Here is a 144,179-nt window from a genome sequence, read left to right on the forward strand (position 1 = left end):
CAGCAGTACAGACTTCCCTGGCTGCAGGGGACTCCTGCCCTCCAGCCGAGGGAGAAATAAAACTTGGGAAAGGGAGCTGGGCGTAGAAGTCGATTGAGGTCCGGATACGTGCCCCAGCACGGCCCCTAGAGCGCTGCGGTACCATGTGGGGCAACAGGCCCAGGAGAACCAGCCCCCAGCAGAAACTCCCTCCACGAGCTACAGGAACCAGTGGCCGAGGTGACCCACCTCCCCCACCCCCTCCCGCACGAGGGCTAACCCAGATCCCGCCCGCAGCCTCCATTTTATACACCCCCACGTGACCAACCTCAAACCTCCTCCGGCTGAAAATACATGACGTCCCGCGCAGTCTCCCCTCCACGCACGTATGCAAATTAGCCCCTGTGGCGGGGGTGCCCGGATGTTGGCTGCTCCGCCCTGTGCTGCCGCTCTTCGCTCGCTCTTCTTCCCTCCCTCTCGGTGAGGTTGCGGGTCAGCGCGAGCCACTGCAGCGAAACCGTCGGCGGCGGCGCGAGCGGCGGGACCGAGCGGGCGCGGCGCAGGCGGCCACTGAGACCGGCACTCGGCAGATCCAGCTGCGGGGAGACTCCCAACACCCACCCGCCACCATGGTGAGCAGCCCCCGCTTCCCCTCCCCCGCCCGCCCGCCGAGCCCCCTGCACCGGGCCCGGCAGAAAATTCCAGACCCAGCCTCGTCCTGCGGCTCTGGGGCAGAGATCGAGAGGGAGCGGGGACGGCAACGGCCCTTAGGAGCCGCCCCCGTCCTGCTTCCCGCGGGACCGGGCCCTCCCCCGCCGCTTATTTCTCTCCCCGCCCCTGGGCCGCCTCCAGCGAACCTCCCCCGCGTTCCCCGGGCAGCCTCCAGATACCCGTGCCCTCGCCCCCTCCATACCGCCGTGCCCAGGCCAACTCCAGCTACCCCTGTCCCCTCCGTGCCCCGTCCGCCTCCGGATTGTCCCTCCCTGCAGGCCCGCGCCGCCTCCAGGTACCCCCGTTACTCCCCCCGCCCCGTCCGCCTCCAAATATCTCCTGTCTTCTCCCACATGACCCCCCCTCCCACAGTCTTTTCCTTCCACCCTGTCAGTAACAGCCCATCCCCCCGCCCTCGTACCCTGTCACCCCCCCTACACTCTCCTTCCCTTCTCAGCCCCTTCCCCCCGTTATCGTGTATCCCCACTCCACTGCTCATCTGCCTTTGTACCCTCCACTGCCCCCAACCTCCGTGTCCTCAGGCCCCTTCCCGTCTCTGAACCAGCATTGAATCCTAGATGGCTGTTCATCTGTTTCCCAGATGTAGTCTTGCGTTTCTCTGCCATTGCTCAGTGGTGCTGTTCCGTGGTGGTTATTTTGCAGTCTTGCAGGGGTTTTTTTTTGTTTTGTTTTTTTTTGCTTTGGTGCAGCAGCGTTTGCTTTTCATGTGCAGACCCGGAAGGCTACAATGTACGTCGCCCATGGCAAGAGACTTGCTAGATTATACAGACTTTATTGCTCAGAGTTGGAAATCTTACAGTAATTGTAATCTATATGTATATTTTTGGATGTCGTAAGAAGGTTCACAATATATCACGGTGTGCATGAAGGGGTTGTCTTTTTAAAATCATAGCGATTTAAATTTCCCTTTTACTGCTGTAAAATTAATCCAGACATATGGTATCCTGTGCTGTAGTATTTTACGTCGACACTAGGGGTATCTCCTGCTTACCACTGGTGCCAAGAAATCAACGCCCTTTTTAATAAACATTTATTTTATCCTAAAATATCCGATACCCCTGGCTGCAGGGTGACTTCTGTCAAAGTTTCAGTTTTGGAATTGGGAAATGTATACAATTGGAGCTATTCATTCCCAGTTCTTCTTCCATTATGTGCAAAACCAGCTGTTTATCACTATTGCATGTTAAATCTAGCAGTGCGTGTGAACCAAAAATGGATTTCCTTTTGTTTTTATTTTTAAAAACACAATTGCCAACTTTCCTGTATACAGCAAAGCTATGGTAGAAAATTATGCTGCATGTTTTGACTGATCTTGTAATTGCGCCTTTACCTTCTGTTAGAAATATTTTGTTAGGGAAACATTTTGAAACATTTAGAGGCTTGCTTTGTTTTGAATTGTGGTTCTGGAAAGCTACTGCTAAACATTTGAAATATATAGGCAACACTAAGGCTATCAAATGGTTATCCCTTCCGTGTTCTGAAAAAGTGGTAGTAAAATCAGTACTTCAAAACAAAACAAACCTTTACTACTTGAAGCCATGTTACCACTGCAGTGCTTCCAGTTGTTGTACGTACATCTAATAACTGAATGATATGTAGCTTTCATTATGTTATAATTACATTAATACGTTAAAGCCAAGGTTATATTAGAAGAATTTCTTGAAGGTTTCTCTGATGCTTATTAATGTGCACAAATTGCAAGAAAGAGTTCATGAATGGTGAGATGTATTTTAGTGTGTCTGTGAAAGGTCTTTATACTCACCCTAACTTTCACTGCCTTGCTAGAACCTTTTGCCAGCATAGTCATATTGGGTGAGGGTGTCTTTTTTTACGACATTTCTATACCAGCAAAAACCTTATTGTATACACAGCTATGTTGTTAAAAATACTTTTGCTGGTATGGTTTATTTTGCTGGGGGAACTAATATAATACACTGTACTAGGCAAAAGCACTTTATCATTTTATTGATTGATTGATTGGCAGGATAAGCTGCATCTACACTAGCAGTCCCTGCAAACCTTTTCTGGTGTAGACCTGACCTTTAAGTTTGAAATTTGGATAAAATTTAAGAATAGTTTAATTTGAGAAATCAAGATCAGCATAATTTAAGCTGCCTTTCATTTTTAGGAGAAAAATGAATATACTTTGTGGTAATTTAGATGCTTTCACTCTAAGAGACCAAAGTCTTAATTTATATAAACTAAGATCATATCTTATTTGTCAGTTCTAACTTTTACTTTGTTTGTTTGTTTGTTTTGTAATAGGATGATGGTTTTCGGAGTTTGAAGTAACATTTCTCTTGTGTTCCTGCAGGACCAAAGTACTGGCAGTTATAGTAAACGAGCTGAGGTGAATGTATTGTAGTGTGCTTGATAGGTAGATTTATTCTAAGATTTCATAGATAGTAAGGCCAGAAGGGACTGCTGTGATCATTTGGTCTGATCTCCTGCATAACACAGGCCATCGGACTTCCTTTCACGTTTGAACTAGACTATATCTTTTAGGGGGGGAAAATCCAGTTGTGATTTGAGATATATTCTGAATATAAACATTAGTGAGAGTGAAAATAGAACCACAATTCTGAGGTTCATTGAATTTGTTAGTATAGCAGCTTATTTAAATATTTTTCTAATGGGCACCTAAATACTAAGGTGATGGGTGTATTACAGATTGCTTGAAGCAGTGTACACACTTTATTTAACAGAGTTTGATCTAGACAATATGGTCTAAGGGAAAAATTACTTTAATCAGAGGGAAACTTACTGGGGAGTTCTATAAAAGTAAACTATGTTGGTTTTGGGCAAACATGTTGTTGGGACAAGTTATTTTTGATAGCTCCTTGCCCACAGGGACATGGTTTTTCTAGCTAGTTTTGAGTTTTATACCCGGAGAACGGGAAACATAAGAATTATCCAGAAGTCTTTTAACTGGTTGTAACATAATATACATGCTTTTAGTGGGGGGGGGGGGGGAATTCAGGGCATTGCAGCAGATTATTAATTTAACTCTTGCTTTCTGTAAAATCTGGACCTCATGATTGTCTACTCAGAGATTTTGCCTACCTTTCCTCTGGAGGTGATGTGTCTACCATAGACCATCACTTGAATATGCTGGCTACCAATAGAAGAGACTCAATCGGGCGGGGGTGTGTGGGGGGCGTGTCTAGAGTTCATGCAGTGAAAAATGGTAAGTTTAAGTTATTAAGCAAAATAACCTTAGACTTGTGTGAAGGCATTTGCACTTTTTATCAGAGGATTCTTATTTTGAAGATTGCCTTTAAAGGGCATATTTTCTGAGTTTTGTGACTAGAAAGTAAATTTTGCAAAAGGAAAGAAAATGAGGATTATGCTCTTTACATCATGATGTCCAGAGAAGGTATGAAGGCTTGACATTAAAAGAAAAAAAGTCAACTTGTTTTTTATATTAGAAATACGGATCCTTATCTAGGCCAGAACATTTTAATGACTGTAGAGCTAAGAAAATGGTGACATCACAAAACCAAGGAGAGTAAAAGCTGAGCAATTGAGGGAGAGGGATTTTAAGTCATTGTTTGAAACTCTTAACTTTTAACACTTATTTCACTTTGATGGCTGATAAACATTTTGGATAAAGGAAGTCTTTGTGATTTAAAACCCTCCTTCAGTTAAGGTGTTAGCGGGCACAGTAAACATCAGACTTCCCATAGGTTTTGCACCAAAATCAGGAAAGGACAGACTTGACCAGGGGTTCTCAAACTAGGGGTCGGGACCCCTCGGGGTCGCGCAGTTATTACATGGGAGGTCGGGAGCTATCCGCCTCCACCCTAAACCCCACTTTGCCTCCAGCATTTATAATGGTGTTAAATATATAAAAAAGTGTTTTTAATTTATAAGGGTGGGGTCGCACTCAGAGGCTTGCTATGTGAAAGGGGTCACCAGTACAAAAGTTTGAGAACCACTGGATTTGGCACTCCAGATATTTCTAAGGCTCAATGGGGAGCTATTCAAACCAGGAAGGCTTTAAAGGAGTATTTTAACATGAACCACAGTAATGTATGTTTCTGTAATGCATTGAGCCAGGCACTGTTTTCTTGCACTGTAGTATGAACCTTCTCATGATCGCTGTGTGTGCAGTAATGAAACAGTGCAAATGCACCTATTGGCACTGTCGACTTCCATTACATCACTGTTCATCCACCATTGTAATTACACTGCAGTTGCATGTCCTCACAATGCTCCTTGTGACGGTGGAGCGTGTCTACAATAGGTATTCTTGCATTGACAGAGAGAGCAGTGTGCCCTGGGTAGCTATCCCACTGTGCAACTTGCAACCATCTGCCACTGGATGTTCTGGGAAGGGTTTGCAGTGTATCACGGGGGTGGGCTAAGCGTCCTATGATGCAGTTTTCTCCGTCCCATCAATCCACGGGCTTCCTAGTACATTTCGCGTCACTTGTCAACAGATCCTGTAAACACATGGCTGCCATCTGTCAGAAAGCATGGATCTTGCAGTGCTCTCCCCCATATTTTGGTGAGTGTTATGAATGCATCGCGCCTGATCCTGCAGGATTTAATGAGCTGTGAATCTGATGATGACACTGTGGTGTCTGCCCTGCTGCGTGCACCATGGACAGAAACCATTCAAGATTGCCATTGGCATTCATGGAGCAGCTGCACACAGTGGACCGTCAGTTCTGGGCTCAAGACTCAAGCATTGAGTGATAAGATCACATTGTTACACAGGTATGGGATGATGAGCAGTGGCTACAGAACTTTTGGATGCGTAAAGTCACCTTCCTGGAAGTGTGTGCTAAGCTCCCCCCAGCCCTGCAGTGCAAGGACACCTGAATGAGAGCTGCCCTCTCAGTGGAGAAGTATGTGGCAATCGCAGTGTGGAATCTGGCAACGCCAGACTGCTACTGATCAGTTCCGAATCAGTTTGGAGTGGAGAAGTCCACCATGTGGGTAGCAGTGATGCAAGTGTGCATGGCCATTAATCGTTTCCTGCTATGAAGGACTGACACTCTGGGCAATGTGCATGAAATAGTGGATGGGTTTGAGGCAATGGGATTCTCTAACTGCATGGGGCAATAGATAGCACGCATATCTCCATTTTGGCCCCAGACCATGTTGCGATGGAGTACATCAACAGAAAGGGCTACTTTTCTATGGTATTGCAAGTGCTGGTATATCATCGGGGTTGTTTCACTGATATCAACACGTGCTGGTCAGGGAAGGTGCATAACACGTGCATCTTCAGGAATACTGGCCTGTACAGAAAGCTGCAGGCAGACCAGAAGATTTCCATTGGGGATGTTGAAATGCCAATAGTGATTCTGGGAGACCAAGCCTACCCCTTGCTCCCATGGCTCAGGAAGTCTTACACCAGCATCTTTGACTGCAGCAAGGAGTGCTTCAACAACAGGCTCAGCAGGTACAGAATGACTCTTGAATGTGTCTTTGGCCGCTTAAAAGGTCGCTGGCGCTGTCTCTTTGGCAGCCTCCTTTGACTGCACAGCCTCCTCTCCTCCACAGACCCAACAGATCCACCACCTCCGGTGTATTCCAGGCAGGAGCGTGTTTGCTGTGGGGAGCTGGCATGGTCAGTTGGGCAGGTGATATGTGAGCTCTCCACGCTGAGCAAACAGAGAGAGCAATTTCAAAAATTCCTACGGCTTTAAAAAGGGAGGAGTGCATACCTGTGTACCAGGCTGCAAGGCAGCAGAGTTCAAACCAATGACCAGAGCAGTCACGATAGGCATTTTGGGACACCTCCTGGAGGCCACTTAAGGCAACAAACAATGCAGTGTCTACGCTGACACTGCGTCGCTCTAACTACGGTGCCCTAAGCTCTATGCCTCTATTGGAGGTGGTTTTATTATGTTGGTGTAGCAGGAAAGTTAAACTGGTGGGAGGAGCATTGCAGTGTGTACACTTCCATAGTTAGGTCAATGTAAGCTGCCTTATGTTGACTTAACTTTGTAGTGTAGACAAGTCCTTAGAGTAAAAAATTAGCAGAAAAGTAACTACTTGTAATTCCTCCTCCTCACTCCTGCTTTTCTAGTCTTTATATGTCATAAAGAATCATACAAAAAAGGTGTGCGGGGAGACATGTCCAGTTATTTAAAAATCCTTTGCAAGTCACCTTCAATTTATGTACTGCAAATTTTAAAAGGAACTAACTTGTAAAAATGAAAGTTTTGTATCTTCCATCTAACTTCAGACATTAATTGGATGTCTGAGCAACACTTGTCTGGAAGGATTGTAGAAATGAGAGGGTTTTTTTGTGTGACTAGCATCCACGAAGCACAGGATTTTGTAACTCTGGTATGATTCACTTTTAGTAAATTTTTTTCTGTGGTTTCCTCCTATGATTCGTTGAGTGTTGCTGAAGAAAATAGTGAGTTAATGCAAATATTAAGTGTAGGTGATAGGCAAGCTTTTTATCCATTAATCAAAGTGCTTACAGGTTTCCTTTCCAGTGAAATAAAGCAAAACTTTTATCCATAGTTAAATTTAAAAATAAAAATAAAAAATGTTTAAAAGCACTGTCCACAATTCTGATTTCAGTTTGGGGAGTCCTGCATTCTTGATTCTCCTGACCCCTTTCTCTCCTTGACCCTACTTCTTGTGATCCCATTTTGTGAATTTCTCATGTAGGAGAGTTAGAATAATTGCTCTCTATGATCACGCTGTTCTTTGTTGTTTAGCAACCAGTTCACTTAGTGGTATGTTTCCCCATTTTTCTACCCTTTCTGTTGTTGGTTTATATGCATTTTTTTCCCCCCATGCCTGTTTATTTCTGTGCATTAGCTCTCCCCACAGAAAGACCCCAGAAGCAGAGGTGGTTGATTGTGCTTTGCTTCCTACACACTAGTCCTTCCTCAAAAGCATCAGCAGGAGCAGGGAAAGCACTACTTTGCATGAAGCACAGCCATGATCAAACTCCTTTGCTTCTGGAGGAGTTCTGGGGGTGGGAGAAAAGATTGAAATGAAGGTTGAGGCATACACTGAGGCAGAGATCTATATGTTAACTAAAAGAGAGGGAAATAGAAGTGCTGCTGCTCATTGGATGTATAGTTGAAAAAGTTCAAGCAAAATTTCTTGATGAAACAAATGGACTGTATTAAATGCGGATTCTTGATGATAAAGGTGAAAGGATGGAGAAGAAGTAATTTAGTAAATATCACAAAAAGATTTGTATGGAGTATAGTTGTAGCTGTGTTGGTCCCAGGAGATATTACTTCATCTACCTTGTCTCTCAAAAAGGTTTGACATTTATACCACTGGAATTTGAGAGATCTAATGCACTAGTTTTAACAGCTCTATTTCTCTTCCAACTACCATACAAACTAATCTCACAACACTCCTCTCATTTTGGTAAAAATTGTCCTCATTTTGTAAATGAGGAAACTGAGACAGAAAGGCTAAGTGACTTCTCCAAGTACATAGAAATAACTGTTATTCTTTAGATGTTAACATTGTTATATGATCCTGGTGTTGAGATGCATTCCTAGCTCTGGAGGAAAAATAGCAATGCTAAACCAAATGGCCCAGTAAGAATTTGAGGTCTCAGAATTTACAAATCATGAGGGCTAAAAATGCAACTTTTGTACCATTGGAAACCTCTTGTTCTCTGCTTTCCAGTGGCGTAAGACATGTGACAGGCTGTCAAACTTTTAAAATAATATATTTCATACTACCATCTTTTTTCATTTTACATCCAACATGGCTACCCCGTAAAGTGACCACTTTATTGAAAGACAAGATATAGAAACTAGTGTTTTAAATTGTGTGAAAGCAATTTTGTATCCAAGTTGTAAGTAACCTAAAGAAATGATAACTCTGGAAGTTTAAGAGGTCTGTTTAAAAAAACAACAACAAAAAACAAAAACACCGTACTGAAGTGGGGAAGAAGCAGAGCTAGATGAAAGCCAAAGGTCTGATGTTTTGTGACCACCCATAGCTAGATAGACTTCAGTTGGACCAGTGACCTTTGCTTTTGTGAACCTGGAACAATGACTAGAGAATTTAAGTTCTTTCTGTCATAGCAGGATTAGATTTCATGATGTCATGGCTTCCAGTCTTGTGCTTGGATCACTGGGTCACACCATATCTTGTAGAGAATTTATGGATTATTTTGGTCACCAAAAGAAATAGATATGCATGATAGCAATAGAAATACTGAATATCAAGGCAAATTTAATTGATAAAAATGAATAAAGAGCTAAAGTGCAAATATTGTACCTTTGTTTTTACCAAAGTCTGTTAACATACATAATTTCCTAATGGGACTAAATTTACTTTATTCTGTGTGATGAAGTGAAAACAAGCATTTTTCTAGATTACAGCCAAAAGTGTCTTCATGAACAGATCAATATTACATTCTAGGCATGGGCTGTCTGGGAGTTCTTGATGAAGATATAGGGCTAAAATACGTTTCATAGGAATGAAAAAAGCTACCAAAAAAAGAAAAGAAGAAAATATCTGTGCACCTCAATATTAGTGAATTAAAAATACTTTAAAAGTGTTAGCTGCCTAGTGTCTTAAGGTGAAAAAAAATTTCAAAACAAGCAAATGTTATGCATAATAAGAGAAGACAATATTTGCAGATTTGAGATATTGCAGTTTTCCTCTTTCATTCATGCTAACTTTAAGACCATAGACATTCTCCTATCCAGTTGCCAAGCTTTTTGTCCAGCTTAGCTCCACAGCAGTTTCTCATATCAACTTGCTTCACACAGTTACTTTTCCTTCAGACAAGAAACATTTAAAGTGGTCACCGTGTTCTTAACTGATCTGGAAATGCTGATCTGCATAGCATAAGTATTCTTTCGCTTCTTCTGAACCTCATTTTTAACCATGTATTTTCTAAAACTTTCACCTATGGTTCATTTTTTCCTGTTCTTAGTGTTTTGTGCATGCAAAGTTTAATAAAAATGGTTAATCTGTTTTTGAGTAAGAATGGAAAAAATATTCCTCCCAGTTAAAATGGTTGTTTTTGTAACAACTGGACAGCCAAAATTGTTGGGGTTAGAAAGCTAATTTTTGGTGTTTATGCATTTCGCAACAAAGATAATTTTTTTGATTTTTCATTCAACAGTTATAACCCATTTAATTTCATACCATGGATGCACAATAGAGATTGCACTGGACTTTTAATTGCACTTTTAGACTATGCAGCTAAGGAAGGCAGTGCTGTAGGTTAACATGGCTAATTTAACTGTGGGTTATTGACAGTTGCTTGACTGTATGGTTAGTTAAGGCTCTGCATCATGAACCGAGAAGAATCCTCACAATTATAAATAATACTTAATAACCGATAACCTCAAATAATACTTCTATAGCTCTGTTAAATCTTGGAAACCCTTTGAATGCCTTGGATAACAAGCCAGTATTTCTCCTTAACAGCCAGCAAAAATCTTAGCTCCCAGGCTGCAAACAGGTTGTGCTAATTAGTAAATCAAATTTGTGAAGTACTTTGTGTGGATGGTTGTTTTTAAGCCAAAATATTAAATGTAGCTAAACAGCCAGAGACTAAAAACCCAAGTTAAGTAGGCATCATGACCATTTACAAAACTTTCGGCACGGTCAATTGGAAATTTTGACCCATGTAAGCATTATAGCATTGTGTCAGATAAGTAAATCGTGAATTGAAAAACTCCAATTCCTATAAGCCACTGCCATAGAATGATAAAGTTAGCTAAAAATACAGTGGTGAAAGGCCCACCAGCAAGGTCCATGGGCAAATGTCCTGCTGAAAAGCCCAGCTACTGGAAAAGGGATTTTACTGGGATTTCTTCCAGAATATAGTCTTGGGACCCAGTGACCCAGATGAGGAGGTTCATCTTTTACATCTGCCTTTGGTTAGATATGAGTATCTCTCATTTAAATTTAAAACTCCACTTCTTCCCCCTCACCCATGTTGGATAGGAGGAGACCCTTGTCTCTTCTCCCTGCTTCCAGAACTTCCTAGCTGCTATGAATGGGGCAGTCCTCTGCTATTGTATCCACTTTCCATTGTCCCCACTTCCCAATTAATAACCCCACTGCGCCCCACTGATGTTTTTCCTGGCCTGTCCAGATAGCTGTGGCAGCAAAAGACTGACACAACTCTTGACAGTTTCAATGGTGACTGAACAGCAGCATTGAAACTGATTAAGTCTAGTCAGTTGTGTTTTTTCTGCTCAGCAAAGTTATGAACAGCAGCAGCAATGCTGAAGTTGTCTTTCTAAGTCTTGCTGCATTCATTTTGATGGGATATATGGGCCCAAAGAGTCAAATATATTAATGTGACCCAGTCATTGTCCAACATTAAACAATGTTAAACAAGGTTTTGGGTTTGGTATACAGGGTGCTCCTGAGGGAATTGTGTGCCAAAAAAATAAAAATTCTGTGCACAATATTTAAAAATTTCTGCAAATTAAATAAAAGGTGGAGGCTCTAGCATGGCAGTGGGGAGCGCAGTCTATTGGCTGCACGGAGGTGGGAGATCACTCTGCAGGCTCCCCCTCCCCGGACATAGACTTGGCTGTGAGGCTGAACCTGACAGTGCAAGGGCCAGGCCTGCCTCAGAAACACTCTGGGACCCTGCCCCTCCATACCAGATGTGAACAGGCAGGCTCAGCCTGGCAGGATCTTACTGTGGAGGGAGAGGATTCTGTGTGCGGGAATCTGGATGCACAAGAGCTTGTGAGGGGTTCCGGGTGCAGGGGCAATGCGACTCTGAAGGGGGGTCTAGGTGAAGGTGGGGCTTGTTGGGCAGTCTAGGTGTGGGGGACTGGGCGGGGGGGTCTGCATGTGGAGGACTTGATGGGGGGATGCTGGGGGTGTGGGTCCAGGTGCAGGGGGCTCATCGGGGTGGTCCAGGTGCGGGGGGGGTTGAGTGTGGAGTGCTCAGCGGGGGGTGATCTGGGTGCAGGGGTTTGGATGCAGGAGGTGGGGCTCAGCATGGTGTGGATTCGGGGGTGGGGTGGTGAGGCTCGGCAGGGGGTTCTGGGTATGGGGGGGTCTGGATGCATGGTGGCTGGGTGCATAGGCGCCGACTCCACAGGTGCTCCAGGGCTGGAGCACCAACTGAAAAAAATGAGTGGGTGCTGAGCACCAACTGGCAGCCAGCCCCTCTCTACCCCTGCAGTGCTTCCCCCCCGCTTGCTGCCTCGCCGATCAGCTGCCTCCCAGCATGTACCACCTGCCGCAATCAGCTGTTTCGTGGTGTGCAGGAGGCTCTGGGAGGGAAGGGGGGGATGGGGCACGCTAGGGGGAGGGAGGTGCTTGGGGAAAGGGTCGGGTGGGACCTGGGGCGGAGCAGAGGGTTGAGCACCCCCTAGGCCCGGAGGAAGCCACCGCCTTTGGTTTGGTGGATGGGGGAGCAGCTACTCGTACAGTGACCCCCTTCCCTTGTGGCTGAGGAGTGATGGGGGCAGGAAGCGGGGGTGGGGGGGGAGTGGCGATCATCCTGCAGCCAGGGAAGGATTCTGGGGGTCAGTCTGAACTGGACACGGCTGCTCCTTGTATGGGAAAAGGAAGTTCTGTCCTCCCCAGCCCAGTCGGGACTAGCAGCTGAGCTCCGTGCAGGATAGGAGCCACCAGATTGGGTGTCCCCAGCCCACTTCCCTCCCCCCTGGAGTGATTTACCTCTCTGCCGGCTGCTCCGGGCACCCAAAAGGACATGGTCACGCTGCTGGGGAGGGGGGCATGACCACTCTTGCAGCTTCCCTTTGCTTCCTCATCAGAAAGTCATATTTTTCAGGGAAGCAAAGAAATTTGTGGGGGACATGAATTCTGCACATGCGCAGTGGCGCAGAATTCCCACAGGAGTAAAGAGACCTCTCAGCTGCTTTAGTACTGTGGCATACACACCATTAAAATTGTTTTTATTCCTTCTATTTAAGATGCAGAAAAGATGGGGAAAAACATTTGCAATGTAAAGTATTAAGTAAGGCTTTCATTTTAACAACATCCCTTGTTCCTCTTCCGTTAGCTGGAAAGAGGTTTTATTAGGAGCCCCTTCCCTCGTTTGACAGTCTCCTAGATGATTATAGTTGTCCATTTTGGGGAAAAGAAGTTAGTTGAGCTGGCCTCTAGCTGCTGCTGTTACTGTTAAAAGTCCAATCCCGTTTCATATTCGGTGGGTTTGGGATTTAGCCAAAGCAGGTGGAGATGGCAATGTCTTCTTGGCCTGGTCTGATCAGGGACGTTTTTAGGATGAGGATGGTAAAGACCAAATGATGTCATGGTAGATCCCACAGTCCCAGGTGACAGTGAGGTTGGCATTCATGACATTAAAGTTTTCTGTAGTCGTTGTTGGCAGACATCTGCTGACTGAAAGAAGTTGTGTTCATTTGGCCTCTGTTAATTTTTACCCCCAAAGTCTTTCTTTGAGGACCCCAAAAGAGGAGTGGTGGGCAGAATAACCCATCTCCTCATTATTTTCTTCTAGGCCTAATTAAGCCTAATTTCTGACATACACTAATGTTTTATTGATTTCTGGTCCCACACTTACCTTACCAGGCATGATCTTAACACACAGTCCTTAAATTTTATTAGTGGCTCTTTTGTTTGGACTAACCTAGTCTTTTTGTTTCCTCTTTCCCATTAACATTTATTGTTAAAAGTTATTGTAATCAGGGTGGATTTGATTTAAATCAAATTGATTTTAGATCATGATTTAAATCACTAGTCAGGAAGACTCGATTTAATCATGGAATTCTATATAAAAGTGCATTCTTGTTGGTTGTTATAACCTTAATACATATTCTTCACAACTCAGAGATAGATGTAGGTTTCATTTTTAGAAGGTACACACTGTACATTTTTTAAATGATTTATTTTGAAAACTTTTCAGATTAATTTTACAGGTATATCAGAAAATGAATGATTATTTGGTTTTTACATTTACCAAAGGTAATTGAAGGAGGTATTTATGAAGTAATTGGGAGGTGAACTATCTCCAATTCAAAAGGTTGATCATTAATATTTGGAGGATTTTCTGGTCATGCTCTATTAGGAGGAGAACATCACCAGACAGACATTTAAATTGTTTTATTTAACTAAAACAACAACGTTATGTATTCTGGATTTTTTTCTTCAACAGCAAACATAATAGTTTAACAAAACAAGCACAAGAATTTTTGAATTTACTTAAACATTCAAGTTTTTGTTAAAATTGTTTAACTAAAATAGTTAAATGAAATATTAAAAAAAAAAATTAAATCGACTGTCAGCCAGGTCACCATGAGAAACTTAAAATATTGGCTTCTGCAGCTAACTCAGTCCTCTTCATCTTCATTTTCCTGTTTGTTCATAATCTGGAAATGAAAAACAAGCTTTCCTGCTTTTTCAGGTCCCAAACGATTTCTCAGTTTGGAATGAAATAGTCCAAAGGAAGAAAATATTCTTTCTACACCAGCAGAGGAAGCTACTGCTGTTAAATGTGAGATTATCACTTCAACAGTCTCTGAATCCAAGTGCTTAAGTGACTTCCACCAGTTCACTGGTGTGACTCTGGTGACTTACTTGACTAGTGACTTATTTGCTACCGAGTGGGTGCAAAAGAGTTAACAAGCTGCTGTTGGGGCAGAGCAGGAGGCACAAGGGCTGTCTGTGTCTTTGATGTAGCTGTCTAGGTGGTATGAATGGGCCATTAAAGGACTTGCTGAAGCCAACCAGTATCAATGAAGGATTCATAAAAACAATGGGAATTCCAGTGGCTGGGATATTCATGCCTTGTAACAAACAGCCAAGAGGAAGAAGATTTCCCCCCACCTGTCTGCAGGGAAGCAGAGCCAAGACCCTGAGCTGGGAACAAAGGGAAAAGGGGACAGGTGGCTATGTTAAGAGCTGGCCTTTGGATAGATAGAGCTGCTCACATCTGGGACTGAGAGACAAAGAGCATGTCTATACTACAAAATTAAGTTGATTTAAATTACTTCAACGTACAGCCACGGCAGTAATTAAATCCGTTTTGTATGTCCATGTTAGCTCCTGTCAGCGGTGCACGTCCTCACCAGAGGTGCTTGGACCAACTGTCATTGTGGGGCACGGACAGCTGGAGCCCTGCCGCTCCAGCTCTGTGGTGGCAGGGCTCCGGCTGTCAACTGTCAGGGGCTGTCAGCCAGAACAGTCAGCACAGTGTCTACACTGACACTGCATTGACCTAACTACACTGATCTAAGCACTACACTTCTCGCAGAGGTGGAGTTATTAAGTCCGTGTAATGGGTGACTTACATGGGCGAGAGCAACGTTATAGGGTAGATGCTTACCGAGTTAGGTCAACCTAATTCTGTAGTGTAGACCAGGTCAAAGGGACAGATACAGAGAGGAAACCAAGATGGTTAATATAGCAGCATAGCTCAAGGGAGCCCTGGTTTGGTCATTATTGGACTATTCTTAACCTTTGCTTCTCTGTGCTAACCTAAGGACTTCCCAATGCTGTATTCTGTTTGACTAGGGCCAGGTATGTACTTCAGAATTAGATTGACCTAGCGATGTTGTTCGGGACTTGGAAAAATTTTGTACCTTGTCTGATGTAGTTAGGTTGACCTAACTCCCGTTGTAGACAATGGTAGGTAGACATAGTAACTGCCTCTTGGAGATATGGATTAGCTACATTGACAGCAAAACTTGTGCTGCTGTATTGTAATATAGACATACTCTAATAAACCCTACTCTGTTTTGAAAATGCTGTTTGCTGTCACTGCAAATACTTGCTGAAGTGCATTGATTCCTGAAGGGGGCAAAAAGTCTCTGAACAGGCATCTATTTCAGTTGGACTCACTGGGCAGAGGTCACAGTGAAACAGGATTGTTGGAGCCTAGAGGCTCAGTCTTGGAGATGTTGAGGCCACGTGACCCATCCTTGTCAAAGAGTGGGATCCCTTGGGGGTCTTTCACACTGAAGGGGTTCTTCCAAGCTACTGTTTAAGAGCTGGTGGGTAGCTTTTTAATAGCCCTGTTATACAGAGCCACTGAATCAGTGTTGTATATAAAATGATACTCTTGAGCAATTTAATTTAATGTTTAGGAGATATCTAAGGTGCTTATCACTTTGGTATCTCAGTGTTTGTGAGGCAGGCTTCACTGATAAAACTAAAGGGCCACCCGTGTGGTTCCTCTGGGATTTCAGAGATGAAAACTTTTTTGGATCTGCTACTGAATCTAATGTCTTCCATGGTCAGTTCAGTATCTAGTGGAAACTAAAAAAACTATTAGAGTTTGAGTCTGTGTGAATAAATTTGAGGATATTTCATCAAAAGGAAAATACACAGAGATGAAATACTAGTGTTTCCATAGAAAGACTTAAGTACAACCTGCAAAACTTTTGAAATATGTAATTTTGAATGCTGCTTTTCTTTTTGACTCAGGAAAGGAAAAGGCATTATCTTACTTTCTATGACAACCTCTTATTTGAAGTGGGTCTGTTAAAATGTCTTATCAGGACTTGTTTTTATAAATTTCCAATTGGATCTCAAACAAATGGCTGAAGGAATGTAAAAAGTAATTTACCAATTTATTTTGAAACATAGATGTTCCAGATAATAGTTACAGAAGTTTGGACCTCTCAAATACTGAAGTGTATCAGAACACTTAATTCTTATTACCATTTGGAGTAGACTTAGAATGTGGACAGAGTATTGAAAATAGGATTAAGTATATGATTTCAGATGGAAGGAACATAATTTGGGTTAATGGGCAACTTTAATCTTGTAGTAGTCTGGTACATTGAAGTTCTGCTGAAACCAGGCACTCATTAGGTTTTCAATAAAAGTTCTAGATAAAGCATTTATATTTGATTTTCAGTATTAAATATTTAGACCATTGCACCCATAGACAAAAAATAAGTTATAGTAAACCTAGGTTGTAAATTCTTTGGGGCAGGGACCATCTTCCTGTTTGGGGTCCTGATCCTTGTTTACAAAAACAAACAAACACAAGCTGAATTTGTTTTAATGATAAAGATTAACTGAGAAAAAATACTGTTTCAAGTCTCAAGGATGCATATCCTTCAGTAGGAAATTTTCATATGAAAGCAATCTATTTTTGAGGTGTTTGTCTTTATGCAGTTCTTTGAATTTTAAGATTCTGGTAATTATAGTAACTGGAGCATTTTAGAACTTTGTAATGAACTCTTTTTCAGTACATTTAAAAATAAATTTAAAACATCGACTTGCTTAGGTACAGTTACTGTTAAAAATTCAGTCCAAGAGTTTCTTCAAAACTGAGGATTTTGTTGCCTTGAAAAGGCTCTTGTAGCATTTTATTGGTTCCATAAAAGGTTGCAAAGCTCTTGTTTGAAATTTTAGATTTCTATAATCTTGATCCACCTATACTATCTCACTTAATGTCAAGGACTGTTTTCGTACCTTGTGACTTAACTTTATCCTTTGCAGACTTAATACGGGTTGAAGATGCAAGAAGAATTAACTAATCCACAACTTGTTAGAGTGACTCAGCCCACGAAAGCTTATGTCCAAATAAATTTGTTAGTCTCTAAGGTGCCACAAGGACTCCTCATTGTTTCTGCTGATACGAACTAACACGGCTACCACTCTGAAACTTGAAATGGCTGACAGCTTTAGTTCCGATTAATTTATTTTCTCTTTGCAGAAAGGAACTAAGGCTTGGTCAACACCTAAAACTTGCGTAGCTAGATCAGCCTAACTCAGGGCTGTGAAAAATTTCACTCCCTGTGCTATGACCTAACTCCCACTGTAGATGCAGCTAGGTAGGTGGTCTTCTGTCAACCTAGCTACTGCCTCTCGAGAGGGTGGATATACTACAGCAATGGAAAAACCCCTTCTGTCACTGTAGTAAGTAGTGCTTACGCTACCCTGATGTAGCTGAAGCTGTGCATCTAATGCTTGTAATCTGGACATACTCTGGGTGTCAAGATCTATGTTAGCTGTTATGGAGAGCTTTAGTTAAATAAATGTTAGAATACACACTCAAGCTCTCCTTTGTGCCTTTCATAGCTTCACTGTGCATGTCAGCCATTCACCTTTAGGATAACCCACTTATTCTTTCTGATTGCTAATTCACATCATGCTCATGTCTACTCATGTGACCTCCCAAAGTCTTTCTTGAGCTTGTCTGTACCGGAAATCTTGTCTCTGTGCTGACAGACCTCTGCTGGCTTCCTGTCCACATAGTTACCCTTTGCAAAATTCTTTGCCATTCTCGGTAGGGCCTTAGTGCCAATATTTCTCAACTACCTCACTGATCTTCTCTCTATATTAACCCTGTGTTGCTTTTTGTGATCTGCCTTTTCTGACTTGTGTACCCATTTGGTACCCTCCATGCATAAGACTCTATAGAGCTTCTTCTTTCAAAGAGAGCTCAAAATCCACCTTTTCTCTGCCTAATGTTAGTAAGCAGTCAACCATTTCCTTAAAAAGGCACTCTCCATTATCAGCCCTTCACAACTCTTTCAGTTATCCTCACCTTCTTTTATCCTCTTCTTATAATGCTTTCATTGTTCTAACTACCGTGCATTGAAATGTATGAATTCCTGAATCTTAATTGTACCATGAATCCTGGGAAACAGCCTATATCAGAGGTGGGCAAACTATGGCCCATGGGCCACCTGTGGCCTGCGGGACCCTCCTGCCTGGCCCCTGAGCTCCTGGCCCGGAAGGCTAGCCCCCGGCCCCTCTCCCGCTGTTCCCCCTCCCCCGCAGCCTCAGCTCACTACGCCGCCAGCGCAATGCTTGGGGCGGCAGGGCTGTGAGATTCTGCCGGGCTGCAGAACCGCAGCCTGACCTGGTGCTCTGAGCGGTAGCGTGGCTGGCTCCAGCCGGGTGGCGCAGCTGCCTGTCCTGGTGCTCTGGGCAGCGCGGCTGTAGCGCCGCCAGCCATGGGTGCTCCAGGCAGCGCGGTAAGGGGGCATGGAGCAGGGGGGTTGGATAGGGGGCAGGAGAGTTTGGGGTGATGGTGGTCAGGGGGCGGGGGTGTGGATAGGGGGCGGGGCGGTCAGAGGGTGGAGAACAGGGGGGCTGAATGGGGGTGGGGGGGAGTCAGGAAGGAGGGGGGTTGTATGGGGCAGCGGTGGGCAGTCGGGGCAGGGGTTCCAGGGGTGGTCAGGGAGAAGGGGTGGTTGGATGGGGCAGGGGGCCATCAGGGGGTGAGAAGCGGGGGGGGTCAGATAGGGGGCAGGGGCCGGGCCACGCCTGGCTGCTTGGGGAGGCACAGCCTCCCCTAACCGGCCCTCCATACAATTTTGGAAACCCTATGTGGCCCTCAGGCCAAAAAGTTTGCCCGCCCCTGGCCTATATGAACTGGCAACAGTAGGCACTTGACTCAAATGCCTGTAGGAGGTGAAAAAATCGTATTTGCTTTAGATTATTGCCTGACAGTTATGTGTAATAGGGCTGCATCAATTTCATCTCTTTTCTCTCAGTGGTGCTATTTAGGGTCTGTGAGACACACTGGAAAATATCTATGCTGCCATGCCCAAGAAAGCCACAACCCTTGCAATTTAAAGGGATAAAAGCTGCGTACTATATTTAATACTTTGTCAATCAACTGATTTAATACCCCTTTAAAAAATGTAACTAACTAGAACTTATCAATTAGCAGAAAGATCAAATTGGATATATTTGATTAATTTCACTAGTATTGTCTAAATATATTTGTCAAATAGTATTTTACAAACTATTAAATTTTTTAATATAATCAATCAAATGTACACATTGATGAATTTCACAAGTATTCAGAAACAACATAATCAGAGAATAATTGAATGCTGTGCAACCAGACCTACTTAGTAGTAGTCTCTTCTTTCCTTTCTTGTCTTCACTCCACTTTTTCTTTCCTAGAAATGGTTGTCCTCAATTGTCTGTTTTTTCTCTCTCCCTCCTCCCCTTCTATCTAGCTAATGAGCTCTTTTCTTCTCCCACTGCTTTTCCTCTCGCCCCAAAAACAGTTCTACCATACTTGTTTCCAAACTTATCAAATCAGCCTTCCTCTCTCTACTGCACCGGTCAATGCAATACTCTCTTTCTGCTTGGAAACTTTAACGAATACTAGACAGGATTAAATATACTTGATTAAGATTCATTTGAAAGATTGGGGCACCACTGTCCAAGGATACCACCTTGGTGATTAGCCTCACTCCTCTTCAAGCATCTGGAAAAGCATGGAGAGTTTGGTAGAGTTCCATCTAGCCTCTGGCTAGTAGGTATCTGATCAGTGTGGAACCCTCTCCCACCCCTCTGAGGCTGCAAGAAAGGAAATTTTTGTTTTGTTCTCCCCACCCAGAGCCCCATGGCTGCCATGAGTATGATTAGTGCTGATTAGGAGAGATCTACACTTCCTTCGAGTAGTGTCCCTCTGGGTGCTCCACTGTAGGTGCGCTTGCATCCCTGTACTGCTGATTGGAGAACTTTGGTAGCAGTGTCCGTTTAGCCTGCACATGTGCTGTCATCCCTTGTGCCCTGCCATGAGGCTAACTGCACCCGCAGGCGAAACCCCCCTTGCCCCCAGTTCCTTCTCAACTGCCACTGGCTAGAGATGGAGCCATTAGCAGTCTGGGACGGGTTGGATCACAGAAACCCCCTTGGGAGCTGCCACCCGATGTGCAAAGACTACCCCTGCTTCTGTTTTCTCTGCCAGCTCAGGACTCCAGCACCCCGTCTTGCTGAGCCAGACACTCCCGTCTGCTCCAACACAGACCCAGGGTCTGAATCACTTGTCCCAAAGCTGCAAGTTTACCTGAAAACAGCTCACAGGAGTGTGCTTGTCTTTAGCACTCAGATGCCCAAGTCCCAATGGGGTCTAAACCCAAATAAATCCGTTTTACCCTGTATAAAGCTTATGCAGGGCAAACTCGTAAATTGTTCGCCCTCTATAACACTGACAGAGAGATATGCACAGTTGTTTGCTCCCCCGGGTATTAATACATACTCTGAGTAAATTACTAAATAAAAAGTGATTTTATTAAATACAGACAGTAGGATTTAAGTGGTTCCAAGTAGTAACAGACAGAACAAAGTAAGTCACCAAGCAAAATAAAATAAAATGCGCAAATCTATGCCTAATCAAACTGAATACAGATAATCTCACCCTCAGAGATGCTTCAGTAAGTTTTTTCTCAGACTGGACACCTTCCAGGCCTGGGCACAATTCTTTCCCCTGGTACAGCTCTTATTCCAGCTCAGGTGATAGCTAGGGGATTCTTCATGATGGCTCCTCTCCCCCTCTGTTCTCTTCCACCCCTTTATATATCTTTTGCATAAGGCGGGAACCCTTTGTCCCTCTGGGTTTCCACCCCCCCCCACTGGAAAAGCGCCAGGTTAAAGATGGATTCCAGTTCAGGTGACACGATCACATGTCACTGCAAGACTTCATTACCCAGTTGCCAGCACACACATATACAGAAAGACTAACAGGTAAACACAGCCATCTGCAGACAATGGTCCTGGTTAATGGGAGTCATCAAGATTCCAAACCATCATTAATGGCCCACACTTTACATAATTACAATAGGCCCTCAAGTTATATTTTATATTTCTAGTTTTAGATACAAGAGTGGTACATTTATACAAATCGGATGGTCAAACTCAGTAGATTATAAGCTTTGTAATAATACCTTACAAGAGACCTTTTGCACGAAGCATATCCCAGTTGCATTATATTCACTTATTATCAAATCTTTATAAAACCATATAGACTGCACAACGTCACACAGTCCACTTGTGATTGTTATCTTCGTTAGCATTTTAGTAGCTAGTTAATCTTCCTCCTTCGTAGTTGTAGATTTTCTTTTATTTTCTTTTTTTCTCTTCAAAAATCAAACAAAAAAAACCCTTTAATTTTCCCCCTTTGTCAGGGACCCCTTTTCCCAGCGGGGTATGCCTGGCACCGGGGCTTCAAGAAGTGCCTCTTCTGTAAGGAGGCCATCCTTGTGGCAAATAAACATTCTCGCTGCATACACTGTCTTGGGGAAGGCCATGTTCCTCAGAAGTGAGGTCTCATTCAACAACTTAAACCCATGTCTCAGAAGGACAGGGAACCGAGACAGAAAATCATCCTGATGGAGGCAGCCCTTCAGCCTTCTCTGGATCCGCATTAAGAGTCACCCAGGAGGCACAAATCTTCCTCACAACCCTCGACATCCTGGGACTATGTGTCAAAGAAATCAACCAGAGACCCCTCATGTAAGGCATCAAAAAAGAGAGCTGTGAGTCCTGAGAGTGAGCCCCGAAAAAGATTGCCAGGATGCTCGTATTGTCAGTACAGAGACAGTCCAAGTATGGTACCCATAGCTTACAAGAGTCTGCAGTGGCGTGGTACGGTTGGTGCGCCTAAAGCCCTGATGGGCACAGGCACCAAGCCAACAGTACTGGGGGATAAGGACAGGAGCAGGGAGCATATCGTTAAGATGATGCTGTCGGTATGAGCGGGATCTTCGGCACTGTCAACTGAGAGCCACCCTTCACTAGAGTGCTCGGTACTGGTGAGATCTCAGACTCCCTTTGTACCCTCATTGGCACTGGATCAGCCAGCATCAAAGGAGTTCTGGCACTCGAGAACTCAGGGTATCAGATATACCAGAGTCTCCCCTTCTCGGCACCGGGGCTCCGGTACCGAGTCTCCTCCAGAACAGGAGTCTTCTCCAGCACTGTGCCATGCACCTCCACTTTCTAGTGGTGACTCAGACAGTGAGCCAGAGGAGGTCGTCTCTCACCACTCCTCTCATGCTCCCTATAGTGCCAATTATCAAGGGGCTCCTCAGTCATACCCTCAGCCTGCTTCACCACCATCATAGTATGGCTAGCTATGGGCACGACCACCAGGCTCTATTCCATTGCCCCAGAGGCCCTATTGGGATCCCTGTGCAACATTTAGACTTCACCCCTCTCAGGCTTCCAGCCTGAGATGTTCTCCCTCAGCCACGGTATCCAGAACCTTTGAACCTCCAGAGGAGATCATGAAGGAACAGGAGGGCAGATTAGAGGAGGAAGTGACACCAAGAACCAACATCTCTTCTTCCTTTCCAGACAAGGCAGTGATGCCCCCCCTCCCCCTCCACACACACACACACACACACACACACACACACACACACACACATACACACACACTCTCTCTCTCTCTCTCTCTCTCTCTCTCTCTCTCTCTCTCCTTGGTTGACGATTTTTGGCTTTTCCAGGACTTGGCTAAAAGTGTAGCAAACACCCTGCAGATACCCTTGGAGGAAGTAAAAGATACCAATCACAAGCACCTCAACATGTTACTCTCTTCCTTGTCCTCCAGAATAGCCCTTGCCATCATTGAGGCCCTTCTGGACCTGGCCAAGACTATATGGCAAACACTTGCAAATGAGCCACTAAAAATATTATGTCCTGGTTAGGGAGATGGAATTCCTTTTTTTCGCCCTCCCCCTTACTCTGTTGTCGTGGACAAGGTAAATGCCCGGGACCAGCACCAAATGAGATACACCCCATGTGATAGGGATTGGAAATGCCTGGACCTCTTTGGGGAAAAAAGGCTTACTCCTCTGCCACACTGCAATTTAGAATTGCAAATTATCAAGTATTAATGGTGAAATATGACTATATCAATTATACAAAGCTCAACAATTTTATTGATCAGCTCCCAGAGTCACACTGTGACCAGTTCCAAGCTGTTATCCATGCGGGACAATTAGTGGCCAAAACAGTGTTCTAATCAGCCCTTGACGCAGCTGACATAGCAGCCTGGTCCATCGCCACTGCGGTGGTTATGTGATGAGCATCTTGGTTGCACCTATCTGGCTTCCCTAAGGAAGTGCAGATGACCGTAGAAGACCTTCCCTTTTGAAGGCACCAAATTGTTCCCCAAAAAGACTGACTCATCCCTCCATACCCTTAAAGATTCTAGGGCCACTTTCCACTCCTTAGGGATCTCTACTTCTGGACTAAAAAGAAAGTTTAGTCCACAACCTCAACACAAATCCTATACTTCACAATTCCCAACCCAGCATTTCTGTAAGCTTCAGAGAAAGAAATCCAGATTCTCCAAATGTAAACCATCAGGCCCACAGCCTTCCACATCGCAACCATCTACTTCAAAACATCAGTTTTGAGGTGTTGGTTGAGGTGTCAACAGAACATTCCTCTCAACCACTTCAGCTGACCAACCCATTACACTTATTTGGTTACCGACTTGCCCCATTCTGCAGCTGCTGGGAATATATAATATCAGACTGATGGGTTCTGGAAATCATCCACAATGGGTACGCCATTCACTTCCCCTCCCTGCCCCTCTCTCCCCGACAATATGCTTATCACAAGAGTCTATTGTGACAAAAATAGATTTCCTCCTCTGGTTAGGAGCCATAGAACCAGTTCCTCAACATCTGCAAGGCAAAGGTTTTTATTATTATTTCCTGATACCCAAGAAGAAGGGAGTTTGGAGACCCATACTGGACCTTGGAACTCTGAGCAAATTTGTCAAAACTTAAAAATTCAAGATGGTCACACTAGCAGCGAGTATTCCATCTCTGGAACAGAGAGATTTGTTTTCAGCCCTCTGTGACTGGTTGGATCACAGAAACCCCCTTGGGAGCTGCTACCCAATGTACCAAGACTACCCCTGTTCCTGTTTTCCCTGCCAGCTCAGGACTCCAGCACCCTGTCTTGCTGAGCCAGACACTCCCGTCTGCTTCAACACAGACCCAGGGTCTGAATCACTTGCCCCAAAGCTGCAAGTTTACCTGAAAACAGCTCACAGAAGTGTGCTTGTCTTTAGCACTCAGATGCCCAACTCCCAATGGGGTCTAAACCCAAATAAATCCGTTTTACCCTGCATAAAGCTTATGCAGGGCAAACTCATAAATTGTTCGCCCTCTATAACACTGATAGAGAGATATGCACAGTTGTTTGCTCCCCCGGGTATTAATACATACTCTGAGTAAATTACTAAATAAAAAGTGATTTTATTAAATACAGAAAATAGGATTTAAGTGGTTCCAAGTAGTAACAGACGGAACAAAGTAAGTCACCAAGTAAAATAAAATAAAATGCGCAAATCTATGTCTAATCAAACTAAATACAGATAAGTTCCTCACCAGTTCCAGAATGCTCCCTTTTACAGGCTAATCTCCTTTTAGCCTGGGTCCAGCAATCACTCACAACCCCTGTAGTTACTGTCCTTTGTTTCAGTTTCCTTCAAGTATCCTGGGGGGGTGGAGAGGCTCCTTTAGCCAGCTGAAGACAAAATGGAGGGGTCTCCCAAGGGGTTAAATAGACTCTCTCCTGTGGGTGGAGACCCCCCTCCTATGCAAAGTCCAGCTCCAAGATGGAGTTCTGGAGTCACCTGGGCAAGTCACATGCCCCTGCATGACTCAGTCTTTACAGGCCGAAGCCATTGTCCACATGGTATCTTGCATGTCTCCAGGAAGACTTCTTATGTGGATTGGAGCATTCCAAGATGCATTGTTCCCCAAGTGTTTCCTGATCAGGTACTAAACCTGGCGAATTCCTTCCTAAAGAAGCTGACCAAATGCCTCACAAAGCTTACTTAGAAACCAGGCAAGCATACAGCCCATATTCTTAATCTCAAGTAGAAAATGATATATATGTACAAATAGGATGAATAGATATAGTAGACCATAACCTTTACAGAGATATGTTACATGGCACAGGCAGCACAAAACATATTCCAGTTATATCATACGTACATTTATAAGCAACCCCCCCATAAAGCCTTATGGGGTACGCTGTCACACCCTCGACCTACAGGATACCTATTTCCACATATCGATCCTACCTTCACACAGATGTTTTCTCAGAAATACCCAGAGTCAGGACCACTACCAATACAGAGTACACCCCTTTGGCCTCTCATTGGCCCAGAGAGTTTTCTCCAAGGTCCTCTCCGTAATGGTGGCTCACCTACGCTCTCGGGATCATGATTTACCCCTACTTGGACAGTTGTCTCTTCAGAGCCTGCTCCTTCAGTGAGGCCCACTGGGTTACCAAAACCACAGTGGACTCGTTCATGGAACTGGGTTTACAAATCAACATCCAAAAATCAGCCTTTGCCCTTGTACAGCGCTATAGTTCATAGGGGCAGACCTAGACTCCTTACAGGCCAAAGTACTCCTTCCACAGCACAGGTTCCACGCCTTGAGCCATGCTCTTAGAGACAGTCCAAAACAGTCCTTAAATATCAGCCAGACACTGCCTCCAACTCCTGAGGCATATGGCAGTGGGCACAGCAGTGATGCCTCATGCCAGACTTCACATGCAGTGCCTCCAGATGTGGTTCAGCTCGGTCTGCAGACCAAACAGAGACAGATTAGACAAAGCTCTGTCACTATCTACTGAGGTCAAAGACCCCCTGGACTGGTAGGAAAAATCCAACCACTATTTGCAAGGGGAGTCCCTTTTTGCCAACTTCTCCATTGTTACTTCTCACCACCAGCACATCCCTTATAGGATGGGGCGCACATCTAAATGACCTGAGAGCATTTAAATGACCTTAGAGCATTTGTCCCGGGGAGGCAAGTGGCCAACCATGGAGAATGTCCCACCACATCAGCCTCCTCAAGCTCAGGGTGATCAGGAATGTCTGCACCCGGTTCCTCCCACTGATCAAGGGAACATACACAAGAGTCTTAACAGACAACATGTCACGAATGTACTACGTAAATTGGCAAGGATGAGCCAGGCACCCTCTTCCCCTCTACTTGGGAGTTCTTGTCAGGGATTCTGCGGTAGAGAAGGAACTGAGGGGGGTTTGCCCTCCCATGCTGGTTAGCCTCACGGCGGAGCACGAGGAGAGACAGCACATGTGCAGGCCTAATGGATACTGCTGCTGAAGTTCTCTGATCAGCAGCGCAGGGACACAAGCACGCTTACAGTGGAGCACCCATAGGGGGACACCTCTTGAAGAAAAATCATTACTGCACAAGGTAACTTCTTACCGTCTCTTGGAAAAATTCCAGATTATTATACGGGAGTGGGGGGGAAGGATCAACATGTTTATATAATGAAAGTGCTTTTCCTTATAATACAGTTTCTCCTACATTGGATCCGCTACTCTGAACAAAAATCATAATTAATCAGAATTTCTATCGCATCTAGAGGAGTGGAGGAGAGTTTTTTCCTTTTGAAATTGAAAGTTCTTCCTGCTGCTACTTTTGCAGAATTTACCACATCCTCCCACTGTGTCTATTTTCACAGAGGAGAGCATATGTTCTCTCTCTTGCTCTCTTAGAGCCCTTTGCAAGAGGTTTGTTTCCCTTGTGAAACAGTTCCCTCCCCCCTCAGGAGCTCTGTATTTGCAATAAAGTGCAGTGTTTGGGCAGACTCTTGCCACCAGAGGTTTTATCCTCCACCGTCAGTATTCAGTGTCTTCTTTCCTGTTCATACAGCCAAAAGATTGGTGTCACTCCAAGGAGTATAGCAAGACACTTAACACAGACTTCTCTCTGCTTCATCGTCATCGGCCCTACGTTAATCTTCAGCACTGCCAAACTGCTCCCCATGAAGTTGCATAATTCCACAAAGCCTGCAAGCAAGTTCCTTGGGTGGGTTCCTGCCCAACCACCATAAACTTCCATTTGTTCTGAGGTCTTTATTTTCATAGGTGCTCAGCACCCTAATTGGGGTCAAGTTATTAGGAGAGCTAAGATCCCATTTATGCACTAAGTGAAGTGGACAGATTTTCAAAAGTGCCAAGCCCCTGGTAGCCCTCATTGAGCTACTTGGTGCTGAGCACTTTTGAAAATCTGGCGCAAAGATTTTAGAATATCATGGTTACGCTAATTGGAATGATTCATATAATTTGCAAACTGTCGTGGCCAGAGTGTGCTGTCATGCTGTCAGAGAGAACTATTTGTTATAAACTCAAGTGAAGTGCTAGTGTGAATACTAGTACACTTGCCTCAATAAACAGAATTCATGTCATCCATTGAGATTAATAGAGAAACTTGTCAGTTCCCTGCTCAAACTTTGAGTTATCCTGTTGAGTTCAGTAGAAATCTTGAATGTTTTTTTTGAGAAGGCAGCAGTTGCTTGCACTTAAATTAGTGCTTTAGCATAGCTGTTTTTCTCCCTCCACCTACTGTTTAGCTCTGTTTTTTGGATTGGGATAAAGAAATGTAGCAAATAACTATTCTGTGATTTTGTGTACTGCAAAGAATTGGGTGCTGTATGTAGACTAAAGATGAATAAACTAGTTTAGGGAATATTTCAAAAAGCTACCAAAACTACTGTTAGGATCTGTTCAGATAATTAATCAGCATTTTTATACCATTTTTCATCTGAGGATTTCCTGGATCTCTACAAACACTAAGCCCCAGCACTCCAGTAACTCTCCTCTTACTCCTTTATCCCTTCTCTCTCTAAGGCGTTGTCTACCCTACAGGGTAAGTCAGCTGGAGTAGCATAACTTAGGTCATGTGAATAACATAACTGGAGTCGACATAGCTTAGGTCAGTTTATCGCGGTGTCTTCATTGCGCTGTGTTGACAGGAGACCCCATAGGCGCCAACTCCGTGGGTGCTGCGGGGCTGGAGCACCCACGGGGAAAAATTAGCGGGTGATCCACCCCCACCCCCTTCTCACCTCCTCCTCCCCTGAGCGTGCCACGTCCCCGCTTCTCCCTCCCTGCGCTTCCTGCCCCCCCCCCCCCACCTAACAGCTGTTTGGTGGCACTTAAGACTTTCCGGGAGGGAGGGGGAGGAGTGGTGACGCGGTGCGCTCTGGGGGGGGCGGTAAAGAGGTGGGGAAGGGGGTGGAATTGGGGCGGGGACGGGCGGGGGGGTTGAGCACCCACAGGGCAGAGGGGAAGTTGGCGCCTATGGGAGATGCTCTCTGGTTGACTTACCTAACTCTTCTTGGGGAGCTGGAGTACCAGAGTCAACCTGAGAGCACTCTGCTGCTGGTTTAGCGGGTCTTCACTAGACGTGCTAAATCCACACCTGCTGCATTTATTGCAGCAGCGTCTATATCCCTGCTAGTGAAGAGAAGCCCCAATTCTGAAGGTTGAGGGTCCAGCAGAAATGATTACCTCTAAGTTGAGCTCGGGTCATATTCGGCTGCTTTGGGGCTTTCTTATGGCTTCTTAGAATAGCTACTTGACTCAGATGGCCCAAAGCCATTCACATTTCACTTTTGAGTGCAAGTAGTTTGGTGGTGGAAGAGACCCCTGAGCAATGTAGGATGTAAATAGAGCATGGCAGAGACTACTGGCCAGCTGCCAGCCAGAGGGACATGCAGCTTCTCCCTTATGTTGACTGCTAAAGCCTAAGCACAGCTATGACTGAACTATGGATAATGACCAGGGAGAGAACTGTAGCCTTTATTTTTGGAGAAGTGTTAGAGGAGGAACAGTCCCTGTGGTAGTGCCACTAGGAGTGAGGAAACCCTAGAGCAGTGGTTCTCAGACTTTTGTACTGGTGACCCCTTTCACGTAGCAAGCCTCAGTGCGACCCCCCCCCTATAAATTAAAAACACTTTTTTATATATTTAACACCATTATAAATGCTGGAGGCAAAGCGGGGTTTGGGTGGAGGCTGGCAGCTTGCGCCCCCCCATGTAATAACCTTGTGACCCCCTGAGGGGTCCCGACCCCCAGTTTGAGAACCCCTGCCCTAGAGCTTAATAGGTATTCAAAAGGCTAGATGCCTATCAGAACCACCAACTATTTTGGCACATGCCAATCACTCTTAATAGATACATTAAAGCTAATAGTCTAGTGGAGGAAGCAAATAGATAGTCTTGTTCTGTGAAATGCGCTAAAACAGCTGTAGCATTTTTTAGTGCACTTGCAAAGAGCAACAATGCCAGAGTGCTGTAACAGCTTTAACCTGACTTGATCCTGACTATAATCCTAAATCCTGCAATCTCCTTTGCCTTGGTTCATTATCTCTGATGTCTGCAGTCTAAATGCTCTGTTCAAGAGGTATTAATCTTTAGTTGAATTCCTTCAGTACTGAAGGTCACTATTAGGGGTTTCATTTATAGAGAGCATAATAAACAAATTTAGGGTACTTTGAAGATGGTAACCCTTTGACAGCTGAAATCTTTTATTACTAAGGATCAGTTAAAAACAAGCTTGTCTTTCCTGACAAAGGTTTCCTTTTTGCCCCCAAAACGTTTTGTAAGCCTCCTTGATTTTTGCTTCAGAGTGGTAGCCGTGTTAGTCTGTATCAGCAAAAAGAAGGAGGAGTACTTGTGTCGCCTTAGAGACTAACACATTTATTTGAGCATAAGCTTTCGTGGGCTAAAACCCACTTCATCAGATGCATGCAGTGGAAAATACAGTAGGAAGATATATATACACAGAGGACATGAAAAAATGGGTGTTCCCATACTAACTATAACGAGAGTAATCCGTTAAAGTGGGCTATTATCAGCAGGAGAAAAAAAACTTTTGTAGTGATAATCAGGATGGCCCATTTCCAACAGTTGACAAGAAGGTGTGAGTAACAGTAGGGGGGGGAAATTTCAGTTTGCAAATTAATTCCAATTCTCTGACTGGTTTTTGAACACTTTAACCTCCTTGGTCACTCGATTACAGACCTCAAAGTCGCAATACTCCAACAAAAAGCTTCAAAAACAGACTCCAACGAGAAACTGCAGAATTGGAATTAATTTGCAAACTGGATACCGTTAAATTAGTCTTGAATAAAGACTGGGAGTGGATGGGTCATTACACAAAGTAAAACCTATTTCCCCATGCTAATTTTCCCCCCTCCACACACACTGTTATTCACACCTTCTTGTCAACTGCTGGAAATGGGCCATCCTGATGATCACTACAAAAGTTTTTTTCCCCCCTGCTGATAATAGCCCACCTTAACTGATTACTCTCGTTATACTTAGTATGGCTACATCAATTTTTTCATGTCCTCATCGGTTTTAGCCCATGAAAGCTTATGCTCAAATAAATTGGTTGGTCTCTAAGGTGCCACAAGTACTCCTGTTTTTTTTTATTTTTGCTGTTACTCAATACTAAGAGTTGAGATCCACATTGTCTCATGTGAGAGACCCTTGAAAATAAGTGACGTCTCCAAAAAAGGGAAGAAGTGACTGTTTATATGGAATGCTATCAACAACAAAACTATATTTTTAACCCATTCCTTGTAATTTTTTAGTTGTTAGCTTGCAGCTTTGAGATAAGATTACAGATAAAAGCTATTCAAGAAATGAGAAAACAGCTTAATTTAGACTTGTGTGCTAAGAAGAAACTCAAAGGAAACTAGATTTACAAATATTACAGAAAATGTTATGGCAACAAAGAATGTAGGATCAAATCTTCATCAGCTCTGTGCATGCATAGAGGAATCTACATGTTCATGCTTTTTTGTGCCCTAGAATGGGGTCTGTTATCCAAAGTTCTGTGGTTATGCGGGCAGGCTGACATTGCAGTCTGTTTTTGGCTCATACGCAAATTTTGGATGTGGTCACAGTGGAGGTTAAGAGCCTTGGGTGTGCCATGCTAGTCTGTTTCATCTTCTAGAAAGCCCTGGCTGGCCAGATTGCAGCAAAGGCATCCCTTAGCTCTGTTGAAATGCACCATAAATAGGTTGGACAGCCAGACATCTTAACTGAATAAATCTCTACTAACCATTTTTTTTTAAACAATTCACAAACCAAACTACCCATTATCCCGCATCTCCTCCAACAAAAAAAAAAACAACAAAAAAAAAAGATAAGCAACATCTTGGGTCTCACAGCTGAAAAAGTAAATAGGGGAAAGAACCTTAGTGAATGTTTAAACTAGTGACATTGTAGCTAAATAGATACATTTCATTATGTTAAACTTCCATCTTCCTACCCACACTGAAGAAAAAATCCAGTTTACGCTTCTGTGGAGCTTTAAGTACCACTGATCCTACCTTTTCTGTTTTCTCCAAGGACCTGTATTGTCCTTTAGAAATTACTGCCACATAAGGAACAGAGAGGATGGGGAAACTGGCTAGGCTAGCACCAGTTCCCTTCACAGTTTGGCTCTAGTCACATCCATGAGAAGAAAAATGTTAATGGTGAGAAAATTCTCTCAGTATCCAGCAGCTTCAGACATCCTTGACCTTTTTTTTTTTTTTCTGGGTATCGATCTGGTTTGGTAAAAAGACCCCTTGAGTTTGTTGATCATCTCCTAGTGATGGCCAACAAACAAGTGTCCATTCTGATATTCCTAGATCTGGTAATTGCTTTCAGTACTGTTGATCACAGAGTGTTGCTTACTCCTTTGTGGTCACAGGCAAGAGTGGGTCGAGCTGTTTTTGAGTGGTTTTGCTCTTTCGTAGCTGAATAGTCCCAAATAATTGTATTGGGCCATTGCTTATAAATATCAATCTTGTGGAGTACTGCGGGGTTCCAGTTTAATGTCCTCCTTGTTTCAAGTATATGTGAGGCATGGGAGCAGGGTTCAGTGATGAGACTTGGGCTACAGTGCTTTCAGAATGCTGAGTTCAGCTTTGTCACCATCTTGACTGACCCAGGAGGAGCAGCTGAAAGTTTGTCCCAGTGTCTGATGGCGATTGGGTGCTGGCTGAAGCTTAATCCAGACAAAACAGGTGATTTTTGTAAACTGGAGAAAACGACCAGAAAATTTGGCAGAAGTTATATTTGCTCCTAAAGTTGATGGCATTCAGCTGCTATTGATAATCCAAATTTATACTTTGGAGGGTCTGGCTAGACAAACTGCCGCCTTTAGGAGATCAGGTAGCGGTCATGGTGGAGAATGTATTTTACCATCTGTCCCTGTCCAGAAGGATACAGCCTTATCTTTTGAATGCAGGTCTTACTACTATAATCTGTGCCTTTGTGCCTTTAAGATTAGACTATTGTGACATCCTCTACTTGGAGCTACATCATGTAGGTTTAGAAGGTAGAACTAGTCCAGAAGGTGGTTGCTAAGCAGAGGAATCATGTATAGAGCAAATGACACCTATTTTCTGATATCTGTATTGGTTACCTGGGAGCTTCTGAATAGATTTTAAGTTATTTTATGTAAATATAAAGCACTAAATTGTCTGGATTATCTGAAACTCCTCTTTTCCTGTGATTATAATACCACATTTTCAGTCAGAGGGGGCACTGAAGCTAGATCCTGCTTGAGATAATAGAGAGGGGGCTACTGTTCTTCAGAAGGCTCTCGGGCTCTGGTATGTCTTACTGTCCCTGCTTCAAGATAGTGGATGGAAGGCAAATCTAGGCTGTCTCGAGATATTTACAAAACAATGTATTCCCCAACTTCTCTACGAATTAGGGAAATATAGTTGTCTTCTATTGATGAGAAAATTGAAGTATGTAATAATGACTTGCCTGTCTCACACAGGAAATCATTTGCAAAGCTGGGAATAAAGCTAGGGTCTCCTGATGCCAGCTGTGCTTCAACTGCTCTTAGAGCAAATGTGGTGCACTGCCGGTAGCCAGTCTGCCCTACCTTCAGCCTCAGTGTGAAGACCTTTCAGGTGTCATTCTGAAGCCATGAGTCTGAAGAATAGACTCTATTGTGAAGAGAAGATAGTGTGGCTAGGATTAATTTGTGGTCAAACCTTTTCAATGCCATGTCCAGATGTTGTGTGGCACCCTCAGCAATCCTGTCGAGATTGTCAGTACTGTAGATGGATGATTGCCTGATTTCAGCCCCAGACTTAAATTTTATGCACTCATGGTATCATCTTGTTCACTCACTTATAGAGTCTACCACTGAAGTTACGGCTGCATGAGCATTTACTGCACAGCAAGCTAGGGAATAAACCTAGAACACTGTATGTGCTTTGCACTCTGTCCACGTGGACCCTGCTGCTAGGCACTAAAAATGGGTCACTGACATTCTGTTAAAGTAATTTGCAAAGTGTTTGCTTTTAGTGAACAGCAGCAGGGTCCACATGGACGCTTAGTTTGTGTCACGCAGGAGCGCTCTAGATTTATAACCCAGCTTGCTGTGCACTGAGTTCTCATATAGAGAAAAAATATAGTATTAGAATATAGAGTACACTCACTAAGTTGGTTACATAATACTGGACAGGAAATGGGATACAGTCTTACTCCAAGGATGATCTCGCGATCATTCTTCACAACTGACAGAAAAGGAAGAAGCAATGTCTTATTAAATCCTTCAAAACCATAGTTATAAGACTTTGTCAGAGAAGTGTACAAACATTTTTTTCAAGGTTTTTGATGGAAAATTGGAATTGTGGTAACAAGTTATTCTGCCTTTTGGTGACAGGATATTAAAAATAATACCAATTTTAAAAATACACCTTCAAACTTTTGTAAAATCCTTTTGTAAAATATGTGGCACATACAGGATAGTGTGGCAGGAATTTTTTATTGGCACTCCGCTGGGGCGATTTCACATGTGGCTGCTTCATCCTGAAATGGTGCTTGCACACCATGGGGCAGATCCTCAGCCAATGTGTAAATTGTCTAGGTCCATTGAAATCAATTAGCAACTTACGCCACCTGGGGATCTTCTCCCCTATGCTTTCTCACTCTGTCATGAGACTATGGACATTTTGTGCTGACGGTCTGGATGCCCCCACATGCGCTGTACTTGTAATGGTAAGCAGCACTAAGTGAAATGTTCCTTAGGGAACATGCAAGTAGTTTATTCATTTAATAATCATTTAAGATTTTTGCATTCTTGGATATAAAATGTACTGCTAGGGTGTCTAGAAGAGTGAGGTTTTTAAGATGAAGGTCCAGCTATATCCCTGAATTTCTAATACAAAGGCATGAAAACATGATTGAACTCTGATGTGGAGATCATCCCTCAGCTTCTAACAATTGAGATCCGTTTCTTAAACATTTATATTTACTCCTTTTAGAGATACTTGGGCCACACTTACCAAACAAAGACACTGCTATTCCAAAGTTATAGGTACTCTGTTAGATCTGCCAGATCAAGATAGGCCAGATCTTGAATTTTGGTGCCTCTATGGCTATAAATAGCATGTCACAAGTAATTGCTGTTCAAGTTAAATGCCTCACTCAGCTGTGCAGCTCACTTTCTGCTCATTGCTCCTTGTGGATTTTGACACAAACTACATAAATACAATAAATTTCTTTATTTTAGCAGGCTACTGGGACACTTTACTGGTGATAGGTTGCTGTTTCTGTCCTTGCCTCAGCAATCTGCCAGAGCACCAGAAGAGAGAGTGGCATTAAGACAGGTTAATTTTGTATTTTCTGAGGCCTGCAACCCAGAGGCTTCAGGAAGGTTTTCAATCTTGTTTGATGTGGTTGTTCTTGCCTGTCAAGAGAGGCCAGTCAAAAAATTGAAAGGTTGGGTTTTTTAATTGGTTTATAAAACTGACCTGACTTCCTACAAAGAGCCTTTCAGAAGTTGGGATGTCTGAGGAAACTACAAGGCACAAATACTTATGTAAAACAATGTTTTTTATTAATATGTAAACCAAATTTTTTAGTGCCGGGCTCCTCTTAGGCACTATAGTGGGGTCTGTTTACAAAAGCTACCCATCTTTCCAGGTGACTAGTGAATTCCTCCTTATTTTTAGGGAGACTTCAACTAATTTTGGCCTCACATGCAGATTTTGTAAAATCTGGCTTTTGCAAAACATACCTTCTTTAGGTGATATTTCTCTCAGGCAGTTTTCCTGTGTTCTATTTGGTAATGTATCTTTCACGTGCCGTTCTAACCTGAAAAGTGACTCTAAAAATGGCATCACCATGGGTGTCATGTTTTAGTGATTTTTTTCAGCTCCAATTTAAAAATAAAAGTTTTCAACTAACACTGTAAACTTAACATAGGATCTGAAAGTCAAGATGTTTTTGTTACTTCCCACACACAATACAAATTGTGCAGGCCAAATTATGCCTTTGTTTACATCCATGTCACACCATTACTCTTCAGTGCAGCTGTACATTGTACTACTGAGTTAATTTGAAGGCAGTTCAGCTGGGCTGTACAGATGTTACTAAGGGCATAATTTGGCCTTTGAATATTTTTATGGAAAAGGGAAAGAACACAATTTGGCCTTCAATTCCCCATGGTGAGTTTGCAAAACTAGTAGCCTGATAAAAACAAATGTGCTTAAACATAGAACCCCAACAGATGGTCAGCATGCTTAAACCAGTCCTTTTCTTCATTCTCTCAATCTTTACCCTCTACAAATATGTCTAAATATTCAAACTGTAGAAGGGGGCCTTTGAGTCGCAGCAGGATTTTTCTTCCTCATTAAACTGACTTGAGACTGCCTGCTTTCAAGAAGTACACACAGCATTGAGAATTAAGAAAATTAATTCCAAACTGGAGACTCCAATAGGGATCTCTGTTTTGTTTTTTGTTTTTTCTTTTTGTTTTTTAAATGAAAAATCTTAAGGGGCCTAGAATACCGTTGAATATTAATAGGTTCACTCTGTGAACCTGTAAACAAGTCATATTGCAGTTTTTTTTGTAAAGATTCGATAAGCATCAGGGTTTCAATTTACTGAAGTTATATCAGTGCTCTTAAAAAAAAAAAAAAGCATAATCATCTGTTACTTTCCATGTAGTTCCTGGGGTAGCAGGATTAATTTAATGGATTAATGATTTAGCTTCCAATGGCAAATCCACATCCAAAGATCATAAATGTACGCACACTATTCTAAGATGCCACATATAATAATTCAAACATTCCTTTCCTATGTATTAGTCATATGACACTTCTGGTTTAGGGTCTCTTCCCTAGGCCCTGTCATGTAAAGTTCTTCAGTAACCTTTTGATGATGTTGAACCTTTAAGGGAAGCCCTTGAATGAAACTATTACAAAAATTTGAACCTTAAATTCAGCTATCCTCTCAGAATAAACAGCCCCCTTTCATTCCTTTTATAACTTTAAGCCTAAGAACTGCTTCTCCTCCTAGTCCCATCGAATTGAGTTTGAAGATCAGTTTCTCCAACCAGTAGGAATAGTTAATTGGTTAATCTGCTGGTTAATGCATCCTAACAATCATAGGTGAAAAACCTAAAACTAATTTTAAAGGTCTAGATTGAAGGAATTCAAAACAAATTTGCCTTCCAGATTATTTTCAAATATGCCTGATAGTTTACACAATGCCTCTTAAATCCACTCCTTATCTCTGAGTACATTAGAAACTTGTTTCTTGATACTGCCTTGGAACTGTGCACCATAAATGCCATTACTACAATGCTTAATATATGGTGTAACTTCATCTGAGTATAGGAGTACATTTATAATCTGTCTAGGTGTTCATGGTATACCCATCACCATGGCATCCACCCACATTTCTTTGGTGGACTAATGAAACAGAGGAGGGAGAAACCTCTGTAGTTAAAAAGTGCCTGAGTCTGACCACTTCCTAACACAGGGCTGTCAAACTTACTTAGAGAGGGCCAAGTTTCATGTTTAATTATGATCCATGGTCTGGAATATAAACTCAAGACTTTGTATTCCCTTCAGTCTACAGCATTTTCTGCCACTGATGTTAATGGGAGAGCACAAAGAACAAGGGGAAAATACAGTCTTTAGGCAGTAACTAAACGCTTGTTACTTGAGTCCTTTATTGTCATGTTGAAATTGTTACTTCTCCCCTTGGGCCACCGCTAGCTACTTCTGTCCTCTTTCTTCCCCACTGTCTTTTCATGATCTCCCTGTTTCCTGATTGTTATAAGGGCATGTCTACACTGCCCATGTTACAGCACGGCCATGGCAGCACTGAGACGTGGGCAGTGTAGTCATGCTTTATTGTTGGGGGAGAGCTCTCCCGGCAATAAAAAATAACCACCCCGAATGAGGGGTAGTAGCTTTATTGCCGGGAGCGATAAAACGACTAAAGTTTTAGCACTGAAAGTGGCAGTGTAGACACAGCCAAAGTCGTCTTTGTTCTCTCCTCTGCAGCAATTCTCACCACCCTGAGGGCTTCACATCTCTTCCATCATTTCATCTGCTAAAATGATTAAATAGTTAATGCTGACATTATCATCGAGCTTCCTAGTTGGCACTTTAGGTAGTTCTCCACCCTCAGTGGTATTATATTGGGCTGTCTGCAGACTCCGGCAGCCATCCATATGTTGCTTTACGCTAACTTTCACATTTGGAAGACTTTCTTCACAACCATGAAAGCTAAACACTTCAACAAAATCAAAGCTGAGATTTGGGAAAATATGAAAGTCATGTGAACCACATAAATATCCATCATGTAAGCTGGATCCAGATGATAGGTCATATATTTGACACCCTTGTACTAACATCTTGGTTTGGGGGATAGAGAGGAAGGGAAACATTTTTGGAAATGTACTTTACAAGAAAAGGATCAGGATTTGCTGAGGGTGCGTATATAAATGAGAAATATGAAAGGACACCAAAATTGTGAGGCTGGGTAGGTACACCGGTAGAGAAGTAGTGTGAGATAATGTCTAAATCAGTGATCTTATTGAGTTTGAGGGGATGGTAGGGAGATATTAGAGATGACTTTATTCATTGTTTACAAGTCTAAGATGTAGCTTGTCAAGCAGTTTGTTAGCAATTCCCCTTAATTCTCCCCCACACTATGTAATTTTAGAAGCAAGATTCAGGGCCTGGAGCCTTTCCTCTGCTTCTGCAAATTGGCAGGATAGCAGAGAAAATAAGCTGCTGGGACAGTCTGTGTTTCATAGACCTATATTGACTATGCAGACCATAGTTCTCACTTCATTGATGTCAACACTTACGGCTAGAAAAATTCACTCGCCAATCTGGTGTGTGGGTAACTTTTCTGAGAGCGCCTGGGGCGCCTGAGCCAGCAATTTCTGCAGATTTTTTTTTTTTTTTTTTTAAAGTGAAGTCTGTAGTCTTTATGATTGCAAAGGTAATCTTCCAATGTGAACTGAAATTAAATTGATGCAGTGTTCTCTTCCAGAATCTGCAGACAGCTCCAGTGCTGCTTAAACTTTGCAAAGCAGTAGCAGACCAAAACTAAGAATACTACTACTATTCAGAACCTTGTGGTCAAGTAGGAAAACTGTCAATGTCAGTCTGATGCTTCTGCAGCTGCTTTGGAAAGACAATGAGAAACAGCAGAAGCATGCACTAGTTATTGTGGGGGAGGAGGACCCTAGACAGTCTGGAGGAGATGTGGAATAATGAAGATCCACCCTTCATAGCAAAGGGAAGGCTTTTAATTTTAAGAGAGCAGGCAAAGTTTTTCTCTAGTCCAGTAACTATAGTGTATGAGGCTTCTCATTTATCAGACATCTGCTAGCCAGAAGTTGATACAAAAGATGGCGTCCTCAGGTAGAATCAAGGGTAGAGAGCTCTAGTGGAAATCCCTGTCGCTGGGAGTGGCAAGGTGACTGTGCTTCTTACAAAGGTGTAGTTTCTGGGTCTCATTAACGAAGGGGTCTTCCTGTGCAAACCCTCCCACCCAAAAGATTTCATGGTTTATCTCTGACTAATACGTGTCCAACCTTTTTGATCCATGTCTTATTCAGTATTCTAGCTCTGGATATGTAATACATGCTCTGAAGACTCTCTCATTTCTCCTTTGTGTAATAACCAGAAATTAATAGCTGTTCCCATTTTAAATTCCCATGTGATTTCAGAAGGACTGGGATGGCCAAGCTTGATTAGCTTTGTTTGATTTCACTCCTGGGGAGACTTTCAGAGATCCAGATACGGTTGAGGTTCATAATATATTGGACTCAGTGTAAAATAGTCAAAATGATTTGGTACATATTTCACCAGAATCAGGAACCTAATTTCCTCAATAGTGTCTACAGGGTAATAAATAACATGCCAAAGTTAAATATTAAACATTGCAAGGCAACACAACACAACACAAAATGTGTGGTATGAAGGATGGCTTTGTTAATGCATTGGGCTAGGAGGGTCTGCTTCCTCCTCTGTCACACAACTCCTGATGTCATTGCCTAATTATATTTAATCTCTCCATGTCTCAGTTAAATCATATGAATGTTGTGTGTTTAAATTTATTAACAAATTTATTAACAGTGGTATGGTTGAAAAGTGTCACAAGTGCAAATGATTGTTACACTAACATTAATTTATAATTAACATTGATTTCTTTAAAACTTGTGCTATGGAATGTCTCTCAAAAAACTGGCTCTGCCCACATCGGTGTCCAGAATTACAAAAACCTTTAGCAACCTTCTGATCTGGATATTGCAAATAGTGGATTAAGCATAGATGATCTTTACATAGACATAAATATAAATATGGAATGGATGTTTTCAGATATATACAGCCTTGTCTTCTAAGCATTTGTGTAAAACTGTCTTGTGGATCTGATATCTATTATGTACCTTATGAGAGCCATGATAACGTCAGTATACCAGTTGTAACAGCAGAAATTGAGGACAAACCTAAACTAATTTTGAGCAGATTTTGTTGAATACATTTGTGATACAAATAATATATATATATATAATTTGTATGTAGCTAGGTGTAGGGCAATATTGCCTAATACATGTTGAGAGCATAACTCTTTATCAACTATAGAGTACAGTTATCAAACTGGAACAGAAAGCCTTGACTCGATATAGATATAAATATATATGGAAAGACCCAAAATAGGTCATGCTGACTAGTTAGTAATATTCAACACAAAAACTGAGATGACTGACAAACCGGGGAGTGGATGAGGAGGGAGGAAAATGCCCTATACGCTGCCTGTTTCTCCCCAAATTATAGAAACTACACTCCCACTGAATCACCAACAGAAAACTCTAGAATAAAGCTTTTATAATTAGTGATAAGAAATAGGGAATGTCTCTGCATAAATCAAATGGATTTGTCAGCCTTCCCTTAATTGTACTGAGAGAAAATGCAGAAGGAGATAGCATTTGCGGCAGCTTCATTTTCCCCCACATTTGGAATACTCTTTATGTGCAGGATGTATTTATAGCCCTTTTTCTTGGAAAGCATAGATACTCTGCTAAAACTCATCACCAAATAAAATTGACTGAATATACAGTTAAACTTTTTTCTCTGATTCAAACTGTTGGTAATCAGTTCATTCCAAAAATGGTGGTGGTTTTTTTTGTTCGTTTTTGTTTTTTTATTTTGTGAAGTTCCAGCTCCTGGAATAGAGTGATTAGGTGAGAATCATAAGCTTTTTTTTTCTTTTCAAGAAGCTAAGTTTCTAGCCCTTATGGTTGCAGTGGAAAACTTGAAATGTAACCCTAAAGGTATGGAAACTAGAGGACAAATAAAATGAAACCATTTATTATTTTTGAAAACTCTCAAGATTTTTGGATGCTTTGGGTTGGCAATACCAAAAATGTTGCATTGGGACTTTCCCTATACAAATGCATTAGCACCCTAGTCACTCCATCTCCAATACAAGTCTGGTATATCATGGTATAAATTATACATCCATATTGGTATCCAATATGTGTCTTACATGGTTTGAATTAGGAATAACAGATCTCAGTTCACTGGAAGCATGGATATTTCTAGGAATTGTATTCTTATGGATTATTGATGTTCATATTGATACCATGTCTCCAACTTTCCTCAGGTCAGACTGTGGTTTCTCTGTACTGAACAGTTTGTAGATGTTGGAAACCATATGATCAGATTTACCTGTGCTATTTCTGGGTTGGGTGATCAGAAATGTTGCCTAAAGATTTTCATTTCTTTCTTCCTGCAACCTCTTAAGTGCAGATATCTTTACATCTGATGATCCAAATTCACTGTGTACCTTCTAGAATGACTTTAGATGTCCAGACCTACTTACTCCTTTTTCTTTTCACTTTTGTGTGAATCATAATTTCCTGTTTTTAACTGCTCCATTAACCCACATGAGTGTGTGGGCAAATTACTGTGGATGGGACTTCAGGATATTGATGTTCTTTAACTACTGGGTATTAATTACTACAGAGTACTGAAACTCGGTATAGCTCAGGGGTTGGCAACCTACGGCACGCGTGCCAAACATGGCACGCAAGCCGATTTTGAGTGGCATGCTGCCTGCCCAGTGAGAGGAGGAGGAGCGGAGGGGCCGGAAAGCGCCATGCTGGGGGAAGAAGCGGGGGAGGAGGGAAGCTTGGCTGCCGCAGGACCAAGCTTCTGCCTCCTGCCCCTGCAGGGGAGAGCGGTGGAGGGGGGTCCTGCCCCCCCCCCCACTCAGCCCCCATGCCCACAGCTCTCCCCTGCGGGGGCAGGAGGCAGAAGCTTGGTCCTGCGGCAGCCGAGCTTCCCCCCTCCCCCGCTTCTTCCCACAGCTTGGTGCGTTCCGGCCCCTCCTCCTCCTCCTCTCACTGGGCGATGGACTTTGCGAGGGGGGGGGGAGCGGAGCGGAGCAGAGCCAAGCGGCAGCGTGCTCGCTGCTCCATAGATCAGGCAGAGAAGGCCTTGGGGAAGGGGATGGAACAGGGCATATCCCTCCCAGCCCCCTGCCATGAGCCGCTCAGGGCAGGGGGCTGGGAGCACCCCCACGAGCTGAGCACCCCAGCCCGCTGCCCTGACCTCGAGGCGCCCCCAACACCCAGCCTTCTGCCCTGCACCTCCACACCCCCCCCAGCCCTCTGCCCTGCACCCCCCCCACACCCAGCCTTCTGCCCTGCACCTCCACACAACCCCAGCCCTCTGCCCTGACCTCGAGTCCCCCCAACACCCAGCCTTCTGCCCTGCACCCCCCCACACACACCCCAGCCCTCTGCCCTGAACCCCCCCCACCCAGCCTTCTGCCCTACACCTCCACACACACCCCAGCCCTCTGCCCTGACCTCGAGTCGCCCCCAACACCCAGCCTTCTGCCCTGCACCTCCACACACACCCCAGCCCTCTGCCCTGAACCCCCCCACACACCCAGCCTTCTGCCCTGCACCTCCACACACACCCCAGCCCTCTGCCCTGAACCCCCCCAGCCTTCTGCCCTGCACCTCCACACCCGCCAGCCTTCTGCCCTGACACCTGAATCCCCCCACAACCCCGGCCTTCTGCCCTGAACCCCCCCACATCCCCACTGCCCTCTGCCCTGACCTCTGAACCCCCCCACACACCCAGCCTTCTGCCCTGCACCCTCTGCCCTGACCCCTGAACCCCCCCCCCACCTCCGGTCCCGGCTGCCGGCCCCTTGCCAGCCGGCGTCCTGGCCACAGGCCCTGCTCAGCCCGCTGCAGGCCTAGGTGAACAGAACCCCAGGCTGGAAGTGGGCTGAGCAGGCTGGCGGCGTAAGATCAGCCTTTCAATTTAATTTTAAATGAAGCTTCTTAAACATTTTGAAAACCTTGTTTACTTTACATACAACAATAGTTTAGTTATATAATATAGACTTAGAGAGAGACACCTTCTAAAAAACGTTAACATGTATTACCGGCACGCGAAACCTTAAATTAAAGTGAATAAATGAAGACTCGGCACACCACTTCTGAAAGGTTGCCTACCCCGGTATAGCTTTTGGAGGTGCTGTTGTAATTTTGCAGATTATCACTGATGTCTAGTTCACTTCTTGTCAGTCTGCATATAAATAATTTTTAAAGTTACAAAATTTTTATTCAAATTGTGACATGGTTCTCTCCACTCTTCATATTCACACACCATGGTAAACACATGGTTCCTAACTATGCAGGTGTTTGACTTTGCTTGTGATTAAGGCTCAAATATGAATGTTATGAATCGGGCAATAATGTCTTCACAGCAGTAACCAAGTCCAAGCTTTTAAAACCAGCCTGCCACTTCCTGCTTAACCATAGCAAGCCTCATTCTGCCACTTTAGTACATGTTTTGCTGGAGAGTAGAAATCTTGTGCTAGTTATTACTAGACTACTTATCTGAAATGGCGAGCTCATGAGCAAGCAAAGAATATCCAAGCGCATCTTGACTTGACATATCAAAATCTGAAACTGTTAGTGTGACCTGGATCAGTATTAACCATTGCCAAGGAAAAAAGGAGGCAGTCAAAATCTGGTATTGCCATGTGCAAGACAACCAGAGTCCTGGCAACTGCTTGGATCACCTGCTGCTTTTGTGAAAAAATGTACAAGTGTCACAGCACCAGACTGGCATTTTGGTCCACTTCATAGTTGAAAGCTTTGTGATAACTACAACATATGGAAGATGAGATCAGAGGAGAAGAAAGAGGACTTTGACCATGACAGGTAGTGTGTTTAATCTTTAATTTGATGCTGTGGGAAGGGAGTTCAGGAAATAGAATGGGGAGGGGAAAACAAGTATTTTGCATTGGATTTTACATGTTTGTTGGTAGGACTATAAAGGGGGACTTGCCTGCAAGACTCATCGTTGATACTGGGCTGCTAACCTCCACTCTCCCTGAAACACTTATCACTGCCATTGTTCTACTGGCAGTGGTGATGGGTGATGTCAGACACCTTTCATGTGGACCTGTTTATTGAATTCACCTGGAACTACAATCCTGCTAATATTGTAATACAAGATCCCCAGTCCTGTTCCCCAAACAATGACATTGACCTGGTTTCCTGCCTCATTGATTTGATGCACTTGCCAGTGTTGCCTTTGGGAAGTGTGGAGATATATGTAGGATGTATTACATTCTGTATGTTGATATGGCCCCATGACAACATCCAAACACCACACATGAAAAAATTACAAACATCGATAGTAATATATTTCATTTATTTCAGTAGCTTCAATACAGTATATAAAAGTAGCAGCCCACGCTGCTGTATTGAAGCAGCCAGTAATCCCAAGACCATTTGCTACTTGGTAAAGTAAAGATAAACTCACCTTGCTTTGGATCAATCTTTAAGCTGTTGCAGAGCCCATACTAAATCTCAGACCCCTACTCTTTAGTTCATGCATCAAACTAATCTTAAAAGCCTGCTTGCCACTGGTTGAGGTAATTCACTGTTCTGGCCCATCAGTCTTAGGGCATGAACAGTTGTCAAAGTATTTAGTAGGGTGCCAGTTTGTATATGTAATCTGTCATACTTAACACCATTTTGGGGACAGAGAAATTTGGGATGGGGCAGCCTAAAACTTGCCAGGATGGTTATCCTGGTTTGCCTGCATTAAAAGACATTAAGGTCAGAATAACTTTCATAATAGCATTTATAAAAGGAGAAAACTAGTTGAAAAATACTAGTCCATTAACATTTTATTTAAGCTTCTGAATAGTTTACACAAACTTGATAGTGCACACAGTACAGTGCAGTAGGATGCAATAAAATCTACGTACAACATTTTTTACAACATATGTTCTCTTGAAAGTTGTGTCATACACAACATTTTGAGATAATCTTTCCTAGTTAGGAGACTAGATAACTGCCTATTGTCTTGGGAGTTTTATTTTTCCCATTGTACCTGCCAGCTGTAAGGTTTTGCAGATTTTTTTTTTTACAAGTAGCGAACTCTCTTTGCTTATCTCTCTTGCTGTATGGGTGGAGTCTTTTCAAAAAGTCACCCACGACTAACCTGCCTTTGAGCAGCATATGCCAAATCATTTCCAAAAAGAGAGCAACTTGGGTGCCAACTCCAAATAACCACCTGAGGAAGGGAAAAAATCAAATACATTTTTGTAGATAATGTGCATAAGAGGAACAATAAGTGGGATGATTGAATGTCCTCCATAGGGAGAGAGGACCAGCTGCAGAGGGGAAGAGAGACTAGAGAATGCATGTGATGTTTTAATTTATTCTTAATACTACACCTCTACCCCAATATAACGCGACCCGATATAACACGAATTAGGATATAACGTGGTAAAGCAGTGCTCCGGGGGGGCGGGGCTGCGCATTCCGGCGGATAAAAGCAAGTTCGATATAACGCGGTTTCACCGATAATGCGGTAAGATTTTTTTGCTCCCGAGGACAGCGTTATATTGGGGTAGAGGTGTATTTTAGCCATGGTTTACAAAGCATTGGTTCATCAAAACATATTCTACCAGTTTGTCTACTTCCTTCATTCTTTCTATTGACTTCACTTTTTGTGCTGCTTGTTACTCTCCCATCTTTGTACCTGATGAGCAAGACAGTATACTTATGATATTCACAGCTGTGAATTGTTCACATATGAATTGGTTTTATATTTTTTTATAAAACTGGTTTGTCCTTTTTTCCCCCTGTGGCAAGTTTCAAGCTGTATTTTATGGTTCAGAGATTTGTCACCTGTTGGAACTCAAGCAGTTGGATAAACAGTTGCACCTGGGGGCATGGCAGTGAGCCACCCTGTGGATATATTGAGCTGTTTCAGTTGTCAGGCTGGCATATTAGAACCCAGCAGGGCCGTCCTTACCCATACGCAAACTATGCAGCTGCGTAGGGCACCAGGAAATTTGGGAGCACCAAATTGCCCCAAATTTCCTGGTGCCCTATGCAGCTGCCAGCAACCCTGATCCCCTGGCCAGCTGAACCGGCCAGAAAAGCTGCCCCAGCTCCGCCTCTTCCCCATGGCCCCTGCTCTGCCCCAGCCCCGCCCCTGCTCTGCCCCAGCCCTTCCTCAAAGCCTCTGCCCTGCCTCTTCCCGCCCCTGCTCCGCCCCAGCCCCGCCCCACTCCACCCCTTCTCCTGAGCAACGTCCTGGGGGACTGCAGCAGGAGTCGGGCACGCCCTGCACTCACCGGGCGGCAGGAAGTGGAGCGACCTAACCCGCTCCGCCAGCTCATGCTGGGGAGTGGTTTCTCCCCTGCCCCCCAAGCCTGCTCCTGGTCTCCGCCCTCCCCCCGCAGAGGCCTGGTGCTTCCCCCCCGCCCCCCCGTGGGGGGGCTGTGTAGGGCATCAAAATGACTAGGGATTACCCTGGAACCCAGTTACACAAAACATGGTTCTAGTGTGGATGGGACTCATTTTAAGCTAAATATTCACATTTTTGATAAACTGGAAAATCTTGTGCTGTACTGTACTGTAAGCATTGTCCCTTGTACTTGGTGGTACATTAAACTCGAACTGTGGTAAGATCTCCCAATTTATGAAACAAATGAAGTGTATTAATAGAGCTGTCAGAGTACTGTAAGTTTGCTCAATACCTATCTGCCCTTTTTTACTTGCATCATTTTAATTATCACCACTTTAAGCAGCCTCCTCCAAATACCCAATTTTAATGTCAGTGGACCTAACTCTGGTAAATGATGTAGAAGAAGCTCCACATCCTGGGGTACTAGATGACTTGAGAAAATGGCAAAGAATTTTAAGCCCCTGCCTCTTAGCTTGATTATAGAACAATAGTGGAACAGCTGTTCATTTGCTGATGTGAAATATGTTGATGGTCTAACTCCTAGTGGCCAGGTGTCCACATAACAATGTGTAATATTTGTTGGTAGTCTTAGCATGAATAATTCAATTTTGTATTAAAATATAGAGAATTATACTTCTAACAATAACAAGTTAACCATTAAGAATACTGACAGTATGAATTTCTGATTTGACTGTTAAAAATATCAGACACTAAAAGTAGACCAAGCAAATTTGCACAAGGGACATGGATGCCCATTAGAATTATAAACCTGTGAATTAACAAATGAAGAAAAGAACGCTTACCATATTTTATTTAGATTTTATAGTTCAGAATATTCTAGTAGTGCAGTATATTTTATAAAAATAGAAGTCGTAGTAATATTAAATCTTACTCTAGCATCTGCCATTAACTCTTTGAGATGGAGAGAGTGCCTTTTTTTATACAACGTATACAGTTTGTAGATTAGCAAGGTTCCAGTGAAACTGTTCCCTCAAGAAGAAAATACAATACCATGTGAAAAAAGCTCTACATTAATCTAATTTTCCTCTTGTCAAAGGTGCTCAATAGTATAGTATCTCATTCCAACTGTGAGGATGCCTTGCCTGATGCCAATAGCATCACACTTGGAAATTAGTCACAGCAGGGATTGAGAGCGAGAGAGAGAGAGAGAGTTTATACCCTCCATCCATGGACTAAAAAGCATCAACTCCATAATTCACTTTGCACTATCTGTGACTCCACAATGCTGAGTCTTACCTCATCTGCACCTCTGCATATTATTGCTGTGTTGTTTGATGGATAAAACAGAAAGAACTACTTATGTTATTGGCAGGCCACTTAATAAAAATATATTTTAAAACCATTTCCTTTTGCATTTCAATATCAAAACAAGCAGCTATATTTGTTTTCCTTTTTTGGTTGGGGGAGAGAAGGTTAAAAAGTTTGTCTTGTTTCAGCCCTAATAATGAGTCAGATTTAATATTTAGATTCTTGTAAGCACTTGTAATAAGCACTGAAATCATATCTTATGGACCGAAATCCCCCCTCTTCCCCCCCAAGTCATGAAGGAAGAAGTATGCACCTCAGCATCTGTTACATACAAGTTAGTTTGAAGGCTTCCCCCCTTTCTTCCCCCCCCCGAAGAAGAGGTTATAAGGGAATAGTGACCAAATACCAAATGTAGCAGAAAGACCATTTTACTAGAGCTGGGCAAAAAATGCCAATTTTTCACAGGAAATTTTGTGATCATATGAATTGAATGGTATTTGCGCATTGGATATTAGCAACAATTAATTTTTAAACTATTACTAATAAGAATTAAACAATTAATTTTGCTGTACAGTTAAAATCAGATTGATTAAAAAGGCCTGTTCCCAAGAGGAGAGAATTAATTTTCATTGTTTAGGCATCAGGTATTCTGGATTGGGGATCCCCCCACCTTTGTATTTGTCCAAGTCACAGGTTTACTGGGAAGAATGTGAACTTTGGTATGAATAGCTTTTGCACTTACTCCTGAAAACCAAGATGAAGGTTTAAGATCTTTTTAAGAATACACTAGACTTTTGGATTCTCTCAGGGAATGAACACTCAACACAGCATTAACAGATAAGTAATTAATTTTTAACTACCATATATTTTATGATGTTTAGCAAATATTAGATATAAACTTTATATTGTGATTTACAATGTCTCTTGTCTTTTTCTAGATACAAAAGTTCCAGTTCAGGATAGGTAAGCACTCTTCTCTTTTCTCAATAGCAGTATCAGTTTCACAGAACATAACTTTGCTTAGTTGAAGCTCGTCTCCCCCCTCCCCCCCCCCCGTCCCTCCAAAGTTTACCATACTTCTTCATGCCAATAATTAGTAAATATTTTTCATTGCAATTAGAATATACACCTATATTATATTTACTCAATTTATTAATTCAAATTTCTCAGCACGTTATGTTCCTTTATAATACTTCCCTCTCATGTCTCAGAAATGTTTTATGTTTCTGTTGCCAGATTGATTTCTGTTGTAGATACCAGGAATGAATTTTATCCTAATCTATAACAGGTTCAGAATAGTCTTTCAGTGCATGGGTATATTATACCTAAAAGTCCATTGTTTTTTAATGCAACTTTCTCCTTTAATTTGCAGCCTTCCGGTCTGATGTTTTCTTACCACTTCATGCCTCATCCTTTAAGAGTGGCCTATCCGGATCCTCTGGTTCCTGTTTCTGCCTGTGTCGAGATTTTCTTTGGTTCTGTTTCCCCACATTCCCAGAGATCTCTTCTGCATCTTTTAGGCTTTGACTACTTATATTTTGCTCTTCACTTGTTTTCCCAAGTTTTATTGTGGTTCCATCAATGGTCTCCCATGTAGCACTGACAGTTCTGATGTTCCTGTGTGGTCCTTGCTAGTGAAAAATTTTCCGAAATGGAAGCTTCCCTGGAGTACGAGTCGCACTTGTTAAATTGTTTTCCCGGACCTAACTATCCCTATTTAAATTTTTATTCTGGTTCTTTACAGTATAAGCTTTAAATAGACATTTAGGGAGAAAATGAAGGATACATGTTTAACTGTTCTATAAAAATTAGATGGGCACAGAGTGCTTTCTAAGAAGACAGAGTGGGGGAAAATAGCAAATATATTGCTACAAAAAGGACTTGTCTTAAGGAGGACACTCAGTATTTGTGAGATGTTTGATCCACCCCTTCCTCCTATTATTGACATGCAGTCACATTCCCAAGCCACTTGTAGGATTTCTTTTTCATGAAGAATTTTTTTGTGGCCTATGAGTGATCTTAAGTAGCCATTCTCTGCCAGAGTGCTGAACTGGTTGACCCTTCCCAAACTACAGTATTAAAGAACACTAAGTAGACTAACTTTAAATTTATTCCATTTTCTGATAGAGAGCTCTTTAAAAACGCTGTCCTGAAATTATTTTTAAAAATCCCTTAAGTTTTTGTATAGGGTTTTTTTGTTTGTTTGTTTGTTACCTAGTTTGTTTATTAAAGCTCTTTACAGTTATTTGGTTTCTCTCCTGCTAACTGACTACTGAAAAACACTGCACACAAGAGTGCTCAAATGCATGAAGTATACAAACTGGGGGGGGGAAACCTTTTGATTTAGTAATCTTTGGTGTTCTTGTTACAGTAGTTACATAATTTGTAAATATTTTTAAGTTGAACATTTCTAACATTGTTATAGCAGTAAGAATTTTTAAAAAATTAAATAAGTTTTGTATTCCAGTCTCACTCTGGTGTTACATAAGTAATAATACTTTGATGTGTTTAAATCCCAGTATTTTAAGACATTTCCAAACGTCTAGGGAAGAGAATAACAGTTTGTGTGCTTTATTTCTCCTATGAATGGATTTTGAGTGTGGGTGTGGGGGGGGGGGGGCCTGTTCTGGTACTATCCCATTGTTCAGCAATGTAAGGTTCTCCATGTTAATACATTATAAGGACATGTATTCCTTTTTGTGAATCTAAAATAAAATTATAAAGCACCTATTGTGTGAAATTTGAATCATTTTAATTTATTTTAATATAACCTGTCATAAGCACTTGCACAATTAGCATGTAAAATGTGACTTAATGCTTAGGATATAGGTTTGGTGTTACTAGTCGCTACAGACCTCTTCTTGATTGCTGATATTTTCCTGGAAATAATGTTGCTATCCTTAACTGTTAGAAGTTCTTCTCTGCTGCATGGAAAACTTAACTTTTGTACCTGTTGGTAATGCAGAATTATGTATATAATAGTACACTGACAGTAATCTGTAATTTAAAAAAACCCAACAAAACACACTATACTGTTTATGGCTTCATATTTGAACTTAAACGTTGTTAAAATTAGCTTTTGCTAAGCTTACTTTATCACTAATAAAACTTCTTTGTATTTCAGGGAAATGAGGCAAGCTATCCTTTGGAAATGTGCTCGCACTGTAAGTCGATTATTTTTTTAAGTTATATTGTTGCAGCTAGAGGGGGGTGTGTGTGTGTGTGAGAGAGAGAGTGTCTGACTGAAGTATAGTTGTGTCAGTCCAGGGATATTAGAGAGACAAGGGGGTGAGGTAATAATCTTTTATGCTCCTTTTCTCACCAACAGAATTTGGTGCAATAAAAAATATTACCTCACCCACCTTGACTGACTGACTTTTCCCTTGTGTGGAAGGCTTGATAAAACCTTTCCTTCTGATTCTTTGTCGTTCGCTAATATTTTGTCTTAATCAGAGCGGGGACTCTGTGCTTGTACAATGCCTATCGTAATAGAACTCCAATCGTGACCATAATATACATGCTAACTAATAATAATTTGGCTGGTCAAGATAACCAAGCATAGAGAAATTATTTTCCAATTATATTTCACACTAAGTGAAAAGTGACTTTAAAAAAAGGCCTCTATGCTAGTGTCTTTAACATGTTACAAGAAATTCTTCTTCTTCAAGTGGTAGTACACATGTTGCCACTCAGAGGTGTGTGTGTGTGTGTGTGTGTGTGTGTGTGTGTCCAGCCTAGCTATACCCATAGGGGCTGTGCTCACACACTCTGGACTCTTAGCCACACCCTTGCTTATTTAAGGGCAGTGCTGCCCAATCCCATCAGTTGCTTCTCAATGCCCATGGCTTGAGTTGGAGTGCTCCGTGCAGTTTTTATGTAACGTTTTGTTTCGCAGTGTCATCTGAGTTATTTATTTATTTATTGGGTAGAGGAGTTAGTTGCAGTTGATTTAGGTTTAGTTAGTTAGGATTTGCCTGGTATGGTGCCCCCACTGGTGTTTAAACACAGCCCGTCGTGTGGAGTAATTATCCCCAATAGTGATCCCCACACTCTTACTGTTTGTTGTCCCTTTGGGAAGGGCATATTAAAGAAAGGTGCTTCATCTGCAAGAAGAGAATGTTGGTGGCCAGAGACTTGCACTTGAAGCAGTATCTTCTGAAGCAGGCCATGAGGTCTGCTGTTGGCACTGGGGACCTCCATAGATCATCAGGCCCTCCAGAAGGCATCTAAGCCAGCAAGGCTGGTGGTTTGGCCAGTTTTGGATTCTTCTTCTTTGAGGAAGAGAGACAGTTCTCCTTCCTCTGGTCCTTCTAGAAAAAGATCTCCTACAGTGGACTGGGGCCATTCCAAAGCTAAGAGAGATTCCTCCTCTCCTTCTAAGGTGAGTGCAGACCAGCACTGTGATTGATCTGATACATGAGCTAGAGCAGGGCCATTTACCTGCTCTCTGCTAGTGAGGTGAGAGTAAGCGGGCTCAGTATCATTCACTCTGGTACCATTTGTGAGACTTCTGTTGAGTTTGGCACCGATGACATGGGTGTGGGCACCAATTGTTTCCATGCAAGTGGCATATCAGGCAGCATTGGACTTGCTTCCCTATTTGTTCCTGACTCTCCACTAGTTCAAAAACGTTCAGTTGTGGTGGTTTCTTCTGTGTCCTCGGCACTGTTTGGATTGGTTGCAGACTTGTTGTTATTGTTGGCACTATCTTCTGTGCCTTTTCCAGTTCAGGTGCAGAGTTGATATCTCATGCCTTTTTGGTACTGAGGGGCTTGTCAGTGCAGATGCTGTCTTTGGTGCTGTGATGACTCTGGTGCACGCTCTATCTGTGGGACTGATGCCAGCTTTGATTTCAGTACCAACATCTGCTCTGGTACCAAGTGGGAGTGTGAGGCCCCTATAAGTACTTGACTGCTTTACCTTTGTTGGTACTGATGCATCCTGTGTTCTGGACTTGAGATGAGGCTGGATACTTACTGGCCCTTCCAGGGGGAGGCTCCTCCATTGCCTGTGGACTACTTGGAATGTTCTTCAGGGTTGGGCTCAGAGATGTCTTCCTCCTCTCCCTCACCTTCTCGGTATCATTTTTGAAAGTTATCAAGACCTTGTGGGGATCACCATTAGTACTGAGATCAATACTGCTCCCATAGCAGGGATAGCTTGGAACCCCTGGGATGTTGTGCAATAGGCGAGGTCTTAATCCTCTCCTCAGTGCAGAATGAGGTCACTTATTCTGCTGATAGCCTCCCCTCCTGAACCCTCCAACACTGCAGCCACAGATGCGGGTTGTTGCTCTTGCTGAACTGGTTCAGCCTGAGCCATTGTTACAGGCACCACAGGAGATGCAGTTGGCTCAGCTTCCTTCCTCCTTTTCATCACCAGACAACTCTGTGGTGCCAGATTTCTTCCTCCCCTGTACCTGAGGATTTTAAAAGGTGTCAGGACCGCCTAAGGTGCATGGCTTCAGCCTTGAGTGTATAGGTTGTATGTTCAGGAGAGCACTGACAAGTTGCTGGATATTCTCCAGTCCTCAGCTTTAGGGAGAGTGGTTCTCTCCATAAATGAAGTGATCTTGGAATCTTGGAAGACGCTATGGAACACCCAGCGTCCTTACCACCTACAGCGAGGTGTACTCATAAGACATACTGTGTACCTATGCACTGTTTTGAGTGCTTGTTCTTGCATCCACTGCCTTACTCTTGCCATAAAGGCAGCTAATGAGAGGTTAAGACAGGGGAGATATAAGGACACCAAAGGACAAGGACTCTAAAAGATGGGACTTTTGGGGAGGAAAAATTATTCTACCTCATCCTTACAAATCCGCATTGCCAAAGTATTACTCTCTAACTTGGGAAGCTATGGCAAAAATTACAGGTCATTTGCCAGAATCCTCCAGGGAAGAGTTCAAGGTTTTTGTTGCAGAAGGCCATCTAGTGGTAAAGACGTCATAACAGTCAGCTTTGGACATGGTGGATGCTTCTAGATTTATGGCCTCTGCTGTACAGGTCTTCATGATTGCAGAACTCTGATATAGCTCCTGATGTCCAACAGACGGTTGAGGACTGACTTACCCGTTGATGGTAGATTTTTGTTTTTGGACAAAACTTACAAAACACTGCATTCCTTTAAGGACTTTTGAGCTACATTGCATTCATTTGATGGTTTTTAACCTGGCAATAAAGAGGCGTCACTTCACGGGGCAACAGCAGCAATATCACTCCAACAGCTCTTTAAGTTGAATTATCCCTCTAAACAGCAGGATTTCTCCAGAAAGGGAGACGAGTCATGTAGGAGAAGGTCTTGTGGTCTCAATTTCAACCAGTCAGCCTGTCCTTCATTAGTGTCGTGCAAGCAGTGAACTGGACAGGCTCTCCGTGGTAGACATTCCAGTCATCAAGCTTTAAGTCATTTTTCTCTTGTTTGGGGACAGGCTATCCCACTTCTACAGGTTAGAGTCATTAACGACGTACAAGTGTTAATCACTGTTGGACTGGGTTATGTTATTCAATTCCTGTTCAGTCCCCCTTCCCAGCCTCCTACCTCTCCCTTTCCAGAGTCCCCCCTCATGAGTCTCAGCGCCTGTAGCAGGTTCAGGCTCTCTAGGCTTCGGGAGCCATAGAGGAGGTTTCCCTTCAGAATTTAGGAAAGGGATCTACTCTTGGTAATTCCTCATCCCCAAGCCCAAGGGAGGGATGAGACCTATCCTCAATCTCCATTGTCTTAACAAGATTCTGCATGGTTACCCTAGCTCAGTGGTACTCAGACCTCAGTGGTTCAGGAGCTAAACAACATTACCCAAAAGAGCCACAGTAGTGTGAATTCATTGTTTCATTTACTATATTACTATATTATTCTCACAGCAAATAAGTTAATAACTTAGTGCAAGTTGATAACTTAGTTGGTTCATAACATAGCAAAAGTATCCTGATAGGTTAATAACGTAGATTGGTTAATAAAATCACAGTGTTTTAATATCATGTGCTGCAAAGAGCCACTTGCGGCTCGCAAGCCTTAGTCCCTATCACTGCCCTAGCTACTGTTCTCCCTGCATTGAAGCACGACTGGTTTGCCACCAACCATCTTCAGGACGCTTACTTCTGTCTGTCTATTTTACCAAGGCACAGGAGGTTTCTGAGGTTTGTGGTGACAGGTCAGTATTATCAATACATAGTGCTTCCCTTTGCCCTGTCCTTTGGCTGTTTACCAAATGCATGATGGTAGCAGCAGTGTGCCTCAGAAAAAGAGGACTTCATGTCTTTTCGTACCTGAACAATTTGTTAGCGAGGGGCAAGTACAGAGACCAAATAATTGGTCATGTCCAGTACACATTGCATCTCTTTTGATTGTCTGGGTCTGATTTTTGAACAAAGAGAGATCAGCATTAATACCAACATGTAAAATCAAGCTCATTGGGACCCTACTGGACTCTACAAGTTTGAGGCTGTTTCTGCTGAACAAACTATTTCAAACAGTTCGTCGCCTGTGCTTGTCTCCATTCCCACCCTTCAACTACAATCTGTCTATGTCTGAGATTGCTAGGCCACATGGGGGCATGCATTTATGTGGTCCAGCACACGACTGGTTTGTCTCCCTCGATCTTCAGGACTCTTACTTCCATGTGGCGATTTTCCCAAGCACAACAGGTTTCTGGGCTGCTTGAAGTTGGTATATCATCTGAATTGTTAGTCACTGGATGGCCTAGTGGGAATGCCGCCACTGCCCATCTTTGAGTCCTTAGAGAGGTAGACAGATCAGATCGATATGGGTGAGGGTGTTCCCTTTCCCCATCCTTCTCCAGTCAGGACCATAGGTACAGATGCCTCCATGCTACTTGGGAAATTCATTTGAGGACATTGAAGGTTCAAGGTTTGTGGACAGAACAGGAAGCTTCCCTTCATATCAATATCCTGAAGCTTTGAGCCATTTATAATGTGTGCAGAGCTTTTCAGGCACAGATAAATGACACAGTGGTACATATAGTCATCAACATCTCCACAATGTATTATATGTAGGCCCTACCAAATTCCCAGCCATGAAAAATGTGTCCTGGACCGTGAAATCTGGTCTTTTGTGTGCTTTTACCCTGTACTATACAGATTTCACAGGGGAGACCAGCATTTCTCAAATTGGGGATCCTGATCCAAAAGGGTGTTACATGAGGGTCACAAGGTTATTTTAAGGGGATTGCCACCCTGACTTATGCGCTGCCTTCAGAGCTGGGTGGCCGGAGAGCAGCAGCTGTTGGCCAGGCGCCCAGCTCTGAAGGCAGCACCCCACCAGCAGCAGCGCAGACGTAAGGGTGGCAATACCATACCATGCTACCCTTACTTCTGCGCTGCTGCCTTCAGAGCTGGGTGGCTGGAGAATGGTGGCTGCTGACTGGGGGCCCAGCTCTGCAGGCAGCAGCGCACACGTAAAGGTGGCAATACCACACTATGCCATCCTTACTTCTGCGCTACTGCTGGCGGTGGCTCTGCCTTCAGAGCTGGGCTCCCAGTCAGCAGCTGCCGCTCTCCACCTGCCCAGCTCTGTAGGCAGCTAACGCAAGCAGTAGCACAGAAGTAAGGGTAGCAGTGCTGCAACCCCCCCACAACCCTCCCACAACTCCTTTTTGGGTCAGGATCCCTACAATTGCAACAGCATGAAATTTCAGATTTAAATAGCCAAAATCATGAACTTTGATTTTAAAATTCCTATGACCGTGAAATTGGACAGTAGGGTCCTAATTATATGAACAAGCAGGGAGGAGCCTGCTTCAACCAGCTTTGTCAGGAGGCAATAAAATTTTGGCAGTTTGGCATCAAGGAGAGCATCATTCCCACAACCGTTCACTTATCAGTGGTCCAGAATCACTTGGATGATCACCTCAACAGGAATTTCTCCCAAAATCACAAATTGTTTCTGAAAACCAGTGTGCTGACGTCTGTCTTTGTCAGCTATTTACCTGTTCGTAACGAAAGATAACAAGAAGTGCCATCAGTTTTGCTCTCAAGTGGGTCTCAGTCCAGGCTCCTTAACTGATGCCTTCTAGCTGACTTGGGAATGGGCACTGATGTATATCTTTCCCCTGATCCTACACATTCCTCAGCTTATTCTCAAACTAATGCCAAACTAATTTTCGTTGCCCCAGCATGGCCAAGACAGTGTTGGTTCTCCAACCTCCTCCGTCTATTGGTTTGACCCTCCCTCACAAATATCTGTTCCTCTTTATCCTGACGTACTAACTGAGCACCAGTGTCAAGTTTGGGATCCAGCGCTGAGCAGTCTGCACTTCACAGCTGCGTGGCTAGATGTGGAGAAATGCTGTTAGACAAGTGCTACTCTACAGTAGAAAAAACTCCAGTAGAGTGACCAATTTAAGCTCTTTTCAATTTAATCACTTGCTCAGTGGCTTCAACTGATGCTAACCTGCATTCAGGACATTTTGGAGTATCTGTTACACCTTCAGTCCTCTGATCTATGCTTCAGCTCCTTGAGGGTCCACTTTGCTGTGATCTCTGTGTTCCATCCTCCAATCCAAGGGAAGTAAATTTTCTGAAACTCCATGGTATTGATATTTCTAAGATGAATCATTCATCTTTTTCCACTGGTGAAAGCTGTGGTTCCTTTGTGTGACATTAATACTGCCCTGGCTGCCCTTATTGGTCCTCTGTTTGAGCCCCTGGCAATTTGTTCTCTGTTTCTCCTGTGCCAAGATAGCTTTTCTTGTTGCTATCACATCTGCAAGAAGAGTAAATGAGCTGCAGCTTTAATGGCAGAGCCCCAGTATACTCAGTTTTTCAAAGCCCCTAAGACCTCATCCAAAATTTTTGCCTAAACTAGTTTCATGGGTTTCATCTTCACCAAATAATATATTTAGCAGTATTCTTTCCTGAGCCACGTTCAAATGAAGATGAGCAGTGGCTTCATGAGTTGAATGTGAGACAGTGCTTGGTGTTTTATTTGGAGAGGACTAAATCATTTCATTTAACACCTCACCTTTTTATCTCCTGTGCGGCTCGGGCGAAGGGTCTGGTGGTCTCTGCATAGACTATTTCCAGATGGATAACTTCCTATTTCACAGTGGCATTTGGAGTAGCTCAGGTCACACCTCGACAAAAGCTATGGGCTCATTCAACTAGGGCCCAAGCAACATTGATCTCATTTCTCAACGATGTTTCAGTATTGAATATTTGCAAGGTGGCCACTTGGTCTTCCATACATACTTTTACCAATGTTATGCTACTATAGCTGTGTCTAGATTAGATGCAAACTTTGGGAATGCAGTTCTGTGGTCATTCCCTAAGTGGACTCCGAGCCTACCTCCCACTGAGCCATCAAAGTTAAATACACATCTGCAACCACTCGAAGAAAAAACTGTTACCTACCTGTAATGGTAACTGTTGTTCTTCAAGATGTGGGTGCAGATATGTATTCTACAGTCCACCTTTAGTCCCCTCTGTATTGGAGTCTCAACTCTTGACATTTGCTGTGAAGGAACTGAGGGGGGTTGGGGCGGCAGTACCCTTAAATAAGCAGGGGAGGGGCTAATGTGGCCAAAAAGGGCACAAGTGCCCTTACTAGTACTGCTAGACAAAGTTCTCCAGTTTCGGTGCACTGGGCACTCACACACCTGAGTGTAATACGCATTTGCATCCACATCTCGAAGAACAATAGTTATCATATATAGTGTAGTTGTAGCCTTGTCAGTCCCCGGAGATTAGAAAGATAAGGTGGGTGAGATAATCTTTTATTGGACCAACTTCTGTTGATGAGGGCTTGTCTTCACATACAGCACTACAGTGGTGCAGCTGCACAGATGTAATGCTTTAGTGAAGACACTCCTACGCCGACAGGAGAGCTTCTCCCATCAGCATAGTTAATCCACCTACCTACCTGAGAGGTTGTAGCTATCTTGGCGGGAGAAGCTCTCCCGTCAACACAGCACTGTCCACTCAGGAGTTTAGGTTGGTATAATTGTTGGTTAGAGGTATTGATTTTTCACCAGTGATCTCTGATCCCTTTCTTACAAACGACCAGGTGCTGCTTTAATTCCTTTTGTGAAACTTCCAGTTCTTGTTTTGGGTCTTGTTTTAAATCCACCTGGCCATTTTTGTTTATTACAAGCACCTCAATTAGTCCACTTTGGGTCATTAAGAATACCAGCTCCCAATCTGTCCTTGGGAATGGGATCCAGTTCCAACACCAGTGTTGCCTCTTTTCAACCTCAGCAGCTAGTCAATTTTTGGAGCCCTGGAGCCTTCTAGTTGGAAGTAGAAACTGATGGAGTCTTGTATTCGCTTTGAAGCAGTCTTCATTATATTCAAGGCATGTACAAAGTCCTTCTCCAAACACAGGAGGAACTAAGAACAAAAGGAGCAGTTTCTTAGCTTGCCGCCCCAAGCCTCTTTAGCCAATACCAAACCCAAAAGTGCTCTCTGTAGCTTTCCTGACAGTCACACTGTGCTCACAGGCTCCTGCTTGGCTTTCTTGTTTTTTGCCTCTGCCTCTCTGTTCTTGTCTGTTCTTTGTGTTCCCACCCCAGTCCCACACAAAGCACAAATATCAGCAAAAGCTCCTGGGCAAGTTTACCAATCCCCTTTTGTCTTTGATGGGGGGCTTCTAATTAACTCACCTTGACAGTTATGTTAACTGAAGGGAGTGTTCACACCCAATCTCAGATATTTGTGAACCAAGCAGTCCCCAGTACATTTCAGCATAACAGTATGTGTGAAAAACAACAACAAAAACCAGCTCATCTAGGGTATAGGTCAAAGGATGGCAACCATTAACTAGTCGAGAAGGATTCATTTTATTCTACCTTCCATTTTGAAATATCAGTATTTTCAGTTGGTAAATGAGCATAGGATATAACCAGGTTCCTAATATTTGGCCTTTTTTCAAAAATGAGATTTTTCTGCCTGAGAAGAAGCTACTAAAACTTAACACTAACTTATACTTTGTGAAAATTTTATTTGAATCGGGGTATATCAGGATATCAACATGAAGAAAACCTAATTTTGTACAGTACATTTTATTTCAGTATCTGAGACTAACATCTATTTTCTATACAATTGTAAATGGCACATCTGAAACCATGAAAAGGATTAAACCAGCTGTGTGTAAGCATATGCAAGACAAGTGGTTGAATGCATTCTCAAGGGCATTGTTTTTTTGACATTTGACCTCAGAATGAAATAGAGGCTGTCTTGGTTGCTCACTCTGAAACATTATATTTGTGCATCAGACAAGACTTTGTAGAGGTGAGAGCTTTGGTTGAAGGTCTCCTTTATTTTGAGATCTCTGCAGTCCATTCTAATGAGAAACTTCTATCTTAAATAGTTTATTTTTAAAATGAATTTCAGGGTATATTTTGTTCTCCGCAAAGCTATCTTCTAGCAATGTTTTTGGTAAGATCCATGTTCATGTTGACAAATTTGAAAACTACAGAAATTAAGATTTTTTCAAAACTGCCACCTTATAGACCATTTAATGTCATTATCTTTATGCTGATATTTAAGAATGTGTGAAATTTAGGCTTCTAAATCCTTATTTAGGCACCTTAAGTGTCTGGATTTTCAAGTGTGGAGCACTCTTCAGTGAAGAAGTGCAGAGTGTTCAGCATGTTTGAAAATCCAGACTCTCATTTAAGGTGCCTACATAAAGACTTAAGGCATGCTCCAAAACTCATTAAAGTTAGTGGAGTCTTTCTGAAACCTGATTTCAGTTAGGTTTAGATCAAGTCCTTAGTAACCTAACTTTAGGGCACATTTAGGGCCTTATCTTTTATGGCCATGTAACTACTGGTGCTATCGATGTCTAGCAAAATATCATTAACATAAGTTTTTTGAGAGACTTTTTATTTTTAAAAATATACAGATGTAAAGTTCTTTGTGTGTCTGCATTTCTGAAGCGCCTATCACTGATGGGCATATGTGGACAGACTGCCAGCAATAAAATTGCATTTTTAAAAACATCATGGATTGGAGTATTGATTTTCCTCTCCTCGCCATGGTGTTAAGGCCAGTCTACATGGCAAGTTACTGCACGGCAAGCCAAGATGTGAATCTATATCACAGTAGCTTGCCACGCAGTACTGTCCTATGTGGACACTGCTATAGCACCCTGAGAGCACCAGAGTGCTGTGTGCTGTAGCAGTGTCCACACAGGACAGTACTGCGTGGCAAGCTGGTGTGCTGTAGATTCACACCATGGTTTGCCATGCAGTAACTTGCAGTCTAGACAAGCATTTAGTTGTCAGTGTTTTTGAACCACTATTCAGGATGGCCACTAAGGGGCATATAGTAAGGGGGTAAGAGCCCACAGTGTCCTGGGCCTCTGTAATCTCTACACTTCCTATCGCCATTTTAGAGGGGGAACCCATGTATTCTGCAATACTTGCTAAGTATCTGAAAAGAGTATCAACCCCAAGTGTCTAGTACACTTACATGGAACTAGATAATTGAAATGTTTTTGAAAAAAACATCTTTAGCTATTTATGGTATTTATGGTATTCGTTCTAGGGCTATCTTTAATTTTAATATCAATCCAAGAACATGCATTCCATTGCATTTCCATGGATTTATGTAAGATCTTAGAATTCCCTGCAGCATTACATTTACAAAGAAAATGTCAGAACTAGGTAGCAAACAAATTTCATATCAGATTTTGAGTGGTGTAAGCTGTTTTGCATAAGCAGTAGAAACGAAACCACTCTCCACAAAGTTGAGATGCTATTCTTATTAATATTCTTCTCCATTCTTCTTGAAACCATGTGGCTAGATTCATCCACCTGGACTTCCTCCACAGATATACAGGTATTTCTGGTTCTCACCTATCACATTCTGCTCCTTCCTATAAAAAAACCTCTCTATATACCTGGTAGAAATCTGCTCACTCCCGTAAGGTTCATTTTTGACTCCTTTAAGTGGGGGAGCCTGAATGGAATCTTTACCAGCTGTTTTCTAGATCACTAGAAGTTAACTCAGAAAGGTCATCCATTTCAACCACATAGAAGATAAATCTGCGGATAAAGTACGAATTGTGGGCCATTCAGAGACAGAGGAAAAGATACTCGGAGCTCTGAAGATTCATGGGGGCAGTAGCTGCCAGTGAGCCTGCTGACTGAACTAAGGACAAGCGAGCAATACCCAGCTCCAAGCACTGCTATTGCAGGTAGGCCCAAGGTCCACAACAGTAAACTGGGCCACAGCTAACTGAAACAGTAAGGGAGAAATTAACTTGATTTACATTAGTTGAAGCAGAGTCTGCCTGTACCTCAGTGGACTGATTTGAGTATCCTTGAGTGCTGGTTGGAGCCAGCATTCTCACACTGGAGAGGTAACCTTTGTTGTTCCAGATTTCCTTAGATAGCTGAAGTGAAGATCCACATAACCCACATTTTCTGCTTTTTAGGTTTAACAGTAGCATCAAATGTTTTTCTTTTGAAATAATCTGGACTAGGTAAAATCCATTTTCTGATCCAAATGTCATCAAGAGGCATCGAGAACTGGTGAAGAGTAGGAATGTCATGTGAAGAGAGGAGGTACAGCCGATGCCAACCCTATGAACTTTAACTGACTCCACTAACTACTAGTCATCACAGAAAGGGTACCACCCATCAGTTGCAAATTGCTACTCTGAGGTTGCAAGAGATGCATTTCCACATATCCATTTAAAATGCCAATATCTCTATATCTTGAAAAGGCAGTCTGCTGGTAAAGAAAAAAATTAACAATTCATTTCTGTTTATTTTCATATGCCATTGAGAATACCATCTAGATTTTTTTAAATAGAGTTCCAATTTCAAGTATTTCTTAACAGAAAGACATTATTACTAAATGCTTCCTCATTCATCCAAGCAGCTGTTTTGTTAAATTCCAGAGGCAACTATTAAACAGGTCTTGCTAGTAACATGTACTATTTACATAAAAGAAAATAAAATGTAAATAGTACAAATATGAAGTTAAACTGCTGGGCAGAGAATTAAAGACAAACAGACCTGAAAATAGACAAAAACACACTTGGTCTAGAACAAGTCTTACACTCTGCATTTTTTACCCTTCTGTTTATTTTTTAAAAAGAGGCGTTTAAAAATATTTTTTAGAATGTAAAAGCATTTCCAAGACGAGAACAAATGGATATAAACTGGCCATCAGGAAGTTTAGACTTGAAATTAGACGAAGGTTTCTAACCATCAGAGGAGTGACGTTCTGGAACAGCCTTCCAAGGGGAGCAGTGGGGGCAAAAGACATATCTGGCTTCAAGACTAAGCTTGATAAGTTTATGGAGGGGATGGTATGATGGGATAGCCTAATTTTGGCAATTAATTGATCTTTGACAATTAGCGGTAAATATGCCCAATGGCCTGTGATGGGTTGTTAGATGGGGTGGGATCTGAGTTACTACAGAGAATTCTTCCCTGGGTGTCTGGCTGGAGAGTCTTGCCCACATGCTCAGGGTTTAGCTGATCGCCATATTTGAGGTTGGGAAGGAATTTTCCTCCAAGGCAGATTGGCAGAGGCCCTGGGGGTTTTTCGCCTTCCTCTGCAGCGTGGGGCACGGGTCACTTGCTGGAGGATTCTCAGCACCTTGAAGTCTTTAAACCATGATTCAAGGACTTCAATAGCTCAGACATAGGTTAGGGGTTTATTACAGGAGTGGGTGGGTGAGATTCTGTGGCCTGCATTGTGCAGGAGGTCAGACTAGACTATCATAATGGTCCCTTCTGACCTTAAAGTCTGTGACTCTATCTATGACAATTCATGAAGATTAAATATACCATTGGAATTTTCTATCACAATGTTAAGAACACTGTTTTTGAATTTTCTGTATGCAGTGTTGTATCTATGTTGGTCCCAAGATATTAAAGAGACAGGGTGAGAGGGAATATCTTTTTTTTGTCCAACTTCTTTTGGTGAGAGAAACAAGCTTTCAAGCTTACACAGAGCTCTTCTTCCGGTCTGGGAAATGTACTAAGGGCTTGTCTACAATTAAAACGCAGCAATGGCAGCTTACACTGCTGTTGTGCTTCAGTGAAGATACTACCTACACCAACAGGAGGAATTCTCACGTTGGCGTAGTTACTCCACCTCCCCGAGATATCTGTCTACATGAGGGTTAGGTCAGTTTCACAGCATTGCTCAGGTGTGGATTTTTCACCCCTAATTTCCTAGTGTAGACCAGGCCTCAGTGTCACAGCTAAATACAGGTTATTTAGCACAAGTAGTTCACACACATTTCAAGGCACCATTCATATTTCAGGTGGCTGGTTAACACTTCTCCAGGCATAGTTGGCCTGTGGTGGTGGAAATACATTAGATTTATGGCTTATTACAACAACCTATAACCCACTAACCTCACCCCATTCCCCTTCTTTCCCCCCACCCGCCCCACCTATGATTGGAGAGGTATTAACAGGAGAGTTCACCTTGAATGGTCTCCTGAAATGTATTAGCTACTTATGCTAAACAATCTGTTCCACCTTCTATTTAGCTGTGAAGAGTACATTTCCCAGACCTGAAGAAGAGCTCTGTGTAAGCTGGATAGCTTGTCTCTCTCATCAACAGAAGTTGGTCCAATAAAAGCTATTACCTCACCCACCTTTGAATTTTCTGGCAGTTTAAGCATTTTTTGTTAAATTTGAGCATGTGGAACAGAAATTTTTTATTTTTAAAAAACACTGGCTGAGACATGCAGTGTATAATTAACCTATGAACTTGCTGCAGGATATTATTGATGCAAATAGCTTAGTAATTAAAATGATTAGACACTTCTATGAATAAGAATAGCATGTGCAGTTACGCTAACTGGGAATGGCAGTTATAAGAGTTTTATGCTTGAGGGCGTAGGCTGATCAGCAGTTAGGATAATGAAGAAATTTCTCCACTCATATGGTTTAGTATTGCCCATTTGCCATGAACAAGTACTGTATGTCATTCTCCCCATGCTTTCCTCTGAAGAATCCAGTATAAGCCGATGCCAAACTAGACTGAATGCTGGTTTGGTTCTGATATAGCAATTAATGTATTCAACGTGGCACTTTAATCTATCTGCATTTGTTAATCAAATTTTTCAAAATATAGCTTGAAAAGTTTTTCAGTTTAGGTTATAACCCCTTTGCTTCACAACTTGAAGATAATTGTTTTGGAACTGAGATTGTAGTAGCTATTTCTGGTACTAGCCCTATTGTTCAGCATCTGTAATTTAACCTGAATCCCAATTTAACTGAAATTTACCATACAATCAAACAACCCGTATAGAAAAGGAAGTGGTATAGAACCTGTATAGAAAAGGGCTCTACACTCAGTAATAATAAAAACATATTTCAGAATGCTTCCAGGAAGGATGTTCCTGCTACTCCAGGGATCGGCAACCTTTGGCACGCGGCCCGTCAGGGAAAGCCCCTAATGGGCTGGGCCGGTTTGTTTACCTGCCGCGTCCACAGGTTCGTTCGATCGCAGCTCCCACTGGCCGCGGTTCGCTGCACCAGGCCAATGGGGACTGTGGGATGCGGCGGCCAGCACATCCCTCGGCCCGCGCCGCTTCCCGCAGCCCCCATTGGCCTGAAGCAACGAATCATGGCAGCGAATCAGTGGGAGCCGCGATCGGCCGAACCTGCGGACGCAGCAGGTAAACAACCCCCCCTGGCCCGTTAGGGGCTTACCCTGATGGGCTGCCTGCCAAAGGTTACCGATCCCTGTGCTACTCACTTTTTCATCACAGGTTCATGGTATGTATAAACTGTCCAAGAGAAAAACAGGTTCTGGTCACTCTCAGAAAAATTTTAGATCATATTTCCTTTGACAATAAGTTCAATCCCTTTATTTGATTATGGAAAGCAGACATTTTTTTTATGCAGGATGTCCCAAGGTACCCATCAGACATCTTGCTGGCTGAAGTTGTTTAGTTGTTTCAACGTGCTTCATTTAGCATCATCTGATAGAATTTCCTTTAGTGTTTTTTCTCTTCCCCTGTTTAAATTTTTTTTTTTTTTTTTTTGCTTTACCATTTTTTTCTCCTAAACTGGGGATTGCCCCCAGGAAAGGGCATACCCGGTTCACCCGGGTTTAAGAGGTGCCTCGCCTGCAAAGAGTCCATTCTGATAATGGGCGGGCATTCCCGCTGTGTCCATTCCACAGAAGTATACCTTCTGTCATGAGCTAAACACCAGATCCCGAAAAAAAGGGAACTGAGACTAAAGCTGCTCCTCATGGAGGGAGCGCTGCAGCCTACGTCTGACCCGCAACATGAGTCTTCTCCGCAGCATTCCCTCTCCAGGCCAGTGTACCGAGGAAGAAATCCTCAGATTCTCCATGCAAGACCTCTAAAAAGAGCTTCAAGGCCTCGAACCAGCCAGAGGAGGTTAGGTCTCTTCGATACCAATTGCACCGAAGGCATCTAAGCACAGTACCCACAGATTGCCAGGGTCCGTGAGACAGATACCACTGGTATGTCTAAGGACCCCCTGGGCACAGGTATCGAAACAGTGGTACTTCCGGTCAGGGACAGGTTTGGAGACTGTGCCACGTCTGGGAAGATGGTGTGGGTATGGATGCCCTCAGTACCGATGACTGTGAGGCAACCAACATCGGACCGCTTAGTGCTGCGAAGGTTGCCAGATCCCTTGGTACCACCGACTCAGTACCAGCAACCAGTGACTGTACCGATTACTGCGGCACCAGAGGAATTTAGGATCTGTAAGGACCATGGTGTCTGAGGTACCAGTCTCTCCTCTAATTGGTACCAGGGCTCATCATCAGTACTTGGTGGTGATTCCGGGGCTTGAGATGTACCCAACACCGAACCATGTACCTCCAGTCTCCGTATCGGCTCCACGTTTTCCAGTGAAGAGTCAGACAGTGACCAGGAGGAGGTCCTCTCCCATCACTCTCACTGTGGTTCCTCTTGCTACCAACCCGGGCCTTCCCAGTCATACCCTCGCTCTGGACTTCAGCCCACCTAGTATGACCAACCCTGGGTTCAGCCCACCCATGCCTTTTCTACCAACCCAGTGGCCCTATTGGTAGGGCCCTACCAAATTCATGGCCATGAAAAACGCATCACAGACCGTGAAATCTCATCTCCCCCTGCAAATCTGGTCTTTTACCGTATACTATACAGATTTCACAAGGGAGAACAGTGTTTCTCAAATTGGGGGTCTTGACCCAAAAGGGAGTTGCAGGGGGTTGCAAGGTTATTTTAGGGGGGTTGCGGTATTGCCATCTTTACGTCTGCACTACCTTCAGAGCTGGGTGGCTGGAGGGGTTGGCTGTTGGCCAAGCACCCAGCTCTGAAGGCAGCATCCTGCCAGCAGCAGTGCAGAAGTAAGGATGGCAATACCATACCATGCCACCCTTACTTCTGCGCTGCTGCCTTCAGAGCTTGGTGGCTGCTGACTGAGGGCCCAGCTCTGCAGGCAGCAGCGCAGACATAAGGGTGGCAATACCATATTATGCCATGTTTACACACCTCAGCAACCTCATAACTCAGGGCAAATGGTTGCCCACAAAGGCAACTCTCTACATCAACCTCCTTCAACTCAGGGCAGTCAGGAATGCTTGCGCTCACTTTCTCCCACGGCTCAGAGGAACACACACAAAGGTTGTGACAGACGTCACATGCATGTACTACATAAATCGTCAGGGAGGTGCCAGATCGTCCTCTCTCGGCGCAGAAGCACTAAAGCTCTGGAACTGTTGCATTTGCCACAATGTTCTAATAGCAGCAGCCTGCCTACTGGGAGTGCAGAACACAACAGCAGACAGTCTCAGTTGCGGGTTCTCACAAGACCATGAGTGGGAACGGAACCCAGCAGTACTTCACAATACTCCACATTCTGTCAATGGGAGACACAGACAATAGATTTGTTCGCTACTTACCTGAACAGGAAATGCCCACGCTACTGCTCCAGGGCTGGCCTCAGACAGCACTTATTAGATAACACTCTCCTCCTTCCATGGGACAAGGGCCTTCTTTACACCTTTCCCCCATTCCATCTGTTGTTGAAGGTCCTGTTAAATAAAAGAGAAAAAGCAAACATCATACTGAGTGCTCTCACCTGGCCGAGTCAGTGGTGGTACCTGTACTTGTCAGAGCTGGCAACGTGTCCACCAATCCCTCTCCAACCCACTCCTTACCTCCTGTTGCAGAACAAAGGAGACACTCTCCATCCTAACGTGCAGATACTCCGACTCAAGGTTTGGCTACTTCATGGGTCCAACACAGAGAGAGCACCTGCTCCGAGGAGGTACAGGAAGTGTTACTATACAGTAGGAAATTGGCTACCCATCGTACTTACCTACAAAAGTGGACTAGGTTTTAGGTTTGATGCAATTCCAGGCACATTATCCTGACATCTGCTACTCTCCCTTCAATGTTAGCTCTCAAGAAGACAGGGCTATCCTTCAGTTTGCTCAAAGTACACCTGGCGGCCATAGCAACTTTACCATCAACAAGTAGAGGGATACTCCGTTTTCTCACACCCGACTACAAAGAAATTCCTCAAAGGTATAATGAACCTCTTTTCCCAACCTAGATGCCCCCCTTCAACATGGGACCTGAATTTAGTTTTAAAGAGCCTGGCTAGACTACTGTTTGAACCTATGGCCATTTGTTCGCTTACACATCTGTCACTGAAGACATTTCTGGTGGCCATGACCTTGGTGAGGAGAATAGGGGAAATAGCACTTATGGCACACACACCCCTTTATAGTCTTCTTTCACAACAATGTTACCCTCAGGCCACACCCAAAGTTTATTCCTAAAGTGTACTCATCTTTTCACATGAACCAACCAATTCACCTCCCAACCTTTTATCCTAAGCCTCATCGTGATAACAGCTAGGCCATCTTGCACATGCTAGACGCCAGGAGAGCCCTGGCCTTCTACCTGGACAGGACAAAGCCTTTTAGGAAATGTCCTAAGCTCTTTCCATTATTGAAATGTCTAAAGGCACAGCAGTATCGTCCCAGAGACTCTTCGAATAGATCTTAAACTGTATTAAGCGCTGTTATCATGTTTGCAATGCAGTGCCTTCATGTGGAATCCACACACACTCCACTAGGTCTGTTTCCTTCTCTGTCGCTTTCGGCAGGGATGGTCCCATCTCAGAAATCTGCAGGGCAGCCACCTGGGCATCTTTACCTAGCTTCACAGAACACTGTGTGATTAATGGGGACTCTACTTCCGATGCTAGTTTGGGCTCTGCAGTAGTATTATCCAGAACAGACTCCAATCCGAAGCCCCAACCTTTCATTAGGGATACTGCTCAGGAGTCATCTACAGTGGAGCACCCATAGGGACACTACTCAAAGAAGAAGAGGAAGTTACTCACCTTGTACAGTAACGATGGTTCTTTGAGATGTGTGTCCCTAGGGGTGTTCCACAATCCGCCCTCCTTCCCTCTACTTCAGAGTTCTTGTCAGGGAGTCTGCGGTAGAGAAGTAACAGGGTGGTTTGCCCGCGCCGTGCTAGTTAGCCTCGAGACAGAGCATGAGGAGGGGAAAGCGCATGTGTGGGCCGAACGGACAAGGCTACTGAAGATCTCCAATCAGAAGCACAGGGATGCACATACATCTACAATGGAGCACCCATAGGAGGACACATCTCGATGAACCATCGTTACTGCACAAGGTAACTTCCTTTTCTCATTTCTAGGCCCTCTTAGAGGATGACTGCACTGAAACCACAATTTCAAAGAAGCTAGACTGTTTGGAGTGATCTTACCCTTTAGTACATCTCCTATCAGAAGATCTTGGGATGCTTCACTGGAACAAGGGAAACTGGTGGAATGACCATTCCTATCCGTCTTCATTTGTGACATAGTTCTACACTTGATTATTGATTATGTCGCTATAACTATCCTGCTACTATAACTGATGACTATCCCATCTCCAGAATTATGCTGATATTCTGGATCAGACTATTTTGCAGTTTTGCCTTACGTCCTCGGGGGAAGGTGGGGGACATTGTTGTGTAGACTCAACTTTGTCTTGAGATTTCAGTATATGTTCAAGTTAAATGTATCAATTTCTCTCACCAATTACATTACATATTTTAGGGAGCATGGGATATGAAACTAGTTAGTTGTGTTGCATTTGATATTTTCCTGCAATTATAAAATAATTATGCTATTGTAATAATTGCTGCTTGTGGTAGTTGGTTCACTGATGTTCACACACCTATTTGCAGCCTGGCTTGGCAGTCTCTTCCTTATTTTTCACTTCTGTCTTAGACTTGCTCTTTGAAGGAGAACTCACTCAAGCATTTAACTTTCCAAGAAGGGGGATTTATTGCAACTATTACAGATAAGTAATTGCCTTTTCTCCAGAAAGAAACTGTTCTCTCAAGGTACAGATTGCAGTAGATCCACACTTTTTTCCAAACTTTCACAGAGTTTGGGTAATGTGTGTATTGGTTAATGCTTTGCGGTTTTCAGTTGAAAAAGGAACTGAAAATTATGGACCCTAGAGGTTGTTGCAGCCGTTCTTTAGAAGTGAAATGTGCCACTTCCTGGGAGGGAGGGAATAGCTTGGAAAACTCCGTAGAAACCCTTGGAGAGTTCTGGCTTGTTTTAGGCTGGGAGCATGGATTTAAGCATGGGGATTTACTACCACTTACACCTCTGGTGAGCAATTATATGCAAGTAATTACCTCTTTTCCCTTGACTGTACTTTTTAAGTTGTGTTATACAGGAGGTCATATTAGTTAATCATTATGGTCTCTTTTTGGCTCTAAAATCTGTGAATTTCTCTTCCATTGAAATACAGTATATTGTATTTCATTGGTGCGTTGCCCATTTTTCCTTACAAAAGCTCCATGATAATCTTCTCTGTTAAGAAATTTTGAAACAAGTCACAAGCATGAATGATAATTTTTTACTTTTAAAATAGTTTTCCCCTTCAGTCTTAGAAGGTCTATCTTGATGCTACAATAGTTAATACTTATCAAGTATGATTTTCTGGAGGGGAGAGAAATGGTTAGGTGGTGTCTGTATCTGCCAGAATTTTAAGAAAGCATGGAGGTAAATGTTATCAGATAGACTAAGTATTTCTTTGCACATTTTCTTCCCACCTTTAAGTGGACTTTTATAATACAACTGTTTTACTTTCATCCCTTCCCCTCTCTAAAAACTGTGCCTAACGTCTGTCACTTTAAGGTAAGTTTTTTGTTTTTTAAAGAAAGGTAAAAGGCATTAGTTGTTTCTCTGTCATTTTTTCCTTAACTTTGCTTATTCAAATATTCTTTTTAATTTAAAATTTCTTATCACCCTTTCTGTCTGTATATTTGTTCTGGAGTTTCGAGGTTGTATTTACACTTTCCACAGTTTCTTTCTTTTTCTGTACTTTTTTTCCCCATTGATTTAAAATCCCAGTTCTTGTATTTAGCTCTTTACCTGTAGCTCAGCATATTTTAGTGTTGCCAGTTTTCATATACAGTGGTTTCTTATGGGATTTTCTCTTGTGCTTTGTCAAGTATTTTATTTGGCTTTGAGGAATTTTACAGTTTGAATCAAGAATAGGGTGTGCACTTGTATGCTCATGTACTTTTTGTTATGAGTCAGTTTGTGCAAAATGTTTAAATGGATGTTCTTTCACATTTATTTTTTTGTTCTGGGGTGCCCCTTTCAGTACTTCAGATAAGGTTGAGCCGAGCTTTTTGTTTGGAGTCAATTTTTCAAAGTGCTGTAGATACATTCTCAGATTGGCCTGAAAGTTGCTGTGCCAGTTGAAGTCCTGGGATAGAGTTAGTGTTACAAATTTGGAGTCAGTTGTTCAAGGGGTTCCCAAGATACAGCGCCCTCCCTCCCCTCCCTCGGCTTATTTTTAAACTGTGCTGGTTCTTATAACACTTTATTGCCCATAGATGATGGGGATGGGCGTGCGGTTGGAACTATAGGCAGGAGCTAAATAAAATATGCATTGCTGTCTGCCCCGAGCTCAACTAGTGACTGACGTTCCAAATAATTGATATGTTGGTATATACAACATAGTTATTATTTTCTCTGAAAACCAAGCGGAACTTCTGTTGCTAGAAGAAAAAGTTAGGGCTAGTCTACACTACCGCGCTCCATCAGTGCAGCTGCACCGCTGTAGCACGTCTGGTGAAAATGCGCTATGCTGACGCTCTCCCATTGGCATAATTACTCCACCTCAATGAGAGGTGGAAGCTATGTCGACAGGAAAGCATCTCCCGCCGACATAGCACGATGTGGACGGCGCTTTAAGTCTGTGTAGCTTGCATCGCTCAGGGGGTGACTTTTTCACACCCCTGAGCAACATAAGTGGCAATGACAGTATTTGGTCCTGCCATGCGGGCAGGGGACTGGACTCGATGACCTCTCGAGGTCCCTTCCAGTCCTAGAATCTATGAATGTAGACAAGCTCACTGTGAACAAAATATTTGATATACTGATATGGAGTGGGAACGTACAGTCATACCTTATCTGTGTATTTTATCAGAGGAATTGTTTTCTGTAACTTGGCCAATTGCCAGGAGTATTTTGCTTCCCCTTCCTAATCTGTTAAGCACTTTCTGCATAAGGGTTAGCATAAAGTGAGCCAGGCTATTTGTGAGGTCCAGAGGGGTTTCAGTGTAGCTCTGCCAGCATTGTTTGCACTGTAGAGCTGATGAATAACGTGGTCTTGGCACTACTGTGAGGTTCTTTACTGTGCACGCACACACCCTAGATCGTGTTCATTCTAAGCAGAAGATCATGGGCAAGGGGGAATGCAGCATGCTAACAATCCAAAGCGTAATTAAATGAACTGGTGCTCAGAGCTGCTTTATTTACTTTGTATCTCTTGCCAGCTCCCTGTGCAGGCAGCTGAGGAAGCAATATTCAGCATAGATAAGTACATAGATGCTAAAGTGGGTATTTAGCATGCTTTGGCAGCCCTGGAGGCAGAATCAGAACTGTAACTGACAGCAGGGGAAAAATTCTATTCTTGAAGAACCTGCCTTTTTCCCCCCCTCTCCATAATTGCAAGCAGTTATCCATACTTACTGCTGCAGAACTTCACGATAAACTGTTAAATAAAAAAACCTTTGGTAAAATTCTGATCTGGCCAAGTTGGTAGGGACACCAGGTTGCTTCTCTGGACCTTGTTCTCTCCCCCCCACACCTTGGCTCGGAGGTGCGGCAGCTGTGTCTACCCCAGCTACTACTTTCCTCTTCCAGGACTTGTATTGCTGCTGATGTAGTGACGCCCCCTGGCTAAGTTGTCTGTGAAGATTTAAACTGGGATCTCTAGCTCTAAGAGTGTGGGTCTTTACTGCCTGAGCAAAAGGACCATATCATATCTCTTGGCTTGGAGGTAGTAGTAGCCTCAAATCTCTACAGCTGGTCCAACCAATCGGGACACAGAGCTACACTGTGTTAGTGTATGGTACAAACTCCTTCAAATGTGCACAGCAGTTCAAATCCCTGTACAGGCATCCACTTGTAATGATAATGCTGGTTGGATTGTCTTTATGGATTGAATCCAAGACCTCAATCTAAAAGCATGTCCTTGTGCTAAAGGAAACCAGAAATTAGCAGACTCACAAGTCCTTTATATGGTACAGCCTCTAGATGGGACAAAGAGCCATATTTATTGTGGGTTATGCTGACAGGGCCGACAGGCTGGTAGATTGGAAGTTTTGCCTATTCTGCACACAGGGAGAAATCACATCTGTATGGCTTCACAAGGAAGCCCTAGTGTGCCTAACTTGGGGAAAGGGAAACCATACATCTCAAAACTCTGCATTTAACTACAAAGAGATTTTAAGTGAGTACAAGTATAAGGCATTACAGGCAGAAATGGTTAAAAGAAAAATAAAGATAAAACACTTTTTCTAAACTTAACAAACTAGACTTGTTTCAAGGTACAGTTGTTACCACATGCTTCCAGCAACAGGGCTGACCAAATTTCAGTCAGGGTCTGCTCTCAAAGTTCATAGGCTGTTTCTTTTGTTGTCTTAGATGGAAAAGAGAGAGAGAGATAGGGAGAGAGAACTTGCGTTTTTGTCCCTCACTTTTGTAGTTCAGTCACCCTTTGAAATTGCATTTTTCTGAAGGTTACCCCACGATAAATTTCATTCCCACTGTGAGCATGGAGACAGTCCTTGTGAAAGAGGTTTCATGCTGTGCTTTGCTAAAATGCAGATTTGCCTTGTCTCTCTCTCTTGCTGTCTCAAGGACCTTGTTTACTACTTATGTCAATTGATGTAAACACACATTCCTTTAAGAGCGGCTTGACCTGTCCTGCCTAATAGGGGGCTACATGGGTTTGACTATGTGCTACCAACATCATTCAGGAGGAATTCATAACTTTACATATAAGGTTGCTACGCACATTTCATCATGATATTATTGACCAGCGAGTTTAGCTTTCAAATGATACTTCGCAAGGCATATGTTGTACAAAGATGATTACAATCGTGTATAGGGTATGAATACAGTGGTACATTCGATCACAGTAATTTTCCGCCAATTTTCCACCAGCTCCCTGCACAATGAGCAGAGCACTTGGTGGTATTTCCAATAAACTAACTTTTTAAAGGAAGAACAGATAACTGCCAGAAACAGTTAAAAAAAAATGTTCAGATTGACAACTCTTGTGAAGAATATTTATGCAGAATATATTGTTGAAAAATCTCAGCTAGCATCAAATGTCAAATATTGCATAAAGTGAGTTTTTAAATTTTGGGTGTAGCTAATTTAATGAAAGGAATTATTTGTACAAAAGGTCTGTTGTTTTTATTTATTTTATTAAAGCTATTTCTATGACAATCACCATAGTATCTGAAGAGTTGTTACCAAAGTCTGTCTGTGTCTCTAATAACATTGTTTTAAATTTGATCATGATTGTGATAAAGTGGGCTCTGTACCTATGTAGGTTATTCTGTTCTTCCACTGACAGGCTGCTGGGTGGGTGGATGGGAGAGGTTCTGGTTTTGAGGTTGATAAAGAAATTTTACCCTGAGTCTCTTAAAAGTCTATTGCAAGATTTTAGGTGGAAAAATTGCAGTGGCTTTGCTGTGGCCATCAATCTTTTTAACTTTCTATGGTGAAAACACCAAACAGATTTCCAGTATGCTAGTAAAATACGACGAGTATGTTTTTTGGCATAAGAAAGTAGCACTACTACTTTCTGTTTTACATAAACTAATAAAAGCATAATTGCCTTTCTTTAATTATTACCATTAATGCTTAGTTTAATGGTAACTCTTAATAGTTTACTACTACTTATTAAAAATCATTCATTATTTTTTTCAGCTGTTTAAGGATTAACTATAAATGAAAGAAATGACTGTGCTTTCAGATGGAACCAATGAACACCCTGCTAAAACCCCCTCCTTGAAGGTTCCTTGGTGTCAGATGCTGATTGGGAGTGCATCAGGCAGGCCCAGGCTGGGGGTTTCAGAGCTAGGAAGCTGCACAGCCAGCTGCAGTCATTGGTGCCAGAACACACCACGTGACCATAAATAAGAATTAGCTTAACATTATCAATCCTTTTATAATCTTGAGTCAGCATACAGTAGTTAGAGAGAGTCACAAGGTTGTGTGCTATGGCTGGTGCGGGGACAAAAATTGGTAAGTGGCTTTTGATTGCTTACCATAAAATTACTTTTTGAAAAGCTTACTATAAAAGCGTTTCAGTATAAAAAGTGTCTGCGATCATGGCTGTAGTATATAAGCTTTGCAGAGATGTATAACAATTGTGATACTGGAAGAGAAATATTGAATTAAATACATCCGAGCAAACATTATAATTAAGTAGCAAATTTGTACAGTGAAATCTTTCTGAAAGCAGTTTTTTTTCCCCTTTAGTTGACGCAGATGAGATTAAACGGCTAGGAAAGAGATTTAAGAAGCTTGATTTAGACAACTCTGGTTCTTTGAGTGTGGAAGAGTTCATGTCTTTGCCTGAGTTACAACAGAACCCATTAGTACAGCGAGTAATAGATATATTTGACACAGATGGGAATGGAGAAGTGGACTTCAAAGGTAAGATACAGTGCTCTATAATACATGATGTTGACATTTTCTTAGAAGATCTAACTCTTGGAAACTGTTAATTTCAGCTCTGATGTAAAAAAAAAAATAGAATAAATTTTGTAAGAGCAAAATAAAGTGTGAAATCCACTTACAGGTTTAAGGGTGAAACACACTTATAAGATACTTTTATATATTAGAAATAGATACTAACAATTCCTGTGAATGTGTATATAAAATAGACTTAAATTTATTTATTCCCTAATGCATAACCCAATATAACAATTTCTGTTGGTTTAACTATTTTGTTTAATAATCTTTCTTACTATTCATATTCTTAACTTCACTTTCATCCTTGATATCCATTTTAGAGTATATTAGTGAAACAATATTAATCTAGGCATTCTAAAAACTATTTTCCTCATTAACATGAAAAAGACCTGATGGGTGGGAGAGAATTACAAATGTGTGGGTTCAGTTTTACTTAACTAAACTTTTAAGAGACACATGGAACTAGCTGTAGCAATCTCGGAACTATTAGCAAGAGTCATAGGAGATGGGTAAGATCCCAGAGGACTGGAGAGGGGCAAACAAAGAGGACATGAGCAATTATAGACCAGCAAACGAGGGAAATAGTCTTGATGAAATTACTATAAGGTGATTGCAGAGCTGGTTGAAAAAACATACTCAACAAGTAGTTATCAATGGTTTGCTGTCAAAGTAGGAGGGAGTATCTGGTGGGATTTCTGAAGGGGGTCAGTCCAGGATTTGGAACTATTCCATATTTTCATTAATAACTTGGATAATGGAGTGGAGAGTATGCTTATAAGCCTTTCAGATTACACCAACCGGGAGGGGTTGCAATACTTTTGGAGGACTGTACTGGAATTCAAAAAGACCATGACAAGTTGGAGAATTGGTCTGAATTCAACAAGATAAAATTCAATAAAGATCAAGTGCAAAGTACTTCACTTAGGAAGCAAAAATCAAATGCACATGTACAAAATGGGAAATAACTGGGTAGGTGGTAGTATTGCTGAAAAGGAACTGGGCATTATAGTGCATCACAAATTGAAAGGTAGTCATCAAGGTGATGCTGTTGCAAAAAAGGCTAATAGCATTCCAGGGTGTGTTAACAGGAGTGTTGTATGTAAGACATGGCAGGTAATTGTCTCGGTCTACTCAGCACTGGTGAGGCCTCAGCTGGAGTGCTGTGTCCAGTTCTGGGCTCCACACTTTAGGAAAAATGTGGGCAAATTGGAGAGAGTCCAGAGGAGAGCATCAAAAATGAAGAAAGGCTTAGAAAACCTGACCTATGAGGAAAGGTTACAAAACTGGGGAAATTGAGTCTTGAGAAAAGAAGACTGAGGGGCGACCTGATAAGTCTTCAGATACGTTAAGGGCTGTTATAAAGAGGACTGCGATCGATTGCTCTCCATGTCCACTGAAGGTAGGACAAGAAGTCATGGGCTAAAATCTGTGGCAAGGGAGATTTAGGTTAGATATTAGAAAAAACTTTCTAACTGTAAGGGTAGTTAAGTTCTGGAATAGGCTTCTAAGAAGTTGTGGAATCCCCATCATTGGAGGTTTTTAAGAACATGTTGGATAAACACCTGTCATGCATGATTGAGGTCCTGCCTCAGTGCAGGTGGCTGGACTTGATGACTTCTCATGGTTCCTTCCAGCCCTATATTCATTTCTGTGATTCTATAAATATTTGGATCTAAATAGTTCATTTTTAATGAGAAATAAGTTCCAATTTTTTATAGCCTCTTAATAGGATTTTTTTCTTGGAATATTTCCTCAAGATTACACAATTACTAAGATTAAGACTCTGTCACGGGTATTTTTAGTAAAAGTCAGGGACAGGTTGTGGGCAATAAACAAAAATTCATGGAAGCCGCGACCTGTCCCTGACTTTTACTAAAAATACCCTTTGGAGGGGACAAACAGCGCTGCTGGGGCTTGCAGCTGCTCCAGCCCTGCCGCTGTTCCAGCCCCCAGGGGACTGACCTGGACCAGGACCAGGATCAGGACCATCACTCCGGCAGGCCTGGGACCACTGGCAAGCTGTTCCAGGGGCCCCTGCTCTGGGGCTGGATGCTGCTCCGGCAGCCCTGGGCTGATGTCCCAGCCAGCTGCTTCAGTCCTGTCCCAGAAGAAGTCACGAAAGTTCCATAAAATAATGGAATCTGTGATCTTCGTGACAGAATCGTATCTTGTGTGTACATTACATCAGTACTAGACCAGGTTTCTTAGACAGGTGTGGGAATCTTTCCAGGATAATTTGCAACACTTTTGGGTTCCATACAACGTTCTCTTCTGTGACTATAATACCTTGTATGTGATATTTTTCTATGACAGTTAGTTTAGATTGAAAATTGTTTTTCTCTGTAAATTACAGAAATTATAGAAGTATTGTATTTCTATTTAATAGTCTTTTTTACCTGTAGTTTGCCACTTTTTCAAACAAAAAAGAGAGAATGCTGATATGACAAAGCAAAATAAGTCTCAATTGAATTCTAAAGTAAGTGTTAGAGAGCTACATTATTTAAAATGTTGCTCATTTAGAGGGTCAGGGGCTGAGTTATTCCAATGCCAAATTATCAAATTTAATATTTATTTAATTTAGGGTCCAATCCTCAGAGTGGCAAGTTTTCTTTAACTTCCATTGAAATTAATGTAGGATTTTTTCAGGATTAGACTAAAAAGACTTTTTCTAATTTTTCCTGTCTGATTAGAATTTACCAAATTTCAATTATATAGATATTTTGATCAATAAAATTTGAAGAAAACAGTAAACATGAAGTACATTCAAGCTGTTATAGCATAACAGCAAAAAACAAAACCCAACTAAATTGGAATGTTTGAATTTTAAGACTATTTTCCTCAACAGTGTCATCCTCTAAAACTATATAAACATTGCACATAATAATTGTCAAAATACACTTGTTAAAGCGAGGGTACTATATTGTTCATGAGATTATGAACTCAAATAATGTGATTACGAAAAGCTGTAACAGACGATTTAGCACACTAGTCTGATTTTTGTATCATAAAATGATGCAGTCATAATGTGTTTTGTGGCAGTGAAGCTACTGTTGCCATCTGGCCATGTTGGTGACTTATGTAAATGAATGGTAGTCTCAATCCAGTTTTTGCTGAACAGGTGGCCACCTCACAAAAAATATCATTGCTGGCACACGTGTGTAGACACTGCAGGGGGAAGTGTGGGGAAACTTGCATTGCTTCTCCTGTTTTCTACCTACTTTTTTTTGTAGAGAAACTCGTTTTCTGATATCCATCTAACATCTTTCTCAAACACAGGAAAAAAGTCACTTAAATCACATTTGTACAGCTGTATTAGATCTTCTGTTCACTCTACCTATACATTTACAAAAATATTTTATTAAACCAGTTTGGTGATTTTATTGTTAAAATGAAAACTACCAACAAATGGTAGTCAGTATTTCCATTCTAATGGTAGCCTTTGTACTTTTTTCTTTACTGTATTTTAACTACAAAATTCTTATTAGGTCAGCATCTTACCTTCCAGGACTTCAGAAAGTCCTGCTCTGGAGTCTGATCCTATGTACCTTATATCAGTAGTTCTTTTGATTCTTTGCTGTTACACATGTGAGTAAAGGCTGCAAGATCTGGCTCTGGGAATTGCATGGTTTTGGAGTTTTATAGTTTGAGTGTCATTTTGTTAATATTCACATTTGTTTATAACACCCTTCTAAAAATACTATTTATGTGCCTGTTTTATTAAAAATATGGTCACGTTAATGTAATCCAAGATGAAATTTAGGGCTTGATTTGAGATGAACTGATCACACCACAACTCCAATTGAAGTCAATACAGTAGGCGTTTCAAGTCCTTATTTATATAAATTGTATTTCTTTGAAAGTCCAAGCTTTTGATTATTTTAAGTAAATTTTGATATATATTAGTACATTGGGCACGGTGTTTGGTTTGAGATGCTTCCTGCTGAAAGGAGCTAGAAATGCCTTCATAAGGATGTGGCGACACTATTCCTCCTTGAGGTAAGCTGTGTTCTAAGGACATTCCCAATAATACAGACTTTTTAAAAAAAATCTTCTTCTTCTTTTTTTTTTTATTTCTGAATATTCTGGTTTCTGTTTGCAATAAACAGGGCTTTGAAAATATATATACACTACTGATTTGTAAATGCTTTTCCTGCCCTGTATTCTTCAGAATTTATAGAAGGAGTCTCCCAGTTCAGTGTCAAAGGGGATAAGGAACAGAAGTTGAGGTGTAAGTACTTTGATTTTTATGACCGCTTTTCTGATATTTTTCAAATGTAGTTTGCTTTTAACAAAACATTTTTCCTCCTGGGGTGCATGTTCTCTGACAGAAATCTACATCAGGCAGGACAGGTGGAGACTATCTTGAAGGAGTTGGGACTCCGTACCTCTTGAGGAGGTCACTGGCACCTTCACAAAAAGGCCTGAGCATGCTGCCTCTGCAGCATTGTTGCATTCCCTACTGAATGAGCAAAACGAAGTCCACATCCTTTTTAGATTAAAGGAATTATGAGCAATGCACATCATTTTGCTTTTGACAGTATGGGAATCATTTGATTTTTGTTTATACAATAAAACAAAGAAATACTAAACTGTTCCTGCAAAATTTTGACAATGTATCTTTCAGAAGCATAATATGGTCAAACCTTTTCTTTTTCTTTTAATCCTTATTGCAATAATTAAAGATATAATATGGATGTAGGAAGGAAAGTTGTTACCACAAAATATTAAAAAACAACACTCCACCACCCCAGATTTAGACCATGTCCAAATGGCTTGCTGTAAACTGACCAATTGGGGTGTTGCTTAGCCATGCCACAGAAGGCCATGGTTATGTCTCTAATGTGAGTGGCCCAGCTTATGATGCACTTCTTGTTTGCTGAATTCTTTTGTTGTTTGCTTAATGTTGTCAGTGTTAATGGAATACTTTTTACACTCAGGGTTTGTCTACACTTCAAACATTACAGCACCGCTGTAGGACTTCAGTGTAGACACTACCTATCCTGACAGGAGGGATGCTCCCGTCGGCTTAGGTAATCCACCTCCCTGAGAGGCGATAGCTAGGTCGACAGGCGAATTCTTCTGTTGACCTAGCACTGTCTACATGGGGATTTAGGTTGGCTTAGCCACACCGGTCAGAAGAGTGACTTTTTCACACCCCTGACCAATGTAGTTAAACCAACCTAATTTTTTAGTATAGACCAGGCCTGAGTGTTAAAAATCTCTCATACTAAAGGGTTAAATAAATTATAGTAGAATTGTTCACTGTTCTGTGTCTGATATAGTAGGATCCTTGTCTGCCAGGATTTATAAATTCATGATTAAAAATCAATGTGACTACAGAAAACAATGCAAAACCTTTTTTCTCAGTTGTACATATAAAATACATAGTTATGTATCTGCCTTCTGAGAAGTGTTCAGTCTAGTGGAAATTTTTGTTGGCAGGTCATATTTACTATTTGAATTTTTCTTTAACTCGTTTTCTGCAGTTGCTTTCCGGATTTATGATATGGACAAAGATGGCTATATCTCCAATGGGGAGCTCTTCCAAGTGCTGAAGATGATGGTTGGGAACAATCTCAAAGACACTCAGTTACAACAAATTGTAGACAAAACCATAATTAATGCAGATAAGGATGGTGATGGAAGAATATCTTTTGAAGAGTTCTGTGCTGTAAGTATTCTCTAGGGAAAAATGTTGATATTTAGATTTACTAAAATTATATCTAAAATACAGTTTGACCTAAAGAGTCTGGTTTTACCACAATTACAGTAACTCCTCACTTAACATTGTAGTTATGTTCCTGAAAAATGTGACTTTAAGCGAAACGATGTTAAGCGAATCCAATTTCCCCATAAGAATTAATGTAAATGAGGGGGTTAGGTTCCAGGGAAATTTTTTTCACCAGACAAAAGACTAATCTATCCACACAGAGAGAGAGAGAGAGAGAGAGAGAGAGACACACACACACACACACACACACACAATATAAGTTTTAAACAATTTAATACTGGTACACAGTGATGATAATTGTGACGCTTGGTTGAGGTGGTCGAGTCAGAGGGTGGGATATTTCCCAGGGAATGCCTTACTGCTAAATGATGAACTAGCAATTGGCTGAGCCCCCAAGGGTTAACTCTCTCACTCTACAAGGCAGCAGGAATGGAGAGAGGGGAGACAGCATCGCAGACAGAGACACACACCGTGTGTGTGTGTGTGTGTGTGTGTGTGTGTGTGTGTGTGTGTGTGTGAGAGAGAGAGAGAGAGAGGCGCATTTCCCCTTTAAGTACGCTGACCCTACTCTTAAGTACACTGCCTTGTTAATTAGATCAGCTTGCTGAGACCGCAGCTGCTGCCAGCAAGCTCCCTCCGTCCTGAGCCCTGTCATGTGTCCCCCCTGCTCTATGGAAGATGGGGTAAGCGGGGTGCAGGGGGGAGGGGGACACCCTGACATGAGCCCCGCCCCCCGCACAGCAAGCAGGAGGATCCCGGGAGCAGCTCCAAGGCAGAGGGCAGGAGCAGCACATGGTAGTGGGGGGAGGGACAGCTGAACTGTGGGCAGTTGGTAGCCTGCTGGGCAGCTGCTGCACAGGGAACTTAGGGGAGCGGGGAGCTGATGGGGGGGCTGCTGGTCCACCCTGGTTCCAAGCCCCCACCAGCTAGTTGCAACGGGCTGCTCTTCCTGCAAGCAGTGGACAAAGCAGGCGGCTGCCAAACGATGTTAGAAGGGAGCATTGCATAACTTTAAACGAACATGTTCCCTAATTTATCAGCAACGTAACAACGTTAACCGGGACAACTTCAAGTGAAGAGTTACTGTATATTTAAAATATGACTATTGCTCATGTCTTACAGTAAGTAAAATTAATCATAAAATAGCTGACTGCATTATTCAGGATTCAGATGTTTCAATTTGACTAAGACCTGTCTATAGAAAAAATTATCAAAATATTGTGCTGCAAATACAGTGGATTAATTTTTGCATCCTTTTTGTTGAGATGTATAAAAAACGATTGAAAACTACCCATGCCTGGGAATTGCTGTATGGCAAAAGTGAACTTCTAGATCAGCGGTTCTCAAACTGTGGGTCATGACCCCGTTTTAATGGGGTCGCCAGGGCTGGCTTAGACTTGCTGGGGCACAGGCTGAAGCCCAAGCCCCACCGCACAGGGCCAAAGCCCGAGGGCGTCACCCCTGGGTGGCAGGGCTCGGGCTTTGCCCCCTCCACTCCCTAGGGCAGCCTCAGGCTTCTGTCCCCCGTCCTGGGGTCAATGTAATAATTTTTGTTTGTCAGAAGCAGGTTGTGGTGCAATGACGTTTGAGAACTCGTGTTCTAGATTGAGGAACCAGAAACAGGTGCCTTGGATTCCAGGCTTTCAAATGGTAGAAAATAGTGGCTCCTAAACCATGTTTGTAGACCATTAATGGTCCATGGAAATTGACTGTCCTTGTTTCCAGCAGCAAAATTCATTAAAAGTAGATTTAAAATACCCAATACTTTTCTATAATTGCTTTTTCATCTTAAAAGTTATTATAGTAGCCACAGGGACAGTCCATGATCATGGATGGGAGGGGAGGTGCTGTTTACAAAAATGAATAAATAGAAGAGGTGCTCTGAAAGAGACTCTCAAAGATGTCATAGAGTTTAAGGCCAGAAGGGACCACCAGATGATCTAGTCTGACCTTCTGTATATCCCAGGCCACCACTCACAGACTAAACACAACAGCCAAAATGAGATCAAAGTAATACATCCCACAGGAGACTAGAGTATTATGTGCCACAGGCAGAGAAGAGGAGGGGCCAAGATGCAACAGTGCTTGAGGCCCCTGCAATGGCAGGGAAATGATCAAGTGAGATATATCCAGATAATCCTGGCAAGTGCCACAACCGTATCCTGCAAAGGTGAAAAACCCATAAGGTCACTGCCAATGTGACGCGGAGTGAAATTTCTTCTCATCCCCTCAGTTAGACTCTGAGCATGTGAACAAGAATCAGCCAGCCAAGCACCTGAGAGAGAGAGAGAGAGAGAGAGAGAGAGAGAGAATGCTTTTGCTAAAAATGTCCCAATTGAAGGGGTGGATGGAAATAATCATCAGAATAACTTGATTTTGTGGGATAGATACTTCATGTCCTGCAAGAGCTGGCGGTGCTATCTGTTTACTTGGTTGGACCAATATGAACGCATTCAGGACCAATAAACTATTCTAAGCACTGGTCCTAAAAAGTGATCAACAAAAATAATTAATTGAAGTCAGAATTTTAAAATTTATTTAATATAAAGCTGCAGTGCATTTGAATTATCGTGTGTCTGATAATCATGCCTTTGTAATTGGGGATTTTTATGCATATAACATGCTCACCCGTGAGACTGAATTAACATGAGAATGTATATTTTTCTTTTTAAAAGGAAAGTAGTAAATGATACACTGAAATACAAGTGCTTTTTACAAAAACGTGCTGAGGAAAAAATCAAATGATCACACATGACAGTAAATATGTATGTGTATTTTGATTTTATTATATTTAAATTGATGAGTATGGAGACATGTAAATCTGGATGGCTTGATGTACAATGAAAAAAGTATTGCATACATGTATGCTCTTTGTATGAGGTTATAGCTTCAGTTCAATAGAAATCATTCATTCTTCATTAAGTGTGGTGTATGGGTTGAGTGCAGATTTTGAAAACCTTTTCTCTTATAGTACTTGGAAACTTTCTTAAAGGATTAAAATCTCCATTTTTCATGCTCCTTTAATTAAGAAATGGCCACATGGAATTTTACCAAACTTAAAATATAAAATTTTTCTATTCTGGAGGAAGACCAGCATTAGAAATACAATAAGGAGTAAATTTTCTGGTAATTTATATGCATTAGTGAACAAGAGCTTAGAATGAATTCCCTTCTCAAGCATGACAACAGCAGTGCTGCCAATACATATTTAAATAGGTGATGTCTTTGTTGTTCCCTAACCTTTTTCACACTTGTATTGTCTTGTTCTCTACTCCTCCATTGTATATACATTGTCCTCAGCATTTCTTTTACAGTTTTGCTACCCATTTCCCCTCTGCTGTTTGTTCTCTCTCTCCTTTCTTCAGTTTCCAATATGTGTGGGTTTCTTCCATGTTTGTTTGTTCTGGTTTTGTTCTGCTCCATACCTCACCCATTCCTTTCATTCCACCTCTCTCCATCTCTGCCTACCCTCATGCCGTTGTTCTTTGATTTCCCCTCATTGATTTTTCTCTCACGTTTTGTTGATTTTGATGCGTCCTTTACCTCCACAATCATTTTTCTTTGAATTTCTTTCCCTTGTTTCGGCTACACACCTTTCCCCACTTTTCGTTTGCACACCCATTCCTCCCCTGCCTCCTTGTTTTTGCATCTTCCCTTAGTTTTCTGAACATGTGTATCCTGCTGTTTTTGGAAGCTTCCAAATACTTTTTGGCTGCTCCCCATATTTTTTGTGCAAGCCCCTTCTTTTACCAAGGATGCCAGTGGGCTTCCCTGAGCTCCTGGTTCCTCATGTTGACTTCCAGAGGTTTAATTTTCAGTGATAGTTTTCCTATTCAAGGAGGCTTGTGTGTATGAAAATCATAGCTGACAAATAAATTCAGAGGTCAGTGTAAGTGGATCTAAGAGAGAATAAGCTGGTATGATTTATTCATTCTTCTGGCTCCCTCAGTATGCGAGTTGCACTAACATAGATTCTGTTACACGTAACCTACTTGCCATAACTTACACCCCCTTATATGTTACTTGTGAATTTGGCCTATTCAGTCTATGGAGTGTAAGCTGGTGTGGAAAGGCCAGAAAAGAGGGGCGCAGCAGAAAAAGCAACTGACTGGAGGTAGCAAGTTGTTAAGAGGATGCAAGTAGAAGTATGTTTATGTGGTGTGCTGTTTAATATAATGTTACTAATTCTCAGTTCTCTTAACTTTAAATGTTTTTCATTGCCATTTCAGGTTGTAGGGGGCCTAGATATCCACAAAAAGATGGTGGTAGATGTGTGACTCTTTTTAGGGCACCACCCAACACTTTTGCTTTCTTCTCCATCTCTGAAGATCTGCTCAAGACGTCCAGCAACGCTCTCTGTGTATTTAAATGGAAGTATTTTTCTCTGTGAAGCCACATTTTCCAACATGAGCCTCATGAAGCCAACTAAGTGTTATTGAACTTTATTCTCTCAATAACTCAGTGTAGCACTTTAAAGTCTGAAGGACAGCAAGATGGAAAGAGCATATCAGTGTGGTGGAGAAAGGGAAGGGGTTGGCTTTTTAATTTATTTTTCTTCATCTTTTATAACAAGGAAATATCTATCTATATATATATGTGTGTCTATTTATATATAGATATATATGTAGCTTTCTATATGTAGTAGTTAGATGGGCTTTAATTTAATATACTTGATTCAGAAACAAAACTAGAGTACAAAGTGCCAAGCAGAACATTAACAGTTCAATATATGGATATACATCCTTACTTTTATTTCACACAGTTTTATATTATATATATATAATAGAAGAATGTAAAAATTTAACAGGGTGTTAGGTCAACTGTTTTCCTTTTCCTGTGACTGTTCAGATGTTTCTATATATTGACTGGCTGACAAAGCATTGCTTCCTGTTAATTAACCTTAATTACATTTTTGTAACACAGGAGACTGTTTATTTATGCCTGTTAATATATTATCAGGGACTGTCTCTCTTTGCTAAATAACTTGTAGTACAGCTCTGCTTAATAGTATGAGAAAATATAGTTTAATGCTAATGCCAAGAACTAGTCCTTGTATGCATATAGTAACTGTAGCATGCTTATATGGTCACTTCATTCTGTCACCTACTAACTGGGAGCAGTTGCATCTATTAAATAGCCCTAAGGATATATAAATCAGCTGTGAGATTCATTTCAGATACAACAGCTGAAGATGTTTGATGCATTCATGATTTCTCTTGCACTTAGCTTAATGAAATTTAGGATTGATATAATTGTGTAGGATTCCCATTTACTCATTTTATACATTACTTAGTGCGATTATAAAATGTTTCTTGCCACTAAATTTGTTTCAACCATAACAGTTTCCCCTCTGCATTTTAAAAAAGTACTACAGGTAGCATAAATAACTGGTAATATTTTATATATATCCCTATATCTATAGAGAGATATATGTATATAGGATTCATACGGGGGGGAAATCTTGTTAACCTATGCCATAGAGAAGGAGGAAAACTTCACGTTATCTAAATTTATACCTCCTCCTCTTCTCCAGTCCTTCAATTGGAGAATTTTTTTTCCCCTAGATTTGTCCATATCATGATTTCTAATGGATGGTAACTTGATATATTTGTGTGATATAAAAGTAGCGAGCCATGTTTTACAACTTTATATCATCCCTTCCCTTTTCTGCAATGGTACTATTGGCTGGAAGAAAAAACACATTTACTAGATTTTTAGGATAGTACATCTTTGCTGTATAGCAGTTTTTCTATTAAAAAATGTTTTATAATCAACAGTGGAAAGGACAGGTTGTATGAACCTACTTAAATGGAGCACCTGTCTGCCATAGCTGTTCCTTCAACTGAGTGCTGCACATCATGGGCTCTGTCTGTGAGAGAGAAATCCAGGTGCTTGGTGTCCTTGCATGACATGAAGTTTTGCATGTAGATCGAATTGAAATGTTCCTCTTGTTTACATAATTTGCATAATTTAAAAAGATAATGTTGCCAAACTTTGGTAAATGTTAATGTTCAAACCGAAAATCTCCACTACATGTAACTTTCTTCCTCTGGATCAGTACGTGGCTTATAATCCCAGCCAGTGGTTGTATCTGTTCCATTGTCAACTGCCATGTGCTCTGCTTCAAGGGGGAACTAGTCTTTTGTGAATTTTTTGTACATAAGTATTTGTTACAAACATTTTAGCAAATGCTTTCTATTTCTCTTACTTGCTTGTGCATATCTTGGCTGGCGTTCTAGAAAATAGTGCTATTGTTATTTCCTTATCGGGGGGATAAGGGTTTTTTTTAGTTTGTGTGGGGAAAATGGTTTATGTTGAATGTTTAGTTTTTCCTCTGCATGCTACATCATATGTTGTGGGAACTATAGAACCTTCATACTATATGAATAAAAAAATAAAATATTTGAACCTTGCCATAGTGTTCTAAATGTTTTTGTTGAGCTTCATGTCAGGTGGCTTTACTTTACATTTTTAAAAATTAATGTTGCAGAACTAATTCCATAGTTGCTGTTATTCTAAAGAAATTGGTTACTAGCACTATAAAATTCCTATTGAAAGTGTTTTGAGTGTTAGATGCAAGCTGTTAGTGGGAACATTGCCAGTCTTCCATTTGCAGTGTTTCAAAGCCACCTGCTTTTTTTTACTGGGGCACATGACTTTATAAAGGTTATTTTTCTCCTATATGTTCATCTGCCAATCCAGAGGACATTAGGGAGACAAGGTGGGTGAGGTAATATCTTTTATTGGACCAACTTCTGTTATAGAGAGAGAAGCTTTCGAGCCACACAGAACTCTGTCTCATAGGACCCACCTACCGTCATGGAGACAGCTCAACTAGCTCAAATGTTTTTTGGTGGTAAAAGGAAGCTCTAATTTAAATGCAAGGATGACAGGCATTTTGGAATGATCTTTGTCCTCAGAGGCAGGTGCACTATCCTCTGAAGAAAGCAGAGGGAAAACACAATTGTCTAGTTTCTCAGTACTGAAAAACACTCCCTTAGTCTGGAAGCCCTTTTATTTCAACCAAAGCCTGTTTATTTCACTGCTTTTGATGTCCCACTTCAGAAGAAGCTTCTTTTGGGGGCTAGCCCAGTATGGGAGGGGAAAGGAGTGTTTTGTCCTTCAGTGTAGCACCCAATGCTAGCTTTACAGTAGCTTCCATTCACTGCACGCTTACCTCAGGAAAACTCCTGTGCAACGTAGCTATTCTTTCTACTACTCTCAAAGTTAATGGTGTGTAAAATGGCAGGACTAAATTAGTCTAGCGTAATGCTTTCTTCCCACTTAACTAGCCCTCATTGGTTTGGGGCAAAGATGTCTGAGCCCTCCCCCAAAAAAGCAGTACAAGTACTAATGTGTATAAAAGACAGTTGCAGGACAGACAGGATTGGGATGATGATTGACGATACAAGCCAATCTTCCGACTGCAACTTTAAATCACAACTCCTCTAGATAGTCAAACTATTAGTAGAGAAGGGGGAAACCTTTAGTACACCTCTACCCCGATATAATGCGACCCGATATAACACGAATTCGGCTATAACACGGTAAAGCAGTGCTCCGGGGGGGCGGGGCTGCGCACTCCAGCGGATCAAAGCAAGTTCGATATAACACGGTTTCACCTATAACGCGGTAAGATTTTTTGGCTCCTGAGGACAGCGTTATATTGGGGTAGAGGTGTACAAGTTTGGTAGTGTTTTGGGAACGTGATAAATGGGAGCAGGTGCCTGAAGTACAAGAATCTGCTTTTACAGAGGTGCGCACACATGCTACTGAACTATTCAACAGGTTTACAGCTGTTCATTTCTCTAAACATGCAGCAGTATTAACACCCCCAGCAGAGAGGGCTTTGCATGATTTAAAACTGCCCCTCTAGTTGAAATTTTTGAGGGGAAATCTGCTGTATTGATGTTGATGTGCTGAGCACCAGCAACTCTGCATACACTCAGTACCACTTCAAGCAGCATTTATTGAACTAGAACCTTGTGCAATAGATCGGTTCACTGCTCTAGTTAAATTGAGCTGGTTCAATAGTACAACATTCACATATACAAGATTCAGGCAGGTACACGTCTCACTCTGTATGTACATTCAGAAGGATGGTATAGGCCTGAAATCCCATTTTAAAATGTGTAAATTTGAACATGGAAGTGGTGTCTCTTTAGGATGCCCCATTTAATAGAAATCTCTCTTCAAAACAGTTTATCATAATGAGTGACCTGTTTACATTGGGAAAGTATTTAGTAGTCTGCTTAAAGAGGAGGTATTTGGCTGGTTCATTGTAGGTATGAAATTCTAAGTTCTTCCTTACAGGTAGGACTGGTAGCACTCCATTTGAAGTTTGCCTGACATTTCCCCATTTAAGACCTTAGCGTCAGTTGTTTATATCTTTTCAGCCCAAACAGCTGAAGTTTGGCAAATTCCAATGGAATCATTTTTGGAAGGTTTCATGCAAAATGGTTCAGCAGGTTTTGAGAACAAAATTAGGGGGAAATACATTTTTCCCATATTTAAAATTTTTAGAATTTCTTTGAGAAGCCCTTGTACCCCCATACTTTGAGAATGGAACTGAAATTGGACCCAGTTATAAGCCTCTGAAAAATCTGTTTTCACATGGTCAGAGTGAAACAGCTAAAATCTTATCTGCACCCAGCATGCTCTATTTCCCCTGCTCTTACTGCTGACTACACTAGGCTACAGGGGGAAAGCCACTTTCTTGGCAGCGTGGACTAGGGTTGAGCTAGGGCAGTGGTTCTCAAACTTTTTGTATGAGTGACCCCTTTCAGACATCTCCCTATCTAAATTAAAACCACTATTTTCTATTTAACACTATTTTAAATGCTAAATTTATAACCCTATTTAAAATTAATGTACCTTTTCTCACAGCTTTTAAATTAAACATTGAATTGTTATAAGCAGAAAAGTTATTAAATTAGTTACTGTTGAATACTAGGAGGTGTGACGAAACGGTCAATATCACTTCACAGCAGACTTGCTAACTAGCTGGGAGGCTGTGAAAAGTGATATTAACATACAAATATCACTTCACAGTAGACTTACTAGCAGCCCATTGCCACGCTTACTTCTGTGGTGATGCTGGCAGCATGCGCTGCCTTCAGAGCTGAGTGACCACAGAGTGGTGGCTGCTGGCCAGGCACCCAGCTCTGAAGGCAGTACTGCTGCCGGCAGCAGCACAAAACTGCAGAAGGTATATAGATTTAAATTACATATTTTATAGCAGTTGGGGTGTTTCATGCATGTACTTGCAACCCATGTAAAACCTCATGATCCCGGAGCTAGGGAATGTGAGTGAGAGCAGGGAACCCCTCTGTCCTATGCTCTCAGTGATGCCCCTGCTGGTGGCCAGGTAGGGTAGCAGAGGAAGCCACCTTATGCAAATACAGAAGGGACAAGAGTCAAGCCAGGGGGAAGGAAAGGAGTGGAGTGGGTGATCCATTTAAAGCAGAGGTGGGTAAACTAGGGCCCGCAGGCCACATCTGGCCTGGGATGCTATCTCTGGCCCCTCTCCCTCCCCTGCAGCCTCAGCTCGCTCGCTCCTCTGCTGGCACAATGCTCTGGGCAACAGGGCTGTGAGCTCCTGGGGCAGCGCAGCTGCAGAGCCCGGCCTGACCCGGTGCTCTGTGTTGCATGGTGGCAGCAGTGTTGTGGTGCGGCTGTAGCATCGTCAGCCAGGTAAGGGGGTAGGGGAGTTTGGGGTGCTGGTCAGGGAGTTGAATGAGGGCAGAGGTCCCAGGGGTGCAGTCAGGAGACAAGGAGAATGGGTAGCTGGATGGGGCAGGGGGGCATCAGGAATGAGAGGGGTTGGATGGGGCAGTGTGGGTCTGGAGGCAATCAGGCAACAGGGGTGTGTGGATGGGGCAGGGGTCCCAGGGGAGCCATCAGGGAATGGGGGGGTTGGAAGGGGCAGGAGTCCTGGGGGGGAGTAGATAGGAGGTGGGGGCTGGGCCATGACCCCCTCCCTTAACCAGCCCTCCATACAATTTGAAACCCAATGCGGCCCTCAGGCCAAAAAGTTTGCCCACCCCTGAGCTAAAGCTTCCAACCCTGCTGATGGCCTGGTGTGGGAGTTAATATACCACCACTAGAAAAATCAAATTTGCTTTTAAAAAAATTAAAATATTAAACATGAGTTAAAGCCAAGCACTCAAGTTAGGAAATTCAATAATGAAGCTTGCCCCCAAGTTAGGAAATTCAATAATGAAGCTTGCCCCCACATATGTCCTGGTGGTCCCAGGGCCGGGGATCTTTCCTGCACAGTTCTGGGTCCCAGGAGATTGGTGGGCCCAACTGTGCCCCATATTACCCCACTGCCTTCATTATAGTAGCTGGAATTTCCCCCCACATCTTAAACCAAGCTCTCAAAATTTAAACAGAAGGGTCTACTCTCTGCCTCAAGCTGTATTATGGGGATAGAGCCCCATCACCCCACAGGGGCGTTGTAAAAATAAGTTGTTTGTGAAGCACTCAATACTATAGCAAAAAGCCCATGAGGAAATTGTCTTTGGCACCAGGTTTGAATGGCATGCAGTAAATAAGGCTGCAGCAAACAGTCAGGAAACAAGTTATTGAATAGCTGCTCAATCAGACCCATTCATCATGTAACCTGAGGAAGGAGTTCTGTGAAAAAAATTGTGATGTAATTAAAGGCATCATACCTTAATTTACCCCCCTTGTGAGAGTAAGTAAACAATCTCCTTTTCAATCATGAGTTTGCGCCCTTTATTTTCATTCTTCCCTAAACACACCCCAATTCTGCCATATTCCTCCTTCAGGGGAGGTCTCCAGTACTGTACAGGTGTATTTTCCATCCTCTTCCTTAAATCACATTTTCTTTGACTGCAACTGCACACTGATGTCTTTATTAAGATGTCTACATCACCTGGGTCACTTTCCTGCATTGATTGATACTTTAGCATTCTGGAAGATTCATGAGTAGTTTGAATTTACTGACACTGAACTTCATCCATTGTCACATTCACCTCGCTTGGTCAAATGTCTCAAGTTCTTCTGGTCCTGACTAATTTAAACAACATCTAAATTTTGCTTCCTCACTACTTACCTGTTTCCAAGCAATTATTTATACAGTGAACATAAGTACATAGAGAACCTTGGGCCACGCACCTGTTGTGCTTTCACTATGAAAACAGATTAAATGGTCACTTTTGTTATCTCCTAAACAGTTTTTGATCCATGGCACTATTTTGTCTTTCAGCTTATGAGAAACTTATTGTTGGTAGCCTCTGAGGAACCTTATCAAAAGCTATTATTTTCCTTTGTACACACCACGCTGGTTAATCATATGATTTTCCAGATAGCACTATTTTACTTGTAATTATCATTTCAACCAAATTTACCAAGTACATACAGAAGACTTACTAGTCTATGATTTCCCACATATTGCCAGAGCTTTTTTTCCAATACAGATACAACATTGTTACATTCCAAGCTTCTGGAATAATAGCTGTCTTTAAATAAGATTATTAACAGCTCAGCCATTTCATACTTAAGCTCCTTCAGAAATCTCAGATATATACCATGTGGGCCTGGTGACTGCTTCATCAGTTTGCTCCAGTACCTGACACATTACAAGAAAGAAAATGTCCCCTGGCCATCATCATCTGCAGTAAAGACTGAGTCAAAGAAAGCCTAACCACTAGACTCAAGGTGGATGACACTATCCGGCAAGGTGTGTCTGGAGAACTGTACTTTTCCTGTTCCAGAATGTAACTAGGGATACTAAACACTTGAGCTATTGCCATTTCTGTACAGTATGATCTGTATCATGTTCTGTTCTCTGATCACGTATACTATACTAAGTATTATGACAAGATTTTGGTCTGCAGCCGATATTCACAGGCCCTGCTTCCCCCTCCTCTCGGAATTGTATAAAGAAATCAATGAAGGTGATGTACAACCAAACGAGTCAGACTGTTGCCACTGGTCCAAGAACGAAGTTAACACAATTTAAGAAATCTGAACGCATGAGTTTACGATGCTTCCTAACCAGTCACTTTCTTCAGAAACCAATGGTCTGGTTCGTCAGTATGCCTGCTTTAAGTGAAAGAGTCAATCAAATTAACCATACTTTTGATTAGTGATAAAGCATTAATCTTTAATGAACATACGAGGGTTTACATTAAATTACTTAAATATTGTGTCAAAAGATCAGACATTATGCCTGAATGAAAACAGACTGCAAAAGCAGCCCTACTTTCTTCTGAGCTTCCCAATCAAGTTGAAGGAGGCTGAGCAGAACCGGTGTTATTTCTATACACATTAGCTGTGTATTAAGATCTCCAGCCACAATATCTGTATATTGGATACAGAGTCCCAAATTAAAGTCCTGGGTCTTAGAATCTTTCAGCTGCTCTGCTCGCCACAGCTCTAATATTGCCATAGACTTTTGATGGAGGGCTTCCTGCAGAGAAGACAGACATTATTATAAAATGGTATTGACAGATAATCATTAGTACAAACTCTGCTGTAAGACTGAGGCTGCTTTTGAAACCTGAAGGTGTCTGCATTACTGCCAAGATAATTTGCCATAACTGACAAGAGGCTCAAAAAGAAATTATCAGCTTGTCAACCGGTTATTAAGGAAACATCTGGGTAAAATATGTCAGATTCCAATATAAAGGAGAAGATAGCCACTATGCTTTGGTAAAGCTTTGCAATTAGTTGCAAGAAGTAGAAGTTTGCTGTTTACAAGTGATTTTTCTGCAGAAGTCATTCCTAGCTGGAGATGATAGTGTCCAATATGTAATTTGCCAAAGCTTGTGCTAACTTTTCATTTGATAACTCAGTATTGTAAGAGTTTCAACTCATCTGTTTTAGCTAGTTCTAAACAACCAACGCCAGAAACAGGAAGTGTCACTAGTGAGTGCAGCCCTCTGTGGACATTCAACACTCCATTCCCTGCTCTGCTTAAAGCACGAAGTTGAGAGGTACACACGCAGGGAGCGATTCTGCTATCTTTACTCTGCAACAATTGGAGTACCTAGGAGCAGAAGATCTTTCCCAAGAGCAGCAGTCAAGAACGAGGTGAGTAAATCTATGAGTTCAGATTTAGAATAATCCTCTGGCAAAAAAAAGTTAAGCCCTACTTAAAGTAGCAATGATTGCAGTTTCCCCTTAAATACAAATCTTACAACAAAGCAGTGTTTTTGCACAATGGACTGAGGTTAGTTAACAGGGCTTACCTAAAATGAGATTGCAAATTGCTGTTCGGGCCATCTTAATATTCTGAAAAGATCCTAAAATATGAATTTTCCTGTAACAAGGAACCAAAACAGTGTTATTTGGGAAAGGTTTTTGCCTTTAAGCATGTAGTTAATGTTGCGGTATTCAAGTGAATTTGAGATTCAAGAATTAACGCACTAGATCTTTGGAATCCATTTGTACTTTGTTGCCAGTCTTGCATTATTAATTACAACACTTGTAACAAGTATGATTGAGCTGGTGTTTTCCTTTCACTTCATGCTACCAACAACGGGTGGAATCTCTGTCCTATAGTCTTTTCTGATACATAATTTATTTCCAAAGATGTTACGATTAGCTCACTTAATGGTGCCAAGTTTGGAGAGGTCAAGATTTTGAGTTGTTGTGTGATGAGAGCAGTTGTAACCAAGTTTAATAGCAGTGACTGGAGGAGAAACTGATCGGGAAGTCCAAGAGCACACTTCATTGTTTGGAATGCTTACTGTCTTTAAATGGGAATAACTCATTGCTATCCTCTACCCTTTTGAATGCAACTTGTGCATGCTCACATTTGTAGACGCAAACTATATATCTGCACTCCAGCTATCACATGAAGATGAACCTTAATACTCAGACCTTCCCCTGCATTTTATTTAGTGGGTACAACTTGTATCCTCAAAAAAGAGATAAGAGGCTGAGCTGCACTCCCTCTGGAAGCTTATCCTTTAAAATCTCCTCAAACATGGAAGCATTAGAACAAGTCCCCATCAACTTCCCTTCACCAGATCATTCCATTGAATAGCTCAAATTCAGTCATAGTGGGGGGCTAATTTGTGCTTCACTTTAAACATGTATTTTCATATTTTGAGCACCTTCCATCTTTATAACCAGAACATAGCTACCTGTCATGTATACATTCTTTCAAATTTCATACTTCTTCACTGATACTGTTTGAGCTTCCTGCAATTTAGGAAACCTACAATTCTGGGGGACGCCATTCAGCTACCATCGGAACATATCTCCCCAACCCATTCAGCTTCCAGTGATGTTGCCTTAGATGCTGATCCTACTATTGGCTCCTAAGGAGCATTCCTCTTTCATTACCATGTAGGCCAAGAATTCAATCACTTTGAAGATGTTAGCATTCATTGGTTTGGAGAGCAAGAATCTTGAACGATCCCCATCACGTAGAACTGTCCCTACATTTACATGCACAATGTGACATTCTGGGTTATTGCACAGAAGGAAAGAATCGATAAAGGATCAAATACAAGTTTTAGGAACCGCACATTGCCTAGAAATTAAATGTGAAAAGGAGAGTCTACTTACGAGTCAGCAAGAACTATTCGTGTCCTGGTTACATTTTCTATAGTGAATTTGGTTTTTCCACCTTTTCCTGCTATTCTTCCTATTGCTCTAGAAAGGTGATCTCCTTTCAAAGGCTTGACTAAAGCAGAAGGGAAAAAACTGCATTTCATTAGCCAATAGCAATATGTATTTCTATAGCAGCTTTTAGGGTCTTTCAAATCACTTTACAAACAGGAAACAGTTTTAAAATTCCTCTATGGTGATAGGGAAACACTACACAGGGATTATTTTATTCATTACAGTGGGACAGCAGCTCACCCCAGAGGTGGTAGTGTTTCAGAGAGGAGTAATAAAGTGATCTCTGTGTAGGACTAACAGGAATCACTCCTCAAGTGGTTGGGGAACAAGGACCAATTCCTGAGTGAGTTGGGAGAGGATCAAAACAATTAACATGGTCATGTAGAACAGAACTGAAATTAGAAAACATCCAGGGTCTTATACCACCCATATTCCTTTATATCTGTGCACCTTCCATTAGTGCATTCAGCAATGTAACTAACATCTGTCAGTTGTGGTTCGTGTTCTCTCATCCTCTCCCTAGGGCGAGAACTACACATGCAGCATAGTGTTTTGTAGTGGTAGGATTTATTTTGTTTTTTGTTTGCTGCTCCAATCAGCATTCGATGAGTGGAGTCAGGTGTGGGGCAGATGGGCCAAAACACGATTCTACTCCCCAGTCTAAAACCCAGAGCTATGGTATTCCCTAACAAACACCCAGAATGTCACTTTTCAAATTCACTACACACTTCCTCCTTTTGGCAAGGAGAAGGGTACCTACATCATTATTTGTCAGAAATAAGCAGCAGAGATTAGGAATACAGGCTTTCATAAACCAGATGAGAACTAACCTGACAAGTCTGATACACCGCTTTTAACACTGAACGAAGTGTTGATGTTTTAGGAGAAAGGCAATTGTGCTACCACCACGCACCTAGACAATTTTGTACCGCTGTATGTAGGAGTAAAAGTTCTTTCCTGACCCATAAGGTGAGCAATGTACATCCCCGAGGAGAATAACATGCTTTTTCAAGGCTGCGCAGAGTGTTACTGATCATGTTATCCAACCCTTTAAAAAAGATTGACCTCCTACAGCAGTGAACTACACTGGCTAACTACTTAATACAGGAAGCAATATTTCCACTACATGATTTTACCTGTCCTAAATTCAAGTGAAAGGTGTGACACTTGCCTTTGAGTTCAGAATCAGTTTTGCAATGCTGCTTATTTTTGCTAAATACCTCCGTAGCAGATGTCTATTAACCCACGAAATGTTTAAAAAATTGCAGCACAGGTTTGCTGATTCTCATGTTCCTATTTAGACTCTGAACTCCTTGGGACAAGGTCTGTCTTATTTTGTACAGCATCAGGCATAGTGCCACTGCTCAAACACTACATGAGCCCAATAATCCTCATGGGAAACTAGAATCACCCTACTTTTCAGCTAAGTAGTAACAGGGAGTGCTGTATTGAGGTCTCCTTACTAAGACTGCTGCTTTTGCAAAATACGTATTTATGATAATACACTACTATAGTGTGACAAATTCAGTTATACTACTGTACAGTATCTCTGATTCATGCTGTTTGCTTATATACTAAGCTGCAAAACAACTCACAATGGATCTCAAGTTCTACTGAATATTAAAGGCAATTTTCTTTTGGGCAGAGAACATGACACCTGATGCACTATTGAAAGTTTTGCAACAGAAGACACTTACCATCTGTAACTTCAAAAGATTCTAGAAATAGGTCATCTAACCTAACGAGAGCAAGAGCATCCTAAAATATTAAAAAGACTGTGTTATAACACTGTAGCATACAGATAGGAAAACATGTTTAAGGAGCTGCATCATAAACTTTTTTTTTGTTTTTTAAAGACACCTCTAAAGCTTAATTTAAAATGCATCAAATGGTCTGATGCTTCTTCAAAAAGTTAATCTTACTAAAAGTACATGAATATAAGCAAAATAGTGAATTCAAACAAACATCTATGCAAATATAGATCGATAGACCGACAGACAGACCGACCAGAGATTCAACATATCCCTTCGGAGTGGTTTTGAAATAAAATGTTTACACAACACACAACCCTCCAGCTTTACAAAGGCAAGCTTACTGTACCATTGTGTTGGGAAACTAGAGAAAACCTATGCCCCATAACCAGCATCCCTGTAGCAAGCCTGCACAGAAGCCAGCAGGTTTCTATTATCCCTACTTATACCACAATTTAGACTAGGTGACCAGGACCACCTGGCTGCTGAAGACTCACCTCAACTTGAAATCCAAGAATAAATGCTTTCACAAAGTCAGCTGCTTTCGTCAGAGCACTTACATCTTTTGTCTCTTTACAAGTCTACATGATAAACAAATTAAGTTGCATGTGAGAGAGAGATCAGGACTTGAGAAATTTACCGAACACCTTCTAGTCCAAGAACTAAGTAGTCACCAGGCTGAAATACACCAGTTCCCCAAGCCAACCCCCTCCTGTCTGATCTATTGCTTGGGTCCAAATACCCTGGAGTTCTGCTGAATTAGTACTGCCTTCAATTAATGCTGGCCCTCCACCATAAGAATTCATGTTGCTCCCCAGACCACTCAATCAATGCTGGGCAGCCTCTCTCCCCATCAAGTCAGTTTATGACCAAAGTCCTCTGCCAGAATGGTGGGGGACTGAGGTTTTCCTTCTCCTGGAACAAACCCCATGCCATCCTAAAACAGCAGGCCCCATCTACCAGAGTATTGCGAACTTGTATGAATGGAATCCTCGCTAGCATCTCCTTCCAACACAGGGATGTGTGTGTTGGGATTCCTGCCAACAGCTGCCAAGGACTGTGTGTGTGTGTGTGTGTGTGTGTGTGTGTGTGGGGGGGGGGGGGGGGGGGGGGGGGGGAGGAGGAGGAGAAGAAGAAGAGAGAGAGAGAGAGAGAGAGAGAGAGAGAGAGAGAGAGAGAGAGAGAGAGAGAGAGAGAGAGAGAGAGAGAGAGAGAGAGAGAGAGAGAGAGAGAGAGAGAGAGAGAGAAGAGGAGGGGAAGAAGGAAGCCCACAATTTTGGCCAGATAGAGATTAAAGTTAATGATTGGACAACTATGAAATTTAACCTAGGGATGTGGTGGATCTTCCATAATTTGAAGTCCTTAGATCAAACTGGATTTCTTTCTAAAGATATGCCCTAGATCAAATAGACATTATGAGCTTGATACAAATGCTGCTGAGTATGCTATCCAGGAGGTCAGACTAGATCATAGTGATTACTTGGGGCCTTATCTACAAATTTATGAGACATCAGAATGATATGCAAAAATGCAGGTCTGGACAAGGAGAGGCAGTTGTGAGTCAGCAGCATAAAGGAGATAGTCAAAGTCAGAAAATATCTAACGAAAAAAGGTGACCAACAAGGAAGCCTTGTGTGACCTCCACCAAAATTTGGAGAGGAGACTAAGAGGAGGACCCTCCAATGAAACACTAGAGGCAGAGTAACACAGGAGGATAACCACAAAAGTCAAGAGCAAACAAAATTTCAAGAGCAATAAATTAGACAGCAATGAAGTCAGACAACTGGTCAAGAAAAATGAGCGAGGAGAACCTTGACAAATCTCATGGCTTGAAGTGCATCACTAAAGACTCAGAGTGGGAGCTTTGTATTCTGGAGGCTTTTTTTCAATCTCCTCCCTCTAAAGCATCAGGGATGGTCATGGCTGGAGATGGGCCAGTGGACAGGGTGGGCTGTGCTCTGAGGTGTACTGAACATTCTCTCTCAGGTAATTAGCTGGATGGTTCTTGCTCACTTGATCAGGATCTAACGGTTGACCATATGAAGGAATTCTCTCGCAGGTGAGACTGGCAATGGCCTTGCAGGTTTTTCCACCTTCCTCGGCAGCGTGTGGATGTGGGTCACTTGCCAGGATTATCTGGCCATCTCAATCATTTCCCTGCCACTGTAGGGGCCTCAGACATTAGGACGGACTAAGACGCAGCTCTCTATGGTACATAGGAGTCTAGGCTCCTATGGGCTGTAATCATAGAATATCAGGGTTGGAAGGGACCTCAGGAGGTCATCTAGTCAAACCCCCTGCTCAAAGCAGGACGAATCCCCAACTATTTTGGTCTAACTTCGATTGTTGGGGTTAGTGGGTGTATGCAGGGAGGTGTTAGTGGCCTGTGACATAAAGGTCAGACTACACAATCTGGTGGTCCCACCAGGTCTTAAACTCTATATTAGAGTTTAGTGGGCAGAAGCATGACTGGTGAGGGTCTACGATGGAAACAGAAGAAAAGAACCCCACACAGTGACTGCAAGGGAGATCGAGTTCAGAGATGTAGGGGGAAGAGATTGGACAATCATTTGAAAGTGATATGGGATTAAGGTGGGCTTCTTTTTTCCGATTTATATTTTAAAATTGGGGAGACCAAATCATGTTTGTACTGAGCATGGAAAGAACCAAAGTACCTGTTGGCGGGGCGGGGGGGGGGGGGAGGGATGAGATTATAAAACAAAAAGGGCTGGGGATTCTGGAGCAGGTGGAGGAGGAAAGCAAACTCAAAGTCTCAGTGAGAAGCAGAATGTGCTAGGGGCTGACGGAGGAGATCATGCTGGATTTTAATCAGTGTCTCCTTTGTCGGTGGGAGACATCCAATTTTTTTTAAAAAGGAAAACGGACTACATTTGTATAACATTTCAATATTGTTATCCTCAAGAGGGGATACCAAAAAGGTTAGTAATGCCCTCCTCTAATTGTTCAAACACATTCTACAGTCTCAAAAAACAGCAGTTCATAAATCTCCAATTTTCCAAATTAGATCTTATGTATATTACATATAAGATCTATGGCCATGTCACAACTGTCAAAAAACAAGACATTGTATAATGAAGACATTTGTGCAGGCTTATCTACTGTAAGTCTTGTAGTGGCTACTGTACTTGGAATAAGATTTACTTGTCAGGGAAAAGTTACCAGTAGCTTCCACATTTCAACTCTTAAATTTGAAAATGTGGCTTTTAAAAATTAATCTGGAACACAGCTTAATAAAAGTATTACAACATGCTATAAATATAGTTACCCACATGTCAGGGGCTTAACACAAGCTTTAGACAGGCTGTTAAAAGTTGTTAAGCTGTGTAGGCAGTCAATAAGAATGTTAGTTATGGCTGCAACTATCACTTTCGATATCCCAAGTGACTTGAGTGTAGTCCATTAGGCAGAAGGAACACATGAGCTAAGTAATTATGATTGCTTGTCTGCTATGATGAATAAAAGTCATTATGAGATTTGGCAGCCCAAAAAACATAACTAAAACCATTTACATAAGTGTTATACAGTCTTACCTATTTACAAAGCATTGCATTCTGCAATCAGATCTAGTGGCTGGGTCTGTTAAAAAACTGATTTTCCCCTCCCTTACAGTGATGTCAAATTAGAGCGATAAACAGCCTCTGGGTCAGTATTGCTAGGGGGTTAATGCCTTTCTCTAAGTTTTGTTAATTGCTTTATGAGTAAAGTACTTGAGGACACAACTGTTAAGTTTTAGTTTGATCCCATATGTTTTATAGGGCTCCACTTTAGTTTCCTATAGCTCGTAAGTGGGATCTAGATAATAAGTTTTTGTGCTACAAACAAATACAAGAGATAGCAAAAGATAAGTTTTCTAACTCAGCTGAACTGAGGTGCTGCATGAAAATGCCAGGAAAGAGCTTTCTCCTTACCTTGATTTCTACATTTCTTGTTTTTAAGTTAAATCTGATTTGAAGATGCAGGTGTTCTACAATAGGTGTGAATATTTTCATCCAGTTTTCTTTCAAAGGAGTATATCTGTTTGCTGGTACAGGAATTTTCCTCATTTCATCTTTTCCACTCTAGAAAGAAAAAAAAGTTTAAGCAGCACTAACCACCACTATGATCATTCTTGCCAAAAGACAGCCTATCAGAGTGCTCAATCATCAAATCATGCTTTTGCCTTGAAGTCACTATACCAATGAAAGAAAAAAGTGATAGAGAAAAATATCAGCCAAAATTTATAAGGCATAGACTGCCAGAGCACTCAAAGAAGTTTTATAGCAATATTTTACTTATGATGGATGAGATTAAATATTAGTATTTATTGGGAACAGGCAATGCCAAGGAACTGGAGAGTTATTATCGAGTACTTCAACTTTTAAAAGGCTGAAACTTCTTGCTGCAAATGTTTTCCCATCTACTCCTGCTTAGTTTCCAAACAGTGTTCTTCAGCTCCAAGTTAACAAGCTCATCTTCACTGGGGAAAAAGTGTGTGTGGAGATTAAATTTACTAGATAGCTAAAGGGACACAGTCCACTAAAAAGTCACACTTCTATCTAAAAGTGTTTGCCTATCATTCCTAATATTACTTTAGCTGAATGATAAAACGTTTGCTTTTTTTCTAGGTTGTTTACTTTTTGCATCAGACAGCACACTACTTACTGGTCTCATTGTTTCCCCTGTATAGTCAAGGTCTCATGTTTGTGAGCAGAAACAAAGGAGAAAAACCATTACAAAGTTATATAGCCGCAAAACCACAGAAGTTTGCCGGTGGACTCAAGACCGGATCTAGTACCTACAACTACTTTTTTTTTTGCCCTTTTTAAAGCTGACTGGCTTTCAAGTTAACAACGCCCCTTTAACACGACCGCTTCTGCCGGCAGGGAGGTGAAATCTAACAAGGTCTCAACCATCTCCCCCCCCGCCACACACACACAGCGCGCCCTTATTTACCTTGCAAAAACAACAGCACCAGGGCGACAGGGCACCGCTCAATCCTACTTCACTCCTGTTTTAACCGGGCCCCAACCCCGCTACGACCCAGAGCGCTGCGCTGCCACACGGCTGGAGGACACAGCGGCGCGTCACTCTAGGTGCTCAGCCTACGTGCCGGCGTCCTCGGGCTCTGCACCAACAGGCCGGGGCCCTCGGCACGGAGGGCGGCGGGGGCACAGGGGAGCTTTGTCCCCCTCAGCAGCCGGCTCGCTGACAGCGAACGGGAACTCGGTGGCAACGGAACGGGCAGCGCGGGGGCTCCGGGCAGCGCCTGACTCCGCCCGGCTGGTTCTATCTAGACGGGCAGGGCCTGTCCCCGCCGCAGCACCCCCGGAGACCAGACCGGGGCCCGGCACGTCCCGGCTCACCCTGAGCGCGTCCCCAGAGATGGGCGGGAAGTCGGGCCTCTTGCTGGGCCGGGGCTGCCCCGTGTCCATGCGGCTCCCGCCGCCCCCATCCAGCTCGGCCGCCCGCCGCTTCCGTTTGCTCCGCTTGGGGACCCTGATGAAGCCCCCGGCCTCCGTCACGCCCTGGGTCTCCGGGCTCGCGGCGGGGGAGCCCCTCCCGGTCCCTTCCTCCGCTGGCTCCTCCATGCAACACTTCACACGTGCGGGCGGAGCCGGGCTAAGGGCTGACGCAGTCCGGAACCACAGAGACGTCACTTCCGTCCTCAGGCCCCCATCACGGAACTCCCAGGAGCCCTCCGTGATGCCTGACCAGGAGGGTGGGCTGAGCCCCGGATGTGACCGTTGGGCCTGCGCACCTGGCATGTGTGTAGTCGTCACAGGCCGCGGCGGTTGGGGCGGCGCCGGCGCGCAGTATGTCGGGCGCGGGGCTGGAGAAGCCGCAGCTGATCACGCACGTGCAGCAGTCGCTGAACTACACCGTGTTCGAGTGCAAATGGGTGCCGTGCAGCGCGCGCCTCCTCTGCCTCGGCAGCGTCCCGCGCGGCACCGGCGTCATCCAGCTCTACGAGCTGCAGAGCGGCCGCCTCAGCCTGCTGCGCGAGGTGAGTGTCCGGCCGCCCCTGGGCGCTGCCGCTCACCCACTGACACCCCCCACCCCACGGGAACCGCTACACCTGTTTCCCTCCCGCCCCGCGTCTGTGTCTCTGTTGCTCTCAGGCCCAGGGCTCTCTTATGGGCCCTTCTTTGTGTCCCCGTCCCCCGCCCCGTGAGCTGCTCTCTGTCCCTGCGGGTGTCCGCAGCCCCCCGGACAATCCTGCGCCTCCTGTACACACGGCCCCTGCTCCGCGAGGCGTGGTTGCTATAGCAACGCTGGGGCACGCGCCAGGCCTGCGTGGAGTCCGCTGCGGAGCACAAGCCTGTAGCGACACCGGCCCGTCAGCCATCCCGGCCCCTTGCCGTGTGGCAGCACAAAACTATCCTCTGACTTTTTAAAATGGCCCCACCATGCTGTCAGCACCGGTGCTCTAGTCTGTAAACGTGGCTACTGCAAAACTGCAGAGAATGGGCCCCACTTTTCTCTCCCCTCCAGACAAACAAAAGATGGAAAAGATCTGGTCAGGCCATTCAGTGCTTCCCCCTGCAGTCATCAATCAGGTACACGAATTTCACTTCAGATGCTACATTTTAATGGCACCTTTTGGGCTTTTCTACACTGGCACTTTACAGCGCTGCAACTTGCTCAGGGGTGTGAAAAAACACCCCCCTGCGCGCTGTAAGGTGCCAGTGTAGACAGTGCACCAGCGCTGGGAGCTGTTCCCCTGGTCGAGGTGGGTTTTTTATAGCGCTGGGAGAGCTCTCTCCTAGTACTCTGCCACGACTACACAGCCACGTTAAAGCGCTGCTGCGGCCAGCACTTTAATGTTGCTAGTGAAGACATATCCTCAGTCTCAAATGACCCCACAGTCATCTGGTAAAACATATGTAGCAGTGAAATGCAGTCACCACTAGAGTGAAGGGCGGCAATCAAATTGCACACAGGATGCTTCTAAATGTGGATGGGGGAGGAAGGAGAATATTGCTAAGGTAAAAAATGTAAACAATAACCTTTCAGGCCAACTTTATGTGTCATAAAAAAGAACATAAACCCAATTAAAAAAAACAAACTTTTAAGGGCATCTTTAAAATGCATCTACTTCCGTGACAGGTATTACATTGATATTTCCTAGAAACTGGTTAGCTTCATTTCTCACTTTGTGCTGCTGCCACAACAGCATACAAGCTATATGCTGCATGCATTGTGGGAGGGTGTGAAGAGATGGTGAAGGAGTGGTTCCACTGAGGCTCTTTTAAAAAAGGTTTAAAATTTTCTTCCAAACAACTTCAATGGCATTTAAATATCCTAGCTGTATTGTATAGAGTTCTTTTCTCCCCTCTCTCCCCCCCCTTAAAAGTAATACATTAGAAATGTGAAAGGAACATTTTAATTTTTCTCCTTATCTTTTAAAAATTAGTCTGACTTCTTGCTGTTTAACCTTCAGTCTGTAACATGCTTTTTTCTTGATTTGAGGCGAAATATTTTTTGTTGTTGTTGTAATTAGAGTAGTACCTTCTTGCTGCATTTGGGGATCTCAAGGATTTTAGCACACACCTTGCAGTAATGCTGGCTGCTAATTTGCTTCCTAAAATCAGCTCAGGTAGCTTTTTCTGCTGTATGTATATATGAATGTGTTATCCAGTGCACTGTTCCTAATCGAGTTTTTACAAATCAGACTGTACTTTATTTGGATTTTAGACCAGGATGTGCTGCCAAAATTTTAACAAGAGCTCATATATTTCCACTTCAGCCATGTCACCTCCATACAAGAAAAAACAATCCATATTCCACCCTTACCCCCGAACTATAATATGCATCCTCCAGCCCAGTACTCTTTGACCTTAAATGCTTCTCACTAACTCACTGAGGTTCCTCTGACTGGGTCCTCTACCTGTCATCTTTTCTGTTAATCAGTTGTGGGGGTGAGGGGGAAATGCCACCTCCCCTCTAAATCAATTTCTCTCCATTACTGTCTCACAACTGTGCACATAGCCAGGCTAATGATTTTGGGAATGTTATTGGGAACACACCCACATTTATCTGCTCCTTGTTAAAAGGGATTGGGGTGACTGGGCACCATTAGGTTTCAACAGCCTCCTGTTATGGAGATGTAGCCTAGTTACACTGTTGCCTGCTCTCATGTTGGGAGGGTGCGATTTAAAGCTCCAGCTCCTGGATTCATGTGATTGTGGGAATCTCATCTTCAATTTAAAAACAAAAAAAAAATTCCTAGCGCTCTGGCTGTGGAGAAAAGTTTGAAAATGTGACCCTGAGTGCTTAAAACCCAGAGGGCAAATAAGAAGAATAAAAATAATTTTTTTTTAAATCTCATCGTTTTGGGAGTCTAATTCATGATTTTTGATCCATTGAGCTTTAATAATCTTTTTGCATCAGTTTATTTTAGTTAGACTTGAAAATGATATCTTTTCAAGTAAAATTCTCAAAACTTACTGTTTGTTTTAAATGAATGCAGAAATTCTCCTTCATAAGGTCCACTGTTTGGCCATATAACTAAGGACTTTCATGAGTCCTCTCCACGTTGAGTGGTTGTAGGTATTCAGTCAGTAGCTACATGTGTACATCATTGATGATACTAGTTATACAAGGTTTCATCAATTTTAGGCACCATGATGGCTTTTTTAGGTGCACAGACTACTACATGGAGCAGCTGTTTTTTAAATTGAAGTAACCTTTGAGGATTTACTAATCTGCAGTACCAATAGTACCTCAGTTGTATAAAGAGAGTTTAAGATCTACAGGGACAATAGTACATAAACTTTCTCAATTTATAGGGTTCTGTAGGGATGCAACATAGAAGGCACACAAACAGTGTTGCTCCAGATTAATAGAAAGAATGGCTTAATTATCTCTTATGTTCATGCTAGCAGATCTCTGAGAAGAGCTAAAATTCCCTCTGCTATATATTTGCAAATCAGTAGAGACAACAGCCTTTGAGTATCATTAGTGAGAGGGGTAGAGGGAAGGAGAATGAGTGATTATTTTGTTAGAAGCTCATTAAAATCAAATCCACACTATGCAGTGATATGAAATTTTAAAATCATAGAATAAACTGAAGTGTGGTATACCTTTGTCAAATAATATTTCATTTGCATTTCATACTAAATATCTTATTGAAAGTTCACTGAAGCCTGCTACTAGTGTGGCTTTCAAGCAGCTGCTTATCCATTGTGTGGTTTTGTTGAGATTTTTTTAATATGCTGACAAAAAATTTACCCTTTTTAGATTGAAAAGGCCAAACCTATTAAATGTGGAACTTTTGGTGCTACATCGCTACAGCAGAGATATCTAGCTACTGGGGACTTTGGTGGAAACCTTAATATATGGTAAGGATACTAGCTCCTCTCAGGATACCCCTTACTGTACATGATATACTTGAACTCACAGTTTGGGCCTATTGTATTTGCCCTATTTTTGTGTGTTTATCTGTTTTATAGTTGTGCCTAGGGACCCCAGTCATGGATCAGATCCCCTTGAGTGCTAGGCACTGCATATACACTCAAACAGAGACAATCTCTGTCTGAAGAGTTTACATTCTAAGTAAAACTATTGAACAAAATTAAGACAAAACACAATATTGTCGATTCATTTAAATCTTCTGTCTCCAGGTAGCAGAAAGCTGTTCCTATTCCTAAAGGTTCCTCTTGTGGAAAAAGAACGGGAGTACTTGTGGCACCTTAGAGACTAACAAATTTATTTGAGCATAAGCTTTTGTGGGCTACAGCCCACTTCATCGGATTCATATAGTGGAAAATACAGTAGGAAGATGTATATATACACAGAGAACATGAAACAATGGATGTTACCATACACACTATAAGGAGAGTGATCAGTTAAGGTGAGCTTTTATCAGCAGGAGAGAAAAAGAAGTGTTTGTAGTGGTAATGAAAATGGCCCATTTCCAGCAATTGACAAGGAGATATGAGGAACTGTAGGGGGGTGGAAAATAAGCATGGGGAAATAGTTTTACTTTGGGCCATTTTCATTACCACTACAAACAGTTCTTTTTCTCTCCTGCTGATAAAAGCTCACCTTAACTGATCACTCTCCTTATAGTGTGTATGGTAACACCCATTGTTTCATGTTCTCTCTGTGTGTGTGTGTGTGTGTGTGTGTGTGTGTGTGTGTGTGTGTGATATATATAGATAGATAGATATAGATATACACACACATCTTCCTACTGTATTTTCCACTACATGCATCCGATGAAGTGGGCTGTAGCCCACGAAAGCTTATGGTCAAATAAATTTGTTAGTCTCTAAGGTGCCACAAGTACTCCTGTTCTTTTTGCGGATACAGATTAACACGGCTGCAACTCTGAAACCTGTCTTGTGGAAAAGAGGCTTTTGGGTAAAAAAAACCAGCCATATATGTTCTAGCAGTTTCTAAAATGAGGTTTATTTTTAACATTCAATTTACAGTTCAGATTATGAATACTTTTTTCTTAATGCTTTGGATATTGTCACCAACAGCCCGATTCAGAGAACATGTTCAGATTAATACAAGTAGGTAAATTTTTTGAAAATATAAAAGGAAACCTTTACAGATTTTCAAAATAGATTTTATTTATCTGATACAATTTATTAGCATTCCACCAAGACACTAGTGACAGATTCCATTTCATTGGAATATTAAGAATGGTATTGATAGAGAGTGACTGTTAGTTTGTATGGTTGTTCTTTAAATGACAAGGAATTGAGGAGAGACAAAGCAGAACTGGAAAATTAGAAGAAAAATAAGAACCTGGGAGGATTCCAAATAGACGACCAGTATTAAAGCACAAATGATGGACTTTCCTTTAAAGATGAAGCGCTTCAGGCAGAGAATTGGTTAAAATGGATCCAAAGGGTCATCTTAAATCCCCACTGAAAACACAATTAGCTACAACATTTTATCCAAGTCCATCCTAATAAACAATATTAAAAGTCTGTAATGTGGGGATTCTAATTTTTTGGAGTTGTCCTAGACTAAAATACTATTCTAAAATTTTTATACCAAATATAAATTTGAGTAGTACGATGTCACGCAACTTGTAGGACAGTGAGGAGTTTAACATAGAAAAATGAATTGAATAGTAAAGCAGATATCCTCAATAGCGTGTTACGTGGCTCTTTGTGTTTGTGGGTGGATCAAGATCTGTATGCACTGTTCCCTTTAACCTGTATTGTTGTAAGCTTCCAGCTGCTTGGCTTCAACATGCTTTTTCATAAATGACATTCAGTACCTAGATGTAGCAAGCAGGGAAATAACCCACTTCCTTCCCTGACGAACCAAGGGTCGCACCCCACCCATGTACTTATTCGCTACACTGATACTGACTTGGACTCTTTAATACATTCCATGGGTGGCGTACCCGAGCCTACTTATCCACTGACGCTTTAAAAACTCCCGCACCCCAATCTGGGTCTATGCTGGTTATATGACATGTATGTATCTCATGATCCTTGTAACAGATACCTATAATCCCTCATAACTCAAGCCTGACCCCAGATGTACAGTACCTTCCCTCTTAACTTGTGTATATTTAATTTTAAACATTAATAAAAAATTTAAATCTGTTCTCTCAAAGAAATTTCTCTAGCCAGCTTTAGTTGCATTCTGATCCCTAATTGAGGGAAATTATTTTCTTGCTCATTCTGACCAGTGATTTGTGCAATACTGACTGAGACTAGCTGATTTTAAATGATTGACTAGTTAAGGCACATAGCTGCCAGGGCAGATTCATTTGCATGGTAAGAGTGAATAGTCAGATGACTATTAGAGATCCATACATTTTTTTTTTGAGGTAATAGAGCAATTCTGAACAGCCTCAAAAGTAGATTAAATCATACATATGAGTGGGGAAACAGTTTCACCCTTTTCCATTTTAGACATTTCTAGAAGAAAGCCTCATGGTTGTAACTTTGCAGTTTTGTTCTCAGCGCAAGTCTGAGCCATCATGTTGCATTTGTAGCCTACATTCGGATACAGCAGTCCCTCCCTTTTGTACAGTAAAGTAGAGCACCATGGAACACGTATACAGTATACTGTCTGTTCTTTTCTGTTGTCTAGGAACTTGGAAGCTCCAGAGATTCCAGTATACTCTGTGAAGGGCCATAAAGAAATCATAAATAGTATAGATGGTGTAGGTGGCTTAGGGATTGGAGAAGGAGCACCAGAAATTGTGACTGGGAGCCGAGATGGTGAGTTAGCAAGCCTTAAAGTTTTTAATCTTTGCCAAGAAAATACTATTTAGAAGATTTGATTGGAGTTTATGGGCCCAGTCCGCATTGACTTTACAATAAACTTTAAAAACTGGCCTAATCCTGTTGTGAACTTGGTTATAGCCAAACAAGATAAAATACAGTTTAGCCAGCTCATGTGGGGCCTAGAAGGAATTGGTTAGCAGCAGCTTATCCAGTTGGGAACATCCACTGCCTTAATTTATTTTCTTCCATGTAAATCATAGTGCCACATTACTGGTGCTTTTGAACTAACTCCCCTTCTAGGGTCTGGCTTATCAACATAAATAACAATTCAACTCAAAGCAAGTCTTCTAGCTCACTCTCCAAGACTTCACAGTCCTTTCAAGCCCTCCCTAGATTCAAACAGTTTCTTTTCCCTGATGGTGCAGGGCCAGTGAATGGGCTTCCTCCCACACTCTTCTTGACTGTTACTCCAGATCCAAGGCCTCCAGTCTGGCCTTTCTTATAGACCCTCCTAACTGAGGTTCCCTTGCCCAGCAGGCTTAGCCTCCTCAGGGGTCTCTCTCTTCACTAACTGACTGAGCCATAGGTGTTTCCTATACTATAGCCATGTCAGAGGACTTACTTTAGCTTGGCATGTCCTTCCTACAAGTCCCAGAATGCCACTTCTTAAAGCAGCCAAGGCTGGCTGACTCAAGGTCACAGCTGCCCTTAAAGGGATAGAGGCCCTGTTACACATTGTCATGCCTTTTGGTGTTCATGTATAAGGTGGAATCTTTTAAAGCCATTTGCAACTTTTTTAAGCAGCTGCTGATAGCTATAATGGAGGCAGCTTCTGTATCTACAGGTGGCTCCTGTGACTGCTACTGTTAGCCCTATGATATGTTGAAAATTGCCCAATGAGGACTGAACTTTGTTTCAAACAAAAAAAAAGCATGGTTTTGAAAACCAATGCAATTAAATGTGGGGGTGGGGAGGAGATGGCAGTTTACACTTGAGTGCCAGTGGGAAAGCTGGTTTGCTACTTAAAAGTTTTGTTGATTGCCAGAGTTATTGATTGCTCCAATCCATTACCACACCTTGGCAGTTATTTTTCTTTGCCTAGTGAATTTGGCAGTGCCGAGGTTGGTCTCTTCAACTATGGGAACCCCTGGTTGCCATCAGATAAGGTTACAATTATATTGCAACCAAATCTATGTGCTGTTCGTTCTATTTTGAATCCGACATGGGACAAAGTTTTCACAGTTCACTTAGAGGCTGTAGCAAAAAAACAAAAACAAAAAACAAACATCAACATAATGGAGAGTGGGAGGGAAAGAATATGAAACAAGGTAAATACAAACTATGGCAAATGAGCTGTGGAAACTGTACCACTTCCATGGAGTGATGATAGGGTTAGAAAGAAGGAAGAAAGCTAGAACTTAAAGCAAACTATATACAATTCTGTTTATCAATGTGAATCATACTATTCCTTAGTTGAAATTGGATAGACTGTGTATCAGTGAACTTTTAAAGTATTGAAACAAATCCTTTTCCTCATTTCTGCTCTGTTTTTCTTTCTGTAAATGCAGTCAGCTTTGTTAGAGATCAGACATGCAAATGTTTGTAATGTCTTCCCTAAAGCAAGTTGAAGAGTGGAGAATGCATACAATACGCGACTGTATTAGTAATCTAAAATCCAGTATAATTATTATTACAGGAACCGTGAAAGTGTGGGACCCAAGACAAAAAGATACACCTGTTGCTAATATGGAACCAGTACAAGGCGAGAGCAAGAGAGACTGCTGGACGGTAGCATTTGGTAAATTGATAAGCTTTTCAGTCTGTAACTTGCAAGCAACAAAATATCTATCCATCTGGTCTGCCACTGGAAGCAGCGGGGGCAATAATCAAGACAATCAAAATAAACAAATCATGACTCTTTCTGTTAAACTTTCTGAGGCAAGAAATGTGATAATGTCCAACTTATACTACTTTCTGTACTTTTTAACCCATGCCATTCTTGCAGTGCCTTTTGGTTATGGGAAATGGCCAATTACTGCTTTTCCTTCCTGTCATATGGCTCTTCTGTGTTCAGCTGTGTATGGGGGAAATAAACTGGGATTTACACTGAAGATATTTAGTGCAGCTTTCCCTTTAGTTGTGCACTTTCATTCAGAAATAATCTGATCCTTCTGCCTTTCCTGATGTGAATAGTCTTTACACATGCAAATGGGACTTCAATGGGATAACTTGCATAAGTAAAGACTATATAAGTACCTTAGTACCTCATACAGTAATTAAGTTTTGTATGGAGATCGCCATAGCAGATGCTGCCTTTCACTGCTCTCGTGTTCGTTAGCTTTTGCTTACTACGTAGCTTTGTTATTCATTGCCTTTTTGCAAAAACTTTCCCAAAACCATCAAAGACAAGTCTTGCAACATACTCTGAAAACAATCAGGTTTGGACCTAATTTACAGAAAGACATAAGGCTATTCCACAGACAGTGGCCTCCTGCAGTGAAGGTCTTATCTCTGACTCTGGAAAGGTTAATCCCAGTACTTCTAGCTGCATTGTCCAGGAAGAATTTAGCTGACTCAGTGGATTGAGCGCCTGTCTCTGATGTAGCACAGCTCCAACTTAAGTGCTTTAAATATTAAGAGCAGAGTCTTGAACTGGGAGCTAATGAAGTGAGCAGAGTATCCGTCTGTGTTTTCAGCATTTTTCTTGCTAAGGAGACCAGTTGCTGTGTTCTGTACAAGCTGGTATTTTTGGGTTCCTCCATCATTAGCCAGAGATTCAGTGAGTTAAATTGATCAGCCTAGCGATAAATACTTGGATTACTGCCATTAAATCCATAGTAAAAGCTGTAGTTTTCTGGTAAAATAATGGAAGGCATTGCTTATTACTGTTGCTATCTAAATGTTCAGAATTAGTGATGACTCCACTAAAGTCTTGTCTACATGTACAGTGCTGCTGCGCCTCTGTAACACTTAGTGAAGACACTACCTATGCCGATGGGAGAGCTTCTCCATTTGGTGTAGGTTCTCCACCTCCCCAAGAGTTAGCAGTTATGTTAATGAGAGAAGACCTTCCGTCGATATACAGCTGTCTACATCGGGAGTTAGGTCGATATAACTGCGTCACGCAGGGGTGTGGATTTTCCATACTCTTTAGTGATGTACTTATATTGACAAAAGTTTGTTGTGTAAACCAGGGCTAAGACCCAGAGACTGTGTACTATATATATATATATATATATATATATATATATATATATATATATATATATATATATATATATATATATATATATATATATATATATATGGAGATATACCTATCTCATAGAGCTGGAAGGTCATTGAGTCCAGCCCCCTGCCTTCACTAGCAGGACCAAGTACTGATTTTTGCCCCAGATTCTCTAAGTTGCCCCCTCAAGGATTGAACTCACAACCCTGGGTTTAGCAGGCTAATGCTCAAACCACTGAGCTATCCCTCTCTCCTACTACCTTGACAAGTGATGTGCAGAGCCTTCACTAGCTTCTCATTATTTCCCTTTCCCTTCAGCATTGCTTAAATCTTGCCTGAGTTCAGTCTGAGCCATCTGCTCATCACCCTGCTGCTAATTTCTTTCAGACAGTGATGCATAGGTGGTCGTGTCAGCTGAGAAGGCATTACAGAGCTTGGTGTCATCAATATATTTTTGGCAACAGCTCCCATATCTCTCAGGTCCTTTCCAAGAGTTCTACAGATACTGAAGATGAGGGAGACAGTTTTGATCTCTGTGGAACTCCATATGCGAGGGCTCTTAGAGATGAGCCGCTTTTTGTCATAATTTCTTGGGTCCTGTTTGAGAGAAATGATTCATAATAGTGTTGCATCATCCCCTACAGCTAGGTCTTGTAAGCAGGTCAGTAGTGCTCTATGATGGAATGTGTTGAAGACTGCAAGAGAAGGTCTACTAAAGTTGTCTCTGTGCTGTGCTGTACTGCAAAGTCTGTGTATGGTTCAGAGTATAGTCAGATGCCGCATGCTTTTGGATTACTTATGTGAGTAAGAGTATCAGGATCAGGCACGTCATCTGCTGTTTAGAGAATATTGTATTTTTAAATTGCATTAATTAAATATATTAGAATATTGTCTGAAAATTCGTCATATTATATAGGAGCAGAGAGAAGTTGTCTATAGTTTTCCAGGCACCAACATCTATTTGAACTGATATGCAGAAATTGGTTATTAGACCCAGGAACATATATTGGTAAGAAGACACATCCATTTCTGGAGGAGATGCATACATGTATGAGGTGGTGTATGCAATTTAGGCAGAAATCAGGGGGATGAGCAGTTGGATACTTTTGTTTTAAAGGGTAGAACTAGCTATTTTGAAGACTACTTGAAAATCAGATCCTTCACCTAACACATTAATTACAAACATTCCAATTACTTTTCTGGCACAAATACAGGTTAAAATTGCAGACTTTAGTTCATGACTGTTTTACAGTGTGATGGGGATAATTTTTTATACATCTAAATAGTTGTCTCTTTATTTCCAGGCAATGCCTACAATCAAGAGGAGCGTGTTGTGTGTGCTGGCTATGACAATGGTGACATTAAATTATTTGACCTAAAAACCATGTCATTGCGATGGGAGACCAACATTAAGAATGGGGTAATGTGTCATAAAGGCATGTTTTAATTTATATTTGTTTGTAATGTGGAAGAATTAAAGGGTCACTGTATCTATTTGAAACTTACTCAGATTCTCACCAGGATAAAATCTACGGAGGATTTTTTTCCACTGGGCCAACAAATCCTAGTTCATGGATTCTTAGATTGGGGATCATTCTTTTCTTTATGGCTAGATGGACAGGGCCCTGAAACTCATTTCTTTTGTAACTTGGGCTCACAGCAGGGAAGAGGTTGAGAACCATTGTCCTATTTTGTTTGTTTTCAGAGTATGCTGCAGGTCCTATCAATTTATGCAGGTATTTTGAGAGCATGCTGTTTGAGTGGGTTCAGGTGTTTTTAGATGATCTTGTTGAATCTGGTTATGTCTTAAATCAGTTGCATTCTTATTACCATTGTAAATGTACCTAGAGATTATGATGGCCCATATTTTACAAATCTAAAATAAATGCTTCTTCGGTGATAAGCTGACTTTCAGAATGAATGTGTGTGTGTTTATATTTCCAGGTTTGCAGTGTGGAGTTTGACAGGAAAGATATAAATATGAATAAATTAGTGGCCACATCGCTCGAAGGAAAGTTTCATGTTTTTGATATGAGAACTCAGCATCCAACCAAAGGTTTTGCCTCCATTTCAGAGAAGGTACAGTATAAGGGAAGGCTGTTCTTGTTAAGGAACAAATGTCATACTTACTCTTGCAAAGCTGCTCTGGAAACCTTGCAAGCTTAAAGTTATTACATAGGAGGTGTGAGGATGGGCAGATTGAATGTTCATTGGCAGTCATATGATGGGATGACTTCAGTGGGATTTGTGAGTGCTAGGTACCTGTTAGCCTCTGACCTTAACTTCAGAAAACATGAATCAACCATATGAAAGGTAACATACATCACTTCAAGAGGTGGAAAGTGGGGAAGGTTTTCTGTATGTTGCTGTGTGGGGGACTCAGGCTCAGCTTCTGCTCCTGATCTACTCACTGAGTAGGAGGGAGTGTTGTCATTCAGCAGAATTTCCTTTTGTCCAGTTAAGGCCAGGGTTTTTGTGGGTGGACTTGGCCAGAAGGATGCTCACCACAATATGAGATATTGAGGAGGATGTAAAAGCAGAGAAATGAGATATGTGGAGGATGTCCACTGCTTGTAGGCCAGGGGGACATATGTGAATATTGAGTTCTCGCTAGATGTGATAGCCTATCCTGGAGCACACCACTTATTAGCTATCAGAGATGATGGTCTTTTCCAGTGCTTTAGTGTTCTTATTTATTGGTTTAATAAGTAGATGTGTACCCTGGAAGTTTAATGTAAAAGTGATTGCAATCTAAAGTGATGGGATTTGAATCTTAATTGTATCCCAAGATAAAATGAGTTATTCTGAGTCTAGTGCAATGGTGTTTCTCAGAAAGTTTCATTCTGGGAACCACTAAGGGTCCACGGAAAAACAAGCAGTTTGTGACTGGGGATATAGGGAGTGGAGGTAGGTCCAGAGAGAAGATCTTCTATACAGTGGTCTACAGAATGCAAAAGATGGAGAATCTTTGCCCTAGTGGCCTCTCCCTTCCTCCCCAATATCTCTTACCCACCATATTATTTGGTGCAGGTCCTGTATGAGTAGCAGTCTGACAGAGTAAAATTCACTGGCAAGACCGGGCATTTTAATGATAAATTTACTCATGTGACTGTTTTAAATAAATAATAGGTCAATGTCAATCTATTATCTTTAATTTGCTTCTTTTTGACATCATCGAAGCTTGTAATAGATTAAATGTATTAATAATTTATTTGGTGTTCATGGCAATCAAAACATTAAAATGAAAATCCTATCATAATTTGTGTTAATTCCTTTTGGGACATATGCAGAAACTTGCTTACTAGCAGAGATTTATAATTGAAACCTTTTTTGGTTTGTTCTGCATCTTGCTACATGACCTGCTTACATGATTTAGATTTGAATTTTATATTTACTCATTTTTTCATGGCTTTTGTGATACGTTTGGTAGCAAATTCTGGTAATTGTTGAAAAGAGTCATAGGCTAACGTTAATAATTATCTTTATAATGACTACTTCATATCTGAATATGGAAATCCAGTAGTTACATGATTTTTGTTCCTGATTATGGCCTTGCAAGCACATATGCACATTTAACTTTACTTACCTTACTAGTCATACTGAAGGTGAATACTCCCTTGAAAGCAACTACTAATATGCTTAAAGTTACTGTAATCACTCACAGATATATTTATCAGGGCTTAAGTCCTTACTTACAAGACTAATCTGTAACTAATTTTTGACTAACTCTGGTATTTATTAGGCTCACAAATCCACCATGTGGCAAGTTCGGCACCTGCCACAGAACAGGGATATCTTTATCACTAGTGGAGGAGCTGGGAGCCTTCATCTCTGGAAATAGTAAGTGTTCACTATCCACTCTAAATTAGGTGAAAAAATAACAAAACTACCATGTGTTGTAAAAAGTCTTCCTGGAAAATGAGTATGGGGCCCATGTTCAAACCAAAGATGTATTTAAATTCATTAAATTACAAACAATAGGTAATTTCTCACACCATGGCAGGACTTGATAATAGAGACTGAAAACGTCCCTACTGTAACTTGATTGGCATTGTGGGTTTACAACAAGGATGAATTTGGCCCTTGATCTTTAACCTAATATAATCAAGATCTAAATTATATTGTCAGTTAATGAGATGTTAAATTGAATAATAGATTTCTTAAAATTCTTGTTGTAGCAGGTATGCTGAGAAGTGTATAAAAAGGCTTTGGACTTAAATTATTTAATAACACTTAGCATTTTACGTATTAGAAGCTCTGTGCAAACATAAGTTAGTCATCATAGCAACTCCATGAGGTAAGTTAATATTATCCTTATAGTTATATATAGAAAGCTGAGAGACAGACGTTAAGTCGCTTGCCCAAGGGTAAAAACTAAACAGCTAACAAGTAACAAAGGGTATGTTAGAATTTGGGTGTTTCTGTCTCACTGCTTTATGCTCAGTTCACTAGACAATGCTGCTTTTCACATTTAGGATCTAATCCTGAGAGTCAAGGGGAGTTCATGGAGGATCCCTAGTCAGTTCCTCTGTGCAGAATGAGCTGGATCCAGAGGACTGTACTTGGGGTGTATATTCTCTACATGGCACAGAGCACTGCTCTGCGGTAACACTTCACATGGTAACAAGGAGTGGACAGAGCCAATGGATCCTTCAGTTTCATCCCCTGGCCACCCTCTCTTACTCCTGTGTGTGGACTTTGTAAGCACCAGTGGAGCCTACTTCAGATGGAGTGGCTCCATAGCCTGGAAGTGAGAGATGCCTGGCTTGGTTACTGGCGCTTGGATGTTGGGGGTCTGAATTTGTTCCTTAACGCAGGGTTCAAATGGTGCTGATGGCCTTGTATGGATTCCCTGAACTGAGGTGAATTTTATCATGTAGCATTATATCCCTTATTCACTTAAACTGACTTAGCTGGATTAACTATGATTCCGTATATTTAGCACAGATATTTTCAGTGTCTCTAGGAAACCCGAGACACCTTCTAATTGGACTTGTGAAAAACAAACAAATATGTGCGTTTGTGGGTGGGTATTTCTTGTAGTGTTTGTCTATGATACATATTCTAAAACCATGCTTGTCTGGTTTTATTTCTTTCTTATTGGCAGTGAGTACCCTGCTCAGCGCTCAAAGAAGGATTCTGAAGGAGTTGAGATGGGGGTTGCAGGTTCAGTCAGTCTCTTACAGAATGTGACTTTGTCAACACAGCCCATTTCTAGCCTTGATTGGAGCCCTGACAAAAGGGGTCTGTGTGTCTGCAGTGCTTTTGACCAGACTGTGAGGGTACTGATAGTTACGAAGCTCAGCAAGATTTGACAAAAAACGGATTTTCAGGACGAAAGCGACATAGTTTGAGGGGTGTATATAAAAGAGACTTTGTTATTTATAACTTGAATGTCTCCTTTAACAAAGCTGGTTTAAAGAATTAAAAAACAGATCTTTCTATTGAAAGTTCAGATAAATTGAGTTACAGTTGTTTGACTACATACTATGCTGCTGTTAGTTGGAAAAAGTTGCCTAGGCTTAACTTTTTTACCTTCTAATGTAAATTTACCTTTAAAATAAAATGTGCCTTCTGCTTAGTGTGTTTAAAATATCTGCAAGTTCAGAAATTATTTTAAACTGTATCTTCTCAATGTAAATTGCTTTTTTTCTTCAGTAGCACTAATCTGTTCACTCTTGTTAAATTGTTTGCTTTGTATGTTTTTATCATATATTTTTCCATTCTTAGTTATTAGGGAAACTATCCTATGATCCATCCTAGAAAATACATTGAAGGGACAGTAAATTTCTCTGACCTTACTTGACCATATTTGGCAGTGTGTGTTTGTTAAAGTGACTCAGATTACTTCAATACATTTAAACACTTATTTAAAAACTGAGGATTTTTAAACTGAGGATTTCAGATTTCAAACATGTTTAATGAATGACCCTTTTCATGGAGATGGTATTGTAATTAAGATGTTCAGCAAAATTAGCAGTTTTTGTTATGGATCACTTTATATTCTTCTGTTCATTTTTAACTAATTTGTTACACACTATCCTACAATAAAAATGTGTCGTGTGTTATTGTAATGTGAAGTATATTACCCAAGAAACAGAGATGCGGGGGAAGAATACATTTAATTAGGTTTGCAACAAAGGAAACAGTTTGTAGCAAGAAACTGGATTTGCTGCAGAATGATGTATTTCTTCCTGGTTTCTTCATTTTTGTTGTTTCCACCTTTAAAAGCTTTGTACAGCAGCCAAAATAGTGGGATTTTTGGTCAAATTAACCATAATATCCATCAAATAGAAATCTAGTCAAAATCCAAAAAAAGAATTAAGTAATTTCAAGTACTGTATCTTCTCTGAGTCTCTGCCAATTTTTCCTTATTTTGTAAGTGTTTTTCTCCCCTTTTGTAGTTGTGTGAAAGCATAAAATACTAGGTGAAACTGACTGCAGGGAAAACAGAAACATGAATATACACAATCCAGGCACATTCAGAGTGAAAAAACTGGGCATAAGACCAATATTATGTACTTGTGTGCATGTATAGTAATGTTTTAGATGTTACTAATTACAGCAAGTACAACACTTTCACAGAAGTGGGAGGTGTAGTTGGTGTCCTTCTTGTTAATCTAAACTTTCAAAAAAACAAGATGTTTTGTCAGTGAACTGCTCCCTGTCTTCCAATTACTTGGAAATGTGCAGCAGTAATAAATTTGAGCCACTTGTGATTCCACGTACGTTTGCACTTCTAGTGGATCCCAGCGGTCGCAGCATACTGCGGAAGATGGAGCTGTGTCAGTGTAAATTCTGTAAGATCTAAGGTTCCAATTTACTGTAAAATGAAACCGGAGTCTGGTGACATTTACATTGCAAATTGGTCATAGAAGTTCTAGGCGGAGCTGGTATTGATGCTTATAGTTAAGGTTGCCCAACACTTCCCATTATTAGTCCCTGTTTTCAATTGCTTTTAACTTTGCCAAACTTAAACCATTTGGTCTTTAATTTTCCATGTCGGGTGTTTGCATCAATCTGTTTTGGAAAGCTTCAAGTAAAACTATTAGAGAAAGAGATTAGAGAAAAAAATAACACTTTTTTGCTCATGTTTTAAAAAAAAAAAAAAATCGTACAGCTCTTCTGCTGAGAAGCTAAGCTCCAGAACCTCCTTGCTTTGGAGCAGGGATTTGTACTTTGACAAGGAGGTTGCACTGGTGTCAGGGATGTGCCTTTTGTCACGCTGAGTAGGACTTTCCCTGTATTTGTACCTTTCCTCAATGTGACTGCTTCCTCCTCCTCCTCTTCCATGATGCTTAGATGGCAGGAGGGGGCCATTAAGAACACAGGAGAGCCAGTCTCCCTGCCCTCTGGTCCTGTGCCTGGTGCCAGAGCAGCCCCTTCCTATGTAATCTTAATTCAGCCCCCTCATGTATATGCGTAATGAAACAGTCTTTAATTACATGATCACACAGTATTATTTCCACAGGACCCTAGACATATTCACCATCCAGCCTATGCACTGCTTTGGGAATGCCCCAGTGGTTCCCTGTCACTTTCTTCTTGCCCCATTCAGCCCTGAGATGAGTGTCAGAGATACTCCCCTACCCACAGCAGGATGGAAGAGGAGCATAAATGAGCCCCGACTTCCTTGTTGAGCATTGGCTGCATGCTGCAGTAGCTCAGCACCTCTTCTTTTTCCTTCTGATTAGTGCCAGGCCCAACCTCAGTTGCGCTCCACTGCATAACTGGTCCATAGGTGTGGCTGCAAGGAAGAGGAGCTGCTACTTCCAACTTCATAGGGTTATGTGCTGCCAGATCTCCAGTTGTAGGCCTGGGCCACTGCTCTTGGCTATTGCTGCCTGATGGTAACTGGGTTTTTTTTAATGGATTCTAAACACAATGCTGATAGCACTTTTCTAGTTCTTACTTGCAGAGAATCTCAAAGCACTTTGCAAACAGGGAATTCCAGTCCTGTGACATAGGTAAGTGTCCCCATTTTACAGAGAGAAGTTGAGGCGCAGCCAAAGGCTGAAGCCATCCCCCAGGTCAGATACTGAACGTCAGCAGCACTGAGGCAGTGTCAGAAAATAAAAGCTTCTACACTACTAGAGATTTTTGACTGTTCCAAAGTTTGTGGATAACATAACAGCACAGAGAGATTCTGTTCCTTCCATATAAGTCAGCTCAGGTAAGGTATGTATCAGCCCAGGACTGTTACAGCAAGAGCTCCATTATACATCCCCAGATCTTTTTTGTATTGCTTAAATAGTCCTGTACCAACTACAGTGCTTCTGCAGTGTTTTTTCATTATGCAAATGTGTTTAGTAATGATAGGTCTGCAAATACCACATAAGCCACATGGTTTCTCAAAACAAGACCTAGCATCAAGAATTTTATTGACGTTCTGTGGGCCTGACTCCTCATCTAGTGTAAAGTCAATGGCGTTTCATTAGCGTGAAAGGAAAATCAGGCCCTATATATGGATTATGGATTAACCCTTTCTGAATGCTCTTAACATGCTTTAGATACTGTTTGAAAATGGGAAAATAATCCCTTCCTACCATAGTTCAAAAAGTGTTATGATTTATTGGGTTTTGAATGTAAAGTTGACTCATTTTTGCAAGACAAAGCCAGGGTTTTTCCAATTTTATGCAATAACAAACAATTAGCCTTATTTGTGAGTCATCCCTCTCACCCATGCAGAAACAGCCTAAGGGTTGGCTTGTGCAGCAAGGATGTACCATTTATTCTAAATGGGCTGGCAGAAAAAATATATTTTAACGTGTAAAGTGAGCACGTTTGATCCGGAAGCCATTGAGAGTATTCACAGAACTGCCTGATGCTATTTTTACTAGCACAGATCCAGGAGGCATGGATCCCTCCCCCTGTCTGGCACAGCATTTTGTTGTGACCTTGGCCAACAAAGGCACAAACTCTCAAACAGCCTTTACTTTTGGGCACCAAAAATGGGGGCAACCAAATGTTAGATCCCAAAATTTGATTTTTTCACAGTACAAAATGCTGACAACTCCAGTTCATTAGGAGCTGCACAGTCTCAATTTCTCTGAAAAATTAGGCTCTGGGTGTCTAAAATTGGACACCTACAGTCAAGGCACCACAGGTTACAGATCACTTTTTAAAATGTGTCCATAATCTCCTTGTGCCTCAGTTCCTTCTTCTGGGGATAATGCTATCTACCTGGCAACAGTGTTACGAGGCTAAATTCATTAGTGTTTGTAAATCACTTTAAGGTTCTCTGATGGAAGGTGCTATAAAAGTTGCAATATGTTGTTCTACTATAACTAGTGTAACACTCTAAATGTGACTCCAAGCAAAAGGAAAGGAGTAATCAAAATGTATTTGGTGCTCTGATGCTTAGCAAATACAGCCTGTATTTTGTAAATCATAATCTTTTATATGTTTGCATTAATACAGAAATCCAGGAGAGCTTCTTTAGGTTCAAAAGCATTATGGATATATTTTGTTTGTGTCAGTGCTGGTCACAGGATGACTAATGAGATTAATAGCAGTGTAAATATATTTGATAGTTGTAAATGATGAAGCAACTCTAACAGAATTTTAATTCTTGTAGGGCAGCTGCAGGTTTTACTCATGCAAATCCCCTCCTCGTTAAGGAGAATTCATTTGTGACTTTACAGTTAGAAAGCATACTGCCTGCGTGGTGGTTGCTGCTGAAGACCCTGGACAGCCCCGTCCCCTGGTGGAGAAGCATGTGCACTGCAGATATTTGTGCCAGACTTATGTTTTTTTAGCAAGTCATAAAGGATGGATGAATTCACAGACTATTATTTCTAAGTTTGAGTCAAGAATTTAAAAGTTTAGTAGAAATAAAGGGCTGAGACTCTATATAAAATGTGCCGTGTTAATCTTTTGTGTGCCACCAGGGTAGGTCCAATGATTTCACTCTAGTTATAGTGTAGCACAGTCCTTTTCAACCTTTTGTCATTTGTGGGCCCCTACAAAATTTCGAATGGAGGTACGGACCCCTTTAGAAATTCAACCTGTGGCCCATGGACCCCTACCATAGAAGTCTTAGAATAAAAACCGACTGAACAGAATTCAACTATAATGTTGCACGTGCTCGGCAGGGCATTTGATGCAGCGTAAGAAAGGGCACTGAACTGTGGACTTCTATGGTAAACTTCCAGGGTTTGATCTGTAGATGGGTCTGATTTTGATCAGAAAAATGAAATGCCTTTGCTGGGATCTGAAACTTTATTTTCATAGTCACTTTTTGCAGACCCCTTAGACATAGTCTGTTGACCCCAGGGGTCTGCGGACCACAGGTTGAAAACCACTGGTGTAGCACATAGTGCAGTAGTGGGCAACCTGCGGCCCGCGGAGCAAACGTGGGCCATCAGGGTAATCCACTGGCGGGCTGCGAGACAGATTGTTTACATTGACTGTCCGTGGAAATGGCGAACCGCAGCCACTGGAACCACCAGCGGATTACCCTGACGGGTTGTAGGTTGCCCACCACTGACATAGTGGATACATATAGTCATGTAAATGCTTCTTCAAAGTATGCAAACTACACATCAGGGAGAAAGTAAAGGCTAATGAGAGCAAACTGTCTTCCTAAGGTATGAACGATTTTTGTGCAAGGATAATATTAGGCGTTTGATGTCTCTTAGACCCAAATAATCCCCTCCATTTGCACGAGTAGTATGACACTGAAGAGCACATGCCCTTAAGTCATTTTAGAAGGGGACTTCCTTCTACTTGTAAATCCTGGATGTAGCTCTGCTGTTGAAGCTGAGAGCATGGCGATTAAAAGAACAAGCTAATCTGATTCTAAAAGCTGCTGTTAGAGATATTAATACTCAGAACATTTGATCATAAGTGAAATGTAATAATTGAAAAAGTAACAGAGGAGTTTGCTTATGTCATTAACCTGTGGAAATTTGATCTATTTCTAATTTGAAATGCTTTGTATCAATTAGGCACATTGTGAAACAGCTCAGAGCAGAGAGACCTGGAAAAATAAATAAAGTGAGTTACAATGAGCTGGTTTATTTTTCTGCGGGACTAGCTGTTAGTCGTGTTTTCATATATGTGTCCCCCTGCATCAAAGACAATACTTTATCCACAATATAAACAACTCTAGGCAAAGCCTCCTGTGAATTCAGGTTATTACAGTCATGATTAGAGCAAGAGCTGGTACATTTTAACATCTGCAGCTGAGCCCTAGACTCCTCCATAAACTTCCTGGGCTTCATGGGGACAAGAACTTGTCTTTCTTCTTTGTCCTTAACACCTTGTCTATTTCTGGATTATATTCAGGGAAGTCACTTGTTTCGTAAGAGCTCCCTGGAAATAGGGAATCCTCCTCTCAGGGGCAAAGTTTGCCAAAGGCCTGGGGGAAAGCACAACAGAGTGATATTTTTATTAAGGTTTCCTGGATGGCTTTACTTGCGTATTTAAAAAGTTACTCACTGGCTGGAATGGAGAGGAGTTGCTGCCAGTGCAGACACAGCCGGGTGTCTCCTCCTGATTGGATGTCCCCCTCCCACTCCTGCTGGCTTGCTAAACAAGGAACTCAAGCAGACCAAAAGTGGACGTTAGCAGCTCAGCCTGCTCTATTTATAGTCACAGCCCCTCTTGCTAGAGACTGGCTCTGAGCCTTTGCAGCAGTGAGTCTGTAACATTCAAGCACGTTCTAAATAAAATAGTAACTGGTATCAGAGATGAAAGGCAGAGGGCCAAATTCTCTCTGGCACAGCGCAGACGCATGTGCCAGAAAACCTCCGCCCAGCCCCAGAAGTTAGCCACCTAATTTCTGGCCCTTCTGAAATGCTATGGCTCCACAGCAGAGGGCTTCATTTATTAAATGTACCTGACTGGTCACTATCCATGGTTCCCTGTGCAAATTATTCCTACTCTTAGTAGGATCACATCACAGAAGGGGAACTTTTTCTAGGCGTGATCTCAGCCATGCCCAGTTGGCTTTTCCTGGGTCTGGACGACATTCTCAGCTGGGCATACATCAGCATAGGTTCACGGATCTCAATGGAATTAGCTTGTTTTACACCAGCTGAGGATCTAGCCCTAGACATGGAGGCTGTATCCTGCCTATTTCTGTGCTCTAGTCAGAACTTGGTCCACAATGTATATTTTTCTTCATTGAAAAATGTTATTTAGTACTTAATCATGATTGAATTTTAAACAAAATAGACTCCCACCATCACAAGTGATTATTATATATGTGGCTGCAATGCGGGTAGAGATGTTCAAGCTATTAACTATAATAACACCCTCTCTCCCATCTGTCCAGCTATCATAGAAAGGTTATATAAGCCAAGAAAAATAGCACCCCAAAAGAGAGAAGACAATACTAAGGAAAAAGCAGAGTGGTATGCAGGGCTCAGAGGACTTGCATTGCAATATCAGAATTGCTTGCTGAAGAACATTTATTATTTGCATGGTGGTAGCACTTGAAGAACCCAATCCGGGAACAAGATGCTACTGCATTAGGTGCTGTATAAGCACATAGCAAGAAGTCATTTCCTGCCCCAAGAAGCTTACACTCTGAGATGAGAGTCAACAAGTAGATAGCAGAAAGGTAACTACGATTACTACTAGTAGTGTTATGTTTAGTGGTCACAGCACGCCACCTAGCTAGTGGGATGAGTGATTGCAAGAGATGGCCCAGGCTGTAGGCAAGGCGTATTGCAGATATATGGTACATAGGGCATAACATACATTAGCTGGCATGCCTGTGATTCGAAGAGGTGTGTTCTGCTGTAGCACAGAAGCAGCAATGGCGTGCAGGGTGGAAAGGACAGAGTTGACGGGCCCCCACCATGCTCTTTGGCTGTATGAATAATGACTGTAACTCAGAGCCTCAGCGACAGAGGGACTGGGGAAACCAGGGCATAAACAAGGGAATCCCGGAAGTGCAATGAGCATAAGAACCTTGGGGGCAGCTGTTCCACTACCTCCCACCACGCTTAGCGTTTCCCGGGTTGACTAATAAAAAGGGGATGATGGGGAACAAAGTGAAGAGAGCAACAGTGGGTCCTGTGGCACCTTTAAGACTAACAGAAGTATTGGGAGCATGAGCTTTCGTGGGTAAGAACCTCACTTCTTCAGATGCAAGACTAACACGGCTACCCCTCTGAAAGTGAAGAGAGACACTTCTGCTGCGTTGGTACTAAATACAAGCGCTGCAGGTACAGTCCGCCAAAAATGCTCCATTCATCAGCTATAAATGATGGTCCTCCGCGCCGCCGCCCCCTACAGGGTGGCCGGAGCAGAACAACAACAACAACAAAAAAAGCAGCCGTGCCGCCCTAGGATTGGGCAGTATGCCGCCTCAAACAATCTGCCGCCCCAAGCACCAGCTTGCTCAGCTGGTGCCTGGAGCCGGCCTTGGCTCCAGGCACCAGGCACCAGGAGTTTTTATATCATGTTCGGGGAGGGGCTCAGAAAGAAAAAAGTTGAGAACCCCTGGCTTAGACAATCTCGAAGTTGCAGTTGCTCCCCACTCTGTTTTTTGGGCAGCCGTATCTGGAATCTTTGTGTGACCTGGATATTTTGTAGTACCAAACACAGACCCTAAGAGCTTGTGCAAGAGCCAGCTGGTTTTCTCAGCCAGGCACTTAATTTGGCTAATCGAGGAAGCTGGGAGATGGTGTTATGTGTGATGTAAAGGAGATGCAGAGCTGGGTGTGTCAGCTGCATGCTGCTGGCTTTTCAGCCTGTGTTGTTGCATCTGCACTTCCAGTGGCTTCATGTATAGGGAAGTGCTGAATAATATGTGGTAGAGGATTGAGCCTTGTGTCAGACTCTGTGTGAAAACTTTGGCGGTGGAGAAGTTGTCTATAATGACTGTCTGGGTTAGGTCTGAGAGGAAGGGCCTGAGAGTATTTCCATTCACCCCTGCAGCTTTGCAGAGGTGGGACAGAAATATTTGGTGATCAGTAGTATCTAGTGTCACAGACTGGCCAGCAGGATGGGTATGGATGTACTTCCCTTTCCTTTAGGCATGAAGAGCTAATCCATCAGAACAAATGCTGTCTCTACCATGCCCTGGCCTGAAGTCTGTTTGAGGGGAGTCCTGGGCACTGCTAGTTAATAGGTGGCATTGGAGACATTTTTTGCTAACATCTCAATTAGCTTGTTTAGAAAAGGGAGGTTTTTGAAAAGGGAGCATAGGGGAGACAGTCCTAGATGAGGAGGGACTAGATCGGGCCCTGCACAAGGTACTGCATGGTGGGCCTCACAGAAGATAGGGCTGGCCCTGTGTATAGGGATTATAATTCCAGATTTTACATGTTCTGATGAAATAAGCAATTGAAAGGCAAAGTGACATTTTAGGGAAAGCTTGATAATTGCACTCTCTCTGCAGCTTCCTCCCCATCTCCAGCCCAGCACGTTGGAGAGGTGATAGAATGCTGGAAATCGTTAAGAAAGGGATAGATAATAGGACAGAAAATATCATGTTGCCGCTATATAAATCCATGGTACGCCCACATCTTGAATACTGTGTGCAGATGTGGTCACCCCATCTCAAAAAAGATATATTGGAATTGGAAAAGGTTCAGAAAAGGGCAACAAAAAAGATTAGGGGTATGGAATGGCTTCCGTATGAGGAGAGATTGATAAGACTGGAAGTTTTCAGCTTGGAAAAGAGACGGCTAAGGGGAGATATGATAGAGGTCTATAAAATCATGACTGGTGTAGAGAAAGTAGATAAGGAAGTGTTGTTTACTACTTCTCATAACACAAGAACTAGGGGTCACCAAATGAAATTAATAGGCAGCAGGTTTAAAACAAATAAAAGGAAGTATTTCTTCACACAATACACAGTCAACCTGTGGAACTCCTTGCCAAAGGATGTTGTGAAGACAAGACCGTAACAGGGTTCAAAAAAGAACTAGATAAATTCATGGAAGATAGGTCCATCAATGACTATTAGCCTGGATGGGCAGGAATGGTGTCCCTAGCCTCTGTTTGCCAGAAGCTGGGAATGAGCGACGGGATGGATCACTTGTTGATTACCTGTTCTGTTCATTCCCTCTGGGGCACCTGGCACTGGCCACTGTCGGAAGACAGGATACTGGGCTAGATGGACCTTTGGTCTGACCCAGTAGGGCCATTCTTATGTTCTTATGTTCAGCAATGTTCTCCCGACTCAGAGATGAAAGGCAGCTTTAAACTCAGTGGAACCCTTCTGAGGAAATGAAAATACAGCTGAGAAGCTGTCCTAACCCCCGTGGAAGCATGTCTGCCCCCTGCTACTATGCCTGGCTCCTATTCCTGCTCATCCAGGCCTGGATAACGCCTGACACGATATATGCATGTCTGCAGTTGGAAATGTTTCCCAGCAGCCATTCAATAAATCAGTAACAGTTGATTTTTAAGGGGCACCTGTAAACAAGTACTAAATATTCTTATTGGCACCTCTAAGTGCACTGCAGACTTATGGGTGCTTACTGGGGGGCATATTGTACCCACCAGTGGGAAACAGCCACAAGAGAGGCCTAGGAAATTGAGGCTGACCTGGCACTGGGTTTCCTTCACAAGTATCCTGAAGTGGGGTGAGCAGTTTTAGGCACTGAGACTGCGCGTGAGTTACTGCTGCTTGATGCAGCATTAATTCCCACATGGTGATCTGTGGTGTCTGGAGTGCAGGGAGCAGCTGCCCCCTCTCAGTCCAGGCCACAGCCCCTGCAAATCCCTGATGACGGGGCAGAGGCATTTCAGTGGGTTTGGCAGCAGAGGGGAGCATATCATTGATCAGCTGCCTTTCCTTTAGCACTCCCTGGCCTGGATATGCCTGACCTGGCTTCCCTCTGCTCTGGTTATATCAGGGGAATATCAGGCCCTGTTGACATTCCGGTGTGTGAATGCCATTTTGCAGGAGCTACTACAGTAATAAGAGGGAGTGTCTCCATGTCCCAGGGGTGTAGGAGTGGTGCACCTCCAGAGAAGTGGCACTTGATGCTGGAAGTGACTATCTACCTACTGGCCTGTGTGAAATGGGTTGATGGTCTCAGTTCAGTTCTTAATGGATGCTCAGACCGGCAAAAGTGCGCAGATAAGGGAAGACCCAGTTACTCAGGCTTTGAGCTGATGGAGTAAATTTCACCCCAGATGATGCACAAGGCTGTTGGGTTTGGACCTGCAGGGAGAAAGTTACATCTAACTAAAATTTCACTGAAGAATATTTGGAGGTGGATTTACATTTAGGGCCCAAGTTGAAACTGTTCGCCTCCAGGCTGCAGCACAGTAGCCACCTACACTTAGACTACGTCTACACTAGCACTTTTGTCTGTCAGGGATCTGAAAAAACCACCCCCCTCAATTCATAGCCTCAATTCACTTTCAGGGATACCTCCATGGCAACACGCCCTTCTCTGTGACCTCACAGATGCACTTCCCCAACTGCTGTGTAACCAAAGGGCTCTGTGGAGATTTGAGGGGGAGGAGCCCCTCTCCACTGCATCATCCCCTGAAGACTTAGCTGATTTCCAAATAGAAAGCAGACAAGGAGTTAGTACAGCTGGAAGCTGCTACCACAACTCCTGTAGGAACCACACTGCTAGAGGGAGGTGAGTCATGTGGAGGTAGCTCCTTTGTACCTGTATCTGGGGGTGGGAAGATATCATTCCTCGTAGGCCCCAAAAATCCATAGGGTTGGGAGGCTTCTTCTTAGCCAAACTCTACAGCCACTCGAGTGCATTTGTGCAAAGAATTCCAAGAGTTTTCCTGCCCCTCTGGCATGCTGGACCTTGGTCAGAGTATTCTGCCCCGAACCTCCCAAATGTTCAGTTCCTCTGGAAATGAAGCTGTATGTGTTTTTAATCACCATGAATAGCCCAGCAGCAAGATATAAAACACAAACTCAGGCAAGCGCTCCTGTACTACTTGGGTTTTCTAGGCATATGAAACATTTAACAGGTATTTTCTGCACATAGACTGCATCGGGTTCCAAAGCATTACATACACGACGTGGATAGGGTGGGTGGAGCATTTTGTTGTTTTAATAACTGTAGTGCTTCAGGACACAGTAGCTCAGTCTGTTTATAGCATTGAGCTATTGCTGTTACAATGATGAGTCCGTCAATAATGGGACAAGGGTATTCCCAGCTGAGGAACTACAGTAGTTTTTACCAAATTCTGATCTTTTCATCTCAGTTGCTTGGTTAAGTCTGAAAAGTTCTAGCTGTTTCCAGCTCTTCTCTCAGTAGGCAGAGATTGCCCATTCTCGTGGATAATTTCTGTGTTCAAGAAACTTTAAAGTCAGAGGGCCTGGTTCTCCTCTGTCTTGCTCTCTGTGTAGGCATTTACAGCAGTGCAAAGTGAATGTAAGAGGCTCCTAGATCAGAACTCTTCCCTCAGAATCAGGCCCAGAGTCCTCATAATTCTACCTGTGTCCCCAACCTCTCTGTCTCTTCTCCACCAAAAACAATTCAATATTAACAATGTCCTCCACACAGTAGAGCATTTCCCTCTCTCTGTCTGCATCCACCTTTTGTCTTACACCTAGACTGTAAGCTGGTGGGGCAAGAACCATCGTCTTGTTCTGTGTCTGTACAGCACCTCGCGCAACGGGGTCCTGGTCCATGACAGGCAGCTTCATAATATAAATAACCATAATAATTTAAATGCAGCCAATAAAAAGTGTTCAGCTCAATTGCATCCTATGCTGGGCTTTCTGTTCAGGTAGGCAAGTGACTCATGCATTTTTATTTTGGCAAAGTTCTACAGAGCGTGACTTTACAGCTTCTATGGTGGGGAGTGGGAGGCTCTCTGCCTCCCTCAGTGCAGTGCATAGATTTAGGTTTGCAGAAATTCCTTGAGTCTGACTGTATCACACCATGTTTTCTGTTGTCTGAGAACCATAGCAATCTCTGGCGGGAGGGAAGGGGTACTCTGGTGCAAGAGTAGTAGACAGAGTGATCAGCTGCTTCATTAATACTCCCACACCTTAACGTCTTGGATAGGGAGGGTTATCTGTAGGGCTCCGTGTCTGTCAGGGAGGTCGCGGAAGTCACGGATTCAGTGACTTTCTGCGACCTCCGTGACTTCTGCAGCGGCCAGTACGGCTGACCCCAGGGCCAGCTGCTCAGGTGGTGCCAGGGACAGCCACACCAGCTGCTGCTGAAGCAGCTCCACAGCCAGTCACTCGGGCGACCCCACAGCCAGCCACACCGGCCGCTGCTGGAGCTGCCCCGGGGCCAGCCAAACCAGCAGCTGCTTGGGCAGCCCCTGGGCAGCAGCCAGTGCAGCTGGCCCCGTGGACTGCCTGAGCAGTGGTCAGTGGGAGCAGCCGCAGCTCAGTGGCCCCTGGCAGCTGGTGCTATTGGCCCTTGGTCCCCCTTCCCCCCCCCCCCCAGAGCAGCAGCCCCGCAGTTAAAATTTAGACAGGGGTATTTATAGTACAAGTCATGGACAGGTCACGGACCATGAATTTTTGTTTATTGCCTGTGACCTGTCCATGACATTTATTAAAAATACCCATGACTAAATCATGGCCTTAGTTATCTGTAAGTCAGAATTTGGCAGGGCCCAAAGGGCTTTTGAGGGAGGTGCCTGCAGGTTGTTTCTCCTTGTCTTGTGATTGGGAGAGTCCGGATTTCCATCTGGAGGAGGAAGTGGTCTGACCTGGAATTGGAGGTGGGGGCAGAACTTGCATTTTTTTTATGTTAACATCCAGTTCCTGGACCCAGCCTAGCATATGGCCAGGTGTGAGTGTGGGTTCGGAGATTACCCATGAAGACTGTAAGCTAGAGTTTGAACAGGTTTTGGGCTATCATATTGGGAGCACTCCACTAGGAAAAACTACCTGCGCTCCCTTAGGTGTAGTCTTTCTTCGCCCTCCTTTAATTTGGAGGATTTAGATGACTAATCGTGTCGTTCTACACATTTTCTGATCTACTTACATATCTGGGTTTCCAAATAAACAATTTCTAGGTATGATTCTGATGATTTTCATACCTGGCCTTCAGCTTCTTACAGCATAACTGCTGCCCTGTTCCCCTCTTCCCCAGAGAACAACAACAGACACAAAGGGGGGAGTCTTGTTTCAATTTTAAAAAGTTCTAGCCGTCCCATTGGCTCTTTTGGTCAGATGCCCACTCCCTTTCTTTTACCTATGCAGGGAGACTTTTTTAACCCTTTACAGGTAAAACAAGCAGAGAACAGCCACCAAGAGGGACTTTATAGCTAACTGACTGGCTGGGTGTCCATAAAAAGGGAGCTACCGCTCCCTTCATTTATCACATCCCTAACTGAACCCCTTACTACCTGCTCGCTACTACATCTATCAATGAAAGTAGTGTTCCTTGTAGCTGTCACAGCGGCACACAGAGTGGGTGAGATCGGGGCCCTGATGGCCCATCCACCTTACACTGTATTCTTTAAAGACAAGGTGACTTTGAGACCACACCCAAAGTGACCTCAAAATTCCATATCAACCAACCCATACATCTTCCTGCGTTCTACCCTAAACCGCATGAATCTGCTCAGGAATCCGTATTCCACATGTTAGATGTTAGACGAGCAATAACATTCTACCAAGATAGAACAAAATTGTTCCTTAAGTCACCAAGACTTTTCATATCCACTATGGAATGATGAAAAGGCATGGCCATCTCAAAACAGAGATTGTCTAAATGGATTGCAAACTGCATAAGAACGTGCTACCAACAACAAAATATAGAGCCCCCACAAGGGGTTAGAGCACATTCAACTAGAGCCATTTCCACCTCGACCGCATTTTTACATATGTACCAATCACAGAGATATGCAAACCTGCAACCTGGGCATCAATACACACATTCACAAACCATTATGCAATGACAGAAGATTCTAAAGCAGATGCAATACTCGGTCTGACGGTACTATCCTCCACTATTCAACCAACTCCAGAGCCCAGCCTACCTTAATGGGGTACTGCTCTACAGTCACCTAAAGTGGAGCACCCACAGGGACACACATCTCGAAGAATCTCAGTTACTGCACAAGGCGAGTAACCCTCTCTTCTCATAGCCCCAACCTGGCTCCGTCGGCACTGGTTTGCCACACTGGTAGGCCTTTCCGTAGCAACTCCGATACCACTCCTTCTACTCCTGGACCTGATCTCCCAGGACCACAATCAGCTGCTCCACCCAAACCTCAGTGCCCTCCACCTGATGGCCTGGAAGCTCCATGGCTAAATACTGTGGAGTTGGCCTGCTCAGAGCCGGTGTGCCAGGTCCTATTAGGTAGCAGGAAACCCTCTACCAGGGGTACATACCTCTCCAAATGGAAGCGGTTCTCCATTTGGGCATCCCAGTGCAGAGTCTCACCCACACAGTTGTCACTGCAGGCTGTTCTTGAGTATTTGTTACACATGAAACAACAAGGCTTAGCGATTTCATCAGTTAACGTTCACCTTGCAGCGATTTCAGCATTCCACCCCTGAGTGCATAAACAATCCCGTTTTTTGCACAAGATGTCCATTTGTTTCCTCAAAGGCATAGAAAGACTATACCCAGATGGGAACCCATGCCCCTGTGGAACCTAAACCTGTTTTTTTAATCAAAACTTATGGGCCCCCCCATTTGAGCCACTGGTGATGTGCCACTTGTCATACCTTTCCTGGAAGGTGGCCTGTCTCGTGGCTATTACTTCAGCCAGGAGGTCACATCGGAACCCCCATATATGATCTTCTTCAAGGATAAGGTGCAGCTACACCTCACTCTGCTTTCCTCCCAAAGGTGGTTTCGCAGTTTCACAGTAATCAGACAGACAATCTTCCTGCCAGTTTATACGCAAAACCACACATGAACAGGGAGGAGCAATGTCTCCTCACTCTGGACATCAGACATGCCCTAGTATTCTACACTGAGAGGACCAAACTGTTCCACAGATCCACCCAACTTCGTAGCAATTGCGGAAAGGATGAAAGGTCTCCCTATCGGCTCCGAGGCTTTCATTGTGAATTACATTGTGCATTCGCATCTCTTAGGAGCAGGCGGGTATTCCGCCACCAGCTATCCTGACTTCCCATTCCATGAGCGCGCAAGCTTCATCATCAGCATGCCTGGCTCAGGTCCCTATTCAGGACATTTGCAGAGCAGTGACTTGGTCATCAGTGCATACATTCTCTGCTCATTATGCCATTACTCAACAGGCAAGGGATGATGCCAGTTTCAGTCAAGCTGTTTTACAGTCAGCATGTCCATGAACTCCAATCCCACCATCGTATGCTACTGCTTGGGAGTCACCTAACATGGAGTGGACATGAGCAAGCACTCAACGAAGAAAAAACAGTTACTAACCTTTCCGTAACTGTAGTTCTTCAAGATGTGTTGCATGTGTCCATTCCACTACCAACCCTCCTACCCCTCTTTCAGAGTTGGCTGGAAGAAAGCAATGAAGTTGGTCGGGCCCTTTACACCAGCACTATGAGTGTGCGGCACCCGGGGGCACAGAGCTGACCCGATGGGTACCACTGAGAGAAAAATTTCCAGCGACTGTGCTCGGAGCATGTACACATCTACAGTGGAATGGACATGTGCAACACATCTTGAAGAGAACAGTTATGGAAAGGTTATTAACTGAATTATTTTTTTACAAGAAGTCAACTTACTTCCTGCTTCAGCTAGCATCTCTATTATACTTCCTCCTATCCTGATTGACCTAACTGGTATTCCATGTAGTCTGTGTGAAGAGTTCTCAACATTGTCTATCTACTGTAGGTGTTTCTTATTAGCTGATGACAGGCAAAAGCCTTGTAAGGTGACCCATATAGAAAAGATATGCTGTCCAAATTAAGGGGTGCCAGAATGTGGGAGGGTCAAAATATGACCCTCCCATATTTTGAAAGTGGACGGGCTGGGCCCTGCCCCTGCCCCTCCTCTCCCCCACCTTATGGGCCCCCACCCGGGGCAGATGGAGGGTCCGCAGCTCCTCACAGCTGCTGGGTTGGGGTAAGAGCCCCGTGGGCAGTTGTGGAGGCGCGGACCCTCCTTTTTCCATTGGACGCAGGGGCAGCAGAGCGTTCCCAAAAGTGGGGATGCCAGAGGCCCTGCCCCCTCTGTGGCCCCACCTCACCTCTTCCACCTGAGGCCCCGCCCCACCCCTCCTCTTCCGCCTGAGGCCCCACCCAAGCTGGAGCAGGCTGGGAGCCACAGCCCCTCCATCTGCCCAGGGTGGGGAAGCCAAGAACAGCTCGCGGCGGGGAGGGGCCCGGGCGTAGGGTTGCCAACTTTCTAATTCCAGAAAACCGAACATCCTTGCCCTGGCCACTGCCCCTTCCTTGAAGCTCCGCCCCCTGTCCCTTCCTTGAGGCCCCGCCCCCTGCCCCTTCCCGAGGCCCCACCCCCTCCCTCCATCGCTTGCTCTCTCCCACCCTCTCTCACTGCAAGGCCCAAACAGGCATATTTATTGTTTTGACAGATGTATTATGCTAAGTTCAGGTTTTATTACAGGATGCTAGAGCTGGCAGCAAAATAGTCAAAAAGGATCATTTTTAAAAAAATGAAATTTCACAAAGGTTTTCATGATTCTTTCCCTCCCCTCTTCCCATTTTTCGTAACCAGCTCCATGTTTTTTGTTCACGAAAGTTATTGTAATTTTATGTGTGGAATTAGGATCACACATTATCACAGCTGCAATGGGTCCAGGCCCACTCCTGAAGCCCAAATACAAATCCATAGATCACAACCACGGAAATGCACACCTGTCCAGATACCTGTATAAATAAATCTGTAGAAACTGACTCCCACACCTACATGCAGATACACACGTGTATTTATGTGTACACATCTAGCATACGCTAACACATGTACTTCCACATGATTTAATATTACAATTGTTGTTTAGTGCCTAGAGACCCCAACTAAGCTCAGGGCTCCAGGGTGATAGGTGCTGGACATACACATGAAAAAAGGGAGTCTGCAACAAAGCGTTTATAATGTAGCTAGACAAAGGTGGGGAGAAATGTCTGATCCATTGGCTCTTCTGCAATTACTAGTCAACAACATTCACTTTTTAAGAAATAGTACATTTCTTGTAGAGTTCCCTTCTCTTTTAAAGTGAATCCACACATATTTTATGTCATCAATTTTTTTGCGCGCAAGCCAGCAAAAGGAAAAAAAGTCAAGAGTTAGACTGTAAATTTTATTCACACAGGTATACACACATGCAGCAATACACACACCTCCTTACACAAAGACACACAGTCTCTTACACACATACAATGCATGCATGCACACACTTGCCTACACAGAGACACTTTTTCATACACATTTCCATGGGCTGCCTAAATCACTCAGCCAGGAAGAGAGGAGGGTGGGCTGGAGCGGAAAAATGGGGGAGTAGGGGTGGAGGAGAGAGGATGGGGAGGGAAAGAGGTTAAGGACAAGAGCAGGGTGGGGGTGAGGGGGCAGTGAAGGAGAGAGGAGGGGATGTGGGGTGGATGGGGATGCAGGGGGAGGCAGAAGGCTACAGGTGCATGAGGATGTGGGGGGCACGGGTGTATAGGGCCATAATGGGAGTGCAGCAGCGTATGGAGGTGAATGGGGTGCAGGGCTGTGGGAGGTGAGGGACATGAGGTGGCGGCTGTGAGAGGTGGAGAGGATGGGTGGGAGAGCGCTGTAAGGGGTACAGGTCTGGAATGGGTAGGTGTGTGGGGCAGGATAGGATGGGGAGGGGGAGGGGTGCCATGAGGCGGATGATGGGGCATGGGGTGGGACGGGGAGGGATGCAGTGAGGGGGCAGGGGGTGGGCCGGGGAGGGATGCAGTGAGGGGGATGGGGTGGGGGCTTGGGACGGGGAGGGATGCAGTGAGGGGGATGGGGGTGCAGCCCCATTCCCAGCACTCGGAGACAGGGATACACACCTCAAACTCCTGGGTGCCGGCGATGGGGCGACAGACCGCAGTTTGCTGCAGGGCACACGCCACAGCCACACGAGGAGCGCGAGGAGAAGAGGGCCGGGCAGCAGTGGGAGAGGCGCACACCACACGACCCCTCAACAGCCGCCTACTGAGCACTCGTGAGTCGCACTCGCGCTAGTTCCTCCGCTGCCCTGACCCAGCCAATGGGAGCTGCGCCTGCGCGCCGGGGTAGGGCAGCATGCAGACCCCTCTGGTCTCCCCTAGGGCTAGGAGCCAGACATGCCAGCTGCTTCCCGACCCAGGAGCTGTGCAGTGCGGTGGCTAGCAGGAAGCCTGCTAGCCCCGCGGCGCAGTGGCACCGCCAACTGGGCAGTCAATGGCCCGGAGCCACCAGGATCCCTTTTTGACTGGACACCTGGTCACCCTAGCCGGGGGCTGCTCTCTGCCCCCACGCCCTGGGCAGGTGGAGAGTCCGTGGCTCCCCAGAGCTGCCCATGCGGCTCTTACCACTGACAGGGCCCTGGGTTGGGACCTGGTGGAGAGGGCGAGCCTGGGTCCCCCAATGCTGGCCACTGCCCACCCCAGGGTGGTGGCCCAGCTCACCTACACTATAGACTCTGGCCACTGGGCCGCACTGCCCTGAGAGCAAGGGTCGGGCTATTGACTCTCTGGCCACAGGGCCACGCAGCCCCAAGACCGGGAGCAGTCCTACAGACTCATCCATGGGGCTGTAATGCACCGCTCCCCCGCCCTCAAAGGGTGATGGGGTGTATCAGCCCTGTGACAGTCCTCTGCCCGCCCCCCCCACTTTTGGGAAGGGTCCGCCGCCTCTGTGTCCAATGGAAAAAACGAAAAATCACAAGAAAGAATGAGGGTTTCAAACCCTCTGCTGAAAGGATGAGAAACTCCCTTGTGGCAGGAGACTGAATCATTTTTATTTCCAACATGGTGTTTATATTGGAATGTCCAAGCATGTTCTTTACTCTGTGTCTTGAATGATTTGGGCCCATTACTGGTGGGGAAAACAAGACCCCCTGTCTCCAGTGATGATCTCTGTCCCCACTTCCACAAGTTCCCTTGTGTCACCACAACCCCAAGCCACTATGCCTGCAGGGGGTTGGACTAGATGATCTCCTGAGATCCCTTCCAGCCCTGATATTCTATGATTATCACTGGTGAAATCCTGGCCCCAGTGAAGTCCATGGGAGCTTTGCCATTGATTCCAGTGGCAACAGGATTTCATCCCAAATATGTGACTAAATTCTCAAATAAAATGATGCCAGGAAGATATTGTCAATGAAGCTGGGGAATCTCAATGTTCAGTTATGTGACACGTCCTATCACCTATTGCACGTCAGCTAAGGATGATATGACATTACATAGTACCATAAGACCCACATTGGGAAAGAAATGTTACTACAGTACTTAAAAATCAAGTACCAAAGTGCTTTAAAACAATGTAAAAAGACTTGTAAAAGGTCCAGAAGAGGAGATATCTGCATTCCAGGCCCTTTAAATCTACCCCTAATCTTATCATGGGCTTCATGTTAAAAGGAGCCTGGGAGCAGAGTCAGAGAATGAAATATTTAAAATTTTTATTAAGATGATGTTAAAATAAAAAAAGTGAACAGAGTTTGAGCATAGAAGTTTCTGGTTATCAGGGAATAACGTACAGATTATCGAGGGTTCTACTACACTACCAAATTTATCCACAGGAGGTAGTGAGTACCTAGAACGCCGATTCACTTAGAAAAAACAACTCGGGGTTTCTAATGTAATTTACTACCACAAGTTTAGTAAAACAACCAGCTATAGAAAATTACAGCGATGCACTAATTAGAAGAAATGTGGTCTTGGAACAATATCAGAACAAACACTAACCATTATAGATTGCTTTCAATTTAAAGTGTATATAATCTATCAGAAGTATCTGCATTCAACAAATAAGCTCTTGTACATAAAGTTACCGGATACCATGCCCAGCACTTCACCACATCCTGTCATTTAATCTAGCTGACATGTGTTCGAGTCCTTTTGATCTATACTAACTACCTTTATCTCAATGGAGATCTCAGCTGCCCTATCTGTTATTTCAAAAAAAGCTTTAATCAGAGGGCATGAGCTAGTCTTATTGAATTATATTATTCCTCCTCCCCCTAAAACAAAGCGATGTCATGCTTGGTCTCCTTCTTTTTATTTACTTTTGCATCTACATTTTGATTAGAAATGTTATGTTTGTAAAAGGAACAAGAGGTTATGTAAGTAGATTTAGAATCATTCTAATTTAATTTGAGTACAGAAAAAACCAGATGTTTCCAGAGCATTTTAACTGAAAGGTGAGTGTAAGTTCATGTAGGCCTGGGGCAGCACACAGTCAAGAGGGTTGACACACAGTTATCACTACTCTATAGACTAAGAAAAGTCTCAAAGGTAGCACTTTTAACTTCCACTACTCAGAGTGCCACAGTTACGATGCCTTTAGCCCTTGATGATGTGGGAGAACCCTGTAGGTTAGCCTCAACTTTAAGGTTCTGTCTATAGTTAAATGCTACAGCATAGATATTCACTACAGCGACGGGAGATGTTATACCCCGAGAGGTGGTAGCTAAGTTGACTTTTTCTGTCAACCTAGCGCTGTCTACCCCAGGGGTTAGGTCTGTAGAGCTACATCTCCTTGGGGTGTGGATTTTTCACACCTCTGAGAGATGAAACTATGCTGATGTAATTTTTCACTGTAGACCAGCCCTAACCCTCCTTTCCAAATGCGTGGTATGGTTAGTGGCTAGGGTACTAGGTTGAGAACCAGAAATCCTGGGTTCTATTTCTGACCAGCCATGTGATTTTGGGCAAGTCACTTCCACTTCTGCTTCCCCTGCCACCGCTTGTCTATTTAGATTGCAACTTCTTTGGCATAGGAAGTGGCTCTCACTATGTGTTAGTGCTTAGCACAGCAATGGGCTGATCTGGTATGGGGCTGTAGGTGCTATTGTAATACAAATAATACTATCTGCCAAACTAGTTTACCAGTTCCTTCCCAACATTTTAATATGTATTTGTAGATATTTAGGCTTATCAGTGCCTTTGCCTATAACCTGAAGAGAACACATTGAAACAAATCAGATATTTCTTAAAATGGTTTAAAGCCCAATTTTACTCCAACTCAGACAAAGGCCTGGTCTACACTATGAGTTTAGGTCGACTTTAGCAGCGTTAAGTCGACTTAAGCCTGGACACGTTTACACGACGAAGCCCTTTCTTTCGACTTAAAGGGCCCTTTAAACCGGTTTCTTTACACCACCTCGACGAGGGGATTAGCGATAAAATCGGCCTTAGGGGGGTCGGAATTGGGTTAGTGAGGACGGAATTTGACATTAGTGGCCTCCGGGAGCTATCCCACAGTGCTTCATTGTGACCGCTCTGGACAGCACTCTCATCTCAGATGCACTGGCCAGGTAGACAGGAAAAGCCCCGCGAACGTTTGAATTTCATTTCCTGTTTGCTCAGCGTGGAGAGCACAGGTGACCATGCAGAGCTCATCAGCACAGGTAACCGTGATGGAGTCCCAGTCCCAGTCCCAGGATCGCAAAAGAGCTCCAGCCTGGACCGAACGGGAGGTACGGGATCTGCTCGCCATCTGGGGAGATGAAGCAGTGCTGGCCGAACTCCGAAACAGTAAAAGAAATGGCAAAACATTAGAAAAGATCTCCAAGGCCATGAAGGACAGAGGCCATAACAGGGACGCACAGCAGTGCCGCGTGAAAATTAAGGAGCTAAGGCAAGCCTACCACAAAGCCAGAGACGCAAACGGAAGGTCCGGGGCTGAGCCGCAAACATGCCGCTACTACGAGGAGCTGCATGCCATTCTAGGGGGTGCAGCCACCAGTAGCCCAAGCGTGTGCTATCAGTCCCTCTCTGGAGACAGGGAAGCGGGTTCGGCGGACGAGGAAGATGAGGATGGAGAGAACATCATAGATAGCTCACAGCAGCAAGGAAGCGGAGAAACCAGTTTCCCCAACAGCCAGGATATGTTTGTCACCCTGGACCTGGAACCAGTAACCCCCGAACTCACCCAAGACCCTGTGGGCACACAGGGGACCTCTGGTGAGTGTACCTTTGTAAATATTACACATGGTTTAAAAAGAAGCGTGTTTAATGATTAATGATTAATTTGCCCTGGCAATCGCGGCCAGTACAGCTACTGGAAAAGTCTGTTAACGTGTATGGGGATGGAGCGGAAATCCTCCAGGGACATCTCCAGAAAGCTCTCCTTCATGTACTCCCAAAGCCTTTGCAAAAGGTTTCTGGGGAGGGCTGCCTTATCCCGTCCGCCATGGTAGGACACTTTACCACGCCAGGCCAGTAGCACGTAGTCTGGAATCATTGCATAACAAAGCATGGCAGCGTATGGTCCCGGTGTTTGCTGGCATGCAGACAACATCCATTCCTTATCGCTCTTTGTTATCCTCAGGAGAGTGATATCATTCACGGTCACCTGGTTGAAATGGGGCGATTTTATTAAGGGGACATTCAGAGGTGCCCCTTCCTGCTCTGCTGAACAGAAATATTCCCCGCTGTTAACCACGCGGTGGGGGGGAGGGGTGAAGTGACCATCCCAGAGAATTGGGTGTGTGGGGGAGGGGAGTTAGTTGGGTTTGTGCTGCATGTTAAACCTGAAACCGCAGCCCCTCCTTTTACATTGCAAACCCATTTTAAATGGCCAACCCAACGGGTGCTTGGTATGGTTAATGAGAGCAGTACTGTTTTAAACCATCCCCACTTGTTAACAAGGTTAAAAAAGCCAAAAGACTGTGTCTTACCATGGCTGCCTGCAAGCTGAAATCTGTGGCCTGGCACTGCATGAGTGATCTCTCACACCAAACCGGCAGGCCCTCAATATAAGAGGAAAAATGCGACCTTGTAACGAAAGCACATGTGCTGTGTGATGTGAACAGCAAAATCTAACGTGAAAGAGTGTACCCATTGTTCTCAAAAATGTATCTTTTTTAAACAACTCTCCCTTCTCCTCCACCAGCTGCAAATGTTTCACCTTCACAGAGGCTAGTGAATATTCGAAGAAGGAAGCGAAGGACGCGTGACGAAATGTTCACTGAACTACAGACTGCCTCCCACGCTGACAGAGCACAGCAGAATGCGTGGAGGCAGTCAATGACTGATTTAAAAAAAACCCAATATGAGCGAGAGGAGAGGTGGCGGGCTGAAGAGCAGAGGTTGCGTGCTGAAACGCGGGCTGAAGAGCAGAAGTGGCGTCAACTTGTACTCATAAAGCAAGAGTCGATGCTCCGGCTGCTGGAGCATCAAAGTGATATGCTCCTGCATATGGTTGAGCTGCAGGAAAGGCAGCAGGAGCAGAGACCGCCACTACAGCCCCTCTGTAACCAACAGCAGGAGCAGAGACCACCGCTACAGCCCCTCTGTAACCAACAGCAGGAGCAGAGACCGCCGCTACAGCCCCTCTGTAACCAACAGCAGGAGCAGAGACCGCCGCTACAGCCCCTCTGTAACCAACAGCAGGAGCAGAGACCGCCGCTACAGCCCCTCTGTAACCACCAGCCCTCCTCCCCAAGTCCCATTGCCTCCTCACCCAGACGCCCAAGAACACGGTGGGGGGGCCTCCGGCCACCCAATCACTCCACCCTAGATGATTTCCACAGCAATAAGTTTTAAAGTTTTAAAGTGCAGTGTGTCCTTTTCCTTCCCTCCTCCCCCACCCATCCCGGGCTACCTTTGCAATTATCCCCCTAGTTGTGTGCTGCTTCCCTCCTCCCCCACCCATCCCGGGCTACCTTTGCAATTATCCCCCTAGTTGTGTGCTGAATTAATAAAGAATGCATGAATGTGAAGTAACAATGACTTTATTGCCTCTGCAAGTGGTGCTTGAAGAGGGGAGGGGAGGGGAGGTTGGGGTGCTTGGTTTACAGGGTAGTAGAGTTAACCGGGTGCGTGGGGGGGCTGCGATTTCATCAAGGAGAAACAAACAGAAGTTTCACACCGCATCCTGGCCAGTCACAAAACTAGTTTTCAAAGCCTCTCTGATGCGCACCGCGCCCTGCTGTGCTGCTCTAACCGACCTGGTGTCTGGCTGCGCGTAATCAGCGGCCAGGCGATTTGCCTCTACCTCCCACCCCGCCATAAATGTCTCCCCCTTACTCTCACAGATATTGTGGAGCGCACAGCAAGCAGCAATAACAATGGGGATATTCTTTTCGCTGAGGTCACAGCGAGTCAGTAAGCTGCGCTAGTGCGCTTTTAAACGCCCAAATGCACATTCCACCACCATTCGGCACTTGCTCAGCCTGTAGTTGAACAGGTCCTGACTCCTGTCCAGGCTGCCTGTGTATGGCTTCATGAGCCATGGCATTAAGGGGTAGGCTGGGTCCCCAAGGATCACGATAGGCATTTCAACATCCCCAATGGTTATTTTCTGGTCCGGGAAGAAAGTCCCTTCCTCCAGCTTTCGAAACAGAAGAGAGTGCCTGAAGACGCGAGCATCATGAACCCTTCCCGGCCAGCCCACGTTGATGTCGGTGAAACGTCCCTTGTGATCCACCAGGGCTTGCAGCAGCATTGAAAAGTACCCCTTGCGGTTTATGTACTCGGTGGCTTGGTGCGCCGGTGCCAAGATAGGGATATGGGTTCCGTCTATCGCCCCACCACAGTTTGGGAATCCCATTGCAACAAAGCCATCCACTATGTCCTGCACGTTTCCCAGAGTCACTACCCTTGATATCACCAGGTCTCTCATTGCCCTGGCAACTTGGATCACAGCAGCCCCCACAGTAGATTTGCCCACTCCAAATTGATTCCCGACTGACCGGTAGCTGTCTGGCGTTGCAAGCTTCCACAGGGCTATCGCCACTCGCTTCTCAACTGTGAGGGCTGCTCTCATCCTGGTATTCTGGCGCTTCAGGGCAGGGGAAAGCAAGTCACAAAGTTCCATGAAAGTGCCCTTACGCATGCGAAAGTTTCGCAGCCACTGGGAATCGTCCCAGACCTGCAACACGATGCGGTCCCACCAGTCTGTGCTTGTTTCCCGGGCCCAGAATCGGCGTTCCATGGCATGAACCTGCCCCAGTAACACCATGATTTCCACATTGCTGGGGCCTGTGCCTTGTGAGAGGTCCATGTCAATTTCCTCATCACTATCGTCGCCGCGCTGCAATCGCCTCCTCCTCGGCTGGTCCTGGTTTTGCTTTGGCATGTCCAGGCTCTGCATATACTCCAGGACAATGCGCGTGGTGTTCATAGTGCTCATAATTGCCGGGGTGATCTG

At 43.0% G+C, this 144,179-nt stretch overlaps 3 protein-coding genes across 4 annotated transcripts; 2 read left to right on the forward strand and 1 right to left on the reverse strand.

Moving 5' to 3' along the window:
* Positions 1-558: 558 nt before the first annotated feature.
* On the forward strand, positions 559-87,675 carry PPP3R1 (protein phosphatase 3 regulatory subunit B, alpha). Its single transcript, XM_065400666.1, has 6 exons — positions 559-611; positions 50,647-50,686; positions 75,316-75,492; positions 79,700-79,759; positions 81,018-81,202; positions 85,492-87,675. The coding sequence occupies exons 1-6, from the start codon at positions 609-611 to the stop codon at positions 85,537-85,539; spliced, it is 513 nt and encodes a 170-aa protein (XP_065256738.1). The 5' UTR covers positions 559-608; the 3' UTR covers positions 85,540-87,675.
* A 5,703-nt stretch (positions 87,676-93,378) lies between these two features.
* PNO1 (partner of NOB1 homolog) lies at positions 93,379-103,209 on the reverse strand. Its single transcript, XM_065401062.1, has 7 exons — positions 102,981-103,209; positions 101,547-101,696; positions 98,115-98,198; positions 97,564-97,624; positions 95,810-95,927; positions 94,483-94,553; positions 93,379-93,701 (listed from the first exon to the last, which is right to left on the reverse strand). Exons 1-7 carry the CDS (start codon positions 103,203-103,205, stop codon positions 93,634-93,636), a joined length of 777 nt encoding a protein of 258 aa, XP_065257134.1. The 5' UTR covers positions 103,206-103,209; the 3' UTR covers positions 93,379-93,633.
* Positions 103,210-103,377: 168 nt separating this feature from the next.
* On the forward strand, positions 103,378-119,116 carry DNAAF10 (dynein axonemal assembly factor 10). Of its 2 annotated transcripts, XM_065400663.1 has the most exons (8): positions 103,399-103,621; positions 106,858-106,958; positions 109,684-109,814; positions 111,517-111,618; positions 114,354-114,469; positions 114,994-115,128; positions 116,792-116,889; positions 118,157-119,116. In XM_065400663.1, the coding sequence occupies exons 1-8, from the start codon at positions 103,433-103,435 to the stop codon at positions 118,362-118,364; spliced, it is 1,080 nt and encodes a 359-aa protein (XP_065256735.1). In that variant the 5' UTR covers positions 103,399-103,432; the 3' UTR covers positions 118,365-119,116. The 2 variants fall into 2 exon arrangements, with proteins under 2 accessions (XP_065256736.1, XP_065256735.1); XM_065400664.1 differs by lacking the exons at positions 106,858-106,958; positions 109,684-109,814 and having other exon boundaries at positions 103,378-103,621.
* Positions 119,117-144,179: the final 25,063 nt, after the last annotated feature.

Source organism: Emys orbicularis, chromosome 3, assembly GCF_028017835.1.
Source record: "Emys orbicularis isolate rEmyOrb1 chromosome 3, rEmyOrb1.hap1, whole genome shotgun sequence".
In the NCBI taxonomy this organism is placed as follows: Eukaryota; Metazoa; Chordata; order Testudines; family Emydidae; genus Emys; species Emys orbicularis.

Bases quoted from the DNA above. Each gene is read 5' to 3' on its own strand.
- PPP3R1 (XM_065400666.1), top strand. The intron at 79,760-81,017 runs GTAAGTACTTTG...CGTTTTCTGCAG, and splicing joins TAAGGAACAGAAGTTGAGGT to TTGCTTTCCGGATTTATGAT. The intron at 81,203-85,491 runs GTAAGTATTCTC...TTGCCATTTCAG, and splicing joins CTTTTGAAGAGTTCTGTGCT to GTTGTAGGGGGCCTAGATAT.
- DNAAF10 (XM_065400663.1), top strand. From the start codon at position 103,433: ATGTCGGGCGCGGGGCTGGAGAAGCCGCAGCTGATCACGCACGTGCAG. The intron at 103,622-106,857 runs GTGAGTGTCCGG...TACCCTTTTTAG, and splicing joins GCCTCAGCCTGCTGCGCGAG to ATTGAAAAGGCCAAACCTAT. The intron at 109,815-111,516 runs GTGAGTTAGCAA...TTATTATTACAG, and splicing joins TGTGACTGGGAGCCGAGATG to GAACCGTGAAAGTGTGGGAC.
- PNO1 (XM_065401062.1), bottom strand. From the start codon at position 103,205: ATGGAGGAGCCAGCGGAGGAAGGGACCGGGAGGGGCTCCCCCGCCGCG. The intron at 98,199-101,546 runs GTAAGGAGAAAG...TTTATCATGTAG, and splicing joins CAAGAAATGTAGAAATCAAG to ACTTGTAAAGAGACAAAAGA. The intron at 93,702-94,482 runs GTAAGCCCTGTT...TCTTCTCTGCAG, and splicing joins AATTTGCAATCTCATTTTAG to GAAGCCCTCCATCAAAAGTC.